General features: G+C 42.7%; 4 protein-coding genes and 1 long non-coding RNA gene across 7 annotated transcripts; all 5 read left to right on the plus strand.

The window, feature by feature from the left end:
* Positions 1-4498: 4498 nt before the first annotated feature.
* ankrd10a (ankyrin repeat domain 10a) lies at positions 4499-34729 on the plus strand. 2 transcript variants are annotated; one of them, XM_064969375.1, is made up of 6 exons: positions 4499-5020; positions 9516-9668; positions 12064-12155; positions 22645-22889; positions 23140-23223; positions 30601-34729. In XM_064969375.1, exons 1-6 carry the CDS (start codon positions 4823-4825, stop codon positions 31068-31070), a joined length of 1242 nt encoding a protein of 413 aa, XP_064825447.1. In that variant the 5' UTR covers positions 4499-4822; the 3' UTR covers positions 31071-34729. The 2 variants fall into 2 exon arrangements, with proteins under 2 accessions (XP_064825447.1, XP_064825448.1); XM_064969376.1 differs by having other exon boundaries at positions 4504-5020; positions 30604-34729.
* Positions 34730-36951: 2222 nt separating this feature from the next.
* LOC135541176 (uncharacterized) lies at positions 36952-49114 on the plus strand. Its single transcript, XR_010455932.1, has 2 exons — positions 36952-37109; positions 48825-49114. It is a non-coding gene; the product is annotated as an uncharacterized LOC135541176 (long non-coding RNA).
* A 6378-nt stretch (positions 49115-55492) lies between these two features.
* Positions 55493-66996, plus strand: cars2 (cysteinyl-tRNA synthetase 2, mitochondrial). Of its 2 annotated transcripts, none has more exons than XM_064969377.1 (15): positions 55493-56050; positions 56132-56182; positions 56281-56398; positions 56501-56572; positions 56723-56828; positions 56943-57023; positions 61311-61440; positions 61851-61984; positions 62233-62300; positions 62465-62531; positions 62631-62769; positions 63101-63224; positions 63479-63577; positions 64213-64431; positions 65981-66996. In XM_064969377.1, exons 1-15 carry the CDS (start codon positions 55803-55805, stop codon positions 66044-66046), a joined length of 1722 nt encoding a protein of 573 aa, XP_064825449.1. In that variant the 5' UTR covers positions 55493-55802; the 3' UTR covers positions 66047-66996. The 2 variants fall into 2 exon arrangements, with proteins under 2 accessions (XP_064825449.1, XP_064825451.1); XM_064969379.1 differs by having other exon boundaries at positions 56943-57014.
* A 306-nt stretch (positions 66997-67302) lies between these two features.
* Positions 67303-70041, plus strand: LOC135542436 (ras-related protein Rab-20-like). The gene is made up of 2 exons (XM_064969380.1): positions 67303-67757; positions 68606-70041. Exons 1-2 carry the CDS (start codon positions 67499-67501, stop codon positions 69172-69174), a joined length of 828 nt encoding a protein of 275 aa, XP_064825452.1. The 5' UTR covers positions 67303-67498; the 3' UTR covers positions 69175-70041.
* Positions 70042-90088: 20047 nt separating this feature from the next.
* LOC135542437 (insulin receptor substrate 2-like) lies at positions 90089-112494 on the plus strand. The gene is made up of 3 exons (XM_064969381.1): positions 90089-92997; positions 93249-93748; positions 109265-112494. Exons 1-3 carry the CDS (start codon positions 90293-90295, stop codon positions 109267-109269), a joined length of 3210 nt encoding a protein of 1069 aa, XP_064825453.1. The 5' UTR covers positions 90089-90292; the 3' UTR covers positions 109270-112494.
* The last annotated feature ends 31685 nt before the right edge of the window (positions 112495-144179 follow it).

The following is a 144179-nucleotide window of genomic DNA, read 5'->3' on the forward strand; positions in this document are numbered from 1 at the left end:
TTAGTAGCTACTATCTTGTCTCATCGCTACAACTCCCGTATGTGCTCGGGAGAGACGAAGGTTGAAAGTCATGCGTCCTCCGATACACAACCCAACCAAGCCGCACTGCTTCTTAAAACAGCGTGCATCCAACCCGGAAGCCAGCCGCATCAATGTGTCGGAGGAAACACTGTGCACCTGGCAACCTTGGTTAGCGTGTACTGCGCCCGGCCCGCCACAGGAGTCGCTGGTGCGCGATGAGACAAGGATATCCCTACCGGCCAACCCCTCCCTAACCCGGGCGACGCTAGGCCAATTGTGCGTCGCCCCACGGACCTCCTGGTCGCGGCCGGTTACGACAGAGCCTGGGTGCAAACCCAGAGTCTCTGGTGGCACAGCTGGCGCTGCAGTACAGCGCCCTTAACCACTGCGCCACCCGGGAGGCCGCTGATGAACTTTTTGAGCATCTGGGGACCCATGCCAAATCTTTTCAGTCTCCTGAGGGAGAAAAGTTGTTGTCGCACCATCTTCACAACATTCTTGGTAAGTTTGGACCATGATAGTTTGTTGATGATGTCGACACTAAGGAACTTGAAACTCTCGACCGCTCCACTACAGCCCCGTCGATGTGAATGAAGGGCATGTTCGGCCTTCCTTTTCCTGTCGTCCATGATCATCTCCTTTGTCTTACTCACATTGAGGGAGAGGTTGTTGTCCTGGCACCACACAGCCAGGTCTCTGACCTCCTCCCTATAGGATGTCTCATCATTGTTGTAGGCCTGAGGAGGCACCCCCGTGTTGAGGATCAGCGTGGCAGATGTGTTGTTGCCTACCCTTACCACCTGGGGGAGTCCCGTAAGGAAGTCCAGGATCCGGTTGCAGAGGGAGGTGTTTAGTCCCAGGGTCCTTAGCTTAGTGATGAGCTTTGTGGGCACTATGGTGTTGAACGCTGAGCTGTAGTCAAAGAACAACATTGTCACATAGGTGTTTCTTTTGTTCAGGTGGGAAAGAACAGTGTAGAGTGGGATTGAGATTGTGTCATCTGTGGATCTATTGGTGTGGTATACAAATTGGAGTAGGTCTAGGGTTTCTGGGATGATGGTGTTGATGTGAGCCTTGTCTAGCCTTTCAAAACACTTCATGCCTATGGGGCGGTAGTTATTTAGGCAGGTTACATTCGCTTTCTTGGGCACAGGGACTATGGTGGTCTGCTTGAAACAGGTAGGTATTACAGACTTGGTCAGGGATTGAAAAGGTCAGCAAAGACACTTGCCAGTTGGTCCGCACATGCTCTGAGTACACATACTGATAATCCTTCTGGCCCCGCGGACTTGTGAATGTTGACCTGTTTAATGGTCTTGCTCACATCGGCTATGGAGAGCGTGATTACATAGTCATCCGGAACAGTTGGTGCTGTCATGCATTCTTCAGTGTTGCTTGCCTCGATGCAAGCATAAAAGCAGCTCGCAGATGGGTTTCCCTTTGTAGTCTGTAATAGTTTTCATAGCGGGATTTCTTATGTGTCCTCTCCTTGAAAGCAGCAGCTCTAGCCTTTAGCTTGGTGCGATTTTGCCTGTGACTGAGTTGGTATACTCCTCAATGCCATTGGATGAATCTTGGAACTTATTCCAGTCTGTGCTAGCAAAGCAGTACTGTAGCGTAGCATCCGTGTCATCTGACCACTTCCATATTGAGCGAGTCACTCGTACTTCCTGCTTTAGTTTTTGCTTGGAAGCAGGAATCAGGAGGATTCGGCATGTGAGGCAGAGCTTTGTATGCGTCTCTGTGTGTGGAGTAAAGGTGGTCAACTTTTTTCCCCTCTGGTTGCTCATGACATGCTCGTAGAAATTTGGTAAAACAGATTTAATGAGGCAGTCAACTCCATGCTTGAAAATATGAAGAGTGGTATTCAGTGATGTGTTGTGTTTAATTTTCCCAAACATAATGCGTTGTACTCAGGACATAAAGTTTAAAAAATTGGCACATTTTTTTTCAGTTTTACTTTTAGTGCCTAACAAGATGTCAGGACCTTACTGCAAACAGGATGTATATTTTGGAATATTTTAATTCTGCACAGACTTCAGTCTTTTCATTCTGTCATTTAGGTTAGAATTGTGGAGGGACTACAATGTTGTTGATTCATTCTCAGTTTTCTACTATCACAGCCATTGAACTATTTTAAAGTCACCATTGGCCACATGGATTCCCTGAGCTGTTTCCTTCCTCTCTGGCGACTGAGTAAGTAAGGATGCCTGTATCTTTGTAGTGACTGGGTATATGGATACACCATCCAAAGTGTAATTAGTCATTTCATTTTTACACATCTACCAATAGGTGCTCTTCTTTGCAATGCACTGGAAAACCTCCCTGGTCTTTCTGTTTTTATTTTATTTTTACCCATCTACCAATAGGTGCCCTTCTTTGTGAGGCCTTGACAAACCTTCTTGGTGTTTGTGGTTCAATCTGTGTTTGAAATTCACTGCTCGACTGAGGGACATTATAGATGTGTTGGATACAGAGATAAGGTAGTCATTCAAAAATCATGTTAACCACTATTATTGCACACAGAGTGAGTCCATGCAACTTATTATATGACTCGTTAAGCATATTTTTACTCCTGAAGTTATTTAGGCTTTCCATAAGAATGGGTTGAATACTTATTGATTTCAGCTTCTCATTGTTTTATTCATTTGTAAAAAAACAAACAAAAAAAACACAAATCCACTTTGATATTTTGAGCTATTGTGTAACCCAAAATCTAACCCTAATTCTCAATTTGATCAAATTAAAAAATCAGGCTTCAACACAACTAAATGTGGAAAAAGTCAAGGGTTGTGGATACTTTCTAAAGACACTGTATAGCCTGATTCAATAAAGGGACAGAAGAAGCAGTAGCAATGAAGTAGAAAATGAAGGGAGGAGGCTCGCGGACTGGTCATACCTCAGGAAGTGTCTGTGGATGGTGGTTGGAAGAGTGCGCTTGTTTGAAATGGAAAAGCTTCTCGGTAGCTATTGACAAAGAAGAACATCAAAATAAAGTAGCTGCTTTAGAAGTGGGAAGCACTGTTGAGCGCTACATCCTGAGGGGTTTGTGCTGATTGAGATTGTGACAGCCAGTTAAATGGTGTCCCTTGAGAGGGCAAGAACAAGATGTCAGGATGTATGTCAGGAGAAGTGCAGTATTATCATAAGTAGATGTATACTTGGAATACGGAGGAGGAATGGAGGGAAAAAGAGGCAAAGGAGTTTGAAGAGAGAGAGGGAGGAAGAGGTTGAGCCCGAGTAGGTTAAACATGGTGGGGAAAAGGGAGATTATTTGTTAAAGAAGAATGATAGAAAGTGTAAGCCGAGTCGGCTGTACGTCAGATCGAAGACAGGAGGAGAAATGGATGTGAACGAGGGAAATGTATCGGGAGGTGGTAGGTCTGGTGAAGTTCTCAGAGCCCAGGATAAAGTTGAGTCTTTGACAGTAGGAGTGAAAAGTGGACCCTTGCCTTTTGGCTGATCCATTTGTGGTTTCAGGGTGGGTGAAAACAGAGGTGGGCGCTGTGGAATCGGTGAAGGTAACCAGAAGTGGCCTTGTGATAATTGCTTGGGTTTCTGCTTGTTAGAGGAAGCAGGTGCTCCGTGTTAAACGAATGGGGACAAGAGATGTGAATTATTTTGCTCTCAAGGAAATGGTGCCATTGAGAGGAGTCTTTACTGGGGTAGCGGTAAATGTGAAAGTTGACCAACGGAAGGGGAAGATTCATGGTGTTTGTGATGCTCGTCCTTTGGTGCGATGCAGACAGGGTGGCGTGAGTGGTGAAACGGAAGAGTTGTTGTCTGTCCTTTTGCGTTTTGATGTTGACACTGCCTAACAAAGTGCTGTTAGGATAATAAATGATCCCGTATGAGCTTTGTGCCAAATAAATTAAGTTGTTATAGGTGTCAAGTTTATGGGCATGTTGCAACAGTGTGTAGGAGGGAGGTTCCTAGGTGTGAGAAATGTGCAGAAGGGCATGAGAGAAAGGAATGTGTAGCATTGGGGAAAATAGTGGTATGTGTTAATTGTAGGGGTGTGGATCAGAAATGGCAGGTGTAAGAGCGGCAGATTGAGGTTTCCAGGGTTAGAGTAGTGCAGAAGTTGTTGTATGCTGAAGCGATGAAGAAAGTATAGGAAGATGGATCAAGGAGGAGGGATCCTGAGAGGAGTGGTGTGAATAGTACAGCTTTACAAGGATATGCCAACAAGTGACATGTTTCAGTAAGATTGGATTTTTAGGGGATAGAATCTAAGTCGCAGAAAATTGAGGTTGTGGAGGCAGCTGCAGAGAGGTATTTGGATGTGCAAGACTGGACGTCAGAAGAGTTACAGAGTATGTTAAGTGGTGGTATCCCATCCTTTCAGGTTGTTGGCCTGAGGTTGATTTAAACAGTTGAGTAGGATGGTGAGTTTTTAGTGAGTGTAGGGTTAGATGGTAGGGTATTTATTTATTTGTTTATTCTTTTTTATGTTTAATTCTCAAGCAAAGTCTAAGGGAGTTATATTCCAGTCTAGTAGGTGGCAGTAATGCAACATTTATTGGATGCCAACCGCCGTTAAACCTCATCGACAAAGAAGAAGATTTAACAAAGGACTCCATGACGGGTTTTGATAGAACCAAGCAGCCAAGAAAAAAACAGTCCGTGTTTTGCGATTCGCGCCAAGTTGAAAGCGCGAGCTCTCATCTCTTCCTTTCCTTTGTGTATCACTTTTGCGTGTTCCTGTAGGGGCGTGCGACGCGGGTTAAATTCTTGGCGACTAAGGCAACTTGTTACCGCTACTTTTCTCCCAAACATCTATACACACCGTATCGCAATCATGTCCGTCAGCGTAGAGTCTGGATTTTCAAACGACGAGGTGCTGAACATTCGTTACCCTCTCCACCGGGCCTGCAGGGATGGAGACGTTGTTGCTTTGTGTTCGCTTCTTCAGTGCACCACAAATCAAGCAGACCTCATCACGGAAGACTCCGTCTATGGCTGGAGTCCCATTCATTGGGCAGCACATTTTGGAAAGGTAGCTTGCAAACATTCTAAAACCAATAGAGATAGATTATTCATATTGTCACATTGTTAGCAGGCGTAAATCTAGCAAGAAATGCTATTATCATTTTCGAAAGAACTGACATAGTTAGATTTTCCGATTTGTGATGCTAATCCGATACATTGACAAATATACATACCATTTATTTAAGTATCTAAAACGTTACAATGTAGCAAACTGTCTAGCTGAACAGCGATTTACGTAATTTGTCTCAACCCCCATAAGAATGTTTTCTAATATTTTCTAATTGTTAAGTGTTTGTTCATCTCCATAATGTGAAATCAAATGTTATCTCCTAATGTCGTGAAACGTGCGTGCGTTCACACCTGAAAGCAAAGATTGTGTGAATGTACAGCTATGTAATATCGACATTGATTGTCCTAATAGTGCATTCGGGCTGCTGTCAGTATTTCAGTTGGGCCATAGCGCTAACGTCAGTCTTCCCGAGAAAGTAGCTAGTCTTCCCTTCCTGTCAGTTTATTTCAGGAACTGTCCAATATTTTATAAAGCACTGCATGGTTTTCTATTGGCTGTGCATGGGCCAACGGCAAACAACCCGCCAACAATATCTACAGTTGAAAGAACTTGCACGTACCTGCTCTGCATACTGTGCTGTGCTCATGGAACAAACCATTTTCTCAAAAGTCTTGCATGACTGTGGCATTGCTTTATTCAAACTTTGTTTTACAAGTATATCCCATAAAAAAATTACGTAACCCCCCCCCCCAAAAAAAAAAAATATATATCTTTCAAACTTTTGACTTGTTTAATTTACATGTACTGACATGCTCCCAACTGAGAGCACTGGTACTCACAACTTTAAGAAGTTAAGAGCGCAACATTACATTTAGGAGCACCAGAATTTTTTATTTGTATCGGTTGAGATATCGCCTATATGAATTCTAGCTACTTCTGAAGCACATGCTGTGCCCAAGAAAAACAATATTTAACTGTAAAAGCTAAAAAAAATAAAAAAAATTAAACAGTAATGTGTAATATGAGGTTTCAACATGTAAAATCACAATTTTTCTATTGCAATACATTCTAGAACATTTACACGGTGTCTTTAAGAAGTCAAGTTTCTGATGACAACATGCTAGATCTCCTGAAGAAGCTTTTCCTTTCTTTTTGTGCCCCCAAATGTAGGGATATACTGGTAATGTTACCAGGTTGTTAGCTAGCTAAAGAGGTAACAAACATGACTGAACAATGTGTAAAACAAATGGTTAAACTTGCCAGCAATTAGCTTTAGAACAACCTGTGACATGGTTTATGAATAAAGGGGGTTGATTTTCTGGCCGGGTTACCCCCGTGGGAAGAATTTGAGCCGGGTGACATGTGATTGCATATGTTTTAGAACCGGGCTGCCTGCTGGGGGTGAGCCAGGTGCCATGCTCTGGCCTATGGTGTCTGCTCAAAACTGCTCAAAACAAAAGGGAATAATTACAGTGGTTTAAAAATACTTAAATGATACTTAAGTTGTTTTTTGGGTATCTGTACTCTACTATTTATATTTGACAACTAACTTCTACATTTCTAAAGAAAATAATGTATTTTACTCATTACATTTTGAATGCTTAGCAGGACATGAATGCTCTAAATTTTTAAACTTATCTATAGATCATCCCTGGTCTAACCTACTGAATCTGATCTGGGGGACTCACTAAACACACATGCTTAGTTTGTAAATTATGTTGGAGTGTGCCCCTGGCTATCTGCAAAAAAAAAAACAATTAGGTGCCATCTGGTTTGCTTAATATGAGGAACTTAAAATTTATACTTTTACTTCTGACAAAGTATATTTTCACAATTACTTTTAGACTTTTACTCAAGTAGTATTTTACTGGGTAACATAATTGAGTCATTTTCTAATTAGGTTCTCTTTACTTTTACTCAACTATGACGATTGGGTGCTTTTTCCACCACTGTGTAATTAAGTGATGAGTAGGATTCTGTTTTCATATGGAAAAGTGATTAATTTTGGAGAAAACGCTGTATCGGCCATTCCAATGATAACTAGTTTTGAAGTTTCAAAAATTTATTTAATGGACCATAGATGCATGTTTATGGACGATGCACCATGCTGCCTTGTTGACAACATGACCGAGCGGTGCAGATTTCTGTTTGATTTGTGAATGGCGCTCCTCCCTCCCTGCTTTCGCTCAGTGACGTGATGGGCCATTGCTTGGTTCAACCTGGGCCAGTGTAATAGAGCTCCCTCAATATAAAATGCATGCTCACAATCCTCGTCAGGAAGAAAAAAACATTGTGCTGGTGATATGGGTCAGATCTTTTTAAAGGGATGGTTCGGGATTCAGAGTCAGGGAGTCAGATGAACTTGTGGCTACCGTTTTTTATGTCTGTTTCCAGTATGAAGGAAGGTAGAGGTTGTTTTGTGAGCATTGGCTAGTGCAATGACTGGAAGTCTATCTGCTAGCATGCAAAACTACCTCTAACTTCCTTCATACTGGACATGGTATCCACAAGGTCATCGGACTCTGAGGAAGTAAAGGGCCTAATTGCCAAAATCCTCGAAGTACAGTGCCTTGGGAAAGTATTCAGACTCCTTGACTTTTTCCACATTTTGTTATGTTAGCCTTATTCTAAAATTGATTAAATTGAATTTGACTCATTCTACACATAATACACCATGATGACAAAGCGAAAAAAATGTTTCCCCAATCTATTAGCGAGGTGACCAAGAACCCGATGGTCACTGACAGAGCTCCAGAGTTCCTCTGTGGAGATGGTTGTCCTTCTGGAAGGTTCTCCTCTCTGCAGCACTCCACCAATCAGGCCTTTATGATAGAGTGGCCAGACAGAAGCCACTCCTCAGTAAAAAGCACATGACAGCCTGCTTGGAGTTTGCCAAAAGGAACCTGAAGACACTCAGACCATGAGAAACAAGATTATCTGGTGTGATGAAACCAAGATTGATCTCTTTGGCCTGAATGCCAAGTGTCACAGCTGGTCGTGGCAGCCCCATGCTGTCGTGTTGTTTTTCACCGGCAGGGACTGGGAGACTAGTCAGGATCAAGTGAAAGCTGAACAGAGCAATGTACAGAGAGATCCTTGATGAAAACCTGCTCCAGAGTGAAGGTTCATCTTCTAACAGAACTAGGACCCTAAGCACACAGCCAAGACAACGCAGGAGTGGCTTTGGGACACGTCTCTGAATGTCCTTGAGTGCCCCAGGCAGAGCCCGGACTTGAATCCAATTGAACATCTCTGGAGAAGGGACAGGGCAGAAGAGGAAAGGAATGAGGCAGTTATTAGTTACTATTGTGCCCAAAGCCGAAAAAAACAAATTAAACAGCAGCGTTCTCTGCCCCATGTCCACAGCATGGCCATCCGGACCATCATATCTGCATTTTATCTTAATCATATCGGCACTTCTCAATCTAGAGATGCACGTTTGACAGGAGGGAGAGCGATTGTTTAGTTAAGCCAGTCAGGCATACACATTTTGAACAGCTGCTTGGATCATGTTTTTAAACTACATGTACTGTATTTACCAAGCCCTGTCTTGAAGTGGGACTTCAGTACAATATCAACTATGACTCATGGCCTGGTCTTTGTTGCAGAGCTATTAGGCTACAGGTCCTCCCAGACAACATTATTTGATATGGTGGGGTTAAAGTGTCTTTGTTTGCCAGGAAAACTGCAGTGTGTCCCGCCAAAACTGCTTAGGCTGGGTGTGCCCACTCTTCCCACACAGAGGCTGGCCTGAACATAAGTCAGTGGGAGTGACTGCAGTTGAAGCCCCTATACTGTGACCATATATGGGCTTAGGTGTCCTCTTCGGTACAAGAAGCTCAATACAGGGGGAAAAAAGGAGACCAACAAGATTAGGGTTGGGATAATGCCAGTATCACGATACTCATTACTATCGCGGCAAGGAAACAAAACACGTAGTGTATTGAACTGATTTAGGAAAACAGCCCTAATGTTGGAAACAAACAATTTATGTTGTCATCCAGAGTCACATTTTCCAAGCTATAGCACACTATTTGACATACAGCAGGTTTTTAAAGGACTGAATCAATCAAATGTATTTATAAATCCCTTCTTATATCAGCTGATGTCACAAAGTGCTGTACAGAAACCCAGCCTAAAACCCCAAACAGCAAGCAATGCAGGTGTAAAAGCACGGAAGAGTTTGCACTTCGTGTATTCATTTTTTGTCATGAAAACAATATTGCAATACTGGTATTGTCCAGGTCCTAATAAAGATGCCACTGGTTGGTTAGTGTGCCTTTGGGGTTTACCTCAAACAAACACACTTTCTTTGCTGTGGTTTGGTTTCTGTAATGACATAGAGCTTTGAATACAACAGTCTGTAGTGATAATCTCACTGTGATTTGCGTAATGGCTGTGTGTCTTGTCAATCATTAACTCTGCTCTCAACAGAAAAGCTTTTGTGATTGGTCAACTACAGTATGTTGACTCACTCTCACTGTCTTTACAGTTGGAGTGTGTAATGTGCCTGGTGCAGGTGGGCTGCAAGGTGAACGCCATGACTACGAGGTTTGCCCAGACGCCCGCACACATCGCAGCTTTTGGAGGCCACCCAGAGTGTGTGCTGTGGCTGTTGCAGGCAGGGGCCGACATCAACAGACAGGTGGGTCTCAGTCTTACAGGTTACAAGACAATGGCACTTATGACTGGATAGACCAAATAACAAGACAGACTACACGTACTTTCCCTGTTTGCAAAAGTGAGTCAAACCTATGTCGTCTATCTTTTCCATGCGGCCTATGTAGGCCAGAATTATCCTACTATCTAGGGATCAGGCTTTCTGGGAGACAGAGCTATAGTTCATGCTGTGTGTCGGTTTATCTGAGACTGTCTTCACGTCACACCAGACTGTTTGACTAGAGACTATGTATGGCCTCGGAGTCACAGCATAGAGCCAACAGGCAGGCAGCCGTGTCATGACCACAGTTCAAATAGGGTCTGCCCCGGCCTGCCGGTGCTACTGTTTGTCTGTGACTACCTTTTTTTTTTTAAAGCACCTAAAGGAAGCAGCCAGGGAAGCTCTGCTCGGGAATTCAGATTAGGAGGTCATGATTGCATAACACTGCTGCTTCATCCTTTCCACCTGGCTCTCTCCACTGTGACATTTAGAGGTTTTATGGGTCAAGTTCAGCAGTCTGATCCAATGTAATGGGGTAAGTAGGAGAAGATTGTGATGCCTCATAGCTATGGGGGAGCATCGCTACACTGGCCTGCAACAAATATACACACAAATAAATAGTAGGGATGTGGATCATTCCCTTCTAAGACGATTTGATACGCTTCTGGATACATGGCTCCGAAATGATTCAGGAATGGTAAGTTTTAGTTTGAAACAATTCGGTACGATTCCGTTTACTGCGATATGATTCGATGCACTAATATTTGTTACATAAACGCATTTATTTTCCATTCGATGTATACTGAATATACCAAACATCAGGAAAACCTTCCTACTATTGAGTTGTACACCCACCCCCCTCTCTTTGCCCTCAGAACAGCCTCAACACGTCAGGGCATCGACTCTACAGGCTGTCGAAAGCTGGCCCATGTTGTCTCCAAAGCTTCCCACAGTTGTGTCAAGTTGGCTGGATGTCCTTTGGGAGGTGGACCATTTGATACACACAGGAACCTGTTGAGTGTGAAAAACCCAGCAAGTGAATCCTGTCCTAGTTATGAAATGATCAACTTTACCCTGTGTATCTAAAAATGACCATACACCCCTTTTGTTTAAAGCAAAACTACCAGAACTATTGGTGAACTTATAAAACAATATAACAATTAAAATAAAATAAAAACTATTGTAAGCCCCCCTGTTAAGCAGCTGAGAGTTGTCTCCAGTAGCTTACTTTTATTATGCTAAAACAATTTCACAGCGCATAGACAACAACCACCTAGCAAATTACATAGGGTGTCACTCAACTAATAAGGCCTAATATCTAGCCATTTTTGTGTTTGAATGTTGAAGGTGCCACCCATATGTGCAAGATCAGGAACAGGCCATGTACTTCACATTGGTTAGCTCGCTAAGCTGGGCACAGTTTGACTAGGCTAATGATATTCCCTGGGGTTGTTCGGTATGCAAAATGACTTGTAGATCAATGACTGTCAACACAGTAACATGCTAGTTTGACACTGAAGGTGAAAAACGCATCAGTTGTCACAAAAGATTAGGTATTTACGGAAGGTAGAAAAAGTAATGAGCAACAGTTGTTGATTTTTGGACCACCGCAAACTTAATTTGGATCAGTTTGGGGTCCGCCGAACCATGCAATCATATCTTAAACATTTGAATCAGGGACAGATGCATATCAGTGAATGTTACATCCCTAATACATACATACACACAGTGACCCTTATCCCTTCACCACCCTTAACTGTCACTAACAGTGAAATTGTGCAGCCTGAATTACATTCTGGCTGCATGGAGCAGAACGGGATGGTAGCCGGAGGGCGGATTTGCTGGCTAGAGTGCAATGTGTCAGTTCTCTTTGGCTCGAGGGGGTGCCGGAGAGCTGGGTGAGGAGTTCAGCGGCTGTCTCCAGTGCCCACTGTCTCTGTTGGCAGCAGACACCTTTTCACAGCCTGCCTCTGTGATTAGTCTCTCTGGAGGACTGTTGCTGCTGTGCTCAACTGTTGGAGCATGCCACACAGATAATGGCCCCTTTCAGCAAACACTTAGAGCCTTATTTATGAGTGGCCAATATCAACATAAGCGGCAGGTGGTTAATAGCCTAGTGGTTAAGAGCGTTGGTCGCTGGTTTGAATCCCTGAGCCGACGAGGTGAAAAATCTGTTAATGTGCCCTTGAACAAGGTACTTAATCCTAATTGCTCCTGTAAGTCGTCTGTTAAATTACTAAAATGTAATAACAATGCCTTGTATATTGATATATTGCAAGCAATAATGTTTTTCCATTCTCCTCATTGTACTGGTTGAGAGCATGATTATGATTCTCTATCACTTTGTATAGTGATATGTTTTTGCCTTGTCTTGTTCCAGGATTATGTAGGTGAGACCCCTATCCACAAGGCAGCCCGGGCTGGTAGTATGGAGTGTGTCAACGCCCTCTTGATACAGGGTGCTAAACCGGAGTAAGTCCCCCACTTCACTGTGCCCGTTTACCAAACTGTACCACACAATACTTTGTTACCACAGCAACAACATTATTGTTGAAAGGGGAACTCCACCAGATGCCCCCCCCCCCACCACCTTGAAGTCTAGGCAATTTAGCTGCGTGAATTTGGCACCCCGTATTGCTCAATGATTGTCTTTGTGCCACTTCTGTGCTGGGTTCTGTTGTAGAAAATGTTTGTGCCAGTAGGGTGTCTGTACAAGCATGCTTGCTCAAACAAATTATTTTCTGAACCAAATCAGTACAAACATTGCAGAAACTAATGATAAATCTGGTCATTTCTGAGTGACCTACTTCTCTTTTTGAATGTAATCACTAATTGACACAATTGTCACAGCGCAGGTGCCAGATGGCTCTGTAATGAAAGGCCTGAACAGGCTGCTGATTCGTTCGGGGTGCTTCTGCAGCAAATGGAGCTTTGTAAGGATTTGGCTGTTAGGCTGCTCCATAAGCTCATTTGCATTTCGGTGGGTGACATCCAAATCCTCTGTGTCCATAAGGTGACTCATGATAAAGCCCCTTTCCCGAGGGGTTGATGAGGAAGTTGTTTCTGTGTGATTTATTAAAAAACAGCTTAGTTGGTGATGGCAGTGCCAATTAGTCAATTCCCAACCTTCTCAGGATTTACTCTCCCTCGCTGCACTGTATCATTACCATGTGCCATCCACTTCAACCACTCCAAATTATGGTTTTGATTTAAAATCTGCCACCACAACCATACTCATACTTATTGTAGTTGACTTTTTGTCCCAGTTGTCTACTGCCGTTTGTGCGATACAAATGGCTTTTGGAGAATATTTGTTGGTGGCGTTCCTCATCAATAAGTCTGCTGCTGTAGTGGTTATTTCAAAGTTTACGTTTCATTGTCTTTTATAACTCTGTAATGTTAAATAATGTAAGGTTATGCTAACTGAATGCGTTTAAAATGTCTGATGTAAATATATACTAGAAATATACTATTTAGAGTTAATGTACTTCTCTTAGCAGGGCATAGGGCAAATGCACATTTCCTCCTGGCTTATACGGAGTCTGGATTTCTCCCTTTCCTTGCTAGTGCCATCTAATAATTATCTCACCATCTGAGGGATGTGACAACAGAACTATAGCATATATGTAGTGTTACGGAACTACAGTGGTATGTGATATCTTAACTTAACCGAGGCCTAACGCCTCGATCACACCAATCGCGTCAGTGCATTTTGGTACACCAGAAGTACATTAATTTCCAATGGAACGCTGCGTTTGCAATGCAGTGTGTTCTGTGTGGTTCCAATGTATGTGTCAAACTGTATCCGGAGACTGCTTGACAGAAATGGTAGCAGAAGGTGAATGTTGAAGTGTACGTGTTTACTTTGGCGTCTTTTGAACTTATTCAGTTGTCATCTTGAGTTTTTTTAATCTGCTTTAAACTGCATCTTATCGGATACTTTTCATTAGTGCAGATGCATGAACTTGTAGCTGGCGCAAACAGTTAGGCCCTGTACTAATTTAGTATGTTTGCTGGTATTAAGGAATGCAGTGTTAAGACGGGCATACCCCACCTTAAGTGTTGAGTATTTTGTAAGCTTGATAACAAACATTGTACCTGGACACCTCGCCTAATTGATTTGACCACATTTACTGTCAAGTTTCACAGTCAAGCCCATTAGTCACAATGAAGATTTCACTTCCTTGTCATGTTTTTGTCACAATTTCATAAATCTCCACAAGGATTATTTAATCATGAAAGAATTGAAAATGAGGAAATGTGCATTTGGTCCATGTTTCCTTCCAAAACTATCAATGAAAATGATTTGTAAGAAATGTGGTACAAGTCATAATATAACTCTTAGTAGTCTGCATCTGTGTATATTTATAGCATTATGTATTGCCTATGCTTTTTCATGCCTTTGACAGCTACTAAGATCTAGTATATTAGTCATTATGTTAGTGAAAAGTTTAGGTAAAATGTATAGTGACTAGTAAAGTGAAGGAAGCTCATGTTTTGTAGACTATTTTAATTTGCAGTCACTCAAGAAGATGACATCTGAGACTGACATTATCATTAGTTTGAGATATTTTCAACCATTTTGAAAATTAAAGATCCATGGTAATTCCTTTAAAGTAACTTGAATTGGCACAATACGAGAACATTATTATTTATTCTACATCCACCAATTTAGAATATGGCTATAAGATAAGAACTCACCATTTCTATGGCTTTCAAAAGCCTGGCAAACCTAAATTAATTTCTGTAGCAGGGATTGGTTCTAATTTTAATGGACAATGCTTCTGTATTGACTTCCCCCAAGCCAATTGAGCCAAAATACTTGATTAGCGGCTTCCATAAAAAACAGACTATTCAACTGTTTATACCTCAGAGTTGATATTGCCTCCAACTTTGGCACAATAAGAGTTGAGGTTTTAAATAATGTCTCTCAAAAGTGTGTCCTTCCTCACCACACTCAATCAGGACTGTAGTGTCTTACAAAAGATGGAAACTTTTGATTTCTCTTGAATTCCTTATCATGACTTCAAAGATAACACGTACCAACCAAAGCCACCATGGAAAAATGATTAAATGTTATGTCCTTGTTACACCATATTTATTCTCTTTCAAAGCCTGGAGATAAAGGCAGATTTTTACTTGTTCACAATTCATTCCACGTTGTGTCCATGGAGAGACCTTTTATATTGATCTTATTGGACATCTCTCCAAATCGTGGGTTTAACGTTGAAGTTTATAAGGAGCTTTTTTTTGTGGTAGGATGACTGTCCTAGACCACATGATTACTCAGTTTTTCTCTTAAAATAAATCGTAATTCCAAATAGAACATTCTGAGCAGAACAAACCTTTACATTCCTCACCCAAATTACGCCATTACATTTTTTTTATAACACCCTCCTCAACCATACCTGAAAACAACATTGCTTGAACAACTATACATCCTGAAGATGTCATTATCAATAAAACATCACAATAAGTTGCAGAGGATTAGATTTGCCTGCTGGCGGGAAAGGAGACTCCAAGCTCTGCCAAAACCATTGACAACTGCGTGATGTTTTCAAGGGATTGTTAAATAAATGTTAACTATTTGGTTGTAAAATCATCACATCTTGAAGAACATAGTCAGAACTACAAATTTCTGATTATTCCGTGCAAAACAATTGCTCACATTTAGCTACATCATAGTTGTACAGAAAGTAATGTCATGCTTTAAAAGATCAGTAAACATCCATTTATCATGTCCAAATATTGTTTGTTTTGCTTGCAATCTATAGTGATGACAGTCGTCGGACTGACAACTTCACTAAGACGAGGACTTGCCAATGTCAAGCTCTTTCCAAAGCCTAATCTTTGTTAAAGCAAGCTAAATGACACGTTGCTTAGCTAGCTACATGCCAAATGGATAGGCTACCCTTGCAAATCTGAAAATACATCATCAATTGATGTTTACTGATCATGAAAAGCATGCAGTTACTTGCTGTATAACTCTGATGGAGCTAATAATCAAAGGCCTATACATTGTTCCAAATTCCTGCATATACTTTTTCGAAATCAAGTTATCTACATGCCAGTGCCTTGATCACCGGGCTGTAGGTAGCTACCTAGCTGTTAGAGCGTTGGGCCAGTAACCGAAAGGTTGCTAGTTCAATTCCCGAGCCGACAAGGTGAAACATATCGACGTGTTCTTGAGCAAGACACTCAGCCCTAATTGCTCCAGGGTTACAGTTGATAATGGCTGACTCTGGCTGTGACGTTATTCTCCAAGGTTGTCTCAGGGGGAGTTGGGATATGCAAAAAAACACATTTCAGTTCCATGCGTATAATACACACTTGTACATATGCGAAACAGGACTAAGTACCCATCAAATGTTTATTTATATTTTAATATTAACTACCCCATGCGTTCCAATTCTTTCCATTATTTATACTGCCCGATTCACCTGGACATGGAGCAGTATTTTTTGGGGGGTAATTTCTTATCAACTTATTAACAATCCTCCAAGTGCCATAGTTACTAGATTTTGACTAGACTTTTTAACTTCCATGCCTTTGCAAAAATAACTCATTAATTTAAAGATACATTTTCAAGAGAAACCAAATGCATAGTCCCAAACTTTATACATATACAGTTAAGTGACTGCTATATTATTATATTTTTCTACATCATGAGCTTTCAGGTTCTTGAATTTAGTGGGAAAGTCAGTGAAGGGGTGAAAATATAGAGATATGTTAGGACAGCAGTTCCTGCGTGGGTTTAGGTTGCTTACTTATTACAGCATAACTGATTCATTAATGTTTCCATGTTTTATGTAGTATTGTTTCACTGTTTTGAATGTTAATATATTTGATTTAGATCTTTTTGAAATCATTTGCTAAATGGCCATCTAAGAATTGATTGCAAAAAAATTGTACTGTCACTAAAAAACAAATCCCCTGCACGTTTCGATGTTTTGCAGCTATTGAATTTGAACTTGAATTTCCCAAGTAATCCCAGAAAGGGGGAGCATTCCAAATAGGCACTGCAGAATCTGCCACAAGTGCTACAGCGAACATCTTACAGTTGTGGCATTGAGTGTTCTCACTATCGCTTGGTTTCTACACACTGGCAAACTGTCAAGGTATTTCTTGCAGTGATTGGTTTTAATGCTAGGATAGCAGTCATGATAGTCATGTCTAGACCTGCATGTTTAGTTTACCTAATTGTTAATCTATTTTCTTTCCAGATACTTGCTAACTAACCATAGGATTATTGGTCAAGCTCAGGATTTACAAATCAGAAATAGTGCAGAATGCAGTCCAATTGAGTCATTAGTATGCATTTAGCAAATTTGTTACAGGTCTTACTCTCAATGCCAGACAAGAGAAGTAAGCCTAATTTAATACCCAATCTTGAAAGGGTATAAATCCCATAGAGCCAATCAATGTCATTAGAAAAATATCAATCCTTGTTTATAAGAAGCCTGATAAGCATCTTGTTCATTTTATAATCAGACTAAATGACAACAGTAGCCACTGGCATACATACAATGTGTACCAGGCCCAAGTCCATCATAGGATATTGCATATACAGACTTCTCTATTAATAGCAAACACTGTTGCTATATTGGTCTGTTTTCATGGTCCCCTGGTATCCGGATATTAGTGGTGCAAGGCAAAACAGTAGTCCTATTCTTTCCGAGCTGAAAGAAAGCCCAAACAAACATGATCACTGAGGTTTTTTGTTTTGTTTTTTTGACAAAGACTAAAATGGTGCTTTCATAACTGATTTTTATTAGGATCTATGGATTTGGTTACAACCCACCTCCATTCAACTTGAACGCAAATAGGTGAACTGATTGGAAAATAGCTGAGCAGACCATTCAAAGGTGTTGGGTTAGGGTTCTTCCTTGCAGGTTGCCTGGCATTGAGAGCGACTCTCCAGGTGACTCCCCAATACTAAGTCATGTCTGTTATTAGACAGTTAAAAAAATAAAATCTGATCATGTTTGGAAACATTTTATTTGTATATAGTGGATAGCTGGGGTATACTGGGGAAATGGCTGTATGCAAATCTGTTCGTTTAATTTGTAATGTGATATAATTGTGCACTTGAAATTCTAACTTACAACTAATTGCATTTTGCTGTTTATTTTACTACATTATTTGAGCTTGTTATACAAGTGATGAGGAATAAAGTAGAGCTTAGGCCTATGTTGCATTTGTCTGAATTCATAAATGATCAATCTCCATAAGTAGTAGTAATGACCAAATTAATGTCAAAGGACCTGTAGGGCCTATTTCAACGAACATTGGTCAGCGCACTAATACAAGATTATCTCCTGCACAGCTGATCTCAATTACAACCATCATTGGCCACTGATTTTTACTACTCCCTAAAGTAGATGCCAATGTTATTTTAGTCCTGATCGCTGCCAACAGTAAGACTTTTGCCCTCTGGTTATTATCATCGGGAAAAATTCATCCTAATTCATCGTAAAAGCGATTTTATCAATTTGACAATCATTCCGTACAACTGAAATAAAGTATTTCCTAATTTAACATGGCAAATCTGCTGTGGTAATTTACCCTACATACTAATGGAAAACAAATGTTGGTGCTCTCATGTACATTTTTCATTTCCAATTGATGTAATCCAGTAATTACAATTTGTCTTTGCAAACTATAATAACTTCTTATCAAGACTGGGGGGGGAATATCCCTGCACTGTGCATATTTGAAATATGTAACTAAATCAAGTCAATCATGATGAGTTACATATCTTAATTTATCAAATTAAAATAGTAAGTTATTTCAAATGGCACACATTATTTTGCAATTTTGAGATGAAACGTTTGAATGAAGTCTACTACTACTTCTATATTCTTAAGTATTTTACATTCATCAGGCCTATGGTTTCCGATGCTCCTGATAGGTCATTATTTCGTTGATGGGTGGGAATAGAGAACCTGGACAACAAAAGAGCTGCTAAATCACTAGTTTATTTTTTCCGTTGCAATCAAGCTCATTTTTGCACGCATGTGCAGTGTGCTTGTAATCGTCTGGTAGTATAGTTTTGAGAAGGGAGAAAAACGTGCTAACACAGGGCTCAATGTAAAGTCCCTCATCTTTGTTTCAATGCACCCAAAATTCTGTTTCGATATTAATATAGGCTGCCATAATGAGCAACCCTGTACAATTGACTGGTGCTGCAGTGTTGGGAGACAGTTTTTTTTTAACATTCCCTAATTTCAATGTAATTTCAGAAGCTATTGCCAGCAGGAGAATTTCCCTGACAGAACCAATGTTCTGCCCACAGCCCTCTGAGTGCCAAACCTTCTGATGCCAAACAAGTTTGATATTTACCACCTGTGGAAAATACAGTGCATTCTGAAAGTATTCAGACCCCTTGACTTACATCCTTATTCTAAAATGGATGAAAATTTATCAATCTACACAGTACACCATAATGACAAAGCAAAAATAGGTTTAGACATTTTTGCAAATGTATTAAAAATAAACTGATTACATCTACATAGGAATTCTGACCCTTTACTCAGTACTTTGTTGAAGCACCTTTTGCAGCGATTACAGCCTCGAGTCATCTTGGGTATGATGCTGCAAGCTTGGCACAACTGTATTTGGGGAGTTTCTCCCATTCTTCTCTGCAGATTCTCTCAAGCTCTGTCCGGTTGGATGGGGAGCGTCGCTGCACATCTATTTTCAGGTCTCTCCAGAGATGATAGATCGAGTTCAAGTTTGGGCTCTGGCTGGGCCACTCAAGGACATTCAGAGACTTGTCACGAACCCACTGCTGCATTCTCTTGGCTGTCTGCTTAAGGTCGTTGTCCTGTTGGAAGGTGCACCTTCGCCCCAGTCTGAGGTACTGAGCACTCTAGAGCAGTTTTTCATCAAGGATCTCTGTATATTGCGCCATTCATCTTTCCCTCGATCCTGACTAGCTTCTCAGTCCCTGCCGTTGAAAAAAATCCCCACAGCTTGATTCTGCCACCACTGTTCACTGTAGGGATGGTGCCAGGTTTCCTCGAGACATGACGCTTGGTATTCAGGCCAAAGAATTCCATCTTGGTTTCATCAGACCAGAGAATCTTGTTTCTTATGGTCGGAGAGTCTTTTAGGTGCCTTTTGGCAAACTCCAAGGGGGCTGTCATGTGCCTTTTACTGAGGAGTGGCTTCTGTCTTGCCACTCTACCATAAAGGCCTGATTGGTGGAGTGCTTCAGAGATGGTTTCCCTTCTGGAAGGTTCTCCCATCTCCATAGAGGAACTCTGGAGCTCTGTCCGTGACCATCAGTTTCTTGGTCAAGACCCTTCTTCCCAGATTGCTTAGTTTGGTTGGGCAGACAGCTCTGGGAGAGTCTGTGGTTCCAAACTTCTTCCATTTAATAATGATGGAGGGCACTGTGTTCATAGACCTTCAATGCTGCAGAAATGTGCTCTGACATGCACTGTTCACTATGTGACCTTATATAGACAGGTGTGCTTTTCCAAATCAATTGAATTTACCACATGTGGACTCCAATCAAGTTGTGCAAACATCAAGTACGATCAATGGAAACAGGATGCACCTGAGCGCAATTTTCGAGTATCATAGCAAAGGGTCTGAATACTTAAGTAAATAAGGTATTGTTTTATTTGTAATTAATTTAAACAAATTCTGAAACTGCTTTTGCTTTATTATAGGTTGTGTGTAGCTTGAGGACAAATCTATTTAATCATTTTAGAATACGGCTGTGACGTAACAAAATGTGGAATAAGTCAAGGGGTCTGAATATTTTCCAGAATGCACTGTATATTGTAATGTTTTTGGCTACCTCTTTTAAATATGAGGTAGACGGGGCCAAAGGAACTGACTGTTTAGGTCAGATGGAAAATGTTCTCAAAACATTTTGTTTACACTGAAACCAAGTAGGGCTGGGAATTGCCAGGGATCTCATAAGACGATATTATCACGATACTTCGGTGCCGATACGATATGTATTGTAATTCTCATGATTCTGTATGTATTGCAATTTGATACTGTGATTCTAAAAAGATATATAGATATATATATTTATTTATTTATTTATTGCGATTCAACATTTCAAACGTATTGCTCACCATATGTCTGCTGCAGAGGAACGGGAGAGCTTTGAATTTATTTTGATCAGTCCTACAAATAAACGTGCTGATAACAAATTGGCTCCCCTTTCAAAAAAGAACAAGCTATGCAGAGTTTTGGCGCCGGTACAGCCAACTAGCGCACAAATAATATTACAATATTGTCAAATTGATACCATACGAAATATCGTCAAATTATTTCCCATCACTAAAACAAAGGGTATTTTAGTCAGTTTCTTCTCAGAACATATTTTCTTAAGTGACAAGATAAAGATCAAGAAATATCTTCTACTTTTCAAACCAGTCATATTAAAAATATATAAGTATTTAATTAGATTTCTGAACATCTTGATGTATTGTGGTACAGACAAACCCATACTAGTGACATGCACTTTATGACGTGATTTCTTCAATGAATAGTATTGGGAGGCCCATCATACAAGTGAGTTACGAGACTAAAGGGTTTTGTTCATTCATGAATTCAGACCAGGATTAGCTCACACTGCAGTGGGAGATGGTCAGGTCTAAGGTGAGGATGCTACAATCCATGTTGATGCTGTCAATTCCAAACGGTCACTTGGCCAACATGCCTTTCCTGTGTGTGTCAGGCTATGTTTACACAGGCATCTCAATTATGGGAATAGAATCTGTATTGGGCTGCTTGAGTTAACACAGCCTTACTACCTTCACATTATTCATTTAGGGTGAAGGAATACAGTTCATTAACTTCAATTAAACATTATTTTGGTCTCTTCTCTGTTCCTGCTTAGACATTCTGAATATCTAACCTTCTTTTTAGCCATGAATATGGACTGAACTTCTAGGCCTATTCAATGCCTGAAATACCATCTGGGATCATGGCTTTGACGCAGATCTACATTCCGGCAGGGCCTTTCACTTGAACATTCTCCTGTCCATATCCAGAAAGCTTGACAATCTTGGCTTCTCTAATGTCTATAATGAAGGGACACCACACCGGGTCTTCACTTTCTCGATGGATCCCACTCTTTCTTCCTCTGCAAATTATAATATTTTTCCTTCATCAACCACATCATGAAGATCTGGACTTCGTGGAGCTTGTTGACATGGCATCCTATTGGAAAGACTATTTGAACATAAGTTATTGGTAGGGCCCAGAGAAATGTTGACTTCTATTTTAAGTAGTAGTTTAGTCAACCAGCACCAATAGGTTGTTGCAGTAGCCTACATTCTCAAGTCTGTTCTTAAAAGGATAGTTTTCTTACGTGTGTTAACTCTTCTTACCATGGAGTCAATGAATGATTAATTGCAACAACCGAGTATTGTAGTGAGTTTCAAAGCAGAGAAATGCTACATCTTTGAATCCTTATAAACAACTAAGATGCTCTGTCTACATGGTGTGACATGTTATGCAGTCTACCTTGCTGTCCAGAAAATATGTAAACGGAAAACACTTTTTCTACCAATTGGTTTCAGCACAAGGTTTTTTCACAATTATATATTTTTGGGACTGCATTCTCTAAAACGTTACTTTTTAGTTGAAGCTCTGGTCCTCTTCTGTCTAGCTGGACCTACTCTATCCACTGAACTACTACGAAAAATCTAATTATTTCCTGGATTGTCACTTTTAATGCTACCCATAGATGGACATTAATCATCTCTTACTGCAGTGTTGGTTTCTACCATCATTCGTCTATTTTTGTTTTGTTATTTCAGGATAAGATTTGGGTCAGTTTCAGTGTAACTGAGTCAGTGCAATAAAATGTACAATGATAGCAGAAGTAGAGCTGACAGGGTTGGATATAGAGGGGGCTGTGTGACTTGTCTTGTACGTGCTTGCTTTAGCTTGGGGAAGTTCCTAACTTTGGTCCCATCTCACCGGGCAGCTTAAGGAACGCTAATGGCTTGACGGCGGCAGACCTGGCCCACGCCCAGGGCTTCTGGGAGTGCGCCCAGCTGCTCTCCAACGCTCAAAACCACCTCAACCAGCTCAATGGTTTCCACTCCAACGGGGCGCTAAACGGCCACTGCTCTCTCAGCCAAAGCCAGGGTCTCTTCAATGGGCTGGCCAATAGAAAGAGGCTTCTGGACGGTGTGGAGCCCAATCACATCAAGAAGGCCAGAACAGATGGTAGGGGCCTATCTAGTCTGTTGCAGGGCCTGAGAAATGTTCAAATGTGTGTATTTATCTTTGCCAGTCCAACTGATTCATATCGAATCAGCACATTATCTTTCTAGCTCTTACAAAAATGTAATTGTCTGGTAAGTCAGTGGGCATTAAAGTCAACTCTTATAGATACCATATGAGAACAAAATTTGATCTGTAGACATTCTTATAGTATGTCTAATTCAGCTCTGTCTGTCTGTCCGTCGTCCCTCAGGTGTGGACCTGCCCAAGTGGATGCAGCATGGCTGCGGGGAGGAGCTGGAGACCATGTATATGGAGTCTGCAGACCCTGTCTCAGGTGGGACTGGCCCCTCCACAGCCCTGAAAGAGCTGGATATCTCTACTGTGGTCTCCATGCAGATCCTATGCCGCTGTACTAACTCCTGCGCCTATTTGTAGTGGCCTTTCTTAAGCCAGTTTCACACTCTGAATCATGTGTATGTATAAGCTAGGTTGTTATCGTCTTGACTTTAAAATCTTGTCAAGATCAAGGCATCTGAAAATGTTCAATGGTTCAGAAATGTATGAAGCTTCTAGTAATGTTAACTTTCATTATCCCTGAGCAGCTCATCCTACACCTTCTGCATTTCTGGCACATTCATGTTCAAGATGTAGGAATGCACACAAATCCAGACATGCATATTTTATGCATGGAATCCATTAATGCATTTTCCCATTCCGTGTGTACCCAAATGTCCTTTCCTTACTGTTTAGTTTGAAATATTTCCCTTGTTCTTGATAGGCCTCCACAATATGGTAGTTGTGTGAATGAACCTCAACAAATTACATTTGTTTTTCACAACCGTCTGTCATGCACAATTTGGTTATGCCCTAGTCGAATCCGGTGTAGAAAATATGACTATATCCACATCCCTGTGTACCATTTATGCTTTGGCAACAACCAAATGGCAGAATCGCTACCTGGACTGAAACTATAAGGCTTTAATGAATGCATTCTGTAGATTTAAGGTTTTCTTCAAAGAGGGTATATATATATGAAGTACATTTTGACTGATTACATGGTGTAAGTGTTATTCCAAGTTCGCCCCCTCCGTATTCCCTTCTGTCAATACTGAGGTTATTATAGTAAACAAAATGAAATTGTTTTTCCAATTTTTGTTAAAATAATTAACATTAGTTTCAGTATTTTTCTATAATTTATCATTTATTGGTTATTTTAATTTGTTATCCATTGCTGCGCCACTTGGAGGACAGTCTAAAGCACTGCTGCGGTGCACAATTGGCCTAGCGTCGTCTGGGTTAGGGAAGGGTTTGGCTGGGGGGGCTTTACTTGGCTCATTGCACTCTATCAACTCCTTGTGGCGGGCCGGCCACCTGCAGGCTTGACTTCAGTCGTCAGTTGAATGGTGTTTTCTCTGACTCATTGGTGCAGCTGGCTTCCGGGTTAAGAAGCACAGTTCGGCAAATCATGTTTCAGAGCGCGCATGACTTCGTTTTCTGAATCTGGTGGAGAAATGTTGCCGGTAGATGGCAATGTTTCAAATAGGTCCAGCTTGTGCATCACTATCACAACCTAACGGGGAAGAAATCTGAGGGTGAGCAATGGTGGCAGCAAAAGGTAAAGCGCTGCATGGGATTGTTTTGAGTAGATTGCTGGAAAGGACCATGTATTATAGTGTCAGCCGTGTGTATGGAACCGAGGTAAAAGGGAAATCCAAACCAATCTCAAAGTTAATCTGAACAGTGCCCACAAAGAATCATACAAACAATTTCAGGCTAAAGACCAGGTGAGACAGCCAGAAGCTACAAGTAGCTGCATGTCAACATTAGGACAACCAACTAGCAGTTTGAATTAAAAGAGCAGAAACATGGAAACCTCATTCAAATCTGTAAAAAAAAAAACAGCACTGGTTAATTTATTCATCCAGTCTGGCAAGTCCACAAGACTGTGTGATGAACCAGCCCTCGAACAATTGAACCAAATACCCCACTGGGCATACATTGGTTGAAACAATGTTGAATTGACGTTTTTGCCCATTTTTTATTTTTTTTATTTTATTTCACCTTTATTTAACCAGGTAGGCTAGTTGAGAACAAGTTCTCATTTACAACTGCGACCTGGCCAAGATAAAGCATAGCAGTGTGAACAGACAACACAGAGTTACACATGGAGTAAACAATTAACAAGTCAATAACACAGTAGAAAAAAAAGGGGAGTCTATATACAATGTGTGCAAAAGGCATGAGGAGGTAGGCGAATAATTACAATATTGCAGATTAACACTGGATTGATAAATGATCATGTACAGGTAGAGATATTGGTGTGCAAAAGAGCAGAAAAGTAAATAAATAAAAACTGTGGGGATGAGGTAGGTGAAAATGGGTGGGCTATTTACCAATAGATTATGTACAGCTGCAGCGATCGGTTAGCTGCTCAGATAGCTGATGTTTGAAGTTGGTGAGGGAGATAAAGGTCTCCAACCAGCGATTTTTTGCAATTAGTTCCAGTCACAGGCAGCAGAGTACTGGAACGAAAGGCGGCCGAATGAGGTGTTGGCTTTAGGGATGATCAGTGAGATACACCTGCTGGAGCGCGTGCTATGGATGGGTGTTGCCATCGTGACCAGTGAACTGAGATAAGGCGGAGCTTTACCTAGCATGGCCTTGTAGACGACCTGGAGCCAGTGGGTCTTGCGACGAATATGTAGCGAGGGCCAGCCGACTAGAGCATACAAGTCGCAGTGGTGGGTAGTATAAGGTGCTTTAGTGACAAAACGGATGGCACTGTGATAAACTGCATCCAGTTTGCTGAGAAGAGTGTTGAAAGCAATTTTGTAGATGACATCGCCGAAGTCGAGGATCGGTAGGATAGTCAGTTTTACTAGGGTAAGCTTGGCGGCGTGAGTGAAGGAGGCTTTGTTACGGAATAGAAAGCCGACTCTTGATTTGATTTTCGATTGGAGATGTTTGATATGGGTCTGGAAGGAGAGTTTGCAGTCTTGGGACTTGATCCCAAAATTTAAAACTCCTGCCTCTGCTAGAGTAAACGTGTTGATTGCTTTGCAAATGGATACAGCAACACAAAGTTAAGGACATTCTAAAAGAGGCATAAAAATCAACCCTGTGTGTTGACTGCTGGAGCAAGAAAGGACTGACTGCTTTGTTTATGTGCATATCAGCCTGCTTCTATCACCCTTCCAACAAGACACCATGTGTTGCTCAGCCTCTATTGGATTTAACATCCACACACCGGAGTGGTAATTGACTGCACATTGGACGTATAGGACAGTGAAGAGCCTACTCTTAACTGACAACGGGGCGAACATGGCTGTCAAGCTTTCCAAACAGGCAAGAGAATACCCATGAACAAGAACCCCCAGAGCTGGCCATGACTATAAACGGCGTGGCAGAAATGTTTGAATCAGACACTGACGATTATCCTTTTAAATCCAAGTCACATTAAGTTCCTTTAAACATTGCCAAACTTTCAGCTTGTATTACTGCCCCCAGTGGCAAGATGTGAAAATCCACCAAAAACAACAAGGCCAACAACCCATACAGTGGGGCAAAAAAATATTTAGTCAGCCACCAATTGTGCAAGTTCTCCCACTTAAAAAGATGAGGCCTGCAATTTTCATCATAGGTACACTTCAACTATGACAGACAAAATGAGAAAAAAAATCCAGAAAATCACACTAGGATTTTTAATGAATTTATTTGCAAATTATGGTGGAAAATAAGTATGTGGTCACCTACAAACAAGCAAGATTTCTGTCTCTCACAGACCTGTAACTTCTTCTATAAGAGGCTCCTCTGTCCTCCACTCATTACCTGTATTAATGGCACCTGTTTGAACTTGTTATCAGTATAAAAGACACCTGTCCAAAACCTCAAACAGTCATACTCCAAACTCCACTATGGCCAAGACCAAAGAGCTGTCAAAGGACACCAGAAACAAATTTGTAGACCTGCACCAGTCTGGGAAGACTGAATCTGCAATAGGTAAGCAGTTTGGTTTGAAGAAATCAACTGGGAGCAATTATTAGGAAATGGAAGACATACAAGACCACTGATAATCTCCCTCAATCTGGTGCTCCACGCAAGATCTCACCCCGTGGGGTCAAAATGATCACAAGAACGGTGAGCAAAAATCCCAAAACCACACGGGGGGACCTAGTGAATGACCTGCAGATAGCTGGGACCAAAGTAACAAAGCCTACCATCAGTAGCCACCGTACTTCCTAGCCACCGTGCTTCTACACCTGCATTGCTTGCTGTTTGGGGTTTTAGGCTGGGTTTCTGTACAGCACTTTGAGATATCAGCTGATGTACGAAGGGCTATATAAATAAATTTGATTTGATTTGATTTGATTTTGATCAGTAACACACTACGCCGCCAAGGACTCAAATCCTGCAGTGCCAGGCGTGTCCCCCTGCTTAAGCCAGTACATGTCCAGGCCCGTTTGAAGTTTGCTAGAGAGCATTTGGATGATCCAGAAGAAGATTGGGAGAATGTCATATGGTCAGATGAAACCAATATAGAACTTTTTGGTAAAAACTCAACTCGTCGTGTTTGGAGGACAAAGAATGCTGAGTTGCATCCAAAGAACACCATACCTACTGTGAAGCATGGGGGTGGAAACATCATGCTTTGGGGGTGTTTTTCTGCAAAGGGACCAGGACGACTGATCCGTGTAAAGGAAAGAATGAATGGGGCCATGTATTGTGAGATTTTGAGTGAAAACCTCCTTCCATCAGCAAGGGCATTGAAGATTGAAGATGAACGTGGCTGGGTCTTTCAGCATGACAATGATTCCAAACACACCACCCGGGCAACGAAGGAGTGGCTTCGTAAGAAGCATTTCAAGGTCCTGGAGTGGCCTAGCCAGTCCCCAGATCTCAACCCCATAGAAAATCTTTGGAGGGAGTTGAAAGTGCGTGTTGCCCAGCAACAGCCCCAAAACATCACTGCTCTAGAGGAGATCTGCATGGAAGAATGGGCCAAAATACCAGCAACAGTGTGTGAAACCCTTGTGAAGACTTGCAGAAAATGTTTGACCTCTGTCATTGCCAACAAAGGGTATATAACAAAGTATTGAGATAAACTTTTGTTATTGACCAAATACTTATTTTCCACCATAATTTGCAAATAAATTCATTCAAATTCCTACAATGTGATTTTCTGGATGTTTTTTCTCATTTTGTCTGTCATAGTTGAAGTGTACCTATGATGAAAATTACAGGCCTCTCATCTTTTTAAGTGGGAGAACTTGCACAATTGGTGGCTGACTTAATACTTTTTTGCCCCGCTGCAAATGGCTCCTGGCTTCCCACACATGGGCTACTTTCTGTCTGTAACACAAACTAAATAATACAACAACAAAAAATAGGTTTTAGACTTAGTTTTATAAAATCATAACTGAATTTCAAATAAAATTTTAAGAACTATTAGAAACTAATACAAAATCACAACTACACTGCTCAAAAAAATAAAGGGAACACTAAAATAACACATCCTAGATCTGAATGAATGAAATATTCTTATTAATTACTTTTTTCTTTACATAGTTGAATGTGCTGACAACAAAATCACGCAACAATTATCAATGGAAATCAAATTTATCAACCCAAGGTGGTCTGGATTTGGAGTGACACTCAAAATTAAAAAGTGAAAAACCACACTACAGGCTGATCCAACTTTGATGTAATGTCCTTAAAACAAGTCAAAATGAGGCTCAGTAGTGTGTGTGGCCTCCACGTGCCTGTATGACCTCCCTACAATGCCTGGGCATGCTCCTGATGAGGTGGCGGATTCTCTCCTGAGGGATCTCCTCCCAGACCTGGACTAAAGCATCCGCCAACTCCTGGACAGTCTGTGGTGTTGGTGGATGGAGCGAGACATGCTGTCCCAGATGTGCTCAATTGGATGCAGGTCTGGGGAACGGGTGGGCCAGTCCATAGCATCAATGCCTTCCTCTGGCAGGAACTGCTGACACACTCCAGCCACATGAGGTCTAGCATTGTCTTGCATTAGGAGGAACCCAGGGCCAACCGCACCAGCATATGGTCTCACAAGGGGTCTGAGAATCTCATCTCGGTACCTAATGGCAGTCAGGCTACCTCTGGCGAGCACACATCGGCCCCCCCAAAGAAATGCCACCCCACACCATGACTGACCCACCGCCAAACCAGTCATGCTGGAGGATGTTGCAGGCAGCAGAATGTTCTTCACGGCGTCTCCTGTGGACGTCGGGCCTTCATACCACCCTCTTGGAGTCTGTTTCTGACCGTTTGAGCAGACACATGCACATTTGTGGCCTGTTGGAGGGCATTTTGCAGGGCTCTGGCAGTGCTCCTCCTGCTCCTCCTTGCACAAAGGCGGAGGTAGCAGTCCTGCTGCTGGGTTGTTGCCCTCCTACGGCCTCCTCCACGTCTCCTGATGTACTGGCCTGTCTCCTGGTAGCGCCTCCATGCTCTGGACACTACGCTGACAGACACAGCAAACCTTCTTGCCACAGCTCGCATTGATGTGCCATCCTGGATGAGCTGCACTACCTGAGCCACTTGTGTGGGTTGTAGACTCTGTCTCATGCTACCACTAGAGTGAAAGCACCGCCAGCATTCAAAAGTGACCAAAACATCAGCCAGGAAGCATAGGAACTGAGAAGTGGTCTGTGGTTGCCACCTGCAGAACCACTCCTTTATTGGGGGTGTCTTGCTAATTGCCTATTTCCACCTGTTGTCTATTCCATTTGCACAACAGCATATGAAATTTGTCAGTGTTGCTTCCTAAGTGGACAGTTTGATTTCACAGAAGTGTGATTGACTTGGAGTTACATTGTGTTGTTTAAGTGTTCCCTTTATTTTTTTGAGCAGTGTATAATAGCCTTGTCCCATACACTGTTTGATCTAAAGAAAATTAAGAGAATGAGATCCAAGCTGGTGCTTTGTTTTAACTTCTTGTAAATTCTTTGTTTAAGAGCCAAAGGGTAGACTTCTTACTCCCCTGACTGATTCTAAATTTCAAAGGGAATCGATGAGAAATTAACTTGTTTGTACTATAAAATTGGCCAGTTGTGGTTTAATCAGTTCAATGAAACATAATATGGACAGCATTGTATAATAATTAAGGATTTGTGCTGTGCCACTGTATTTGATAAACCTCAGCAAATAATACATTTTCAATTTTATTTGCATGGTATGGTAGTGATTAATCTGACAGTATCTTTCAACTGTACGTTATAGAAATAATTACCAGTGTTTATAGTACACCTAGATTTTTTTTCTGATTCTGACAGTTGTATTAATGTTTTGTTAGTGTAAGTACAAATCTAGTTTGGCCAGGGGTATGTATTTCTGGTACATTGTCATGTGTTTGAAAGGCACATCGATAGAGAATGTATACTCAAAAGTAATATTTTTATTAACCTTTTTGATGACCTTGGCGTGATTAAATTTCAAAGGCATTTAATTACATTGAAATCATCTGTCTAGGGTAAAGTAATTGTCTGGGTCATATTCAATGGTTTATTTTTTGTAAAGGTATCATGAGAATCGGACAAGGATGTGTTTGCAAAACAAAATCAAGTTGCTGACCTCGTATTTATGTGTTTGGAGAGTTGCTACCAAATCCTGTTCATTAACCTGCCAAGTGTGTTCTTTCTATGTGCCATCCAACATTTGAATATGACTAGTCATGTCTTTTTTTCAACAGCAGATGACCCCAAAGCCACCACGGGTCAGACCAACAGCAACAATGGGCCACAGAACGGTGCCATCTCCAGCAATGGCCACATGCCAAAACACCTAAGTGGGGACAACCCTGCTGTGCTGTCAACCGGCTTCTCCACGCCATGGGGACTGCCGGCCTTGGCTACTTCCACTGAAAACGGTCTGTCGTCATCACGGCGAGCTAATCAGGAGGCGGAGGAGACCCGGCGGCATTCAGCCCACGAGATGTGCGGTTCGCTACACCTGACGGGAAGCCCCAGCAGCTGCGTGTCCCACCGACCCTCCTGGGAGGCCATGGCCAGCGACCTGGGAGACACCCTGCACTACGGACATTACCATGGCTTTGGGGACACGGCAGAGGACCTGGCTGAAGAGCACAGCAACTCTGTGTGCGTGGAGCAATGTTACAACCAGGCCGTGCTCAGTGACATGCACCTCTACCACGGATCCTAAATTGGGGGAGGCTGGCCCTTCCCAAGTAAGTAGTCAGTCTATCTACCTACCCCAGCGGTGACACAACTTTGCATAGAGCCGCTAGCCTGCCTTAAAATCCAATGGTTACCATAACATCATTGTTGCACTGGGGAGGGAGTGGAGAGAGACACTTTGGCCCATCTACCAAAGGGAATAAGTACAGTTGAAGTCGGAAGTTTACATACACCTTAGCCAATTACATTTAAACTCAATTCCTGACATTTAATCGTAGTAAAAATGCCCTGTCTTTGGTCAGTTAGGATCACTTTATTTTAAGAATGTGATGTCAGAATAATAGTAGAGAGAATGATTTATTTCAACTTTTATTTCTTTCATCACATTCCCAGTGGGTCAGAAGTTTACATACACTCAATTAGTATTTGGTTACATTGCCTTTAAATTGTTTACCTTGGGTCAGACTTTTCGGGTAGCCTTCCACACGCTTCCCATAATAAATTGGGTGAATTTTGGCCCCAGTTTTCTATGGGATTGAGGCCAAGGCTTTGTGATGGCCACTCCAATACCTTGACTTTGTTGTCCTTAAACCATTTTGCCACAACTTTAGAAGTATGCTTGGGGTCATTGTCCATTTGGAAGGCCTATTTGCGACCAAAGCTTTAACTTCCTGACTGATGTCTTGAGATGTTCAATATATCCACATAATTTTTCTGCCTCATGATGCCATCTATTTTGTGAAGTGCACCAGTCTCTCCTGCAGCAAAGCACCCCCACAACATGATGCTGCCACCCACGTGCTCCACATTTGGGATGGTGTTCTTCAGCTTGCAAGCCTCCCCCTTTTTCCTCCAAACATAACAATGGTCATTATGGGCAAACTGTTCTATTTTTGTTTCATCAGACCAGAGGACATTTCTCCAAAAAGTACAATCTTTGTCCCCATGTGCAGTTGCAAACTGCGTCTGGCTTTTTTAATGGCGGTTGTGGAGCAGTGGCTTCTTCCTTGCTGAGTGGCCTTTCGGGTTATGTCGATATAGGACTTGTTTTACTGTGGATATACAGTCATGGCCAAAAGATTTGAGAATGACACATATTAATTTCCACAACGTTTGCTGCTTCAGTGTCTTTAGACACTGGTGTTACTATGGAATACTGAAGTATAATTACAAGCATTTTGTAAGTGTCAAAGACCTATATTGACAATTACATGAAGTTGATGCAAAGAGTCAATATTTGCATTGTTGACCCTTCTTTTTCAAGACCTCTGCAATCCACCCTGGCATGCTGTCAATTAACTTCTGGACCACATCATGACTGATGGCAGTCCATTCTTGCATAATCAATGTTTGTCAGAATTTGTGGGTTTGTTTGTCCACCTGCCTCTTGAGGATTGACCACAAGTTCTCAATGGGATTAAGTTCTGGGGAGTTTCCTGGCGATGGTCCCAAAATATTGATGTTTTGTTCCCCAAGCCACTTAGTTATCACTTTTGTCTTATGGCAAGGTTTGCCATCATGCTGGAAAAGGAATTGTTTGTCACCAAACTGTTCCTGGATGGTTGGGAGAAGTTGCCCTCGGAGGATGTGTTCGGAGGATGTGTTGGTACCATTCTTTATTCATGACTGTGTTCTGAGGCAAAATTGTGTGTGAGCCCACTCCCTTGGCTTAGAAGAAACCCCACACATGAATGGTCTCAAGATACTTTACTGTTCACATGACTGATGGTAGCGCTCACCTTGTCTTCTCCGGACAAGCTTTTTTTCCGGATGCCCCAAACAATCAGAAAGGGGATTCGTCAGAGAAAATGACTTTACCCCAGTCCTCAGCAATTCAATCCTTGTACCTTTTGCAGAATGTCAGTATGTCTCTGTTTTTCCTGGAGATACGTGGCTTCTTTGCTGCCCTTCTTGACACCAGGCCATCCTCCAAAAGTCTTCGCCTCACTGTGCGTGCAGATGCACTCACACCTGCCTGCTGGCATTCCTCAGCAAGCTCTGTACTGGTGGTGCCCAGATCCCGCAGCTGAATCAACTTTAGGAGACGGTCCTGGCGCTTGCTGGACTTTCTTGGGCGCCCTGAAGCCTTCTTCACAACAGTTGAACCACTCTCCTTGAAGTTCTTGATGATCCGATAAATTGTTGATTTAGGTGCAATTTTACTGGCAGCAATATCCTTGACTGTGAAGCCCTTTTTGTACAAAGCAATGATGACGGCATGTGTTTCCTTGCAAGTAAGCATGTTTGACAGAGGAAGATCAATGATTCCAAGCACCACCCTCCTTTTGAAGCTTCCAGTCTGTTATTCAAACTCAATCAGCATGACAGAGTGATCTCCAGCCTTGTCCTCATCAACACTCACACATGTGTTAACGAGAGAATCACTGACATGATGTCAGCTGGTCCTTATGACAGGGCTGAAGTGCAGTGGAAATGTTTTTTGGGGGATTCAGTTCATTTGAATGGCAAAAAGGGACTTTGCAATTAATTTACAATTCATCTGATCACTCTTCATAACATTCTGGAGTATATGCAAATTGCCATCATACAAACTGAGGCAGCAGACTTTGTGAAAATGTATATTTGTGTCATTCTCAAAACTTTTGGCCACGACTAGATAATTTTGTACCTGTTTCCTCCAGCATCTTCACACAGTCCTTTGCTGTTGTTCTGGGATTGATTTGAACTTTTTGCACCAAAGTACGTTCATCCCTAGGAGACAGAATGCGTCTCCTTCCTGAACGGTGTGATGGCTGTTTGGTCCCATGGTGTTTAAACTTGCGTACTATTGTTTGTACAGATGAAAGTGGTACCTCCAGGCATTTGGAAATTGCTCCCATGGATAAACCAGACTTGTGGATTTCTACAATTTATTTTCAGAGGTCTTGGCTGATTTTCTTTTGATTTTCCCATGATGTCAAGCAAGAGGCACGAAGTTCAAAGGTAGGCCTTGAAATAGATCCACAGGTACACCCCCAATTAACTCAAATGATCAGAAGCGTCTAAAGCCATGACATAATTTTCTGGAATATTCCAAGCTGTTTAATGGCACAGTCAACTTAGTGTATGTAAACCTCTGACCCACTGGAATTGTGATACAGTGAATTATAAGTGAAATGATCTTGTCTGTAAACAATTGTTAGAAAAATTACTTGTCATGCACAAAGTAGATGTCCTAACCGACTTGCCAAAACTATAGTTTGTTAACAAGAAGTTTGTGGAGTCGTTGAAAAACAAGTTTTAATGACTTGTTTGTGTATGTAAACTTCTGTCTTCAACTGTATCATTGTCGTTTTTGTATTTGATATTTGAAATTCTTATTTTATTACTGTCTGTTGTAGCGCAAGAGATGTGATTGTGGTAAGCTGATCCTAGTTTGTCTGGTGATGTTATTGCATAAAATGCAGGTTATTAGAATTATGAGTTATGCTAAGTTTTTTTTTTTTTTGACCAAAAGGGTAAATTGTGTTTGGCATGTAGGTTCTGTGCCAACACTTATGTTAAATCTATTATGGCACAAAAAAAGTGTTTTTACTGAGTTTGTTTTACCTTGTTGTTCATTGTCTGTACTTGGAGCACTGCAAACAGTATTTATCATGTAGACAATCTGTAAACGGACTTATGACATTCCTTTTTAGATTCATTTTTTGGGGTCTTCTGAAATAAATGTGTTACCAAATTGCATACTCGACTATATCTTCCCTTTTGCTTCTATGACATTGCTAAAATGTTTGAATAATATTTTTGAATGACCTTGTCTTATCTTGCTTGTGCAACTAGCATTTATTTTAAATAGGAATTATAGGGTTGTGTTGGACTTTAATAATACAAACTCAATCATGTTTGAAGACGTGCTTTCATGGGATACTACTGTAATCAAATCAAATTTTACCACATGCGACGAATAAAACTGGTGTACACCTGAAATGCTTGCTTACGAACCTTTCCCAATGATCCAAGAGTTTTAAACAGAAAATAGTAACTAACACATGAGGAATAAAATAATATACACAAGAATGGAGCTATATACAGGGAGTACCAGGTCAATGTGCAGATGCACTTGAGGTAGATATGTACATGAAGGCAAGGTGAAGTGACTAGGCATCCGGATTGATAAGAGTAAAATAAGAACCGTAGCAGCAGCAAATGAGTGTGTGTATATGTTGGAAGTCAGTATGTGTGTTGTGTGTGTGCATATCTAGTCTCAATGTGTGAGGTATATGTTTGGAAGTGACAGTGTAGTGTGTGTGTGTAGAGTCAGTGCAGATATTTTGGGTACCCATTAATTGACTATTTAGTGGTCTGGCTATTTAGCAGTCTTATGGCTTGGGGGTACTCGCGGTCTCTGTGCCTGTTGATTCGAGAAGGCACCGTGTCAGACAACAGTACATGGCTTGGGTAACTGGAGTCTTTGGCAATTTTTAGGACCTTCCTCTGACACCACCAGATGTAGAAGTCCTGGATGGACAAGGTGTGACCACAAAATGTATTTGTCAAATCTATTTCAAGTTGCTCTTCCCATGCTTACTAATTGTAGTCCTAAAAGTACATGCCATCCCTTGAGAGCAATCTCGAACTCACATGGCTATGCATTTGTGTGCGTCACCTTGTCGCCTCTGCAGTCAACCTTTTTGTACAACCCCTCACGTTCCAAGGCCACGCCTCCAGCTGAGTCTGTTCCATTTTACACCTAGAAATAGGGGTCTGCATTTGTCGTATCTCTATAGCCACGCTGATTGACATTATTGTAGATTTTGTCTTTGAGGATGATAGCTATATACAGAACTCCTATCTATTTTGAGAATGCGATATCGCCGCTCATATTTTGGGGCATACAAAGAACATGTTTTGTTGTCAGGAAGAAAGGGTGAATTTCGTGTCAAAACATAACTACTGCAAAAATGATAGACCCGAAAAGATGCGTGCATAGTCTTCAGTGATGTCCACTCCAGCGAGAAGACGACTCATGAGGGATTTCAAAAGGTGATTTGTTGTGAAGGTGTCAAGGCATTGAGTTTGTTTACTGTTTAAAACAAACCAGCATAGTGATCTGGCTACAGCGCTGCGTACATATGTTGATACATTGTAATACTCCGTCCCTTGTCACTTTGTATTGATTTCTTTTTTCATGCATCTGACTGACTGCAACAAGATCCGCTTGAGTCAGTGTCGCTCCATCTGAGAACAACATCATGGTGTGGAATGCTGTCATATTTGGGTATGAAAATTTGCCTATATTTGCATGTCAAATCAAAGTATATTGGTCACGTACACAGTTTAGCAGGTGTTGCAGTGGTGCAGCAAAATGTTTGAATGTTAAATGACGAGACAGGCATTGATTGGAGTAACCAGTCTTGTTCAGTACATCACAACACATCCGGGTATCTCAAGCACCCCGGTAAAACACAAGAGTTGCAGTAATGAACATTTACCAACAGATGGCATCACTGTGCCATCTTACATCCATAACATCTTCCATTTAATAAAATAGGACAGGAGGTGTCAATTCACTAACAAAACAAACCTATTAACAATTTCCAACATGAACAGTTTAGTATTTTTATTTATTTATTCTCAGGTAACAACACATTTTGATATTCTCTTCACTTTTCTCTGTCGGTCAACAATCCCTGATGGGAAACCTACAGATTAAGTATTTTTGTTGGCTGGGACAGACGCCCGCAGCGTGAAAAGACAGGGGGCTTGTCTGCGAGGACTGCGGGTTCCTGCACAGGCGTGTCACCTGACTGTCTAAGGGGAGACTTGATGGGCGAGGGAGCGGCCGACCTGTGATCCCCTGGCTCTTCGCCCAGTGCCTCAGGCCCCATGTGACTTGCTGGGGTTCTGTCTTTTGTCATGCGACCCCTTTGGCCATCAGGGTTCGGAGTAGGTGCTGGCTCAGCAATCCGAAGGTCAACCCTGTTACGACGGTACAGTGATCCATTCACTTCGACCAAGTAGGAGCGTGGTGCCACTTTCTGTACACAGGATCCGAGTCTCCAGAGGCCTGTCCGGTCCCCTGGTAGTGGCTTCATTCGCACCGTTTCACCCACCCTGAGCTCAGGTAAGTCTTTTGCTGATTTGTCGTATTTGAACTTGGAGACCTGTCTTCTGTGACGTAGCTTCACCAGCACGTCTGTCACCACACATGGCTCCAGGAGAGTGCTGGCTACTGGCAGAGCTGCTTTTAGCGCCGTGCCATGAGGCGCTGTGCCGGGCTGCTATCCATGCCTTCTGTCGGGTATTGCGCCACTGCAGGATTGCTTTCCAGGCATCTTTGCCCTCTCACAGAGCCTTTTTGCAGAGGTTCTTTGTGATTTTTACTGCGGACTCCGCCTTCCCATTTAGCTTTTGGGTGTCGTGGTGATGAAGTGACGTGCTCAAATTCCCATCCTGCAGCAAATTTTCGGAACTGGCCTTAGCTAGAGTGAGTTAACTAGCTCACTAGCTAGCTAACTCACTCTAGCTAAGGCCAATTCCGGGCTAAATATTACACAAATAAGCATTTGTTTGGTAAACCAGAACAGGTGACTCTAATTTGCGGAACGCATGGTTAGTTATCCGACTCTGACACCATGTTTGAATGTTAAATGACGAGACAGAGGCATTGATGCGAGTAACCAGTCTTGTTCAGTACATCACAGCACATCCGGGTATCTCAAGCACCCAGGTAAAACACAAGAGTTGCAGTAATGAACATTTACCAACAGATGGCATCACTGTGCCATCTTACACCCATCACACAAAATGCTTACATTACTAGCTCCTAACAATGCCACAATGCCGTCAAACAATTTAAAATGTAGCCTAAAAAAAGGCAAGGGCTGCAGTCCAAACACTTAAGACACCCTCGTCCACTTGCCCTCGAGGAATCCCCGTCGCCATCTTGGAGGGTGGTCCAAATGATTAGCCAAGCAGGCGAAGTTTGCAATTTAAGCCCTTCAGCCCTCCTTTTTAGTCGGCTTTGCGAGTGTACAATTATGTTCACTTCGGGGCCTGAAACGGCCCATAATTCAATTTGCGAAGGTTGTACATCGAAGAAAAGTCAGGAGAAACTCCAACGTTAATATGGAGAAGTCAACATACAAGTGTAAAGTGAAAACGAATGGAAATAAATTTGAAATGGTGATACTAATGCAAATGGCGGAACAAACATGTCTTGTAAAAGTAATGTTTTTGTTTGGTTAGCTTTTGGAAAATGTAGAAATAAAACATTTTCCTTCATCAGAAGTTCCAGCTATGCAGACTAATGTTAGTTAGCGAATTCATTTGCTAGCTATCATACAGTAGGCATATGTAAACAAAAAAATATATATTTTTTTTTAATTATAATTGACTGTAGCACTGGCTGAAAACACAATCATCGCGGGGTGAACGAGTGATGGATTTCCGGCCAAGGGTGGTCCATTTAAAAATCATTCCTTCCTCCCTTGCGCTGTAAGTGTATACTCATCAGACATCATGATACGTCGTCAGAAGAGTCGACTTAATTTGAGGGCTGAGGGGATAGGGTGGGTATTTTAAGTGTTTGGACTGCAACTATAGTCACTCCTGGCCTGAAACTCCCCATAATTCAATTTCCGACAATTTTCATCCGCTAAGAAAAGTCATCAAACTTAAAAACAACATCAATGGAGAAGTCAACATGCGTAAATGTAAGTGAAAACGAATGCAAATAAGTTTGAAATTTTGCTTTACTACGTAAAAAGTAAATATGTTTTTGTTTGGTTACCTTTTGGAAATTGTAGATGTAAAACATCCTTCTTCAGAAGTTCCAGCACGGCAGTCTAACGTTAGTTGGCAAATTAATTTGGCGTATATTAATAATTATATATTTATTATACTTAGATATACACTCATAATTGACTGTAGCGCATATAAAGCACCCACAAGTTACTGGTGTCAGAAAACACAATCATCGGGCCGTACAAACCAGTGACGAATTTCCGGCCAAGGGTGGTCCATTTAAAATGAATTCCTTCCTCCGTTGCCTTGCAAGTGTATACTCGTCAAATGTCATGAAACGTCATCAGAAGTGTCCACTTAATTTGAGGGCTGAGGGGATAGGGTTTGTCTTTTAAGTGTCTGTACCGCACAAGGAAATAAAGAACGGTGGAACGAATCCAATTAACAGAAATATCACTGTAGCAGTATCAAAATCTATACAATCTCTACATATGTACACTGGGGGAATTTACACAAGATAAACTAAGAATGATATGTACAGCAGTAGATGTATTATAGTAAGCGTCAATAATTAGGTATATAAATGAATATGCGGTGTGTATAAACAATGTAACTAAAATACAATATACATTAGTAGAAATATTAGAATACACTATGTTGGGGATACAGTATTTTAAATACACAGTGTGAAACGGGAAGTGACCGGTGCTTCAATGCCTCTATAACATGGGACAGCAGCGTTGTCTGTGTGTGAGTGTGCATCACCAGGTAGACGGCTATTGATGGCGGTTTATCAGACTGGCCTGGTAATAGAAGCTGTTTTTACGGTCTTGGCTTTGATGCAGCTGTACGTCTCAATCTGTCTGATGGTATTAAGAGTAAACTCGGGCAACTGTGGTCCTTAAAGTGACAAAGGAGCAGTGTCGATTTTATCATGTAAATCTTGGTGGGGCAAACAAACAAAAACAGTGGGATGCATGACGGCAAAGCCACAACACTAAACAATACATTAATTGTACTATAACTGTGACAAACAGTGCCCACAAACTATTAGGGCCCATTAGAGTCCCAGCAGCAGTCCCAACACCTTACCACCACCACACCTGGCTTTCAGCGGAGCCTTGTCTGGCAGCGAAACAGTTAATTCAGCTTCATTTACTGCCTTTTAAAAAACATAGGAAATGCGTGATTTTGATTAAGACATTAATGAGCGAGCGACGATGGACGTAGTAAATATAACTATTTGTTCAACACGTTTGAAATGTACAGCAACAGAATTCAGAACTTGGGCTGTTCTTACAGTACAACAAGTCAGAACCGTTGGATAAATAAAGGGGGCAGATAAACAGACAATGAAAGCTATTACAATATCCGATGATTGTGAAGACCAGGTCATCTGATGCAGCACCCCATCACTCATCTTCTTGGTAAAATAGCCCTTACACAGCCTGGAGGTGTGTTGGGTCATTGTCCTGTTGAAAAGCAAATGATAGTGGGACCAAGCACAATCCACATGGATGACGTATTGCTAGAGAATGCTTTGGTAGCCATGCTGGTTTAGTATACCTTGAATTCTAAATAAATCACAGACAGTGTCACCAGCAAAGCACCCCCACACCATAACACCTCCATGTTTTACGCTGGGAAATGCACATGCAGAGATAACCCATACCGCGTCTCACAAAGACATAGCGGTTGGAACCAAAAATCTCAAATTTGGACTCCAGACCGAAGGACAAATTTCCAACGGTCTAATGTCCATTTCTTGGCCCAAGCAAGTCTGTTCTTCTTATTGGTATACTTTAGTGGTTTCTTTGCAGCAATTTGACCATAAAGGCCTGATTCACACAGTCTCCTCTGAACAGTTGATGTTGAGATGTGTCTGTTATTTGCACTCTGAAGCATTTATTTGGACTGCAATTTCTGAGCCTGGTAAATCTATTGAACGTATCCTCTGCAGCAGAGGTAACTCTGGGTCTTCCATTCCTGTGGCGGTCCTCCTGAGAGCCAGTTTCATCATAGGGCTTGATGGCTTTTGTGACTGCACATGAAGAAACTTTAAAGTTATTGAAATGTTCCATATTGACTGACCTTCATGTCTTAAAGTAATTATGGACTGTCGTTTCTCTTTGCTTATTTGCCCTGTCCTTGCCATAATATGTACGTGGTCTTTTACCAAATAGGGCTATCTTCTGTATACCCCCACCCACCTTGTCACAACACAACTGATTGGCTCAAACGCATTAAGAAGGAAAGAAATTCCACAAAATAACTTTTAAGAAGGCACACCTGTTTAGATTTTTTTTCAAATGCTAACAAGCATCGGTCAATACTGAAGACACTTTTTCAAAACTCTTCACACAGTCTGCATTACCAACATGCATCAAACCACCAAAACGCTTCATACATATCTTAAAATAAGCTCATTCGACCACAACACTGGCAACAATTCTCACTCAGAAAGCATACATTGTCACCCATAACACACTGACCTAAAAACACTAACAACAGGGACCATTACATAAATGATTCACTTTTTTCTTTGAAGTTTGAATGATTTTTCACATAAGTATTTCATGATAGAATAAGAATAACACCTTTTCACTTTCATGACTGTACTAAAATATGTGACAAGAATGAATCAGAAATGCAGCTATTTGCTTCAATAGCCTTTATTTTTTTCTATATCTTTACATATAGTAATTTTCTTCTACCCCCAAGCCAATAGACTGCTGAACAATTCATAAAAATAGCCACCTCCCTGTACAAAATAGCCCCTCCCTGTACACTGCTGCTACTCTGTGTTTGTTTGTTACCTACACTGACTCGGTACCAGTGCTCCTTGTATATAGCCTTGTTATTGTTACTTTTGATTATTTATTTTAGCCTACTTGGTAAAACTTTTTATTTTTCTTGATGTGCACTGTTGGTTAAGGGATAGTAAGTCAGCATTTCACAGTAAAGGCTACACTTGTTGTATTTGGCGCATGTGGCAAATAAAGTTTGATTTGAGCTCTGCTACGCTGTATCGGCACAATGAACAGCGTGCTACAGAAAGGCCGTTTTGGTTATGGATAAAAGCCTCAAGATAGTTTTTGTGAATGCAGCCACGCACACAGCTGTCTTACCAAAATAATGCAAACTAAATGCTGAAAGTGATAGCCTAATTATTCATGCCTGCAACAACAAAAAACAGAATAGCAGTTTGGCTTAGAATACAGACACAACTACGAACAGAACAAAACAATGGTACAAAGTAGTAGGTCTATTAAACAAAATATCAGTTCAATAAAGTTAGTTCACAGTAAACTAAAGGTGAATGGAGATCCAAATAACCAAAATGCAGCCTACTACGGTGAGATCCATTCATGCACAGCTGTCTTCCCAAATAAATACACCTATACAGGCCAGCTTCAAACATGGAAAATCATGCCCCGAACTCATGAGTTCAACATAAACACTTTTCCAATATGTAAAGTAACATCTACAGCAACATCCTGATATGTGGTTCCTCCTTTAAAAGTTGTCATACTGCGGGTACACTTTGCGTGCTGCTCCGGCATTCAGTGGCATGTCATTCAATTCTCAGCCATTCTTTCTGTTACTGCACGTTATTGCTAGTTTGACCACCAGAGGGCATATTTGAGAAACATTTGATAGTATTCCGTATTGGCATTACCAGAGAATTTCAAACCTTTCTTGCAGTGGTGGGCCGTCAGGGCCAGCAAGGCCTTCTCTGCTGGCCTAAACATCATCAGAATATAATTTGTTTTTAAATATATTTTCCCACAAATATGTATTAAATTATTCCCCAGAGTAAGAGTTACACTCTTCATTTCATAGCGTTCCTCTTGGTTGCACTGCTTCCAGCCCCAGGTTGAGATTTGGAGGTCTGGTCTTTATGTTAGATATTTTATCCAATCATATTCAGCCATCATGTGTTGCCAGGGGTCTAAAATCTGCCCTCAGGCCTTCAGAATCAACAGTGCGGGCGCTTGTAGCTTAAAGTGAATGGAAATTAAAATGTAGTATCAACCAATCAGCTTTAGAGTTGGCTATTGTACGCCTGCTGGCTGGCTCCAGTGTTACACAGGAGCCAGCTAGCAGGCGTAGTGCCTGCCCGTCTTTTGATTGGATTACCAATATTGAGAGGCAGGTCCTATATGGGCAGGTCTCAGAACTAGGAAACTGAAATTGATAAACAAATTAATTTGCGTACTACTAAGCTGTTTTTTCAAACCACAATGGCGGAAGGAGAAGATATCAATTTTGTCGAGGATATAATTATAACGCCATTCTCAAGACAAACTTTTCAAGAAAAGTTAGACATTGTCAGGAGAGGAAGACGCCGACGCTACAAAGCCGACACTAGAAAGACAGGCTCCGAGAAGCACTGCAAACTATACTGCTGGGAATGCCTATTATTTGCAAGTGATCGATTTGGTGTTTGGAGCCACACTGGCTTTGCAAACCTGAGTTGTCTAACCAAGGCAGCAACAAGACACCAAAGTACGGCTGGGCACTAACAAACAATGGTGCTTTTGAAAACTTTCGGGGACACCCGAGTGGATCTACAGCTTAACGAACAAGCGCGCAGGGCAACGAAGCTGCACAATGAAAAGGTATTGTACTATTGTACTCTTCCCCTGCAATTCTCTGAATAAAAATGTAAATTTCAAGGTGACGCAACACCTGGTTATACTGCGTTTCTGTCTAAATGTATAGTGTCTAGAGCCATGGCATCATAATGATGGTAATAAGAGGTGGATTAATTCGGGTGGGACTGTGTAGGACTTCACTGAAGGCCCAGGCCCCAGAACCACGGCACGCTACTGTTTTCTTGTAATAGCATAGTATATGGGATTGATTTTAAGAAATTTGGCCAAGTTAATTTGATTCATATTATGGTGTTTCCATTCAGAGAAAGAAGAAAAACAAAACACTAAGGGTTTCTGTTAGGATGGAATGGAAATACGGCGCTGTCGGGAGTAGGCAACAGGATTGGAGGATTCTAAATTGTTTTCCTTCATTAGACAACTTTGTTGTAAACTTCCGGCGCCGACAGAGATGGCCGCCTCGCTTCGCGTTCCGAGGAAACTATGCAGTTTTTTTTTTTACGTGTTATTTCTTACATTAGTACCCCAGGTCATCTTAGGTTTCATTACATACAGTCAAGAAGAACTACTGAATATAAGAGCAGCGTCAACTCACCATCAGTACGACCAAGAATATGACTTTCACGAAGCGGATCCTGTGTTCTGCCTTTCACCCAGGACAACGGAATGGATCCTAGCCGGCGACCCCAAACAACGACTTCGTAAAAGAGGGAAATGAGGCGGTCTTCTGGTCAGACTCCGGAGACGGGCACATCGTGCACCACTCCCTAGCATTCTTCTTGCCAATGTCCAGTCTCTTGACAACAAGGTTGATGAAATCCGAGCAAGGGTAGCATTCCAGAGGGACATCAGAGACTGTAACGTTCTTTGCTTCACGGAAACATGGCTCGCTGGAGAGATGCTGTCGGAGTCGGTGCAGCCAGCTGGTTTCTCCACGCATCGCGCCGACAGAAACAAACATCTTTCTGGCAAGAAGAGGGGGCGGGGGCGTATGCCTTATGGCTAACGAGACGTGGTGTGATCACAGAAACATACAGGAACTCAAATCCTTCTGTTCACCTGATTTAGAATTCCTCACAATCAAATGTCGACCGCATTATCCACCAAGAGAATTCTCTTAGATTCTCTTAAACTGGAATCCATACATCCTGAGGCTAGATTCATTGTAGCTGGGGATTTTAACAAGGCTAATCTGAAAGCAAGACTCCCTAAATTGTATCAGCATATTGATTGCGCAACCAGGGCTGGCAAAACCTTGGAGCATTGTTATTCTAACTTCCGCGACGCATATAAGGCCCTGCCCCGCCCTCCTTTCGGAAAAGCTGACCACGACTCCATCTTGTAGATCCCTGCCTACAGACAGAAACTAAAACCAGAAGCTCCCACGCTGAGATCTGTCCAACGCTGGTCCGACCAATCTGATTCCACACTCCAAGACTGCTTCCATCACATGGACTGGGATATGTTTCGTATTGCGTCAGACAACAACATTGACGAATACGCTGATTCGGTGTGCGAGTTCATTAGAACGTGCGTTGAAGATGTCGTTCCCATAGCAACGATTAAAACATTCCCAAACCAGAAACCGTGGATTGATGGCAGCATTCGCGTGAAACTGAAAGCGTGAACCACTGCTTTTAATCAGGGCAAGGTGACTGGAAACATGACCGAATACAAACAGTGCAGCTATTCCCTCCGCAAGGCAATCAAACAAGCTAAGCGGCAGTATAGAGACAAAGTAGAATCTCAATTCAACGGCTCAGACACGAGGTATGTGGCAGGGTCTACAGTCAATCATGGATTACAAAAAGAAAACCAGCCCAGTCACGGACCAGGATGTCTTGCTCCCAGGCAGACTAAATAACTTTTTTGCCAGCTTTGAGGACAATACAGTGCCACTGACACGGCCTGCAACGAAAACATGCGGACTCTCCTTCACAGCAGCCGAGGTGAGTAAAACATTTAAACGTGTTAACCCTCGCAAGGCTGCAGGCCCAGACGGCATCCTCAGCCGCGCCCTCAGAGCATGCGCAGACTAGCTGGCTGGTGTGTTTACGGACATATTCAATCAATCCCTATCTCAGTCTGCTGTTCCCACATGCTTCAAGAGGGCCACCGTTGTTCCTGTTCCCAAGAAAGCTACGCTAACTGAGCTAAACGACTACCGCCCCGTAGCACTCACTTCCGTCATCATGAAGTGCTTTGAGAGACTAGTCAAGGACCATATCACCTCCACCCTACCTGACACCCTAGACCCACTCCAATTTGCTTACCGCCCAAATAGGTCCACAGACGATGCAATCTCAACTACACTGCACACTGCCCTAACCCATCTGGACAAGAGGAATACCTATGTGAGAATGCTGTTCATCGACTACAGCTCGGCATTTAACACCATAGTACCCTCCAAGCTCGTCACCAAGCTCGAGACCCTGGGTCTCGACCCCGCCCTGGTCAACTGGGTACTGGACTTCCTGACGGGCCGCCCCCAGGTGGTAAGGGTAGGCAACAACATCTCCACCCCGCTGATCCTCAACACTGGGGCCCCACAAGGGTGCGTTCTGAGCCCTCTCCTGTACTCCCTGTTCACCCATGACTGCGTGGCCACGCACGCCTCCAACTCAATCATCAGGTTTGCGGACGACACAACAGTGGTAGGCTTGATTACCAACAACGACGAGATGGCCTACAGGGAGGAGGTGAGGGCCCTCGGAGTGTGGTGTCAGGAAAATAACCTCACACTCAACGTCAACAAAACTAAGGAGATGATTGTGGACTTCAGGAAACAGCAGAGGGAACACCCCCCTATCCACATCGATGGAACAGTAGTGGAGAGGGTAGTAAGTTTTAAGTTCCTCGGCATACACATCACAGACAAACTGAATTGGTCCACCCACACAGACAGCATCGTGAAGAAGGTGCAGCAGCGCCTCTTCAACCTCAGGAGGCTGAAGAAATTCGGCTTGTCACCAAAAGCACTCACAAACTTCTACAGATGCACAATCGAGAGCATCCTGGCGGGCTGTATCACCGCCTGGTACGGCAACTGCTCCGCCCACAACCGTAAGGCTCTCCAGAGGGTAGTGAGGTCTGCACAACGCATCACCGGGGGCAAACTACCTGCCCTCCAGGACACCTAGACCACCCGATGTTACAGGAAGGCCATAAAGATCATCAAGGACAAAACAACCACCCGAGCCACTGCCTGTTCACCCCGCTACCATCCAGAAGGCGAGGTCAGTACAGGTGCATCAAAGCTGGGACCGAGAGACTGAAAAACAGCTTCTATCTCAAGGCCATCAGACTGTTAAACAGCAACCACTAACATTGAGTGGCTGCTGCCAACACGCTGACTCAACTCCAGCCACTTTAATAATGGGAATTGATGGGAAATTATGTAAAATATATCACTAGCCACTTTAAACAATGCTACCTAATATAATGTTTACATACCCTACATTATTTATCTCATATGTATACGTATATACTGTACTCTATATCATCTACTGCATCTTTATGTAATACATGTATCACTAGCCACTTAACTATGCCACTTTGTTTACATACTCATCTCATATGTATATACTGTACTCGATACCATCTACTGTATCTTGCCTATGCTGCTCTGTACTATCACTCATTCATATATCTTTATGTACATATTCTTTATCCCCTTACACTTGTGTGTATAAGACAGTAGTTTTGGAATTGTTAGTTAGATTACTTGTTGGTTATTACTGCATTGTCGGAACTAGAAGCACAAGCATTTCGCTACACTCGCATTAACATCTGCTAACCATGTGTATGTGACAAATAAAATTTGATTTGATTTTGTTCCAATATTTCTGTGAATCAGTGATATTTATTCCCATAGTAATTCGTTATGGATCTTTAACTAAATCAACATCTGCATTTTGAAAGAGTATTTTTTTTAATTTTTATTTTAACGAAATGTGTTTGTTTGTTTATGAGGATACTGTGCAGTCCACAATACATACTGTGGTAAACATGGGAAAGTGCCTAATTCCTTACATATGGGAGAGCAGGCCATGTCTGTAATACAGAATGCAGGGCATGCGGGAGGCCAGTGTTACTTCATAGTTTTGATGTCTTCACTATTATTCTACAATGTAAAAAATAAATAAAAATCCTATAGCGCTGTACAACGTGACGCTCATAAATTCAGAGCATTGTCAGTTTGTAAATTCAGACCGTTTTGCTCTCGGAGCGCACACTGGACGTTCGGACCGAGGTGTAGGGTTGATTTGAGCGTTCTGGCCTTACAACGGCCATAACGCTGGATAGCTACTTCCAGACACAAATGAGACCACTCTGACCAGTTTACTCGCCCTAGCAGAGCTGGTAAGGCAGTGTTTGTGTTAACCAGAGGGTTGGTGACTGTAAATGTGCTGCTGGAAACAATTTAATTACGCGTTTTTTCCAACATTTACTGACACCGGCCATATTCAACGGGTGTTGAGCGCTCGTAAAGTAATTATTCTGCACTCTGGTACACTGACTCTGCTCCGAAATCCGTGTAGATAATAGGCTGGACACATGACATTTTTTACGTTATTTTCTGATTTTAAAAAACGAGTTAATTGCATCCGCCATGGAGCCCAGTTTCATAATATGACCATATTTCCCAGCTGCTTGCTGTCGTTTTGAAGTAATCGCGAAAAAAACAGGCTTTAGTGCATTTTTCAACCTGTCGGCTCCTATTAGTTCTCTTGAGCACCGTGGCACCAACTCGTCTTCCGAACGTCCTATTCCCAGTTTATTATTTAACGTCACAATGCCTGCTTCGCTATTGTTACCAATGAGACCTGCTCACATTGTTTTATAGTTAAAATGTAAACAACATAAATAATATTGGAACTCTGCAGTCATCCCATTGTTTCCTATGGGGGAAATATAGGCATGTCTGTCTATTTCACAAAATATCTCGTAATGTGTATATTTAGATTTTTTTTCAAGTCGGACGCCATTTTAATCATGAGGATCTCCTCTTTCTAATTATGTAAGCCTGGGCAGCTAGCTCGGTCGTCATCATGCTAGCCCCAAAATAATTTTTGCCCTTGGAATGCTGAGCTCCCCCCATTGTTTTTTTTTCAGAAGTTTTTTATTTTTTTCCCTACTTTGTCATTACGGAGTCATAAGCACAGTTGACACAATCTAGGTGCGGATGATACTTTCTACACAAGTAGGTTTTTTTCGCAGTTTTGACTCGTATAGATAGCCAGAGCGAATTTACAAAAACACTCAAATGTCATTTGAGAAAGCACAACGACTATACCATTTAGCTAAGCTAAGAATGACGATTATAATCAAGTCAGGAAACGTTGGGCAGTTAGTTAGCCGAAAGTTAATATACTGGCAAGTTTGATGTATAACTACTAATGTTAGGTAGCTTGCTGACTGTGACGACCCTCCCACTCTGACAAATTCTTTCTCTTTGCTCTTGTTTTCCTTAACAGGATGTCGGTGGGCGGAGCCGGGAGGGTCGTCAGTGAAATGGGACAAACCTGGGCTCGGGTGTGTCCCAGGATAAATGCACCTCTTCCCCATTCATTGAGGAGACCCTCTCCATGCAGACACAGACCGATTTTGGTTGTGGCTATTTGGTTTGTTTGCATTGGCACCATTCAACACCCCTCATTATCACATGTATACACGCAACCACTCACTTACACTACTGACTAAACACACACCATTGTTAATTGTATTTACTTTACTTCAGTTAATAAATATGTTTTGTTATTCTTTATCTCCACGCTGTCTCCCTTTTTGTAATGGGCTTTGAGCCGGTTCGTGACACTGACATACCAGTACATACTGCTGTAATGATATGCTATGTGGTTCATAAGGGCAGCGTAGCTAACATTGTCAGCCAACATAACGTGTAAGGTAACTTATTTTAAAAGTCAGGGGGGGGGTTCACACTTAGCTCGGCTATTAGACTATTCTTTAGTAAAGGTTTTATAGTCTGTTGTTCAGCTAAGAGCCCCCTCCCCAACTTGCAACAAATTGTTGTTCCCTTCTCATTCCTTTCCCTCTTCCATGCATCATCATTCTGCTCCTGAGTGTCTCGCTTGTGGGCGTGCTGGCAGGATATGGCAGCATCTTCGGTTGTGTGTCAAGAATTCTGCATAAAGTAGCACGTTAGTTTGAAAGTGTGGTTATTCACAGGCAAATTGTTATATGCTATGGAGGTACATTTTGTGTCTTTTTGTCGAGAGCAAAACCTTTTTTATTTTCAATCAAAAATAATTGTTCTGAAAGCAACTTTTTTCCGACACAAAGGAAGTCAAAGCGCACACCTATGAAGATGTCATCTCAGGTAAGCAGCACTGACGTATCCCAAAAAGGACATCTGCTGCTTTAAATTGAATGGTCATATCTCAGTTATTGTTTTCATATCTATACAAAATAAGCTGTTTTCTTTACTTTCAGAGAGCAAACTGATCAAGGGGTCGAAAATGTTGATATTGCCAGATGTTCACTGTCCGAGGAACAGGCCGTGGAAGCTGTATTGCTGGCAAAAGTGGCCATAATTAATTAAACTGTTCTGTGTTCTTTTCTCCATCTCTATCTGTCTTGTTGTACATGGAACCTGTCTCACATGCATTAATTTAAAAAAAAAACTTAAGATGTCAGCTGCTAATTTTCAGATTTACACCACATAAACACAGCCATTTTCACTGGACTATCTGTTGCTCTGTTGCTGCCAAGTCATGATTTCCATGGTGGTGAGACACATAGCCCTCTATATTTAAATGTTTCAGGTACACTCCGATAGGAGTCTGCGTCCTCATGTGTCTGTTTTTCAGCATAAAGTACTCTGTAGCCACTAATGTGGACACCAGGTGAGACCACACACACACACACACACACACACAATAAGTCTCTCTTCTTCACTTCATCCCTCTCCCCCTTCTCCCGAAATCCTCTAGGTTATATCAGCTGTTTTGGTGAACCCCTCCCGCATCTGAACTGGCTGACACTGAGGGCACAGCATGATCATATGTGAGATGTCACTTGGTCGGGTCAACAGGAACTATTATTAAAGAGATGTTTTACATTGAAATACAGACAGAGATGTAGTAGTCCCAGAGTTAATGATCCAAGGTCAGTTTTGCATTTCACCTCCTGATTATGATGACTGACTGTGTTAGAATAAAAAAAACAAAGCTTAATCATGCTCTCTCTATATACATATGTCACTCGTCTGCAGGTATGTTTGGATGTGAGAGAGGAAAGCCAGCCCTGTCATCGCCACCTCACCCGCTCTTATGATAACCATCGGGCCAACAGGGGGCCCAAGGCTGGTTAGGAGACACCGCAATTGTGATGAACTGAGAGAATATTAGGGTAGCACTGTAATTCATGAATCATATGCTGTCTGCCACTGTTCTTACCTCCTTTCCCTTTCTGTCTTCTACACCTCTCTCCCAACCTCAGAGCAGGAGTGGTAAACACTGTTGAAGTGTATAATTGTAATACATACACATGCAGACTTGCAGATATGCAAGCAGACAGTATTTAAACCACATACAATATGCCCTCAAGTTTAACTGAAGTATTATCAGAAACCTATTTCAACGTTTTCTCAGCTTCTCATTTAGTTGAATCCGGTCAAACTGAAGACCTTTGGACATTCCGCACAGGAACAATCTTCCAGCTGTTTTGGAGTTGCATTTCTTCGGTCCGTAAACGAAATACAACTTCATCAGTGTTAACTAGAATACTAATGCATTAATTCTTTTGATGTAAGACATTATTCTGGGGAGCACTACTTTATTTAGTCTTCTGGAGCAACAAGTTATGACAGAAGAGAACCTGCATGTGTCTAACTACAGTTGACAAATAAATGGCCTACCAAATGTCAGAAATTATAAGCAGAAATGTATCTAAATTAGGGATAAAAGTAGCCTAAGCCAGTAGAGTACAAGGTCCAGTTCAGAGCATCGGTGAAATAAATTATTATGGGGGATAGAACTGCTCGGCTAGCCTACATTCTGAAGTGATTTGTTTGACAATTAGATGAAAACATCAACAACCATGATTTCCGAAACTAAGTCTACTCAGACCGTGAAAAACAACTGTAAACGGGATAAGATGTTTACATGCCACAGTATCCTGTCTAAAAATCAGCATATCCCAGGCATTTTATCCGTGTTTCTCATAACCGGGATTCAAGGTTTTTCGGGTTATTGTGAGCGGGATATGATGTTTATATGTGTCAAAACAGAATACTTGAGTATCCCGAATAACAATGGGATATTGGAGTGCATGTAAACGTGGTCAGTGATATGCATGGGCATATTTTGGGGAGGATGAGATGCAGCTCTTCCTCAGAGTAGAATCAACTGGACTTGTACTGTTACTGTCGTGACCCCATACACTTGATTGCAATCCACAATCCGCCACACCATATGCATGAATGCCTCCAGCAGTGTATGTCTGTCTCAAACATGTAAATAGCGAGAACACATCTGTCTTTATGTACAGTATCAGCACAGATTTTAAAATGGCATTTTTTTTTGCACTTGTAATAAAAAGGGCAACCTTCATAAAATATATATATATCATTTTTAAACAAGCATTTTGTTTTCTTTGTCTTCAACGAGAAATACCAGGATGTAATGCAGAGATGGAGAAATTAAGCGACGTTGCCGTGATATTTTAACAACCATCTAATTTTGCCATTGATCTTAAATGTTCTATGGAATATTAATTGTGTAGCTCCGCTGTGTAACCAACAGTAGATCGGGTGAAACGAGCAATGTTAACTTTGCTGCACATTATGCACATGACAAAAGGCTACATACAACCACATGACATGCTAATAATATCAGAAATAGCTCATTATAAAACACAGCAAAACAATTGGGACCTTATTTGGGGATGAACATCTGTTGAAACAACACAGGAAACCATTTCAGGTTGTTTATTAGTAAAGGAGTCATTCACGTTTTCTGGTACATCTTTTACTTATGACTCAACACTATACACGCCAGCTATGACAGCAACTGAAATGACTGTAACACTTAACAAAGAGCTGCAGTTTAGTTTTGGAATGGGTAGCAAGGAATAAGTTAGTACTAAATATTACTAAAACTTGTATTTGGGACAAATCATTCACTAAACCCTAAACCTCAACTACATCTCGTAATGAATCATGTGGAAATTGAGCAAGTTGAGGTGACTAAACTGCTTGGAATAACCCTGGTTGGTAAACTGTCATGGTCAAAACATATAGATATAACAGTAGCTAAGATGGGGAGAAGTCTGTCCATAATAATGCACTTATCTGCCTTAACAACACTATCAACAAGGCAAATCCTACAGGCCCTGGTATTGTTGCACCTAGACTACTGTTCAGTAGTGTGGTCAGGTGATATATGTGGTGCTGTAGGGATGTTATGTGATGTACTGTTTTATCTTTAGCTCATTCATTACAAACAGTTCACTGTTGTATCTTTTGTTTTATATGTAATGTGGGTGGTTTGGTGTGTTTGGACCCCAGGAAGAGTAGCTGCTGCCTTGGGTTAGGTTGAAAAGCTGTGAGGTTGAGCATACCACTGCTACACGTTTAGATGACTGTTGGGAATATACTAGTAGACAGGCAGTGGTTTTGGTTGGACATTTGGAAGCTTGCTGATGAGAGTGGTTTGAAGGAGTTGGAGGTTGGCCCTTCTGTGGTGATAGGGGATGATCCTCCATGGTTACTCCCAGATCCTGTTGTTGATCTAACCTTGGTAGAGAAAAGGGACGTTTGGTCACAAGTCAGTGATAGAGGGAAACTGGTTAACAGTTACATTGTCAAAAGTTTTTCACAGATGGATCCAAGTACTCAGAATGTGGGCACACAGTAGCAGGCGTTTATGTTCCTGAATTTGATGTGCAGATATGTAGAAGACTAATAGATGAACTGTCAGTATACTCAGTTGAACTATTGGCGATAATAGTTGCCTTCCGGTGGGTGGAGGAAGTGCAACCTGTTAGAATTATAGTATGCTCAGATTTGTTGTATGTATCGAATAGTTTATCATCTGATAAATCGAATAGGAGTGACCTACTATTGGAGGTATTCATGTTATTATGGAGAATTGAGAGAATTGGTGTAGTAGTGAGATTCTGCTGGGACCCAGCACATTTGGGTGTGGAAGGAATGAAATTGTAGACCAGTTAGCCAAAAGAGCTTTAAAACGAGATATAATTGATAATAATGTTCCACTGGGTATAGATGAGGCCAAACATAAGATGTGTGGCAGAAGAGATGGGACTCTGAGAATAAGTATTTACAGTGCATTCGGAAACTATTCAGATCCCTTCCCTTTTTCCACATTTTTTTTTACGTTATTGCCATACTATAAAATGTATTAAATAAAAAAATGTCCTTATCAATTGACACAATACCCCATAATGACAAAGCGAAAACAGGTTTTTAGAAATGTTTGCTAATTTGTTCAAAATAAAAACCAGATACCTTACACCCTCTAGTGGTGTGGGGGCTGTGCTTTGGCAAAGTGGGTGGGTTAAATCCTGCCTGTTTGGCCCTGTCCGGGGGTATCATCAGATGGGGCCACAGTGTCTCCTGACCCCTCCTGTCTCAGGCTCCAGTATTTATGCTGCAGTAGTTTATGTGTCGGGGGGCTAGGGTCAGTCTGTTATACCTGGAGTATTTCTACTGTCTTATCTGGTGTCCTGTGTGAATTTAAGTATGCTCTCTCTAATTCTGTCTTTCTTTCTTTCTCTCTCTCGGAGGAGCTGAGCCCTAGGACCATGCCTCAGGACTACCGGACGTGCTACCTGTCCCAGACCTGCTGTTTTCAACTATCTAGAGACAGCAGGAGTGGTAGAGATACTTTCAATGATCGGCTATGAAAAGCCAACTGACATTTACTCCTGAGGTGCTGACCTGTTGCACCCTCAACAACTACTGTGATTATTATTATTTGACCATGCTGGTCCTTTATGAACATTTGAACATCTTGGCCATGTTCTGTTATAATCTCCACCGGGCACAGCCAGAAGAGGACTGGCCACCCCTCATAGCCTGGTTTCTTCCTAGGTTTTGGCCTTTCTAGGGAGTTTTTCATATCCACCGTGCTTCTACACCTGCATTGCTTGCTGTTTGGGGTTTTACGCTGGATTTCTGTTCAGCGCTTTGAGATACCAGCTGATGTAAGAAGGGCTATATAAATACATTTGATTTGATTATTATTCAGACACTTTGCTTTGAGACTCGTAATTGAGCTCAGGTGCATACTGTTTCTATTGATCATCCTTGAGATGTTTCTTGATTTGTGTCCACCTATGGTAAATTCAATTGATTGGACATGGGCTCCTGAGTGGCACAGCGGTCTAAGTTACTGCATTTCAGTGCTAGAGGCATCACAACAGACACCCTGGTTTGAATCCAGGCTGTATATCACAACCGGCGGTGATTGGGAGTCTCATAGGGCGGCGCACAATTGGCCCAGTGTCGTCTGGGTTTGGACGGTGTGTAGGCCGTCATTTGACCTTAATTGACTTGCCTAGTTAAATAAAGGTTACATTTTTTTCTTTAAAAAAAATGGAAAGGCACACACCTACCTATATAAGGTCCCACTGTTGACAGTGCATGTCAGAGCAAAAACCAAGCCATAAGGTCAAAGGAATTGTCTGTAGAGCTCCGAGACAGGATTGTGTTGAGGCACAGATCTGGGGAAGTGTATAAAATAAATTCTGCAGCATTAAAGATACCCAAGAACACAGTAGCCTCCAGTATTCTTAAATGGAAGAAGTTTGGAACCACCAAGACTCTTGGTGACTCCTTGCAGTCCCCAGTCCACAGCAAGTGTGTTATATTTTTGTAAGTATGTTGAAGAGAGGGTTGGTATGAAGTGTAGGGTCATTCAGGTTGGACGGGTTGGGAAAGGATTTTGTGGATGGGGGAAGGGTCTATTAGAAGTTCGTAGTGCTCTTTTTTATCTTCTCAGAAGTTCTGCGTTAGGTAGGAGCATTTAGAAACGTTATAAACCGTGAATGACCACACACTCCAGCACAGTAGGTGGCGGCATGCACCTTTGACGTTGGTTTGCGGACCACTATTATATCATAGAAGAAGAAGAAGAAGAAGTACTCGCGAGATCTGGATGTGTGGTACAAGGCTAGTTGTGAGCGGGATGCAACTTTGTTACGCCGAGTACAGCAGCTTTCAAGATTCGGGTTATGCACGTGCACTTTACAATCAAATATTGAAGCATGTCGAGGTAGCGATCAGGCACAACGGACGACTTAACGACACATTTGGAAGTGGCAGTTGAGTTGCCTGCTAATCTACATTACTTAGCTTTATTGAGAACTGTCAAGCTAGGTAGCTACTTGTCTGTCACACTTGACACGAGAGACTGGAAGAGTGGCTCCGTCGCCAGGTACATCCTTTTCTTTTGCACTCAGTTGTAACCATGTGGCCCTGCATAACAATATGTAGGCCGCTTCTATTGAAATTAAGAAGCAGGTATGCTTTCTCAAAGGACACTCGGCAAACGTTAGTGTCAGCAAGCAAACTGATCTTCAGACCCAGTACATCATGTACAGGGGTGGGGAAGAAATGGACTCGACCAACAGGATACGACACGGGGTTGAAGACCTACAACAGCCTCACCAAACAGAAAGAACCACTGGTATTGGCGCAGGAAGGAATTGCTACTTGGTATGGAAAACATGGGATTTCATATAGCTACTGCTGCTGACCGGGTATTGACGGTAGTAAATATTTGTACTGTTACTGCAGGTATAGCTGTGGACCCACTGTCTACGACCATGCTCACCTGGGGCATGCATGGTAACCCACTCTCAAAGTACATTTTCAATGATACAAAATTAAATGTCATAAATTGATTTTGCTGTACTGAAATGGCTGAACTTTAATCTCTCTCATAGTTCCTATGTCAGATTTGACATCATCCAGAGGATTCTATCCAGGGTCTTTGGCATCAATGTCATTCATGTCATGGTCATCACTGACATCGATGATAAAATCATTAGAAGAGCTTTGGAGGTAGGCTTATTATCCAATGTAGCCCCTATAATTGAGATGCTGTTGTGCTGATGATATTGTTGTAATTTTCGTACTTTGATTATATTTTTGATGTCATTGCAGAAAAGCATATCTCCAACAGTCCTGGCCAGAATGTACGAGGAGGAATTTAAAAATGACATGTTAGCCCTGAAGGTGTGTGAGTATGTACTGTTTGCTGGGTGGGAAAAAAATGTGAGCTTTTGTTAGCTGTGTATTATATAGTACTTACCCTGCATACATTAATTACTGCACATATATTTGATATGTTGTCAAAGATATGCATGTTTATTTATATTTTTCAAGGTTCTTCCTCCTGCTGTGTACTTGAGGGTCACTGAGAATATACCTCAAATCGTGGCTTTCATTGAGGGCATCATCAGAAATGGACACGCCTATGCCACAAAACAAGGCATGTCTATATGTAAAAGTAATTGTTGATACATTCTCGTTGTTACTTTCTCAAGCCAAGATCAGTTTGCAAAGAGTTGCAGGATCTGAATTCCGGGTATTCATTCTGCTGCAGGGGACGTGTATTTCGATATCGGGTCCATCGGGGACCGTTACGGCAAGCTTATGGGTGCTGGAGATGCAACTGGTGAGCCTGGTACGTGTTGACATCACTTCATTGTGACATGTTTTTGTCATACTTAAAAAAAAAAATGTATTTCACCTTTATTTAACCAGGTGGGCCAGTTGAGAACAAGCTCTCATTTACAACTGCAACCTGGACAAGATAAAGCAAAGCAGTTCGACAAAAAATAAGAGTTACACATGGGATAAACAAAAGTACATTCAATAACTATAGAAAAATCTATATACAGTGTATGCAAATGGAGTAAGGAGGTAAGGCAATAAATAGGCCATAGTAGGGAAGTGATTACAATTTAGCAAATTATCACTGGAGTGATAGATGTGCAGATGATGATATGCAAGTAGAAATGAATGGACTATTTACAGATTTTTTTTTAAATTTGACCTTTTTTTTACTAGGCAAGTCAGTTAAGAACAAATTCTTATTTTCAATGACGGCCTAGGAACAGTGGATTAACTGCTCATGGGCAGAATGACAGATTTGTACCATGTCAGCTCGGGGATTTGAACTTGCAACCTTTCGGTTACTAGTCCAACACTCTTAACCACTAGGCTACCCTGCCGCCCCAGATGGGCTGTGTACAGCTGCAGCGATCTGCTCAGATAGCTGATGCTTAAAGTTCGTGAGGGAGATATGTCTCCAACTTCAGCGTTATTTTGGTGTTTTTTTTGCAATTCGTTCCAGTCATTGGCAGCAGAGAACTAGAAGGAAAGGCAGCCAAAGAGGCATTGAGTCTGGAAGGAGAGTTTACAGTCTAGCCAGACACCTAGGTATTTGTATTTGTCCACATATTCTAAATCAGAACTGTCCAGAGTAGTGATGCTAGTCGGGCAGGCAGGTGCGGGCAGCGAACGGTTAAATAGCATGCATGTAGTTTTACTGGCGTTTAAGAGCAGTTGGAGGCCACGGAAGGAGTGTTGTTTGGCATTGAAGCTCGGAGGTTTGTTAACAGTGTCCAAAGAAGGGCCAGATGTATACAGAATGGTGTTGTCTGCGTAAAGGTGGATCAAGGAATCACCCGCAGCAAGAGCGATATCATTGATATATCTTGAAAAAAGGGTCAGCCCGAGAATTGTACCATGTGGTACCCCCATAGAGACTGCCAGAGGTCCGGACAAAAGGCCCTCCGATTTGACACACTGAACTCTGTCAGAGAAGTAGTTGGTGAACTAGTCGAAGCAGTCATTTGAGAAACCAATGCTGTTGAGTTTGCCGATAAGAATATGGTGATTGACAGAGTCGAAAGCCTTGGCCGGGTCGATGAAGATGGCTGCACAGTACTATCTTTTATCGATGGCAGTTATGATATTGTTTAGTACCTTGAACGTGGCTGAGTTGCACCTGTGACCAGCTCGGAAACTGGATTGCACAGTGTAAAAGGTACGGTGTGATTCGAAATGATCAGTGATCTGATTGTTCACTTGCCTTTTCAAAGACTTTGTAAAGGCAGGGCAGGATGGATATAGGTCTGTATCAGTTTGGGTCTAGAGTAGAGGTCGACCGATTAATCGGAATGGACGATTAATTAGGGCCGATTTCTAGTTTTCATAACAATCGGTAATCGGTATTTTTGGGTGCCTATTTTTATACCTTTATTTAACTAGGCAAGTTAGTTAAGAACACATTCTTATTTTCAATGAAGGCCTAGGAACGGTGGGTTAATTGCCTCGTTCAGGGGCAGAACGACAGATTTTCACCTTGTCAGCTCGGGGGATCCAATCTTGCAACCTTACAGTTAACTAGTCCAACGCAATAACGACCTGCCTCTCTCTCGTTGCACTCCACAGGGAGACTGCCTGTTACGCGAATGCAGTAAGTCAAGATACGTTGCTAGCTGGCATTAAACTTATCTTATAAAAACAATCATAATCACTAGTTAACTACACATGGTTGATGATATTACTAGATATTATCTAGCGTGTCCTGCGTTGCATATAATCTGACTGAGCATACAAGTATCTGACTGAGCGGTGGTAGGCAGAAGCAGGCGCGTAAACATTCATTCAAACAGCACTTTTGTGCGTTTTTCCAGCAGCTCTTCGTTGTGCGTCAAGCATTGCGCTGTTTATGACTTCAAGCCTATCAACTCCCGAGATGAGGCTGGTGTAACCGAAGTGAAATGGCCAGCTAGTTAGCGCGCGCTAATAGCGTTTCAAACGTCACTCGCTCTGAGCCTTATAGTAGTTGTTCACCCTGCTCTGCATGGGTAACGCTGCTTCGATGGTGGCTGTTGTCGTTGTGTTGATGGTACGAGCCCAGGGAGGAGCGAGGAGAGGGACGGAAGCTATACTGTTACACTGGCAATACTAAAGTGCCTATAAGAACATTTAATAGTCAAAGGTTAATGAAATACAAATGGTATAGAGGGAAATAGTCCTATAATTCCTATAATAACGACAACCTAAAACTTCTTACCTGGGAATATTGAAGAGGAACCACCAGCTTTCATATGTTCTCATGTTCTGAGCAAGGAACTGAAACGTTAGCTTTCTTACATAGCACATATTGCACTTTTACTTTCTTCTCCAACACTTTGTTTTTGCATTATTTAAACCAAATTGAAAATGTTTCATTATTTACTTGAGGCTAAATTGATTTTATTGATTTATTATATTAAGTTAAAATAAGTATTCATTCAGTATTGTTGTAATTGTCATTATTACAAATAAATAAATAAAAATCGTCCTATTTATCGGTATCGGATTTATTGGCCCCCCAATAATCGGTATCGGAGTTGAAAAATCATAATCGGTGACCTCTAGTCTGGAGTGTCTCCCCCTTTTGAAGAGGGGGATGACCGCGGCAGCTTTCCAATCTTTAGGAACCTCGGGCGATACGAAAGAGAGGTTGAACAGACCAGTATAGGGGTTGCAACAATGGCGGCGGATAATTTTAGAAAGAAATGGTCCAGATTGTCTAGCCCAGCTGATATGTACGGGTCCAGGTTTTGAAGCACTTTCAGAACATCTGCTATCTGGATTTGGGTGAAGGAGAAGCTGGGGAGGCTTGGGCAAGTTGCTGCAGGGGGTGCGGAGCTGTTGGCTGCGGTTGGGGTAGCCAGAAAGAAAGCATGGCCAGCTGCATAGAGATGATTATTATGGATTTATCGGTGGTGACAGTGTTTCCTAGCCTCCTTGATAATTTGAGTGAGTTTGAGGGCATATATCTTAGATCAGGGGTGTCAAAGTCAAATGGACGGAGGGCCAAATAAAAAATTTAGCTACAAGCCGAGGGCCGGACTGTTCGAATGTTCATTGAAAAATTTTTAAATGACGCATATAGTCTAGTGAACCTAATTGAACCTACTGAAAACCTAACAAATATATTCCAATATGATCAGATAAATAAAGCAATATTTTCTTATGGCTCTGTCAGTAATCTTTAATTTTCAACAGACACAAAAGACAAATTTCCTTTATATAAAAATCCCCATAACATGAACATTAAATGAAAGAAACCGGTATTCAAGGCACCATCAGTAGCCTATATTTTCTATTTTAGCAAAAGTGGGCTAAATTTACTTCAAAGAAAAAAACAATAATAGCAATTTTCTATCATCCACTCCGTAAATGGCCGGGCTGATTTAGCGATCTCTTCTGCCAAAATAAAACTGGCCTTGACAGCAGCCTGGCCTTGTGATTTGGCTTTTTTGAACAGAGCCTGTCGAGATTTGAGGCCTCGTTTTAATTCCTCTGCCTTTTGTAGCCTTTGTTCCATGTCCATATTCTTGTTTTTGTCCGCGTGTTTCGTTTCATAATGTCGTCTCAGATTATACTCTTTCAGTACCGCCACACTTTCTCCACACAGAAGACACACAGGTTTTCCAGCTACCTCCGTGAACATATACTCCGACTCCCACCTTGTTTGAAACCCGCGGTTCTCAGTGTCCACCTTCCGTTTTGCCATTTTTGATGGGTATCTGAAAGTTAATTTTACTGTGATGCTGACGACTGCTGTGCCAATAAATATTGAAATGAAGCAGCCTACTGCTCGGTGCGTCACCGTTGCATTGTGGGAAATGTAGTATTGGTGCGTGTAAAAGATCTGCGGGCTGCCGGCTTGCTGCGGTCTGCGGGCCGGTTCTAATAATAAATCAAGATCATCCCAGGGGCCGTAAAAAACCTTCTCGCGGGCCGGATGTGGCCCGCGGGCCTTGACTCTGACATATGTGTCTTAGATTGTACTTCCTTTGTGTTTGGAAGACTACAGTATGCTTTTTCAAAACCATAGGCAAGGAAATGATTGACTAACTGATACATGTTTTGGGTAGGAACTAAGCTTTAACATACTGTTTCCTAGGGGACAGAGAGAAACGGGACAGCCGGGATTTTGCCCTGTGGAAGGCTTCCAAGCCGCAGGAGCCCTCCTGGGAGTCTCCCTGGGGCAAGGGAAGACCCGGCTGGCACATCGAATGCTCCACCATTGCCAGGTGCCAACCTCATTTTTACTAACCCTTGGTTATTGAAGAATATATATATTCATCATTTAGGACTATCATAGCACAAGCAGATCTGGTACTGTCTTGCCAATGAAAATGACCACTGGAGTTGGCAAGATGCCACAAAAAGATCTGGAATCAGGCTATTTTAGGTCATCATCATGTATTTGCTTTTGTTTTCAACTCGTTCTCAGTCACATCAAGAAATATTTGCCTACCTACCATGGCTTCTGTTAATCTGATAAAATATGCATTTTATTATCGCCATGTAATTTATATGTTGGGCGTTCACTGTATGGAGTTAAATAATCCCCCTGATGTCTGTATCTTTGGGCCAAAAGTATATGGGAATGCATATAGATCAGTTTCTGAAGATTTACTTTCACCTCTCTGGTCTCCAGCTCTGTGTTTGGAAGTCAGCTGGACATTCACTCTGGGGGCATCGATTTGGCCTTCCCTCACCATGAGAATGAGATCGCCCAGTGTGAGGCCTACCACCAGTGTGGCCAGTGGGGGAACTACTTCCTGCACTCAGGTAGGACTCCACAGTCTTGTGACACGTAGGTCGTATTCAGTAGGGCACACCGTAGCAAACGAAAAGGATTGTTTCTTATTGTACATGTCCAAGTCGGTATTATTTAGTTTGAAAGAAAATAAACATGACTGTGATGTCCACTTACATGGATTATGCTTTACTTCCGTCCACCATGGCTAATGTTGGAGAATGGCAAAAGGAGATGATTCATATCTGCATTTCTACTTTGACTTTATTTTCTTATGCAGGACATTTACATCTTAAAGGAAGTGCTGAGAAAATGTCAAAGTCCTTGAATAATTATATAACGATAAAGGTAAAGTGTTGATCTACAGTACATTACTACTTTTAAATAAATAAACATTATTAAATGGTGTCGGGCTTGCACTATAGAAAAGGTCATTTGTTTTATAACAAGTCTTCGTTCTTCCTAATTGAGGTAATATGTACTTCATGTGTATTCGTCTCTCTCACTTGTAGGATTTCCTAGAATCTTACTCCGCCAATGAATTCCGAATGTTCTGCCTTCTGACCAAATACAGATCAGGTGTGAACCCTTTTTGGTTGTTTTTATGATGGTAAACTGGTTTTTATTTTACTCAAGTGATGTTGAGCTCTGAGGTCATTTTTTTGTTGTTGTTCACAGCAATCGACTACAGTGATGCCAGCTTGAACGAAGCTCGGAGCTCCCTGGCAACCATTACTGCCTTCACCCATGATGCCCAGGCCTACATGAGGGGCCAGCTGCAGTGCCCGGCTGTGGAGGAGGGGGCATTATGGGAAAGGTAGGGCCTACATCTCCTTTCTGCTATTGTACTTTATATGTAGTGTAGTACAGCATTGAATACACACACACATTCATTCTAGTGCAGGAACATCACATCAGGAGAGTCACATGCATTCTCAGTTCATTGAGACATTACTGCCATTTTCGTTTCTGATGACGCATTTGTCAGGGAGATACATTTACTGGCATATTTTATACAAGGTGGGTCACTTATCTATGTTTAACTGTCATAGGTCAGGTTGAACAGTTAATTTTCCTACCACATCCCATGTCCTTCAGAAGGTAAGCAGATAAATCTTCACCAATTCCTTGGCGTCTGTGTTTTCAAGGTTAGCTGAAACCAAAGCAAACGTTGTCAGAGCACTGGCAGATGACTTTGATACGCCAAGGGTCGTTAATGCCATCATGAGCCTTGTTTACCATGGGAACCGCCATCTTCAGCCCATCACTAAGGTAACCTGTCAAGATGAGAACCATGACTAATGTGGCATACCACTCATGAGGAACAGTTTCAGGCAAAGAAAATCAACGTCACAACTAACCTGAATAAGATGTAACATAATCACAAGTCATACCTTCACACATTGCATTGAATTGTTACAAAGATGACACAATTTCTCATGTAGATTTTCCTGTGTTTCATAAGGGGATGGCTTGTACTGTATGGTGAATGGTTCACTGTTACTTGTTGTGCCTTGTCTGAGTAGCCTGACAGATCACCAAGGAGCCCAGCTGTGTTTGGGGCCTTCCTCGCCTACATCAGGGAAGTCTTTGAGGTCCTGGGAGTCGACCTGCTGGACAGAAAGGTCAGAGATTAAAGTTCATAATAACACATAGTTGACTGGCATTATGAAAGCACAATAGGAGTGTATTTCCTCAAATACTCAGCGCACCACTAAGACCAGAGTTCAATCCGATCGGGCTTGGAACCTTTTAAAGCAATGTTCCCTCGTTCCCAAAGACCGTAATCACAGTAAATTCAGCATGTCGGCTCAATCAGAAATAGAATTTAAATATCAAGAAGCACTATTATACGGCTCTACCACTGATTGGATTGAATCCCGGCCTTATTCCAGTGCAACATATGATTGTGTGTCTGCACCATTTTAATGGTAAATGTCCATAAACGATTGCCAACATCTCTTCGATATAAATGCCAGCAGTACTGGTAGTATGGGGTAGTATGTTGTCTTTTTGTTGCAAGTTACTTTTTTTCTGTGGTTAAAATGGCACCTATTATGGGCCTAAAATCAGGTTAATTATAACCATTTTATTAACATTTGACTTTTTAGTAATTTAGCAGACACTTACGCAAGTGCATACATTTTTCTACTGGTCCGCCGTGGGAATCGAATCCACAAACCTGAGCCACACAGGACCATAAGGGACCATAACCCTAACTGGTTTACTTGTTCCATATCTCACCTCTCTTCATCTTCAGGAGGCTCATTCTGTTGATTCTTCGGGGACCCTAGAGAACGTGGTGGAGCAGTTGGCTCGTTTCCGTAGCGATGTGCGGGCCTTCGCTTTGTCCGTGCAAGCCACGCCCCCTGGAGAGCCCGCCCATGCCAGTCCAAGTTCATGCTCAGAAAAGTTTACCCTCCTCAAGGCCTGCGACACCCTGCGGAAAGACCTTGCATCTATGGGAGTGCACATAAGGGTTAGTGCGTGTGTATGTCAGTGGGGGCTTCTCAAAGGAGGAAGGGGAAGACGATCCTACTCAGTGAGTTTCATAAAAATAGTGAAACATTAAGAAAGTTATCCTTTTTAGATAAATCTATACTAAATATTTTCACACTAAATAACTGATTAAAACACCTTTTTTTTAAATGAAGGTCTACAGTAGCCTCAACAGCACTTTCTCAGGTAGTGTAGCCAGAGAACAGCTAGTTTCCGTCCTCTGGGTTTATTGACTTCAATGCAAAACCTAGGAGGCTCATGGTTCTCACCCCCTTCCATATAACGACTTGCAGAGGACGTCCTCCAACATATCAGAGCTCTTGCAACATTAACTGACACGTTATCCGACCAATCAAAAGTGTGGACATTTACAAGCTGAAATGAACGAGAGAAACTGTGCAAATTACTTGTGCTAATTTTGTTAGCATTTTGTTAATAGACCCCCAATGGACTTTTTGTATTTTTAGCACCCCCTTGTATGCTAAACTGGTAATAGCGTATATCCCGGAATGGCAGAATAGCAGTATAAAAATCTGGATAACACCCAAGCTTATTGTAGTGTGTTTACTAACGTGTTACTTCTAGTAGCTATGTTGACTGAAATGAGCTAATATGGTGATAATTGTAGGCTGTGTGTAGTGGTTAGCGGGTATGTTATGAAAGTTTATCTTGGAGAGTTTTTTTCACTGGGTCACAGACAGCTGTTGTGCACCAAGGTCCACAAGCAAAGAGAAAAGGTGAGATGTGAGAAGGAATTATACATCGAGCAAGGTGATGATGCTGTTTGTATGTGGCTGCTATGAAAGTGAACTGTGTGTGTGGGTGATCAGGGGTGTATTCCTTCTGCCAATTCTGTTGCAGAACTTTTCTTAAACGTAAGTAAACGGGATGGACCAACGTGCAATAGAAACTCTTGTTTTGGTTGTAAAACAGAACAAATGTTTGGTCTAATGAGTACACCCTAGATCCGCTAGATGCAGGCAAGAGTGTGCAAGGCGGTATTGAATGTCACTGCCACCTTTCTCTCAACCGCCTGTGCACCTATGTTAATACGTTATGAACTTACATATGTAGGTTACCTTGTTGCAACCTCATGATGGGTATAGGGCAAATTCAAGTATCATGTAGTAGCCTAAACCTATCAATGTTATATTGAGCTGGGTGAATGGAATTTGAATGACATGAGTAAAGAAAGTTTTGGAAGCACTGGATGACCTCTCATTCAGCATTTCATTGTCAGATTTCCTTTAGGCAAGTAATATTTGAATGGAGGAAAAAAAATCACATTTAACACATGAAATATTTTTCCTCAAAAGTAAAACCATAGGCTAAAACTAATCCAAGAAGTTGAACACTTTATGCCATCTAGTGTCTAAAAATACATCCTGCATAGCTGTGTACTGATATTGCAAAGTAAACCATACTGTTATAACTTGCTTGAAAGACTTGAGTGTTTGTAGTATGAAGAGGTTTAACTGGGTGACATTCCTTCATTATGACTCAAGTTGTTCTTTTTTTTCTGGATTCAGGACAGAGGCCCCAACTCCACGTGGGAGATTTCGCAGAAGAGGCCAGCTGGCCAGGACAAGAAATAATAGAACAGAATTGCAAATGGAATGAGCTTAGATTGAGTTTTGTATGTCCTGGTTTGGATGAAGATTGAGGACTACCACAAAGACTGGGAGACATGGAATTGTGGGTTGGAGCTGCTATGATGTTGTTGACTGTTTCCTCAAGACTTTGGAAGGATTGGTATAATGGAATTTGTCATAGGCCAGGTTGGACTATATCACTGGCATTGGAAATGATACTATCGCATAGTTATAAATGGGATTGTCATAAAATTATACTTAGGTCTGCAATAAAGTGTTGATAGAATTGTATATAAAATATTGTTAATGTAAAATATTTTTCACCTTAAGCTACTTGATTCAAAGTAAAATGTATTTCAGGGGAATGACTTATCAAATATGTAAATCTTTTGAAATCAGAATTGTCAAATTATTCCTGTGCAAAATGCCATTTAAATTATTACACACTAAAACAAAATATAAATACAACATGTAAAGTCTTGGTCCCATGTTTCATGAGTTGAAATAGAAAATGAAATACATTTTCCATTTGCACAGAAAGCTTATTTTCTCAAATTTCGCCTTTGCCAAGATAATCCGTCCACCAGACAGGTGTGACATATTAAGAAGTTGATTAAACAGCATGGTCATTACACAGGTGCACCTTGTGCTGGGGATAAAAGGCCACTTTAAAAGGTGCCGTTTTGTCACCCAAAACAATGCCACAGATGTCTCAAGTTGATGGAGCATGTTATTGCCATGCTGACTGCAGGAATATCCACCAGAGCTGTTGCCAGATTATTTAATGTTCAATTTTCTACCATAAGCTGCCTCCAACGTTGTCCAGTGAATTTTGCCTTCTATTTTTGTTCAGTGTTTGTCTTTCTGTTGTTACATTATAATTGCTACCGATTTCATCGACACACACACATTAGAGGGGGTGGAAATATAGAAGTAAAAAGATGCCAACCTTTGTGATATCTCAGTTTATTAATTATTATCAAATAAAGGTCACAAGACAAATATAGCACAACAAATACAATAGCTACACCCATGCGAATATAAAGGGAAAACCCTCTTTGGGCTGGTGTAGTACATTTACACTTTCCAATCAAATCTCAGTTATTTGATTGATGTTCCTGCATGCTCGTTGGCCAGATACTGCTTTAAAACTTCCAGCAGTCGTTCGCACAAGCTTCCCCTGTCGTCATTTTCTGAGTGAACTCTGATCATTGAGCAAGCTGTTTCACAATTTCATTGATATATCCGTTCATGTAGAAACGAGTCATATGCCTTTTATTCTGCGGTGGATGCTAAATGGGTAGAAGTTGACGCACGATTGGTGTGGTAAATCCTATGCATTCTTTCGCTTTAGACCTACACATGTTCTATGCATGTCAAAACCGAAGGCCACCTGACAGACTGGAACAGTAGGGTATCTTAATTGCTTTGACAATTTTATCAAATACGTTTTTAATGAAAGTCAATTGCACTTTTGAGATAGTGTCGCCTGTTCGGGTGTCTAGGCGGAGAATGAAAAGAACCATGCCTGAAATGAAAAGGGCGAGGAGGCCCGACGTGAAACTGGTTATATTGGGGCACATGAACGTTGGCAAGACCTCTCTGTTACACAGGTACATGGATAAAAAGTTCAATGATACCATTAGTACCGTCGGCGGTGCGTTCTACTTAAAGCAGTGGGGACCCTACAACATATCGCTTTGGGACACCGCAGGTAGGTATTTTATATGATAAAATGTTTTATTTCCTGTACAAGTATAACACATGGGGAAAGTGCAGTGTCAATTTCTACTTTTATTTTGCATTTTTAAGTGCACAGAGACGAATTGCAACTAATTAGGCTATACACATCAAGCGTCATTTGTTGACAGACGCAAGCATCAATATTTATTTTCCAAATTCACAGTAGGGTTTCAAGAAAAAAAATGATTGAATTTGTATTTTATGTCTAATTTTGGGGCGGATTTGTTTACAGTGAGGAGAGAATGGGTGGAGGTAGTGCTTGTCACAGTAGTTAGGCCTACTTTACATACAGAGCTAAACTGAAGATAACCTCTTATCTTGAGTGACTGGATTTTTCCATTCAGTACAGCAACCAGTAGCTTTTGTGTGTGTGGAATACCCACAGCATAATACAAATGGGTATATATGGTAAAAGTTTCTGTCTGCTCATGCATTGTGGAGCGACCGTACATTCATAAACGCATATAAGGGAAAGGGGGATACCTAGTCAGTTGTACAACTGGATGCCTTCAACTGAAATGTGTCTAACTCATTTAACTCAACCCCTCTGAATCAGAGAGGTGCAGCGGGTTGCCTTAATCGACATCCACGTCTTCGGGGCCCGGGAACAGTGGTTTAACTACCTTGCTCAGTGGCAGATTTAACAATACTTCATATTGACTCGCGCAAGAGAGATGGGTTTCTTGGCGCAGTTGTTAGCGTGCAAGTCTTTTACCCAGAAGGTTGAGGTTTCGCAGACTACCTTGGACAAGCTCACTCTCCCTTCTTGATTCATTACACTCTGTAACCATCTAAACATGCTTAATGTTTCACTACTAGGTCGGGAGCAGTTCCACGGGCTCGGCTCCATGTACTGCCGGGGCGCGTCCGCTGTCATCCTTACCTACGACGTGACCAACTGGCAGAGCCTGGCCGAGCTGGAGGAGCGCTTCCTGTCTCTCACCGACACAGCCAATCACGACTGCATCTACGCCGTGGTGGGCAACAAGGCTGACATTACTGACCCCCCCAATGTGGAAGAAGACTATGAGGGGGGTTTCCCCGTTCACACACCGCACTATGCCTGCCACCTCATCCCTCCAGCCTCCCCTACTACGGTCTCCCCCGTGGCCAACCGAGAGGTTCGAAAGGAGGACGCCGTGGCGCTCTACCAGCGTATCCTCCGGTACAAGGCGCTGGATGAGCGTTTGAGCCCGCCTGCAGAGAGGATGTGCTTTGAGACGAGCGCCAAGACGGGTGCCAACGTGGACGAGTTGTTTGAGACGCTGTTCGAAATGGTGCTGCCGTCCATCCTGAGGATGAGGTCGGAGAGCGAGGCCTCGCCCACCATAGACCTGGAGGACTATGGGCCGGTGTCCAGCAAGCAAACCAAGGGGGGCTGCTGCTGAACGGAGTAGGGTGAAGTAGCCCCAAGGTGCTGATCTTGGGTCTATTTTGCATTTTCCCCACGAATGGGTAAGGTTAGGATTGTGGGAGGGGAAGCTGATCCTAGATCTGTACATTGGGGAACGTTTACCCCAGAGCCTGCTGAAGGCGACAAAGAAGAAGTCTTGGGGAGAATCTCAATTGTATACTCCTCGCCTCTTCTCGACCTAGTATTCTTCTCATAACCCATTGAATGAGAAAGCCAGAGGTCCCTTCCCTCTGACCAGCTCGCTCCTCCAATAGGTTTTGAGATGGAGAGAGGATGCGAGGAGTATGCAATTGAGAATCTTCCCTGGTTTTAGGGGTTGGTTTTCACAGACATACACGTACGTACACCCACGTTGTTTCTACTTTAATACAGAGGGATTACTCATCAAGTGAGCTCAACTGAGCTGGGCCGGATTACCAAACAGGCACTGGGCATGTGCCCCGTGCCCCTAACCCATGTTTTTGTTGCATATGATACCAAAATGTGTAGAATTGTAGGAAATTAGGTTTAAAACTGCAAAATTATCTTAACCTCATGGCAAAATGTGAACAAAATGAGATGCGCTATAAAATACCAACAAAACAAAAAATCTGCCCAATGACGAAAGTGTGTAATTGTAGGAAATTGGCTTTAAAACTATTTGTCAAAATTTGCTCTAAGCCTCATGACAAAATGCGTAGAATAGCATTAGAAAACTTCGTTTTTCTCTCTGCACCATGGCAAAATGTGCTAATTCTGTAATTAAGTCCAGTAGTCTGTCACTGCTGTTCAGATTTCATTTTATGGTTTCACACTAAAAAGGAAATGTCACTTTAAAAAAATAAAATGTTTTGTTAGTCAATTCTGGTCTTGGGGAATTTTTGGACTGAGTTGCACAAAAATGTCACTTGTCTGAGCTGTTTGTCCTTGATAGAAAAATGCATTTTCACTTGATTTTTGTGTCATTTGTCATTTTCAGACACCTTTTTATTTCTTTATCTTTGTTTACCATCTTCCTAAATTAAAGCCATTCTACCTCCAATAATAGTTATTGAATTTCAGCTTTCTGTCAATAACATGTTTTTTAAATTTTGAAATCACCATGTTGTTATTGAACATATGGTGTAAAATGCTACCACAAGGGTGTAGTGTAGGAACTGTTTTTAGAGAGCTCCTATTGAATATGGAGGACTAAGAATATGGCCAAAGAACCAAAATATCCTCTTTACCCCAAAGGCATTATGTTGCCACATTGACTAAGAAATCAAACAGAATTTATGTACTGGTGAGTCCCTGATGAGATTTCAAACAACTGTGCTTCATTTTAAACAACATTGTCACACATCCACTACTAAATGTTCTTCAAACATTTTGATTATCTGGGAATTTAGAACATAAACGTCTCTATGTTCAGAATCCCAACTAGGGCTGAGTGACTTGTTATTGTAGCCACTTTACTCACCTGTCACCTTTGCCTTTGGAACAAGTGTTCTAGTAAGAGGTTTACATGCCCGAGTGTCTGTCTAGAACTGTGCCGTGCATATGATGCCGTTTGTTTGTCTTGAGCTGATTAAACTAAGCTCCCTACCTGACAATCTGGGATGGACTGGGACCAGAAATGTTCTATATATGAACTCAGCAAAAAAAGAAATGTCCCTTTTTTGGGACCCTGTCTTCAAAAGTTAATTTGTAAAAATCCAAATACCTTCACATATCTTCATTGTAAAGGGTTTAACCACTGTTTCCCATGCTTGTTCAATGAACCATAAACAATTAATGAACATATGCACACGTGGAACGTTCGTTAAAACACAAACAGCTTACAGACGGTAGGCAATTAACGTCACAGTTATGAAAACTTAGGTCACTAAAGAGGCCTTTCTACTGACTCTGGAAAAACACGTTGCGTTTATCGTCGAAGGAATGAGCGTTACACTGAGGCCTGTACTCTGGAGCGGGATCGAGGTGGAGGGTCCGTCGTGGTCTGGGGCGGTGTGTCAGCATCATCGGACTGAGCTTGTCATTGCAGGCAATCTCAACGCTGTGCATTACAGGGAAGACTTCCTCCTCCCTCATGTGGTACCCTTCCTGCAGACTCATCCTGACATGACCCTCCAGCATGACAATGCTATACTGCTCGTTCTGTGCGTGATTTCCTGACTGGAATGTCAGTGTTCTGCCATGGCCAGCGAAGAGCCCGTATCTCAATCCCATTGAGCACGTCTGGGACCTGTTGGATTGGCGGGTGAGGGATTGGGCCATTCCCCCCAGAAATGTCCAGGAACTTGCAGGTGCCTTGGTGGAAGAGTGGGGTAACATCGCACAGCAAGAACTGGAAAATCTGGTGCAGTCCATGAGGAGGAGATGCACTGCAGTACTTAATGCAGCTGGTGGCCACATCAGATACTGACTGTTACTTTTGATTTTGAACCCCCCCCCCCCCTTGTTTAGGGACACATTCCATTTCTGTTAGTCACATGTCTGTGGAACTTCTTCAGTTTATGTCTTTGTTGTTGAATCTTATGTTCATACAAATATTTAAACATGTTCAGTTCGCTGAAAATGAACGCAGTTGACAGTGAGAGGACGTTTTTTCCCCCGCTGAGTTTGGAAAATTCCCGTTCCCCCCCAAAAACAAAGTGCAACACAAAGAATCTGTTCTGTACTGACAGCATGTCCACGATGTGCCATATGAATGATATGAAGGCTGAGAATATTGTTCAGATGAATGATCGATTGTGCAGACAAATAGAAACGCTCAAACAGATAATCATCAGGGAATGGTAAAACATGCAAGCGGAGTCTGATCACCCTGTTCCAGACTGATATTTATGCAGAGTATTTATGCTTCTATATCAACTGGCTCTTCAAGAAAAGGACACGCCATGTCTGACACCACTTCAGTCTGCAGGCTTCAGATAAAGAGAAACTCGGGATTAGTTGAAAACCTGCCAGCGAGCAGGTTAGCTTAACAGAGTATGTTGCAATAGTGACTGACTCAGAGTTAAGCTGAACTGGCTTTGTGAAACCAACAACTCAAGTCAACTGAGTTTTCACCAAACCCGCTTTCTGAAACGGGTCCCAGGTAATCTGATAAAGCAATATCACTCTCCTTATTGGTCAATAGCTCTTACACAGCCTGGAGGTGTGTTTTGGGTCATTATCCTGTTGAAAAAGAAATTATAGTCCCACTAAGCGCAAACCAGATGGGATGGTGTAACCAGCATGGCTACCACAGCATTCTGCAGCGATAAGTGTGCCTCGAATTCGAAATAAATCACTTGGCCCAAGAAACTGTTCTTCTTATTGGTGTCCTTTAGTAGGTGTCTCTTTGCAGCAATTCGACCATGAAGTCCTGATTCATGCAGTCTCCTCTGAACAGTTGATGTTGAGATGTGTCTGTTACTTGAACTCTGTGAAGCATTTATTTTGGGATGCAATCTGAGGTGGCGTTAACTCTAATGAACTTATCCTCTGCAGCAGAGAGAACTCTGGGCCTTTCTTTCCTGTGGCTGTCCTCATGAGAGCCAGTTTCATCATAGCGCTTTATGTTTTCTGTGACTGCACTTGAAGAAACTTTGAAACACACATATACACACACACACATATATATATATATATATATATATATATATATATATATATATATATACATACATACGTACATACAGTGGGGAGAAGCAAGTATTTGATTATCTGCCGATTTTTCAGGTTTTCCGACTTACAAAGCATGTAGAGGTCTGTAATATTTATCATAGGTACACTTCAACTGCGAGAGACAGAATCGAAAACAAAAATCCAGAAAATCACGTATGATTTTTAAGTAATTAATTTGCATTTGTTTATATCCACTGGAAGTAAAGCAGGCTGATCTTGACTTAAATATTGACTTACTGTATGACTCCCATGCTTCTGTTTTCTTACCATGTATTGTATTCATAAAGGCTGTGTGTTTTCTACAATAAGTTTCTCTTCAACCACACATGCTAAAGAAGTTTGTATTGTATTTGTCAGTGTAAATTGTTTGGAAAGGGGTATAGATAGCACTGTAGTGGAACATTTGTCTGTTTGTACTATTTGCATTTGCAGAGCAGCTGAATATGTCTAGATGTAATATGTTAGCATTTGCACTACACTAGTAAGCATGCATGTTTGCCAATCCGTATAGTAGGGCTGCACGATTAATCAAATTCAGATCGAAATTGCAATATTGACATGTGCAATGTCCATATTGCAAGAGGCTGCGATTCTCCTTTGACACTCCATTAATATAACAAAAACTATACTATGGCACCTCTTCCAATGAGCAGCGCTAGCGTTTCCCAAACTTGGTCCTTGGGATCCCAAGGGATCATTTTCATTTTTGCACTAACACTACACATCTGATTTAAAATGATCAAAGCTGGATGATTAGTTGATTATTTGAATCAACTGTGTAGTGCTAGGGCAAAAACAAAAATGCCTACCCCTTGTTGTCCCGGAGGAGGGAGTTTTGGATACCCTGATTGCTGACCAAGCGGGCTCTCAGTTTTTGCATGGCATGCACATGCCGGCCAATCACAAGTGTCCTAAGCGCAGTTAGATGCTAGAGAGGAGAGCGAGAGCTTTACCTCAATAAACCTCGAGAAAAATGAGTGCTGCGACTGCTAATCGAGCATTTTCAGTGGTATGGCAGTATTTCGGCTATAGGCAAACAGATATTAACCATATGCAAGTGTTGTATAAAAAGTGCTTCGGAGTTGTGATGACAACAAATGTATTCAATAACCAGAAGAACAATCCCCTACGATGACAATCCCCCCTCAGCCACAGCCAGCCACCTACATTAAACAGGCATTGATTGACGATTAGTTTTCAAAACATCCCACAGACATAGAAATCAGTATACAAAACATTAAGGAAAATCTGCTCTTTCCATGTAATAGACTGACCAGGTGAATCCGGGTGAAAGCTATGATTCCTTATTGATGTCACTTGTTAAATCCACTTCAGTCAGTGTGGATGAAGGGGAGGAGACATGTTAAAGAATGATTTTTAAGCCTTGAGACATGGATTTTGTATGTGTGACATTGAGGGGTATGGGCAAGACAAATGATTTAAGTGCCTTTGAACGGGGTATAGTAGGTGCCAGGCGCACCGGTTTGTGTCATGAACTGCAACTCTAATGGGGTTTTTCAGCCTCAACAGTGGGTCACCACCAATGGACATCCAGCTAACTTGACACAACTGTGGGGCGCATTGGCGTCAACATGGGCATCACACAGCCCAAAAAATGGTTCTTATTTTCACAGTCAGCAAAGACCGCTTCAAGAGGATGATAAACAAGCTGGACAGCACCGATACAAGATTCCATCTCCCAAGTCACCATCCCAATACTGTAAAACAAAATTAAGGGAGAAGTTGAAACAGAGCTCACACATGTTGATTATTAGGTCACGTTATTTGTATTTATTTTATTTTTTATTTAACCTGTATTTAACTAGGCAAGTCTTTATCTGGGCTCCTGATTGGTTCCCCATTGGAGCAGCAGTCTAAGGCACTGCATCTCAGTGTAAGAGGTGTCACTATAGTCCCTGGTTCGATCCCAGGCTGTATCACAACCGGCTGTGATTGTGCGCCGCCCTATGGGACTCCCAATTGGCCTGGATTTGGCTGGGGTAGGCCATCATTGTAAATAAGAATTTGTTCTTAACTGACTTGCCTAGTTAAGAACACATTCTTATTTGTAGGCTGTCATTTACAATGGCGGCTTACTACGAGACTACAACAGACCTTTGGTCTAGTAAAACAACCGAGTCCTACTGTACATTAGTTTGACAATAGACTTCATTGCTGAGGAGTTTCAACTGGATGGTCGGTGCTTGCAAACATAATTGGCTACTTCTCCAGAGATCACATGGGAGAAAACATTGCTCTTGGGTTGAGAGAATGACTGGGGCCTGATTGAGGAGCAGCAAGTGTACATCAGGATAGCGGAGCAAATGTTTTAAAGACCATCGCATTAAATGGACCAGACTCTATTGTTTTGGACACAGACGGCACCTTGCAATCGTTAGGCTACGTGCTACAGGTTTTTAAGGCACTTAGACTCAAATTTTCAATTATAATAATGATTGGTAAATAGGAAATATGAATTCAATGTTTGTTAATTAATGAACAAGGGCTGCGCTTATTGCACATTATATTTTAATGATCCTGTTAAAAATGTACGTTTGTTAATATGTATATGTAGGTTCAATAATCTTATCTATTATCATATGTGTAACAGTGTTGGAAAATGTTTTTTTTTTTTTCATTTAGTTTTGTATTCAGTTAGCACAGTATGTATTAATTCATATGAACTCATTTTAGAAGTGATGCTCTCTACCCTGACACTTGTTTTAACCATGTCGGATGGAATTAGGTTTTCACCTAAGTCTTTTGAAAATCACAATTCAGAATCGCAATTGCAATATCTGGCCACAAAAATCGCAATTAGATAGGGCTGCACGATTTTGGCAAACTATCATATACTGTACTTTCCATCCATAGGACAAGCTCTGGAGGACCTCCTCAGCTCTCCCTACCTGAACAGTGGGCTTCCTCCCTGGGGATATTAACCAGGTGACCCACCCCTACTTCTGGAGCGGGCTTATGCCAGTAAAGCTAAATCACCCTTGTGCTAAGTTAATTCCCCATAGACCAATCCCAGAGGTGTAAAATGGCTCACAGCAACAGGAAGTCGTGGTCAAGTGTCTAACACTATCCTCAGTAGGATTATACAGTGAACGAAAGGGCCCAAGAGTAGCATGGTCCCAGATATGTTTGGTGTAACAATGACCATAGGAGTTGGCAAGGCAACACAAACAGATCTGGGAATACGCTAGCTCAAGGGTCCCCTTAAAATAAAATGATGTCATAGGGTCCCCATGGACTCAAATTCCCCCCCCTTGATGCCCTTGATGCCCTCTCTGGGTGAAGTCTCTTGGTCTGACGCCAGTGTGGGTTTCAGCCCACCACACACTGGCACAATGTTCGGGACCCATATGGATGACTGAGGGGGTCAGTATCCTCAGAGCGTATGATTAAGGCACAAGTGGTTCAACTTTAAACTCTCCTAACCTTACCCTCAACAACAACCTGCCATGGCCCACAAGGGAATTATGTTATGGGACAGCAGGATTAAAGAATGTGCTTACTTCACACTCTAGATGCTGGCTTGACACTATTCCAGCTCCCGCCTGTATTTTAACAATTTAAGGGAAACAACTGAATGCTGAGAGGGAAATGTCACCAACAGCCTTTCTCGTCTTTTACAATCAGGCCAGTCATCTGTATTTTTCTACCACAGCCGAAGTTGTAAATAATTTCATAACACAGCAACGGAGAATGTGATATTAAAATAATTAACATTTTTGCAACAGCAGCAGCTTATTTGTATCCTTGGGCATTCATCAATTGTTGGCTGTTTGTAGTATTGCTTTGGATATTGTGTGTGTGTGTGCCTGTGTGTTTCTGTGTGCGTGCCCCTGCAAGTGCATGCATGTGGACGAGGGGCTGTTGGTGGAAAGTATCAGAATATTTTTAGATCAGTGGGACAAGGTTACACCCACTGCCTGAAAATAACTGCTATATAACTTGATAGCATGTAAACAAACGGGTTATTCCTAAATACTCTGCTGCCCTTGCTAACACAATCAGTCACCTCCAGAACAGCTGGCTAACCTCTCAATCACTGACCAATCAATGAGCTGTCCTTCATCTGACATAGCCATTAACGGCCTCTTTGTCTTTCCTTAATGTGACCACAAGAGTGAATGATGAATAAGGGCCTATAGATAGAGATACAACCCATAACAGAGACCCACAGCAGCAGGGACATGGATGATTGACAGTTAAGGGGGTGGTGGACCATTCTTGATACACATGGGAAACTTTTGAGCATGAAAAAACCAGCGGCATTGCAGTTCTTGACACACTCAAACTGGTGCACCTGGCACCATACCCTGTTCAAAGGCACCTAAATCTTTTGTCTTGCCCTTTCACCCTCTGCAACAACTAGGTACGCTGTCTTTTTCTCACTGATCATGTCACGAATATTACCGATGGTGGCTCCACTTCTTGTTCGGGTGGCGCTCGGCGGTCTACTAGCTTCCACCGATCCTTTGTTCCGTGTTCGTTTGGCTTTGTTGAATTGGTTTCACCTGTTCATTGTTTGGTTGGGGTTATTTAAGTTCGTTTAGCCCACTCACTATTTGTGAGAGGTGTTAGTGTTTTGTTGGGTTTTCTCGTATTTTACCTAAGGGTACTATTTTGTTTTTATAGTTACGCCTGTGTTGGGTATTACTATTTTGTTCCTTTGATTTTGGACATTAAAGCGTGTTTTTTCCCGCATCCTTTGCTCTCCTCGCCTGACTCCACACCCATTCACTATTACAGATAATTTGGACAAATCACGATTTTGCAGATGCTCGCATCTTTAGAATTTCGGAAGGTGATAATTTGGCCTATACACTTACACGAAACTGCCTCTGAGTTTCTGTCCAACCTTTCTGTTCAGAGGGTTGGAGACTCTGCTAGTCCTGTTAGTACCTTTTGAAAGTCATGCGTCCTCCAATACACAACCCAACCAAGCCACACTGCATCTTAACACAGCGCCATCCAACCCGGAAGCCAGCCGCACCAATGTGTCAGAGGAAACACCGTGCACCTGGTAAATTTGGTTAGCGCACACTGTGCCCGGCCCGCCACAGGAGTCGCTGGTGCGCGATGAGACAAGGATTTCCCTACCAGCCAAACCCTCCCTAACCTGGGCGACGCTAGGCCAATTGTGCGTCGCCCCACGGACGCGTCCGGTTACGACAGAGCCTGGGCGCAAACCCAGAGTCTGGTGGCACAGCTAGCGCTGCAGTACAGTGCCCTTAACCATTGCGCCACCCGGGAGGCCTTAGTACATTTTCTAATACATCTCCCCCAGAACTTAATCGATCATCTGATGCAATTACGCAAAATGTTAGTTCTGGATGTTCATTTGAAGCTGATAATGAGTGTGGGGTGATTCTCATTCAAATCAATCTCTTTAGAAGTCCATCACTGAGGACCTATACTCCCATCTGCTACCGTGAAAATGGCCTACCCAACCCAGACACAGTGCATGTATGCCTGGGGTAGCTACCTAAGGATGACATGGGTTTCTAATGTCAATGTGTGTGCCCCACATAACCTTTTAGAAAGTAATAGTAGGTGGGCATCACTCACTTACTCACCCAACCATACCTCACCCAACCATACCTCTCGGAACACAAGGCCTCGACACAAGATGACCAATGCTTTGTGGACTGCTGGTGTCTCCAGCTTTCCTCCACCTATCCTTCACCACGTCTCACTTTTCCCTTCAGTGCCTCTCTTTTCCCTTCAGAGGCGAGGAGAAAGGAAGCGAGGAATCAAGGAAAGGCCAATGAGATTGACCCAGAAAAGGCTGCAGACACTGCATATGGCTGCCGTACGCGCTTTAATCCACCTTCCAGTCACGTCCCAGTCTAGCTAGCTGTATACCTGACATCAGTAAACGCTAATCAGACATGAAAGCAAATATGTAAATGACCCAACCACTTGAAGAGGTGCTGCAGACTAATTGGCACTGATGTATCCATGTGTCAGTCATGTCTTACAGTGATTAACTGTTAATAATTCAGTAATTATGGTGCTGTGATTAAATGTTTGCGGTGACCCTGTCGTCATGCTGTGCCCGAAACATGAATCTCTCATTTGCGTCACGAGTCTCTTATGATTTCACTGTTCTTGTAGCAGCTTCATAATCCTTTAAGAAATATTAGGTGGACAGTTTGTGTTTCTCAGCAGAAGTTCTAACTTGCGCCACCATCTTGTCTATGCTGGTTGGTCCTTGGCTAAAGTAGGATGCTGTTTCAATGTCATTGTGGCTGCAGTAACTGACCTTTATGCCCCCAAATACTGCATCTCTTACGGCTCCACACCAGATGGGTGCAACACTGTGAGGAAAGGGGGCCCCCTGATTTGAATATCAGATGGGCTTGCCTGGCATAAACAAAATACTTGTTTTGAAATATCTTCTGGGCTTAATGGTTATTGAATGTAGGGCATTGGTTTAAATGACAACTCATAACCTGAATATGTATAGAATACATTAGTGAGTGTACATTAGTACATTAGATGTAGTTAGATGGGTACATTAGATGGGATTCTCGGAAAGAAGAAGGCTCAGGACTATTCAATGTTCACCATCCCCTTTTGAGGAAAACAGCACTTAGCCTTTTTCTATACATATATTTTATGAGATTGGAGAACACATTGGAAGGGATCTTAGAGGGAGGGATCTTCCTCCTTACAGAATCTTCCCAGATCCTTGATATTTTCCGGTTTGGGCTTATGGACTGCCCTCTTCTATTCAAACCACAGGTGTTCAACGGGGGCAAGTCGGAGGACTGAGATGGCCATTGCAAAACGTTGATTTTGTGGTCAATTAAACCATTTCTTTGTGGATTTTGATGTGTGCTTGGGGTCATTGTCTTGCTGGAAGATCCACTTGCAGCTAAGTTTCAGTCTCCTGGAAGAGAAACCAGGTTTAGGTCTAAAATATCCTGGTACTTGTTCAACTTATTGTAGACATTATCAAGGGACCCAGGACCAGTGGATGCAAAACAGCTCCATAACATCAAAGATACACCACCATACTTTACAGTAGGCATGAGGTTATTTGTTGCATATGCATCCTTCTTTTTTAAGGTGTGCATGGCCAAAGAGCTCTATTTTGGTTTCATCTGACCAGTTCCAATCCAAGTGCCAATGTCATTTAACAAATTCCAACCATTCCAGGTGGTGTCTAATTATAGGTTTTGAGACTTGGTGACCCCAAGATATTTATTTTACCTTTATTTAACCAAGGCAAGTCAGTTAAGAACAAATTCTTATTTTCAATGACGGCCTAGGAACAGTGGGTTAACTGCCTGTTCAGGGGCAGAACGACAGATTTGTACCTTGTCAGCTCGGGGGTTTGAACTTGCAACCTTCCGGTTACTAGTCCAACGCTCTAACCACCAGGCTACACTGCCGCCCCAGTGTAGCATTATGACCAAGTTCTGTAATTCTCCAACTATGGCCCTTGGACTTTTCTTTAACTTCCAAACCATCCTCACTGTATGTATGCATCCTTTACCAGGCAAGTTTACCACTGTTCCAGTAGTTTTAAACGTCTTAATTGTCGCCCTAATAGTGGTAAGTGGTATATTAGATTTTTCAGTTGTTATTATTGCCTGATTTATAAAAGTCACAAACCATTCTTCTCTTTTTACATTGAGTTCTTTGCCTTTCCCAATGGTGATGGAAGACAAAGGGATTGCACGTGTGTTACCTCATTTTTATACTTTCAAAATAAATAGAGTCGCACACTCCATATAAACTCCCATTAATTTATTGGGTGACCCTGAAGAAGGCACAGTGATGATGACCCTGAAGAAAGCATAGTGATGCCGAAACATTGGTAAATACCCAATAAATTACTAGGAATTTATATATGGAGTGTGCAACTCTATTTCTTTTGATAGTTTATAGGTTATTCGCCGTTAGCACCTACACACAAAATAATCTTTCTGGGTCTGCGCCAGCTCATGTTTTTTATTTTACATAATTTTTATACCCCAGTGAAACTGGAAGCCATGGAAGGCCACATAACATTTCCTTAAAATGAGATTAACCTAAAAAAAGTTGAATGTTAATTCAGATTTAATGTTGTTTATTTTATTTATAAACATCTTTAGAGGCTCCAATAATACGCTCACATATGCTCTGTGTAATTAACGTACACACACATATACACACACACACAGTGCCACTAATCCAGTTTGCCAGTTTAGATTGGAGACCAATCGACTTCCTGAAACTGGGGGCGATCATTTGGTTATCAGGGAGGCCCGGTAAACTAATCCTGTGCATCGAATGAAAACAAACAAGCAGCATCTGAAATTGCACCCTTTTCCCCATGTAGTGCTCTACTTTTGAGCAGGGTCCATATAGGTCAAAAGGCTACGTCTGAAATGGTCGTATTCCCTGTTTGCAGTTTTTAATATGATCAATGGACCCCACCCCCGGTCGGTATTTCAACCAGGCTTAGCACAAGTTTAGATAGCTGGCCCCCATCTAAAATGTTTTAGCTGACATGGACTAATTGAGTGACTGCTGATGCACAACCACATTTAGAAATTGCACATTGTGTATTCCATTATTCTAACTCTCAACAGTAAATTGAGACCGACTGAGCCCCCCCCCCCCCTAAAAAAAAACTACAAAAGGGGACCGCAGGCCGCACCAGTTGTTCACTCCTGCACTTTATAGTGCACTACTTTTGAGCAGAGCCCATATAGATCCCTTGTCAAAAGTAGTGTATTATATAGGGGATATGGTTCCATTTCAGACACCGCCAAAGACAGGGCTCAGCACATGGACAAAATTCAAATGCTTAAATTAGTCCTAAATTAGTCCATATTCTTGTATCACACTGGAGCTGCAATACTCTGAAATGTTAACCACATAGTTACTTCAGCATATTACTACCAATCTTTGGCTGGCTATAGCTAAAGCCCCACGAAGGGATGCTCATCTAAACAGCCAGACTCTACTGCTTCCCCTGGCAGAGGGACTTTGCTAAAAGTGCTGGCAGACTGTTAATAGGTGCCTTTCGATCTCATTGACGGCGGGGGGTCAGACACGCGAGTGTCAGGATTTATTACCCGTCTGTATTGAGTGTTCCCTAGTTCCCCTCCCATTCCGTGATGGTGGAGATGACCAGTGATTAGGCTGTTGGATGCTGTGGACGGCCGCCGCTGAGGTGAGGTTATTTCAGGGTTGTTGTTGTTGTTGCTAGTTGTTGTTGTGTGAGGGGATAGATCCCTCGATGTCCTGTCTGTTTGTCCGTCCGAGCACCTACATATGCGCACATGCACAGACACACATAAACACACACCTCACACCGCACACACACTCTGCACACACACACAAAACAAATCAACTCAAATTTTATTTGTCACATACACATGGTTAGCAGATGTTAATGCGAGTGTAGCGAAATGATGGTGCTTCTAGTTCCGACAATGCAGTAATAACCAACAAGTAATCTAACTAACAATTCCAAAACTAATTTCTTATACACAGTGTAAGGGGATAAAGAATATGTACATAAAGATATATGAATGAGTGATGGTACAGAGCAGCATAGGCAAGATACAGTAGATGGTATCGAGTACAGTATATACATATGAGATGAGTATGTAAACAAAGTGGCATAGTTAAAGTGGCTAGTGATACATGTATTACGTAAGGATGCAGTAGATGATATAGAGTACAGTATATACGTATACATATTAGATGAATAATGTAGGGTATGTAAACATTATATTAGGTAGCATTGTTTAAAGTGGCTAGTGATATACTTTACATCATTTCCCATCTATTCCCATTATTAAAGTGGCTGGAGTTGAGTCAGAGTGCTGGCAGCAGCCATTCAATGTTAGTGGTTGCTGTTTAACAGTCTGATGGCCTTGAGATAGAAGCTGTTTTTCAGTCTCTCGGTCCCAGCTTTGATGCACCTGTACTGACCTCGCCTTCTGGATGATAGCGGGGTGAACAGGCAGTGGCTCGGGTGGGTGTTGTCCTTGATGATCTTTATGGCCTTCCTGTAACATCGGGTGGTGTAGGTGTCCTGGAGGACAGGTAGTTTGCCCCCGGTGATGCGTTGTGCAGACCTCACTACCCTCTGGAGAGCCTTACGGTTGTGGGCGGAGCAGTTGCCGTACCAGGCGGTGATACAGCCCGCCAGGATGCTCTCGATTGTGCATCTGTAGAAGCTTGTGAGTGCTTTTGGTGACAAGCCGAATTTCTTCAGCCTCCTGAGGTTGAGGAGACGCTGCTGCGCCTTCTTCACGATGCTGTCTGTGTGAGTGGACCAATTCAGTTTGTCTGTGATGTGTATGCCGAGGAACTTAAAACTTACTATCCTCTCCACTACTGTTCCATCGATGTGGATAGGGGGGTGTTCCCTCTGCTGTTTCCTGAAGTCCACAATCATCTCCTTAGTTTTGTTGACGTTGAGTGTGAGGTTATTTTCCTGACACCACACTCCGAGGGCCCTCACCTCCTCCCTGTAGGCCGTCTCGTCGTTGTTGGTAATCAAGCCTACCACTGTTGTGTCGTCCGCAAACTTGATGATTGAGTTGGAGGCGTGCGTGGCCGCGCAGTCGTGGGTGAACAGGGAGTACAGGAGAGGGCTCAGAACGCACCCTTGTGGGGCCCCAGTGTTGAGGATCAGCGGGGTGGAGATGTTGTTGCCTACCCTAACCACCTGGGAGCGGCCCGTCAGGAAGTCCCAGTTGCACAGGGTGGGGTCGAGACCCAGGGTCTCGAGCTTGGTGACGAGCTTGGAGGGTACTATGGTGTTAAATGCCGAGCTGTAGTCGATGAACAGCATTCTCACATAGGTGTGGTTGAGTGTGGTTGAGATTGCATCGTCTGTGGACCTATTTGGGCGGTAAGCAAATTGGAGTGGGTCTAGGGTGTCAGGTAGGGTGGAGGTGATATGGTCCTTGACTAGTCTCTCAAAGCACTTCATGATGACGGAAGTGAGTGCTACGGGGCTAGTCGTTTAGCTCAGTTACCTTAGCTTTCTTGGGAACAGGAACAATGGTGGCCCTCACACTGCACGCACGTGCACACACACACACACACACACACAAATGGAAAAGGAGAAATTATGTGCTTTTTCCCTCATATTATTTGTATTATGTATTTGTTATCATGATCTTTGAATTCTGAGCTTTCTATTTTAGTTTCTCATTCAAGTTATTTCCATTCCATTGGATGGCCCTTTTCCATTTTACAACAAAATGTAATCCAACTCCTTATGATCTTCCAATGCAATGTCATGATACAAAAACAACTTATTATATAATAAGTTATGATATTTCTACACTGATTTATGTTTCTCTCTCTCTCTCTGCATCCTCTCCTATGTTTATTTACACTACACAGTTCTATTAGTTTCCACACTCCACTTATGTCAATATCCCAAACACATAACATGATATTTAATTGAAGAAATTAGGATTATGGCAGGCTAGCCCTATCAGGCCCTGCTCTCCAATTTCATGTGAAATTCTGCACCGCTGAAAAACATTGACAAAAACAGCCTGTCTAGTGGAATGTAAAAGGGCTTAAAATGATCCTATCTAATCATACTCAAATAGAAATACCACTGAGCCAAAACAGGCGGTTTATACACAACCTAACGTTGACATAATCCTCATTTCCTGATATACTACAATAGCTAGTGAGAACATGATTCTAGGGCCATTTTAAGCTCAATCGGATAGGGAAAACACTTCTTGTATGAACTATGATAATTGTTTCCCAAATAGGAGAAAAGCATGATCTTATTGTAGTCTAATAACCAGAGAGGAAAAACAGACTCATGTATATGCCATATCATAGGATTGGTATGTACATGCAGTTACTTTTACTTGATTGGTACCACTTTTACATCTAATTTTCTTTTTCCCATTTTGATAGAAACATAGCTGTGATTCAGAATACAGATAGGGGTAACATCTTGATAGTGTACTGGGCAAGAACTTAGATTATAGGCTTCGCATACACAGTAAGGTAGAATATCAATGAACCTAATTTGGGATCTCTATTGTTTCCCAAGGGTTTTGCTTAGTCAATCAAGAAAGGTTGGGGATTTGCAATTGGCCACAGACTGCATGCAATGCAAACAAAAATGAGTAAATAGGATGTCACGAAATGGTCGCCTAAAGTGTCATGGTCCCCTGGAGGTATTGTATAGTTCCCAGTTGCTCACGGGGATGTCCCCTAAAAAAAATGTTTAAGGTCGTTCTTGGGACATTGTGTCATGGTCCCCTGGTGGTTTTGTCTAGTTCCTGTTTTTTCCCAGGGACGTCACCTAATGGTTGCAAAGAAATGTCCCCCCCCCCCCAAGGGCACGCACACCATAGTTTCATTACACATCATCCCTTTTTACTGTTGCCAAGCCCATCAAGACCCTGATTGGTGAACCTCTGATCCAATCACAGCTCTTTGTCTTTTGGCAATAATGGAGACACCCACCCACACACACAGACAGTGCTTTTAACATACAGTGTTTATATTGTGTATATTTATTCATACAGTGTTTATTATTTAATGTGTCCGGGATTGGAACTCATAACCTCTTGGTTCACGGCATCACCGTGGTTCATGGCATCGTGCCATGAACCTCTTGGTTCACTGCGCCGAAACGCTTAAGGGACCTAATGGGAACGTCGCCCAATATTCTCAGGACTTCTCCTGTTTGCTGGGTAATCATGTGGATTTATGTATTGTGACAGGTGGTGGGGAGGCAGAGCAGAGCAGCTGCATCTCTTAGGCAGATGGCACAATATTCCCTAGTGTAGAACTTTTGACCAGAGCCCTGTACTATATAGGGAATAGGGTGCCATTTGGAATGCAACCCTCATGCTACAGCTGTGAGGCTTACAGGCCCCTCTCTGCCCTACTCAGCTCTGTGATGATTACATGTATTGGGTTAGCAACATCGTGGTGATCATCATGGCAAGACATTCCTCTGTGCTCCCTCTTCTATGTCTTTGCCTGGCAATCACCCAGAGAGGAGTATATTAAAATCATAAAAATGATACCTCATACAGTACCGGTCAAAAATTTGGACACACCTACTCATTCAAGGTTTATTTTTTTACTATTTTCTACAGAATAATAGTGAAGACATGAAACTATGAATAATAATTGGAATCATGTAGGAACCAAAAAAGTGTCAAATATATTTTATATTTGAGATCCTTCTTAGGGCACCCTAGTGGCACAGCGGTCTAAGGCACTGCATCTCAGTGCTAGAGGCATCACTACAGAATCTGGTTCAATTCCAGTCTGTATCACAACCGGCTGTGATTGGGAGTCCCGTAGGGCGGTGCAAAATTGTCCCAGTGTTGCATGGTTTCGCGTTTGGCCGGTGTATGCTGTCATTGCTAATAAGAATTTGTTCTTAACTGACTTGCCTCGTTAAATAAAATAAAATGCATGGTCTGTGATTTATTTAGAATTCAAGGCACACTTAACCAGCATGGCTACCAAAGCATTCTGCATCGATATGCCATTCCATCTGGTTGGCGCATAGTGGGGCTATCATTTGTTTTTCAACAGGACAATGACCCAACACACCTCCAGGCTGTGTAAGGGCTATTTGACCAACAAGGAGAGTGTTGGCTCCTGAGTGGCACAGCGGTCTAAGGCACTGCATCACAGTATTGGAAGCACCACTTACAGACCCTGGTTCGATCCCGGGTTGTATCACAACCAGTCATGATCTGGAGTCCCATAGTGCGACACACAATTGGCCTAGTGTCGCCCAGGTTAGGGGAGGATTTGGCTGGGGTTGTAAAATAAGTTTTTGTTCTTAACTGACTTGCCTAGTTAAATAAAATAAAAAAATCAGATGACCTGGCATCCACAATCACCCTGCCTCAATTCAATTGAGATGGTTTGGGATGTGTGGGACTGCAGAGTGAAGTGAACAGCCAAGTGCTCAGCATATGTACAAACTCCTTCAAGACTTTTGGAAAAGCATTCCCGGTGAAGCTGGTTGAGAGAATGCCAGGAGTGTGCAAAGCAGTCACATGACTAGTAAAAGACCAGAGCACTACTTTTGTGGAAAAGTGTTGTTGTTTTTTTTTTTTTGGGGGGGGGGTTGTATGTATATCTATTTTTCATTACGATTTTTCAAGGGGTGCTGCAGCACCCTCAGCACCCCTATTTCCCACGGCTATGGAAAGAAATATATTTGAATCATATAACATAAATATGTTAACACATGTATGGAGAGAAAACATGATTATAGGCTCGATAGGGAGGGGGTTGAAGGATTGACATAATAAACAGCAACTGAGAAAAACATGACCGTTCATTGAGAGCGAAACAGGGTAAGAGAGCATTGAGAGAGAGTGCGTACATTCTGTTTCTTATGGAACACTGTACTATACAGTGAGCGACGTGCATTCTCTGTCAACATGTATGTATTTACAGCTTGCTGTGAGTCAGCATTTACTTTTTACCCCTTTTTCTCCCCGATTGGTAATTATAGTTTTGTCCCATCGCTGCAACTCCCGTACGGACTCGGGAGAGGCAAAGGTCGAGAGCCAAGCGTCCCCCGAAACACGACCCTGCTAAGCTGCACTGCTACTTGACACACTGCTCACGTAACCCGGAAGCCAGCTGCACCAATGTGTCAGAAGAAACACCGTACAACTGGCTACTTGCATGCATTGGCCCGCCACAGGAGTCGCTAGAGCACGATGGGACAAGGCCTCATAGGTCTCCCGGTTTAGGCCGGCTGCGACACGACCTGGGATCAAACCCGGATCTGTAGTGACGCATCAAGTTCAGAGAGCAGGACAAGATAAATCAAAGGTAGCTAGTATTTAGCATCGTGGCCCACAATTGGCAGGATGATCCAAGAGTTTGCAGATATTTGCTCCCTTACTTTTTGTAAAGACACATGCTGCTTTTTGACTGTAACACCAGTGTTACTCTAATGTTTATACACGTATGATATACTAGGGAAATTGTGTTTTCATAGCTAAGGCTGACAGTGTAGACTTGTGAAGAGCATAGCCCAAAATCTGGCAGATGGCGATATTGAGTCATTTCATCTTACCATCCAAATGAAATGCATGTAGCTGGCTATACACTCATATCCCCCATGGACCGGTTCGTATATAATGCATTCTCTATTCAGGCTGAAAAGACGGCGATTTCCTCCTTAACTCTATTTAATGGCGAGAAGGCAGACAGAAAAAGGGGGAAATATGTGTACTTTCTTTATGAAACACCATTTTCTACCACCATGCTAGAGTGGCTAATGCTCCTTCCTGATGTTGCGCTTTGCGCTCAGCCAGGGGTAATCAACACACTGCCGTAACCTGATTGGTTGAACGTTATACGCAATATCCAAGACTAGCATTCCTAGCCATTAGCCACTCTAGCATGGGTGTGGAAAATGCATATTTTCCCATTTTTCTTGCCTTCTTGTCAATAGAATTTAGTTCTGGAGGAAATCAACACCTTTGCAGCCTGAATTGAGAATGTTTTAAGTACGAACCAGTCCACGTGGGGTACGAATGTATAGACGGTTGCATGCACTCCCTTTGGTCGGTAAGAAGAAACGATTCAATATCGAGCAGAATCAACAACCTCTGCATAATCAAAGCAGTTGCTTGGTGAGAAGAGTTAACCATTGTTATGTAAAGGACAACTGAAAAGTACAAGTGGCCCCAAGTGAGAGCAGGTCCCCCAGAGCCATGGCCCAGTGAGACACGGATGCCAGCCCGCATAGATGGAAACAGAAAAGTCTGAACCTTTTGTGTAAAACATTGGGGTAAATTCTCTATGGAAATGCACCATAAGACAAGTCAATAAAGCAGTAGCTTTACAAACAGAGGTGTTTTTCTATGCAGGGACCACGAGCTTAGGTCAGTCTATATTAAGCACTTGTTTTTACAGCACAATGAATAACACGTGTGTTGATGACGCATAGCTTACACACCGAATAGGAGTAGGGGGCATAATTTATCCATGACTGAGATTGTTGTGTTAGCTGAGAGGTCGGCTGTGCATGCATATTTGTATTTGAGAGAAAACAGAATAGGGCTAAGGGGCCAATTAAGTCAATAAAATAAAATAAATGATATTAAATCTAGTCGAGTTTCTCCAGTAGGCCTATATGTAACATCCCCAGACTGGAAGTGTCTGGTGAGACTATTACTTATTTCTTTTCACGGGAGAAATAAAGTTATTCTAATTCAAAATTAGCCAGATGGTGGCAGCATTTCAGGTTTTTACACGCAATAGAAGCTCCTGACGCACTAAGTAAAGAGAACCCAAAACAACACACATCTAATCCATGTCATCACTATCACGATTTAAATACATATACTCCAACCCAAACGTGAATCCCACACTATGACAAGCGATTTACATGATTTTGTTGAAAAACTATCTATATGCATTAGATATGTGTGCATTAAAACACAATTATCACAGGTCCATCTGCGAGATCAAATGGTGTAAATTGAAGGCTTGTTGATTAACCATATGTAGAAAGTAGAACGCATATAGAGGTCGAATACGCAGCGCACTGCTGGACAGGGATACCCAAGCGCGCAAAATACATCACAGCGCACGGTTATTTAACAAGTGGGGCGACGCTTATTTCGCAAGTGGGGCGCACCATGACATGAGGGTGTTAATCATTTTACAGCTTAATGGCTCTGCACTACAGGCTCACAACAATACGAATGGTGCTCAGCTACATATTGTGCATTTGATTAAGAAAAAACATCCACAGTTTCCCACAATATAAAGGGTAGGCTATTGCATTTCCACAGCAAAAACGAAAACAAATGTAATATTTTATATTATGTGCCGATGCTGAAGGCTATGCGCGTCTCTGCAAAAAAAAAAAAACATAGTTCAATGCAAGAGGCAACACCTAGCCTATTTCTGTTATGTAGAATGGCTGCATTTGGACACTTAATCAGTTATTACATCGTTACAATGTAGCGGAAGTAGGCGTTAATTGGCTATTTTGATACATTTAGCCTACGCTACAATGATCTCTGCTGTACTGTACATGGAAATAAAAAACTGGCAATATAGGAGGCTTAAAAGAACGAGAGGGGAGGGATAAGGCTGCTGTGCGTCGGGTCCCGTTTTCTAGCTGTTCGTTCGTTCCACCAATGAGTCCAATGAGCTGGGAAGAATTGGCTAGATTGACAGGCACGCCTCTTCAAGGTTGCGCCGCCTTTTATGACTGTAGTTTTCTTCTCTTTTTTACTGCAAGCCAAAACTGGATGTAAGAACGTCACATGTTGTTTTCTCTCTCAGCGCAGTCACTGTGGTGTTATTTGGTGCTTAACTGTTGCAGATAGCGGACGGGAATACCTGTGTCGAGTAATGGAATAAGTAAAGCGGATTTTTCGGTGCTTTGGAAAATAGCACAAAACAACTTCTCTAAAAGTAAGTGAAGCGTGCGCATCAGAATGGCGAGTCCTCAAACGAATGGAGGACACTTGTTGTCTAATGTGACCAATAACATTAAGAAATGTGGATATCTAAAGAAACAGAAGCATGGACACAGACGTTTTTTCGTATTGAGAGAACCCAGCGAGAGCTTTCCTGCCCGGCTGGAATACTACGAGAGCGAGAAGAAGTGGAAAAACAAGTCGGCTGCTAAAAGGGTAATACTGCTGGACTCCTGTCTTTGCATAAACAAGCGAGCGGACTCCAAGCACAAACACCTCATCGCCTTTTACACCAAGGACGAATACTTTGCAGTGGCAGCCGAAAACGAGCAGGAGCAGGAGAGCTGGTTTCGAGTGTTGTCGGATTTGGTCGAAGAGGGGAAAGTCTATGACAGCCCCGCGTCTAATTCCACCTCTCTTTTTTGTTTTGAGGAGGCGAATTACAATATGATCACGCCGGCCACTGCCTTTTGCAAGGAGGTATGGCAAGTGAATTTGAAATCCAGAGGACTGGGTCAAACAAAACATTTGACAGGGGTGTTTAGGCTGTGTTTATCCAGTCGGACTATCAGCTTTGTGAAACTGAACTCGGAGGTTGCAGCTGTCAGTTTACAGCTCATGAATATCCGGAGATGTGGCCACTCAGACAGTTTTTTCTTCATCGAGGTTGGTAGGTCGGCTGTCACTGGCCCTGGTGAGCTCTGGATGCAGGCGGATGACTCGGTGGTTGCGCAAAACATCCACGAGACCATCCTGGAGGCGATGAAAGCCATGAAAGAGCTGTCAGAATCAAGACCGCGCAGCAAGAGTCAGTCGGCTAGCACCAACCCCATTTCCGTGCCCACAAGACGCAACTTGAACAATCTGCCCCCAAGTCAGACAGGGTTGGTGAGGAGGTCGAGAACAAACAGCATAGTGGCCACATCCCCAATGAGCAAGTTCACATCCTGTCGGATAAGGACAGCTAGTGAGGGGGATGGCAGCATGGTCAGGCCAGTGTCTATGTCAATATCTATGAGCGGGAGCCCCACCAGTCCCCTCTCCAACCGGAACCCTCTTAGCAGGTCCAATACGCTCTCCACTGGCCGCACCTGCCGGATACTGGAGTCCAGCCTCCAGCACAGCCGCTCCATGCCCGTCTCCAACTCCCCTCCTTCAGTCTGCAGTTCCATCTGCCTCTCCCCCATGAGTGGGACCCTCCCCACCCCTGATGCGGTCCACCGCCCCTTCAGCTGCAGCGCCTCTATCTCAGGCTCCCCCAGCGACGCAAGCTTCATGCTATGCAACGAGCACAGCTCCAGCCCAGGCGACACCTCCATTCTCCTACCCCTCACTCGGAGTGACACCCACGACTCCCTCTCCAGCACTCCTCCCTCCCGGGAAGCCAACGATCTGTGTGGCTACATGATTATGGACAGGACCAATGACCAACGGCAGGCATGCCTGGAGGAGGACTTGACATCGGAGAAGGCGTACAGGAAGAGAACATACTCCCTCACCACACCACGCCATCAGCGGGTGCCCGCCCAGCTGTCCTCTGCCTCGTTGGATGAGTACGCCCTAATGCGGGCTGCCCACCACACCAACAGCGGGCACCACTCCGGGCGCAGCTCCATTTCCGCCTCCCCAAAGGTGTCCTACCCCAAATCCAATGGTATCCAAGTAGGGGATGATGGCTATATGCCTATGATGGCGGGCGTGGCAGCACCGCCCAGGGGCAACAACAGCAAGGCAGATGCTTACATGCCCATGAGTCCAATGTGCGTCTCGGCTCCCAAGCAGATCATTAACCCCTTGGCCCAAAACCACCGGTACGAGGCCGGCGACCAGACCAACTCACCCAGCAGCGGAGGCTCCTTGGAGGACAGTGGTTACCTGAGGATGTGGCGCGGCTCCAAGTCGTCCGTTGAAAGCCCAGACAGCCGCTCGACCTACATGAACATGTCCCCTCGCAACGCTGCTTACACCACCTCGCAGACCCCCCCGGACTACTTCCTAGACCAGCTTCCGGGTCGTGGGCCTTCCATCACACCCATCTACTCCACAGACTCACTGCCACGCCCCATCAAACTCCACCAGGCTTCCAAGGAGACGGGGGACACTGGTGACCAGTACGTCCTGATGAGCCCGCAAGGCCATCAGTCGCTAGGTAGGGAGTCAGACGACTACTACTCAGTGATGACCAATCCGGCCCCGCCCAACTCCTCGGTGCCCTCGCCCATCAGACAGAGCCGGGGGACTGACAGCCTGACATTCCACCGGGGGAGAATGGGGCGTCCCAACCGGCTATCTCTGGACAGCTGTAGGATCCTACCCAGCATGAACGAGCACCTCTTGCCCGGGGAACCCAGGAGCCCGGGCGAGTATATCAACATAGACTTCAGTGAGGGCACCAAGTACTCCCCCCCGTCAGCATCCAATGAGAGCCAGGAGTCGTCTCTGGGCTCCAGCGTCGGCCAGCCGAGGTCCCCTTTCTCCGACTACATGAACCTGCACCACGTTGTCTCACACTCACCCAAGGCCGGAGACACCCCTGACGGACGGTTGGACACGGTCCCTGAGTCATCCCTGTGCCCTTGTCCGGATAGGGAGGGAGTGTACCGTCTCAGATCGAAGAGGGATTCCAAGTGCCCCCAGAGAGGCAAGGATGAGTACACCGAGATGACATTTGGACTTGGAATGGCCAACATGCCTCCCCAGTTCCTCCCTCAGACCTCAACAAGGTACAGTACACTCAGTACTCTAGCCATAATGTAAGTTGTAATAACATTATTCAGCAACGTTATTTGGCTAGTTATAGATTAATAGATTCCCCTGGCACAGCAGGCACTTTGTGGTGTTTGTAGGGGGATTGAGTTCAAGTGGATTTGAGTTCATTATAAGGATAAAATATTTTCTGTATCACATCTATCTATGGATGTTTGGTAATATACCATGTATTGTAATACATATTAACTCTGTTTATTATCTTCAGCCCCAGTGCCAGAGAGAAGAGGCTATCCCTGGGTGAGCAGGGCCTCCCGGGGGGCATGGGGGTGTTCCTCCTTGGCGCGGCCACCCCCGTGGATCCTGACAGGGCCGCCAAGGTGATCCGGGCCGACCCCCATGGGCGCAGGCGGCACAGCTCTGAAACCTTCTCCTCTACGGCTACCGTCACCCCCGTGTTCCCCTCGTTCGCCCATGGGGACGCCAAACACCACAGCTCGGTGGAGAACCTGTCGGTGCGGAGCAGCGAGAGCTCAGATGAGGAGTGTGGCAGCCCCATGAGTAGAGAGATCTCTGGGGGCTTCCAGAATGGACTGAACTATATTGCCCTGAACCTGATGGAGGACAGGGACCTGGAGGGGCCTTGTTGCGAAGACCTGACCACGGTCAGCTTTAAGCCGGCCAGCAGCTGCAAGGGAGCCCTCCATGGATTACATGTCGCGCCGTACGTCTGTTTGGGGTTCAAGGAGGCGGTCACCTCTGTTAAAGGTGAGTGATGTGTGTGTGTGTGTGTTTAGTAGCTGGCTGGCTTTAGCTGCCCATTTCATGGCTGGCCAGAGTTTGTAAATGTAGGGTTAGAGGTCTGCAGTGGTCATATACTTATGGCAATGGTGCTGAAAACAACTTTGTCCAAACTTTATGGGAAGAAAACATGATACTTAAATCAACACATTTTTAGACCTGGGAGAACATTTATTTAAATGTTTGTTGACTGGCTGCCTTAGAGACTATACTTTGATTCTATGTTTGGGGTGAAAAATGTGTCCAGCTCTATGGTGATCGTGGACATTTTTAGTTTATGGCTTCACTCATTTATACTGGAGGGTGCTGTCACAGTCAACAATGATAAGAGGAGAACTGGCATTTATATTGCATGAGAGGAAAACCTGAATGAAGGACTGGCAATGAGTTAAAAATGAATGTTATTTCAGTTCGTACAGCATATTCTCCCCCCCCCTACTACTTTTCAGTTTGCTATTCTGCCATGTGTATTGCGATAGACGAGATAATGAAAAACACATGAGGGGAAAAACATATTTCGAAATGGACACGTTGAGATTATTTGCTGTGGCGCCCATGGCTTTCGACTGCACAAAATTAGATTGTTCTGTTTACCACCAAAGATGCGTAGGTGGTACATGAATTCAAAACGGACCCGCAGCGTGACGAATGTCTGACTTTTGAAACACTTGAAGTAAACAAGTGGTGGGTGGGTACGTAGGCACCATGACACTGCAGGACATAATGTGGCATCGTTGGCGTTATGCATGTCCTTTTCCAAATATAAATTACAGCAAAATTGATTTTGGGCACCAGCCATCTTATAAAACAAGTTTATTCTCCGTGTCATACTAATTATATTAGGGAAGGCACACGAATGAATATGGTTGATAGAATTACACACTGAAATTACACACAGTGTGCAGGCGGAGTGTATGCATGAACATGGACAGTGAAGAACGATGGGTTGAAATAATGTCAATATAGATTAACGTTGATGTAATGGCTGAATGTTGGTTTGTTTACATTAAACTTTCATTGATCTCCTATTGACAAGCATGTTTATAGCAATTATCAATGCATTGCATGTTTAACATATTGCGCAATGGCATCACCTTTAGGCTTGTGTGGTATACCATATATGGGGTATTTGCAAATAGCCACAGGATACCATCATTTTTTTCCATAAATTTGAATATTTGTAGATACTTTGTATGTAAATACCTGCAGTCAACTTGTGCAATACGTTAGGAGATAAAGAACATTGCGTTCTTAATTTCATAAACTACATTATTATGAAGATTATGGTAGACCCCAGTCACGTGGTGCTTGTTTACAAGCACATAACAATGAGACCGGAGCCTTGTAAGTCACTCACTGTTGTGCCGCATGCGCCAGTTGATCTAGTTACAGTATGGAATTCACAACTAAATGTTTGCTATCTAGATATATTAGAACCGTTGACTGTCTTAAATCTGCTAAATGCTCTGCAGTTGTGCATTTGGTTTGCTAATTAAGTAGCTAGTTAGCTAATTGGCTGAGTGGTTAGCTTCTTCCAAAATCAAGCATTTGCTTGGTAACAGCAGAGAATCCCCTCTTGGATCAAGAGCCTTGTTGGTTAATATTTGTTTTGTACGTGCAGCAAACTGAGTAGCATGTTTGAGTTCCTTGTATACTTGTTTAGGTCAGAAACTGTACAAAATGTTCGCAATGCGCTCATTAGCATTTAGTTAGCATTCTCAATCGGATTTTACATGTACTTGTTAGCATTGCTAACCTAAGCATTAGAGTATGTCAGGGTTTGAAAACCGTGCCCCTTGTGTTCAGTGCGGTATTACCGGATGTCCTTGTATGGCACAAGGTCAGTATGACAACCTGGATACCACCCAAGACAAATCACCTTATTTGTTTTAAAGTGTTTGCTAAAAAACATCTACTATACATAAGCAATAAGCCCCGGGGTGGGTGTAGTACATGGCCAATATATCACGGCTAAGGGCTGTTCTTATGCACAACGCAGCCCTAGTGCCAGGATACAGTTCTTAGTCGTTTTATATTGGCCATACACCACAAACCCCTGAGGTGCCTTATTGCTAGTATAAACTGGTTACCAATGTAATTAGAGCAGTAAAAGTGTATGTTTTGTCATACCTGTGGTATATCACGGCTGTCAGCCAATCATCATTCAGGGATCGAACAACCCAGTTTTTAATGTCTGATATACAACAGCTTTCAGCCAATCAGCATCCCAAACTACACGGTTTATAATGACTGTTAATATACAGAACCAGTCAAAAGTTTGGACACACCTAACTCATTCATTTTTTAAAACTATTTTCTACATTGTAGAATAATAGTGAAGACAGCAAAACTATGAAAGAAAACCCCACACGGAATCCTATAGTAACCAGATTCTTTCGATTCTTCAAAGTAGCCACTCTTTGCCTTGATGAGAGCTTTGCACACTCTTGGCATTCTCTCAACCAGCTTCACCTGGAATGCTTTGCCTACAGTCTTCAAGTAATTTGCACATATGCTGAGCACTTGTTGGCTGCTTTTCCTTCACTCTGCAGTCCAACTCATCCCAAACGATCTCAATTGGGTTGAGGTCGCGTGATCGTGGAGGCCAAGCAATCTTATGCAGCACTCCATCACTCTCCTTAATGGTCATATAACCCTTACACAGCCTGGATGTATGTTGGGTCATTGTCCTGTTGAAAAACAAATGATAGTCCTAGTGCAAACCAGATGGGATGGTGTATCGCTGCAGAATGCTGTGATAGCCATGTTGGTTAAGTGTGCCTTGAATTCTAAATAAATCACAGACCGTGTCACCAGCAAAGCACCCCTACACCATCAATCCACCTCCTCCATGCTCCATGGTAGGAACCACACATGCGGAGATCATCCGTTCACCTACTATGCGTCTCACAAAGACACTGCGGTTGGTCCCAAAAATCTAAAATTTGAACTCATCAGACCAAATGACAGACTTCCACCGGTCTAATGTCCATTGCTTGTGTTTCTTGACCCAAACAAGTCTCTTCTTCTTACTGGTGTCCTTTAGTAGTGGTTTATTTGCAGCAATTTGACCATGAAGGCCTGATTCACAGTCTCCTTTGAATAGTTGATGTTGAGATGTGCCTGTTACTTGAACGCTGTGAAGCATTTATTTTGGGATGCAATCTGCGGTGCAGTTAACTCTAATAAACTTGGGTCGTCCTTTCCTGTGGCGGTCCTCATGAGAGACCGTTTCATCATAGCGCTTGATGTTTTTTGCGACTGCACTTGAAGAAACTTTCAAAGTTCTTAATGTTCCATATTGACTGACCTTCATGTCTTAACGTAATGGACTGTCATTGCTCTTTGTTTATTTGAGCTGTTCTTGCCATAATATGGACTTGGTCTTTTACCAAGTAGGGCTATCCTCTGTATCCCACCCCTACCTTGTCAAAACACAACTGATTGGCTCAAACGTGTTAAGAAGGAAAGAAATTCCACAAATGAACTTTTAACAAAACTGGTTGAGAGAATGCCAAGAGTGTGCAAAGCTGCCAAGGCAAAGGGTGGCTATTTTGAAGAATCTCAAATATATAAAATATGGTTACTACATCATTCCGTATGTGTTATTTTATAGTTTGTCTTCACCAATATTTCACAATGTAGAAAATAGTAAAAATAAAAGCAAACCTTGAATGAGTAGGTGTCCAAACTTTTGACTGGTACTGTACTACTATAACACTTCACGTTATTCATTCATAAATACTTATCTGCAGAGCTCGTATGCAAATCCTTCAGAGATCTGTTTAGGAAAGTGCTGTGAGAATGCTGTACTCAAAGTAGGGATCCGTCCTAACCAAGCTAGATCATCTTGTCTGTGTTTTTATGACATGTCAGCCCTTGGCAGCTCCTTATACACTGCCTGTTCCTTCCATGCCTCAGTCAGAAAGGCAGGCAGGCAATAAAATGTTTTGCAGCCCCAAGCAACCATCACTAAATCATCCAAGGCATATCACAGGTCCATCTCACAGTCCTGGTGTCATTGGGGTCAGTATTCTGGCCGAGAATAGTCCCTGTGGCAGCTATAAACAAACCAATGTTCCAGTCTCAGGGGCAAGGCACAAAGAGTCAGTGTTTTGGCAGTCATTCACTCATTGTACCTTGTAAACATTAAGGTGCAGGAGACTTGTTGACAGGTGAGGGTTTTTTAGTTGCCCTCTCCTTGTACTTTTGTCAAACACAATTAGTGTGTGTGTGAGAGACTGTTTCTCTGTGTGTGAGGCCTCATCCATGTTACGCGTCCCTTGGATGTGGCATCCGTGCCAATGTCTTTCGTGAGTTTGGCTATTCGCTCCGCAGGTCAGAAAAACAAGTGAGCTCGTTGTTTACTAGACGCCAGGTAATGACGAAGTGTCACGCTCAGAGTTCCTGTCTGTGTTGGCTGCTGGGAGGGATGGGTCAACTGAACACTTGTGTTTTAGTTCCCTATTGGCCCAGTGAGGGGCCTGAACTGGGGGGATTTGCAACCTTTTTATTTTCCACTGAGGCCCCGGGATGACTGCCCAGAATCGGCCCAAGTACATCGGGCTGTTTCCGTCTACCAGAATTCAGACGCCTTTGCGGTATCTTACCAGAATCCCCAACAGAAGCGGCCCGATGCAAATTTAAATAAATGTATCCAAAATTATTATTATTTATTATTTATTTTTTAAATGTATGTATGTATGTATGGTAATGTAATGTATGTATGGTAATGTAATGTATGTATGTATGTATGGTAATGTAATGTATGTATGTATGTTATGTATGTATGGTAATGTAATGTAATGTATGTATGGTTATGTATGTATGGTAATGTATGTATGTATGTATGTATGGTAATGTATGTATGGTAATGTAATGTATGTATGGTAATGTATGTATGTATGGTAATGTATGTATGGTATTGTAATGTATGTATGGTATTGTAATGTATGTATGGTATTGTAATGGTATGTATGTATTGTAATGTAATGTAATGTATGTATTGTAATGTAATGTAATGTAATGTAATGTTTAATACATACAAATTATACCCATCCACAAAAAAACAAAAAATTTTGTGTTGGAGGAAACACCATACATCTGGTAACCGTTTCAGCTTGCATGCGCCTTGCCCGACACATGAGTCGCTACAGTGCGATGGGACAAGGACATCCCGGCTGGACAAACCCTCCCTATTCTCGGGAGGGTTTGGCCGGCCGGCGTGGGTCTTGAACCAGCATCTGTAGTAACGCAGTTAAATACTCCACAGGACTCTTTTTAAAGAATTATTTAAATGTTAATTGTATGTTTTTGATTACATAAACAATGAAAAAAATATGTAAAAACATATAATGAAATGTTAATTCTATAAAGCAGCCTGTGTAATCATCTACCAGAGAGTAGCCCCAGTCGTCCAAAGCCCCAATTAATACATTTGGGCCAGATAACTCACGCCGGAATCGGCCCGAGCTCATTCCCTGCATCCTAGCCATAAGTAATACTGCCATAATAACAAAGGGAAAACAACATGTTTTTCGATTATTATTATTTTTGTGCTAATTTATTGAAAAAAATTAAATACAGAAATATCTTATTTACTTAACTATTTACACCCCTGAGTAGATACATGTTGGAATCACTTTTTGCAGGAAATAGCTCTCACATCACACCAATTGGCTGTGCTGCTCATTCATTGAATCTGCTCCTCAAGGAAATCATGGCACCGAAAACAATGGATACACTCTACAAGAGAGCCAAGGAAATGGTTAGTTATGTGAAAGATTGCATCACCTGTTGGTGTGGTGTTCTCGTCATGTTTGACAGTCTCCTGGAGGTGAAGGAGCCTCTCCAAGAAATGGCCATATCAGTCCGCTGATATGGACATTCCCATCAAGAGGATCCTCCTGGATTATGTATTTTGGTAGAGAGTGGTAAGCAGCCTGAAACCTATAGCAGTAGCCATTGCACGGATTGAGGGAGATGATGCATTTTACCAATGCATGTTGAAAATGTTTTTGGGAGATGCGATGGATCAATAATTTGCAATTATGTCTACTTATGATAAGGTAAAATGTTCATGTTTCTGTCTCCATATGATATGGTAAATATATCCAATGCCTAAAAAACATATACATTTATAAGTTATTAATGTTCATTTGTAATATATTCCTATTAATTCCCATATATCCCCACGGAAAGTTTCCACCTGAATATTCCGCAAAATGTGCAACCCTAGGAGCCACCATCATTCTCTGTATCACGGAGGCGCTCCGCACTGCCCGTTCCATGATCTCGCCATCACGGTTGACAACTCCATTGTTTCCTCCTCCCAGAGCGCTAAGAACCTTGGCGTGATCCTGGACAACACCCTGTCGTTCTCAACTAACATCAAGGCGGTGGCCCGTTCCTGTAGGTTCATGCTCTACAACATCCGCAGAGTACGCCCCTGCCTCACACAGGAAGCGGCGCAGGTCCTAATCCAGGCACTTGTCATCTCCCGTCTGGATTACTGCAACTCGCTGTTGGCTGGGCTCCCTGCCTGTGCCATTAAACCCCTACAACTCATCCAGAACGCCGCAGCCCGTCTGGTGTTCAACCTTCCCAAGTTCTCTCACGTCACCCCGCTCCTCCGCTCTCTCCACTGGCTTCCAGTTGAAGCTCGCATCCGCTACAAGACCATGGTGCTTGCCTACGGAGCTGTGAGGGGAACGGCACCGCAGTACCTCCAGGCTCTGATCAGGCCCTACACCCAAACAAGGGCACTGCGTTCATCCACCTCTGGCCTGCTCGCCTCCCTACCACTGAGGAAGTACAGTTCCCGCTCAGCCCAGTCAAAACTGTTTGCTGCTCTGGCCCCCCAATGGTGGAACAAACTCCCTCACGACGCCAGGACAGCGGAGTCAATCACCACCTTCCCGGAGACACCTGAAACCCCACCTCTTCAAGGAATACCTAGGATAGGATAAAGCAATCCTTCTCACCCCCCCTTAAATGATTTAGATGCACTATTGTAAAGTGGCTGTTCCACTGATGTCAGAAGGTGAATTCACCAATTTGTAAGTCGCTCTGGATAAGAGCGTCTGCTAAATGACTTAAATGTAAATGTTTAAATGTAAATGTAAATGTAATTCTTGAAAATATAAAGACTGGTACTCTGGGATATGTTGTATTGGATTTGCCCAATACATAACACTTTGTATTCAGGACATAAAGTTAATTTCTTTGCTACATTTTTACTTTAAGATGCATGTTTTGAAATATGTGTATTCTGTGCAGGCATCCTTCTTTTCACCCTGTCATTTAGGTTAGTATTGTGGAGTATGATCCATCCTCAGTTTTCTCCGATCACAGATATTCAACTCTAATTGTTTTAAAGTCACCATTGGCCCCATGGTGAAATCCCTGAGTGGTTTTCTTCCTCTACTGCAAGTCAGGAGGGTCGCTGGTATCTTTGTAGTGACTGGTTGTTGGAGGCATTGGAAAACCTCCCTGGTCTTTGTGTTTCAATCTATGTTTTGAAATTCACTCTTTGACTGAGGGGCCTTACAATTATCTGAAAGTGTGGGGTACAGAGATGAGGTAGTCATTCAAAAATCATGTTCAACACTTATTTCACAGTCCATGCAATTTATTATGTGACTTCTTATTATGCACATAGGTAAGCGGTTGAATACTTATTGACTCAAACGACATTTCAGCTTTTCAGTTTTTATTAATTTGTAAAAATGTCTAAAAACAATTATATTTCAACATTGGGTATAGGCCAGTGGCCCAAAATCTCAATTGAATCCATTTTAAATGTAGGTTGTATGTGGAAAAAGTTGTGAACAAGATGTACAGCCTCGGCGGCAAATTGAGCTAATCGGTTGTTTACTGAATAGTCTTTCGGACCAAAACAACCATCCGCGATAGCAAACTGGAGGGGTCAAAGTGCTTCAAGGTAGACTAAACAGTACATGCTTTTGTATGTGGACATCCCTTCAAATTAGTGGATTCGGCCATTTTCGCCACTCCTGTTGCTGACAGGTGTATGAAATCGAGCACACCGCCATGCGATCTCCATAGACAAACATTGTCAGTAGAATGGCCTTATTGAAGAGCTCAGTGACTTTCAACGTGGTACCGTCATTCCAACATGTCAGTTCGTAAAATTTGCTGCCCCGGTCAACTGTAAGCGTTGTTATTATGAAGTTGAAATGTCTAAGAGTAACAACGGTTCAGCCACGAAGTGGTAGGCCACACAAGCTCACAGAACGGGACCACCGAGTGCTGAAGCACGTAGAGCGTAAAACACAGTCTGTCCTTGGTTGCAACACACAACTACCGGATTTCAAACTGCCTCTGGAAGCAAGTCAGCACACACATTGTTCGTCGGGATCTTCATTAAATGGGTTTCCATAGCCAAGTAGCCGCACATAAGCCTAAGATCACCATCAAATCAAATCTAATTTATTTGTCACATACACATGGTTAGCAGATGTTAATGCGTTTAGCGAAATGCTTGTGCTTCTAATTCCGACAATGCAGTAATAACCAACGAGTAATCTAACCTAACAATTCCAAAACTACTACCTTATACACACAATTGTAAAGGGATAAAGAATATGTCCATAAAGATATATGAATGAGTGATGGTACAGAATGGCATAGGCAAGATGCAGTAGATGGTATCGAGTACAGTATATACATATGAGATGAGTAATGTAGGGTATGTAAACATTATATTAAGTAGCATTGTTTAAAGTGGTTAGTGATATATATTACATCAATTTCCACCAATTCCTATTATTAAAGTGGCTGGAGTTGAGTCAGTATGTTGGCAGCAGCCACTCAATGTTAGTGGTGGCTGTTTAACAGTCTGGTGGCCTTGAGATAGTAGCTGTTTTTCAGTCTCTCGGTCCCTGCTTTGATGCACCTGTACTGAACTCGCCTTCTGGATGATAGCGGTGTGAACAGGCAGTGGCTCGGGTGGTTGTTGTCCTTGACGATCTTTATGGCCTTCCTGTGACATAGTGTGGCGTAGGTGTCCTGGAGGGCAGGTAGTTTGCCCCCGGTGATGCGTTGTGCAGACCTCAATACTCTCTGGAGAGCCTTACGGTTGTGGGCGGAGCAGTTGCCGTACCAGGCGGTAGTCGTTAGTCATTTAGCTCAGTTACCTTAGCTTTCTTGGGAACAGGAACAATGGTGGCCCTCTTGAAGCATGTGGGAACAGCAGACTGGGATAAGGATTTATTGAATATGTCCGTAAACACACCAGCCATCTGGTCTGCGCATGCTCTGAGGGCGCGGCTAGGGATGCTGTCTGGGCCTGCAGCCTTGCGAGGGTTAACACGTTTCAATGTTTTACTCACGTCGGCTGAAGGAGAGTCCGCATGTTTTGGTTGCGGGCCGTGTCAGTGGCACTGTATTGTCCTCAAAGCGGGCAAAAAATGATATTTAGTCTGCCTGGGAGCTAGACACCCTTGTCCATGACGAGGCTGGCTTTCTTTTTGTCATCTGTGATTGACTGTAGACCCTGCCACATACCTCTTGTGTCTGCGCCGTTGAATTGTGACTCTACTTTGTCTCTATACTGATGCTTAGCTTGTTTGATTGCCTTGCGGAGGGAGTAGCTACACTGTTCGTATTCGGTTATGTTTCCGGTCACCTTGCCCTGGTTAAAAGCAGTGGTTCGCGCTTTCAGTTTCACGCGAATGCTGCCATCAATCCACGGTTTCTGGTTTGGGAATGCATCTTCCATGCACTTTCTAATGAACTCGCTCACCGAATCGGCGTAATTCGTCAATGTTGTTGTTGGACACAGTGCGGAACATATCCCAGTCCACATGATGGAAGCAGTCTTGGAGCGTGGAATTAGATTGGTCGGACCAGCGTTGAACAGACCTGAGCGCGGGAGCTTCTTGTTTTAGTTTCTGTCTGTAGGCAGGGAGCAACAAACTGGAGTCGTGGTCAGCTTTTCCGAAAGGAGGGCGACGGAGGGCCTTATATGCGTAGCGGAAGTTAGAATAGCAATGATCCAAGGTTTTACCAGCCCTGGTTGCGCAATCGATGTGCTGATACAATTTAGGGAGTCTTGTTTTCAGATTAGCCTTGTTAAAATCCCTAGCTACAATGAATGCAGCCTCAGGATATGTGGTTTCCAGTTTACATAGAGTCAAATAAAGTTAGTTCAGAGCCATCGATGTGTCTGCTTGGGGGGGAATATATACGGCTGTGATTATAATCGAAGAGAATTCCCTTGGTAGATAATGCAGTCGACATTTGCGGTCAACATTCTAAATCGAGTGAACAGAAGGACTTGAGTTCCTGTAGGTTGTTATGATCACACCACATCTCGTTAATCATAAGGCACACCCCCCCGCCCTTCTTCTTACCAGAAAGATGCTTGTTTCTGTTGGTGTGAAGAAACCAGCTGGCTGTACCGAATCCGTTAGCTTCTCTCGAGTGAGCCATGTTTCCGTGAAGCAAAGAACGTTGGAGTCTCTGATGTCCCTCTGGAATGCTAGCCTTGCTCGGATTTCATCAACCGTATTGTCAAGAGACTGGACATTGGCGAGAATTATGATAGGGAGTGGTGCGCGATGTGCCCGTCTCCGGAGCCTGACCAGAAGACCGCTTCGTTTCCCTCTTTTACGACGTCTTTGTTTTGGGTCGCAGGCTGGGATCCATTCCGTTGACCTGGGTGAAAGGCAGAACACAGGATCCACTTCAGTAAAGTCATATCCCTGATCGTACTGATGGTGAGTTGACGTTGCTCTTATATTCAGTAGTTCTTCCCGACTGTAATGAAAGCTAAGATTACCTGGGGTACCAATGTAAGAAATAACACGTAAAAAAAAAAACAAGAAACTGCATACTTTCCTAGGAACGCGAAGCGAGGCGGCCATCTCTGTCGGCGCCGGAAGTAGTAGAATCATTCGAAATGCCAATCGTCCATACAGAAATGGTTTGTCGAGATCGGTGTGGAAGAGCTTGACTGGCCTGCACAGAGCCCTGACCTCAACCCCATCGAACATCTTTTGGATGATTTGGAACGCCGACTGCGAGCCAGGCCTAATTGCCCAACATCAGTGCCCGACCTCACTAATGCTCTTGTGGCTGAATGGAAGCAAGTCCCCGCAACAATGTTCCAACATCTAGTGGAAAGCCTTCCAAGATGAGTGGACACTGTTCTAGCAGTATAGGGGGGACCAACTCCATATTAATGCCCATGATTTTGGAATGAGATGTTCGACGAGCAGGTGACTTCCCGCTAGTCAGAGGCCAAATACGGTGTTTATCATTCAACTTCAAAGCCACACAATGAATGAATGAGTGGGAGGAGAGTGAGAGAGACATGGCAGTTTTGCTAGGTACAAAGTACCAACCCAGCTCCAGCCATTCCAGGTATTTAGCGCCTCCCCGACATCAAGTGCGTCTGCCTGGAATGCCACCACTGGATTGTTTTTGGACAAATGGTGCCCCTCAGACAAACTCACAAACTCCCTCTTCTCTCTCCGTCACTGTCAATCAGTCAAAGGAGTTGGGACTCGGTGGTGACATTGTTGATAGATATTTTGTGTGATTATCTAGATGACAGTCAGTTGCATAAATAGAGAGGTCACAGGGACAGTCACTGTTTATTTTCTGCCTCATCAGCAGGCCAGGGCACCAACTCTGTTTACCTCTGTGTGCTAATGTAAACCCTATCACAATGATCTGAGAGTGTGCTAACGTGAGCTAACCCCATCTATCCCCATGATCTGGGCGCTCATCCTATGTGAACAAGGTGTTCAGAGATTAGTAGACGTGGCAGGCAGAGGCTAGGTTTAGGGACGTCTGTCTCTTTCTTTCTGGAGGCTAATAGCCTTTTATTTGATCAGGTGTCTCTCTCTCTCTCTCTCTCTCTCCTTTTGCTCTCTCATATATATTTGAGGTGTTTTGCCCTAATGGCTGTTAGCAGCGAGTGTAAACACACAGAGTGTTTTTGTGTGCAGACACACACACTTGGGCCTCCTTGAGAGGGGAGTGCGTGCTCTTATGAGCGGCGTGCGGTGAAAATGGAAAACTCTTCTTGAGTGGTGGCAGATGGCTCTGCATCCGGGAGGAAGTGCACCACTATCTTACCCTCAACCCCCACCTTTGACCCTCCTCCTCCCCCACTACGTCATTACCGATGGACCATGAGCATGTAGAACACACGTGGCTCTGTCCCAAATTGCACCCTATATGATGCACTACTTTTTATCAGAGTGTTATGGGCCCTGGCCAAAAGTAGTGCACTAGAATTGGGTGCCATTTGGGATGTAGGAACGAGCATTAATCACTGGTGAGCACTGTACAGTGCCTTGCATGCCAGTCAAGGCAGGCTAGCACCACCCACTATTATACACTAATGACTACACACCATGTGCTGCTACTGCAGGTGCAGCCCAGGGGCCAGTCTAATGTTCATCAACTCAGGGTGAAGGGGGGAGAGAGGTGGGGGGATGAAGCCGTAGCCAGTAGCTCACACTCTAGCACAGCTCTCTGATATCCATCCTATCCGTGACTGTTAATCCGAGCCGCGATTGTTCATCTCCAGAGTGCGTGTTGAATCGGATGTGATCAAAGATCATCATCGTCAGCATTTGTCAGTGCTGCTTTCGGTTTTAGAAACACGCAAATACAGTAGAATAGTGGAACATCACGCACGCCAGATGCAGATTTTTTTCGCTCTGGGCCAGGCCTAGTAACACACACACATGTTTTGTTTGTGCTTTTGAAACCAGATCACCTCTTCTACGAACACACTCTCCCCTCCCCACCTCTCTTACTTTCTCTCTCACTCCGGGATCAGAAGTCAGGGAGCGTGCTCAATGAGGCTCTGCTTTCATTTCAAAGGTAGATGAGATTATAGAGAAGAGAATATTAGAGCCAGTTTGACCCTTCCTCACTTGTTTAGTCTTTCTCTCTTTCCCACTCTTTTCCTGTTCTCTCTTTCCTCTTGGTGTTCTTTTCTTGTAGTTCTTTTTGTTGTTGTTGCTTACTCTGTACTACCTCCTCTTGGCATGTTTCTCTCTCACTCACTCTGTTTGGTAGTTCACACAAACATCCCCTCCCAACACACGCACTGCTGTGTCAGAGTTTCCAGCAGGTGGCGGTTGCAGTGCAGACGCTGTGACACGGTGACTAAACTAGGCCAGGATGTTCCCGGCTCCAGATAACCCACGCGGCAGGCGCCGCCAGACAGTGCTCCCTTACATTTAGCCTCAGCAGCAGCAGCCATGGTTAGAGTTAGAGATGAGATTATACACTGTGTGTGGCTGGGGATTAGACACCGCCACCGTGTCCAGGTTGCTCGTTATGGAGGTGGGATGAAAGTGTGCATACACACTCTCAATCTCTCTCTCTCTCTGCCTTAGACTCATGTAAACGCACACCATCTTCCAAAACTATTCACAAATTTGCTTTAGTTAGCTGCGCTGAAGTTCAGTTTCGGCATTGTAAACTGGCAAAGTCCACCATAGTGGCATGTGTATTATATGTGAATAAGCAGTCTATAAGGTGTACAATCACTGAACAGCAATATATCAGAGCCTTTACAAAGTTTGCAGCGCCACTCTGCTCTCCTGCTCTGCTCTCTAAGCCCCTACTACCATCACCGGTGGCCGGTCCCATTCTTGGAAGACCCAGATGGCATAGAGGAGCTCCACAACTGAAGATGCTTCATCCCCCTACTGCAGTACTCCTAACCCCCCTCCTCCCTCCTCAGCCCCTACAAAGCTGCTGCTGCTTGCTTGGCGTGATACCGTCCAAAGTACCTCGCCCCACTGAGCTATAATAATAATAACCCTCCATTTTCTTGATCTCGTTGTTGTTGTTATTATTATTATTATTGATATGATAATTATATTATTATAATAATAAGTAATGTCATTATCATTAGTAGCTGTAGGCCTAAGAGTGCATCCTGTTAGGTCTTAATACCGTAACTTACGTAGGCCTATATTTCAATACTTACAGTATATAAGCTACAGTAATGTATCAATCATGAATTAATTCATGTCATCACACAGCATACGAGTCATTCATGACTTAAATGCAATCAAGCCTTTTAGTTTTAAAATAAAATGGCAAAGTGACTCTTGAATAATTAGCATGAACAATTAAATAAATAAACCGTGCATTTTGGAAATTGCATTCACTAATGAATGTGACTGGTTTTAGTCTTTGCTGCAATGAAGGCTTTGCAAAAAAACAACAAACTCTGTGGTATGCTTGTAATTTATTCAGTGTTCCAAACGGTCAGAGAAATTATAGTACCTGTTTGGCACACATAATATGCACGCAGCACTTGCTCCTTACCTTATTTTTCTTGATCTCCAGTATTTTCCACGACTCGTCAAATTTATTCCAAACATCTGACTTCCCCTTTACCTCCTGAGCAACCAGTAAACATTCCCCCATTTCGAGTTTGTCAAGTCCCCAGGATCCATTTTGCTGTCATGTGTTAAGGCGTTCGGAGTTTGTTGAATTTATTGATGTGATTATGATATGCTATATAGGCCAGGCCCTATTGGTCACATGCGATGCATACATGTGTCATGTAAAGAGAACAAGGGTTGAGGGAATAAGGAGTATTTTTTTCCTTAACAAATGAGGGATTTTGGTAACAGACTTTTTCAGTCACAAATGGCTGTAGTTATTGCAGCTTCAGCAACACGGACAGCGCGATAAACACAGTTGATGTTATGAGGTGGTCGCTCCAACAGGGAGAAGAGCGAGACAATGGGTGCAAGTCACACAGTCACTCGCTGTCATTTTTTTAGCCCGGCCCAATAAAATCATTTGCGGTCGGACTCCCTCTAGTCGTGTGTGTGTGTGTGAGAGAGGTGCAACGCACACTTGCTGTTCCTGTTGTCTAGCTTTTTTTCCCGACAGCTACAGATGTCGGATGTTAATTTGAGCCAGTTTACTACAGCAGGAGATTAATCCTGCAGGAAATGTGGGTTATAGTTAATGGAAATGTTTTGTAGGGATTGATTTCTTAGTTAGGGCCTTGACTCAAAGTGACATTTTTAAAGTGTAAATTACAAACTTTAGAAGCCTTTTTAAACCTTGAATACACTGCAAGTTTGCTGCGCAGGAAAATTCTCAAACAAAATACTGATCAAATTAACATCCTACATCCTATAATTCGGAGTGTGTTGTGACACAGGCTCAAAATGTGTTATCTCTCCGAGGATGGAATGAATGGTAACAGGAGGCTGTTTTACATCTATCTCTCTCCCAATGTCGGATACCAGCGTGGGCTTTGTGGTCTATTGGAGTTTTTTGTGGTATTGTGGTAGCAATGGAAACTAAGAACCCTAACTTGAGGTAGCTTGACTAACTAATCATAGGAAATCTTAGAGATTTATAAGAAATCCAAGAATTTAAGCTAATTGCGGTCTGTACTGCTCTATGTAATGCAATGATACTTAACATGCTCTTCTTTCATTCTTTCATCCCCCCCCCCAGACTGAACAGGACAGTGGACAATCCAAGCCCTCATCATCCTTGCTCTGAGACGGACAGTCATACATTGGGGTGGCCGAGACAACCTGCTGCTGTAAATGAAGTCAGTCTGTGCCTCGTGACCCAACAAACACCCCCGCCATGACTAACTCTCTCGCCCAATCCTAACACTGGTGCTGTCCCAGAGACTCTGTACTAAAAAGTAGATGGGGGGGGGGGGGGCAGAGGCTCCTGTATGTGGGGGGCCTCTATATGTAGCTAGAGGCTGTATTTCTAGCTCTGTTTATTTGTTTAGAATTTTCCCTCCGGTTTTTGGTTGTGGCTCGTGGACTGTGAGTAGCCTGTTTGACCCCCAGGACATGTGAAGCAAACCCTGGTAAGGCACAGTATGTGTACTTAAACCCCCCCCCCCCACACACACGCACGGTATGCAGATATTATTTATTTGCTTACATGAGTATGGATGTGTCAAAGTTTGTCTGTGTGTGTAAAAATGGACACCATGACCGTTTCAGTAACACATTCACTAACAAACCGTTTAAAATAATCCAATCCCTACCTCAGAAAGAGCAAGGCCGCATACTGAGAAACGTATAGATATATTTAGGTTCTATTTATTTTGGAATGTTTCATATAGACCAACCCAAAGCCTTGTCTCTGTGGTTGTATTTGTACTGCACAACAAAGAATCTGATTTATTCTACTATTTTCTTAAAGCATGCTAAAATTAAATTAGATTTATCATGATATAGTTGAAGTCGGAAGTTTACATACATTTAAATAAAAAATTTCACAATTCCTGACATTTAATCCTAGTAAAAATTCTCTGTCTTAGGTCAGTTAGGATCACCACTTTATAAGAATGTGAAATGTCAGAATAATGGTAGAGAGAATGATTTATTTAAGCTTTTATTTCTTTCATCACATTCCCAGTGGGTCAGAAGTTTACATACACTCAATTAGTATTCGGTAGCATTGCCTTTAAATTGTTTAACTTGGGTTAAACGTTTCGAGTAGCCTCCCACAAGCTTCCCACAATAAGTAGGGTGAATTTTGGCTCATTCCTCCTGACAGAGCTGGTGCAACTGAGTCAGGTCTGTAGGCCTCCTTGCTCGCACATGCTTTTTCAGTTCTGCCCACAAATATTCTATAGGATTGAGGTCAGTGCTTTGTAATGGCCACTCCAATACCTTGACTTTGTTCTTAAGCCACATTTTGCCACAACTTTGGAAGTATGCTTGGAGTCATTGTCCATTTGGAAGACCCATTTGTGACCAAGCATTAACTTCCTGACGGATGTCTTGAGATGTTGCTTCAATATATCCACCAAATTTTCCTTCCTCATGATGCCATCTATTTTGTGAAGTGCACCAGTCCTTCCTGCAGCAAAGCACCCCCACAACATGATGCTGCCACCCACGTGCTTCACGGTTGGGATGATGTTCTTCGGCTTGCAAGACTATCCTTTTTTCCTCCAAACATAGCGATGGTCATTATGGCCAAACAGTTCTATTTTTGTTTCATCAGACCAGAGGACATTTCTCGAAAAATTATGATCTTTGTCCCCATGTGCAGTTGCAAATCGTAGTCTGGTTTTTTAGTGGCGGTTTTGGAGCAGTGGCCTCTTCCTTGCTGAGTGGCCTTTCAGGTTATGTTGATATAGGACTCATTTTACTGTGGATAAAGATACTTCTGTACCTGTTTCTTCCAGCATCTTCACAAGGTCCTTTGCTGCTGTTCTGGGATAGATTTGCACTTTTCGCACCAAAGTACATTCATCTCTAGGAGACAGAACACGTCTCCTTCCTGAGCGGTATGACGGCTGCGTGGTCCCATGGTGTTTATACTTGCGTACTATTGTTTGTACAGATGAACATGGTACCTTCAGGCATTTGGACTTGTGGAGGTCTACAATTGTTATCTGAGGTCTTGGCTGATTTCTTTTGATTTTCCCATGATGTCAAGCAAAGAGGCACTAGGTTTGGTAGGCCTTGAAATACATCCACAGGTACACCTCCAATTGACTCAAATGATGTGAATTAGCCTATCAGAAGCTTCTAAAGCCATGACATGATTTTCTGGAATTTTCCAATCTGTTTAAAGGCACAGTCAACTTAGTGTATGTAAACTTCTGACCCACTGGAATTGTGATAGTGAGTTATAAGCAAAATAATCTGTAAACAATTGTTGGAAAATTACGTGTCATGCACAAAGTAGATATCATAACCGACTTGACAAAACTATAGTTTGTTAACAAGAAATGTGTGGAGTGGTTGAAAAATGTGTTAATGACTCCAACCTAGGATTATGCAAACTTCCAACTTCAACTGTGTATGATATTGTGAGGATAATAATATGATACAATTTAAGAGGATTTATTACTAGTTCCAGTTAGATGAGCAATGCATATTAAAATACATTTATGTAGGAAGGACGCAAAGATGTTGGTCTGTGTACTTCCTAGTAGAAGTCAGATCCTCATCTATCCCAGGCATTTACTGTATATGCAATACATTACACATAATCCCTGGCTCTAACCTGATTACATGGTAGAACATCTCAATTATATAGTTATGGGGGTAGAACCACATGATTTTGATTCATGGGGATTGCCACTGCTGCGGTAAGCACGAGGAGTACCTTGTTCCAGGGTCCTGTTCATTAGGCATAAAATGGACTGAAACAACCAGAGGACTTGGACTTATAAACGTTTGGTGCCCTAATGAACACTACCCAATTTTCACACCTATTTCTCAGATTGTAATACACTAGAGACACATCTGAATGTAGTAGAAAACGACAGTTGAAAATTAAGTGGGAGGGGTAGACATTTATCAATCTGTATTATTTAATATGTACTACACTTACGGTTTATTTTCTCTGCAAAGGCCTTTTTGTGTCGATGATGTACATAAGAGTTTATCTGAAATAGGCTGTCGATTTTTGAGGAGATACATTTAGTCATGTTGCAATGAAATTACTAAACAATGTAAAGAAAATATTTTTCAAAACTAGATGCTTTTGGGTTGTAAAATGTATGCTTTTATCTCCTCACAGTAACTTGTGAATACATCTATACTATTTATAAAGAGAAATACCTTCAGTATATTTTGTTATCTTTGCCTTGTCGATAACAATTTACCCATCTGGCATATGCAATAGTGAAATACATTAACTTAGTTTGGAACCAAATGTTGATATATTTGTAAATAAAAATTGAATTAAGGAAACTATTTTGCCCTTTGTATATTTATTTCTGCCAATTTTTGATGCTGTTTTTGTTACTGGAATCATATAGTGTGTATATATATATATATTCAACCGTGCTCTCACTTGTAGTGCTTCTCTTCTGTTTCTTACTTGAAGATTGAAATGTGAACTCTACTGCCCTACCAAGCAAAAAGGCACTTGCCCTACCAAGCAAAAAGGCACTAACTGCTTGTTTAGTTGACAATGAGTTGTCATTTTTGCTACATTAAATACATGCTTAATCATGTGGACAAGTATCCTGCCTCTATTGTGTTTTGGAGAAAATGGGGGTCATGTTAGCCCTAACTGCATAAAGTTAAGGTTAATAAAAGCCATTTTTCTCAGTTCCACGCTATGAGCAGTTAGTGCCTTTTTGCTCGGTAGGGCAGTATACTGAGAGGGCACAGATTGAACATACTTCATAATGGTTTATTGTTATGCTCTAAAGAGATGATTTAATTCTAAGTATTTAAGTATTGCTTTTGTTTGTATTGATTATGGATAGCAACAGGCAGTAATAAATAACTTTATTTAAAGAGATCTCTCTCTCTCATACAACACACGGTCTTAAACACCCCCGCCCCCAAGACACTCACATTCTCATTTACACATTTTCTTCTACGTGGGTAATTCAGTTCACATGTTTGTGCCAGTCTATATATAGAGCCCAGGAGAGGCTTTGAGGACAATCGCTATTGAGCACGGTGCGCGACTACAGTCCCTATCCCAATTACCTCTGGTTTGCTTTTCAGGAAAGGGAGAAGTTACAGAACCAAAGAACGCAAAATATACATAATGAAAACAGCATGAATAAAAGGTCTGCATCCCAAATGGCACCTTATGCCCTCGACAGTGCACTACTTCTACCATAGGGCTGCAAGGTGTTGCTTTCAGATTAATGGATGCCAGAGCTAACCATAAAAAGACTTTATCAGCCATACTGTTGAATTTATTCTATTATATAAATAAGTCCATGTCAAAGAATTTATACTGTACATCAGTGGAGGCTGCTGAGGGGAGGATGGCTCATAATGATGGCTGGAACGGCGAATGGAATGGCATCAAACATGGAACCATGTGTTTGATACCATTCCACTGATTCCGCTCTAGCCATTACTACGAGCCCATCATTCTCAATTAAGTTGCCACCGACCACCTGTGCTGTACATTCTACATTGTTGGCATTCTCTGATGGTACAAAGTGGAAAATGAATACAGTCAGTATCACCAACTAACGAGTTTTTGTCTCAAATGGCACCCTATTTCCTATGTTGTGTACTACTTTTGATCATGGCCAATAGGGCTCTGGTGAAAAGTAGTGCACTATGTAGGAAATGGGGTGGAATTTGGGACTCAATGGACTCAAACTCATGTAATGGGTTGAAAGGAAAAGAACCCTCCATCAAATCAGGATATTCCAGGCTTTTGAGTATTTCTGCCTTTTTCTGCTGCTTGATATCATTTTCCTTTTCGAAGGAGATCATAGAAAGCTCAAATTCATCAATTAACTTCCTTCCTTGTTAGTGTCAGACACAGGGCTTAATAGGGCAGCCAGAGAGGGTCAAGAGGGTTCTTTCTTTCACACACACACACACACAACACTCCCACATCAGTAGGCCAACTGCTCCAGTTGTCAACCATGGTGCACATAGTACTCAGCTGCATTGTCCATGAAGAAGCTCTATCCGTCCTTGGTACGCTTGATGGAACAAACAACACACCACTACGAAAGAAAAACACGTAACAGATACAATGTTCTCTCTCTATTCAGAATATACCAGCACATTTGCATCTCCATACCTCCCATCGGGATATTCCCGGGCTTCCGAGTATCGTTTCCTTTTCCTCCTGCCTGCAAACATTTCCCCTTTTAGAAGGAGACCATAGGAAGCTCATGTTCAGCGAATTACTTACTTCCTGGTTACAGTATCGGACATCAGACACATGGCTTGGTAAGGCAGCCACAGAGGGTCGCACACACACACATACACACACACACACACATACATGCAACTCTTGATGACTGGAGCTCAGCAGTCAGGCAGAAATGCAGTCTTATGTGTTCTGTACCCCCACTGAGCTACTGTTCTGTTCTAGTCTCACAGGCCCTGTTTATGGGCATATTTGTTCAAAGCTACAACAAGGAAAGAAAGAATGGATAAGAAAAGAAAGGGGGCCTTGAGTCTTCTTTGAGAGTGTGTTCAAAGTGTGTTGTCCTTTGATAAATACAAGGGTGTGACCGCTGGTGGAGTGTGTTGGGGATTTGTTTTAAATTGGATCACTTTATCACAATCTGGAGGATATGGGAAAACATGATTGTTACTGCTGCTGCACACACACACGCACAAAATTACAACCAAAATAACCAAACCCTTTCTCGGTCTCATTCTCTTTTGCCCTTACACCTACGCACCCAGCTGAGAGGAACATAGAAACACAAATAGAACCCCACTTGAAACAACCCCAGCTGCCTCGGTTTTCTTTTGATCCTGGGTCAAACACACATGACCGAATGTGGTCAAAGAGCACTGACCTCTACAAAAGGACCACACCACGACCGCAGAGTGACAGTAACATTTGGCCCCTCAAATTAGGGTTCCTGTGGGTCCCTTCAACGGTCCTTCAAGTTCTCTCCATCTACCAACATCTGGTCACGTTAACTCCACTGCTAAATCAGAGTTTTCCGTACAGTTCCAGACCATTAACCATAAGAATACACATCCACCATCTGCCATCCGCCTTTTCAGGCTTTCAACTTACTCTTGAAAGTTGCAATAGTACAATGCACAAGGTGCATTTTCTAAATTGGGAAGTACATGAGCAGTTTTCCTCTTGTCATGTCGGTCATGGCAGACCTTAGAGATTATTTATAAATGTCCAGATCAACTACTCACTGGGCACGGATGCCAGTTCAATGTCTAGTTTTGATTTAATTTGGTTGAATTGGTAACTAATGTGAATTTAATATGAAATCAACAAATTTAGGTTCAATGTTGGGTGAAAAAAAGATGAAATTCCCATACTTCCATATTTCCCATACTCCCGATTGGCGCAGTGGTCTAAGATGCTGCATCTCAGTCCTAGAGGAGTCACTACAGACCCTGGTTCAATCCCGGGCTGTATCACAACTGGCCGCCATTGGGAGTCCCATAGGGCGGCGCACATTTGGCCCAGTGTCGTCTGGGTTTGGCCGGGGTAGGCCGTCATTATAAAATTAAGAATTTGTACTTAACTGACTTTTCTATTTAAATAAAGGTGACATAAAAAATTAATTAAAAAAATGTTGATGACTTTTTAAAAATCCAATCAGTTTTCGACGTTGATTTGACGTCATCACAATTTATTTGTTGATGACATATTTGTTGACATGATGTGAAAACAACGTTTATTCAGCCAGTTTTGCCCAGTGGGTAGCCCATATCTACCCCCAAGCCATAAGACTGCTTAATAGTTAACCAAATAGCTACCTGAACTATCTGTATGGACCCTTTTTGCACAAACTCTTTTGACTCATCACATACACTGCTGCTACTGTTTATTATCTCTCATGTTGCCTCATCAATTTACACCTAACTATATGTATATACAGTGCATTCAGGAATTATTCAGACCCCTTGGACTTTTACACATTTTGTTACGTTATTTCTAAGCTTATTCTAAAATGTATTAAATTATTATGTTTTCATCATTTTACACACCATCCCCATAATGACAAAGCATAAACAGTTTGTAAAAAAAATGAAATATCACATTTACATAAGTATTCAGACCCTTTACTCAGAACTTTGTTGAAGCACCTTTGGCAGCCTCCAGTCTTCTTGGGTATGACACTACAAACTTGGCACACCTGTATTTGGGGAGTTTCTCCCATTCTTCTCTGCAGATTCTCTCAAGCTCTGTCAGGTTGGATGGGGAGCGTCGCTGCACAGCTATTTTCAGATCTCTCCAGGGATGTTTGATTGGGTTGAAGTCCGGGCTATGGCTGGGCCACTCAAGGACATTCAGAGACTTGTCCTGAAGCACCTCCTGCATTCTCTTGGCTGTGTGCTTAGGGTTGTTGCGCTCTGGGGGAGGTTTTCATTAAGGAACTCTCTATACTTTGCTCCATTCATCTTTCCCTCAATCCTGACTAGTCTCCCAGTCCCTGCCTCTGAAAAACATCCCCACAGCATGATGCTGCCATCACCATGGTTCATCGTAGGGATGGTGCCAGGATTCCTGTAGACGTGATGCTTGGCATTCAGGGTCAACAATTGTGTGGACCGTGTTGGCGCTGCTAAATACATTAGCAAGTTCGATCTGCTGAAGGGATATTGGCAGGTTCCTCAAACTGGGCGCGCCAAAGAGTCTGCTTTTGGTATGTTTTCCTAACTTTGTCTTCCGTTTGGGTTACAACATGTCGGAGCCATGTTTCAAAGGCTCTTGCACATCATGCTACGTGGTCTGGAAAATGCTGAAGCTTATTTGGACGATGTGGTGGTATTTAGTACCAACTGGCCAGAATACCTTCAGAATGTAAGGAGTCTGTTCCATCATTTTGCAGCTGCCAACTTGACAGCTAGCTTGTCAAACAGTGAAATTGCTCAAGCAACAGTGAAATATCTCGCGAATGTGGTGGGTCAAGGGACATTCCGACCGGTCCTGGCAAAAATGGAGTCCATCAATAAACGTCAGGTACCAGCTTCTTGCCAGGAACTGCGCCAATTCTTGGAATGGCTGGTTACTACCAGACTTTTTGCAAGAACTTTTCCCTGGTTTTTGCACCACTAACATGTTTTACAAGTCCGAAAGTTGTTTTCCGTTGGGGCCCTGACTGTCAGGAGGCTTTTGAGAAGACAGAGCTGGCTGCTCCGGATTTGCATAATCCATTTGCTTTGTACACCAATGCAAGCGATGCAGGAGCAGGGGCTGTGCTCCTTCAGAAAGACGATAACAACATCTGGTCCCTGTGGGTTAATTAACCCTGTGGGTTAATTTTCTAAGAAAACACCTGTTAATTGAAATCTATTCCAGGTGACTACCTCATGAAGCTGGTTGAGAGATTGCCAAGCGTGTTCAAAGCTGTCATCAAGGCAAAGGGTGGCTACTTTGAAGAATCTGAAATCTAACATATATTTAGATTTGTTTAATACTTATTTGGTTACTACATGATTCCATATGTGTTATTACATAGTTTTGATGTCTTATTAATATCGATGTCTTCAATATTATTCTACAATGTAGAAAATAGTAAAAATAAAGAAAAACCTTTGAATGAGTGGGTGTGTCCAAACTTTTGACTGGTACTGTACATCTCCATGCACCTGGATTAGTTGGTTGTATAACACAATTCAACCGTTGTTGTTTACAATGTCATTCATGAACATGATACCTTTCTTATACATTCTCTCCAATAATTATTTTGTATCCTCTATCAGTACATTGGAGTTTAGCCATATTATTTGCTGTAATACACATTCTGCCTCGTCTGGAGGATAACATTTGAATTGTAGCCAACACTGTATGGCTTCATTTAAAAATAAGAATACTCTAAACAGGGTTCCATTGTCAATACACCAGAAATGTATAGTTTTAACCTGAATAACTGCAAGAGCCACCTTTAAAACATTGGATGTGTCTCTCTTAGTGGCCTACTGGAAACCCCATTTGGATTTAGATATTGTTTTTAAGAGAGAGGTTTAATGCTTTGATATATAATAGTGTTCGTCCTCTAAACTCATATTCATTATTTAAATATACCCATTTAATGTTTATCTGGTCTTCCATTCGAAGTAAAATGAAATATTTTTGCCATCATAACTTGAAAGAAGATTCTCATAGGTAAACGGTCATAAACGGTCATATCATTAGAGAATTGTTCAGTTTCAAGATACTATCTATGTTGCTAGGTTTTCTATTAAAATTGATAGTTGCAAGATCATTCAACTTTTCAGGAACGTGTACACCAAGCACATCAACTGTACCATCCTCCCATTTAATCGGGAGACCACATAGCAATGTAAAGTTTGTGTCTTTTAGAGACCCAATCCGTAATTGGGTCATAGTTATCATAGTTGGGTTTTAATCCAGATAAACTGGAGAAGTTAAAAAGGTCCTCAATAAAACCATTCAGGTGGACGATTTTGCACTCAAGAAAACCCATATTGATACCTTTGTTTATAATCCATTCATTTCTAACCCCTTCATTTTGTCATTGGATCTGTTCAATGGCCATAACAAACACGGTTGGTGAAAGAGGGCAAACCTGTTTACATCTCTTAACAATTCAAAATTCTCAGAGAAATAACCATTATTTATCATTTTACATAAAGGAGTGTTAAACATGACTTTTATCCATTTTACAAGAGATTCTCTTAAATTGAAATCATCCAGGCACTTGTAAAAAAATTCTAGGTGTACTTTATCGAAGGCTTTCTCAAAATTCTCAGTTTTCAATTATGTCTAATAATTGTGTAATTCTATCTCCAATATATCTTCCTTTTTAGAATCCTGTCTGATTATGATGAATAATATGAGGTAAGACTTTTTAAAATTCTACGAGTCTTTATTCTCTTGACCGAATCAGTTTTGTTTTAAAGGCATCCCATACCATACATTGATCAGCTGAACCTGTATTATGCAAGAAAATATCAGTTATAAACTCCTTCGGTTTCATAAAAAAATGTACTGTCCGTCAATAAACTCTGATTACATTTCCTATATCCCTGCCCTCGTGGGAAGTCTGTCATAGTTACATGGAGGGCTACAAACTGATGGTCTGATTGCATTCGGTCCTCAGTCCTTTACTTTTCACTTTTGGCACCATAGAAAAGGATACCAGAAAATACTTAATCCGACGAGCTTGATTTAGCCTTCTCCAAGTATATCTTACAAGGTCTGGGTTTTTACGCCTACATTTATCGACCAGTTCCAATGTGTCCATAATATTCGTAATCTCTTTGAGCATCAAAGGGTGATAATTGATAGTATGATTTCCTTTACGGTCTATTGATGTACTTAATACTGTGTTGTACTCCCATACCATACCAGAGTTATTTACATTTTGGTGACTAATTAGATGATTATAAATATTTTCAAAGAAGTTTGGACCGTTAACATTTGGTCCATATAGATTTATGAGCCATAAATGTTTGTCATCCAGGAATATATTCAAGGAAATCCATCTTCTTTGACAATCAATTTTAACTGATTGTACCTCAAGATCCAAATTATTTATGAGCAGGATTCATAATAACTTTTACCATCCCATTATTTTTCCCAGACCACTTTGATAAAATATATTGAGTTTCCTGAAGACAGTAAATATGGTTATTCTTCTCATTTAACCATGTTAAAACTGCTCTTCTTTTCTTATTATCAACCAAACCATTGGAATTATAGCAAGCTCACATATTCACAGATTACCGTGATGGGTTACATTAAGATAATTAAGATACTTACAATATCACTCTCCTTACCATCATTTTTATACACTTATTCATACAAACTGTAAGTTGTCCTCCAGTTGTCCTCCAAATACCACTCTGACAAAAAATACAACACAATTAACAAAATACAATTACCCCCCAAAAGTATCATCCCTATTGCAACCTGTCTCCCTAGTTGTGTTTGGACCCCAAGAGTTGCTCCCAGCATGAATCCATGTTGCACTTGGCAACTACAACACACTAAAACTAATTAAAATAAACTAAAACTAAGTAAAATAAATACATTATAAAACTCTCATAATACAATTATAAGTCCTGGACAACAATATACCTGAATTTTCTTTAATTAAATTATACATTTAAATATTGATAAAGATAAGGCAAGAGGGGACCTCCAAAGCATATTTTTTTGCATCCTTCTTTTGTCTAATAATTGACAAAAAAAGAAGAAAATTAAACCTCTCAGTTTAACTGGCCAAAAGACTGTCATAGATCTAACCATACCATGTGGGGCACACTCTCCTTGACTCAGCGTGGGGACAGAGCAGGATGAGGCACAAAATAACATCTAGGTGCCCCTATAAAAATGTTGTGCAATATCCCAAATGCAGCCTTACCCTGCACTGAACCCTGGGTGACCCAAGGCAACCACATCCACATAATTCACACATTCACTTGGCTACATAGCTGATGTATGCTGGACTGTCCATTAATCACGGTACTCCATTCTGCTTGTTTATGTTTTATCTGTCGGCCCCAGCCGCACTCAGGCTCTGTGTGTAGTTAATCCGACCCTCTCTGCCTCGTCAACGCCATTTTACCTGCTGTTGTTGTGCTAGCTGATTAGCTGTTGTTGTCTCACCTACTGTTTTAGCTAGCTCTCCCAATCAACACCTGTGATTACTGTATGCCTCGCTGTATGTCTCTCTCAAATGTCAATATGCCTTGTATACTGTTGTTCAGGTTCGTTATCATTGTTTTAGTTTACAATGGAGCCCCTAGTTCCACTCTTCATACCCGTGATACCTCCTTTGTCCCACCTCCCACACATGCGGTGACCTCACCCATTACAACCAGCATGTCCAGAGATACAACCTCTCTTATCATCACCCAGTGCCTGGGCTTACCTCCGCTGTACTCGCACCCCACCATAACCCTGTCTGTGCATTATTCCCTGAATATATTCTACCATGCCCAGAAATCTGCTCCTTTATTCTTTGTCCCCAACGCTCTAGGCGACCAGTTTTGATAGCCTTTAGCCGCACCCTCATACTACTCCTCCTCTGTTCCGCGGGTGATGTGGAGGTAAACCCAGGCCCTGCATGTCCCCAGGCACCCTCATTTGTTGGCTTCTGTGATCGAAAAAGCCTTGGTTTCATGCATGTCAACATCAGAAGCCTCCTCCCTAAGTTTGTTTTACTCACTGCTTTAGCACACTCTGCTAACCCTGATGTCCTTGCCATGTCTGAATCCTGGCTCAGGAAGGCCACCAAAAATTCTGAGATTTCCATACCCAACTATAACATTTTCCGTCAAGATAGAACTGCCAAAGGGGGAGGAGTTGCAGTCTACTGCAGAGATAGCCTGCAAAGTAATGTCATACTTTCCAGGTCCATACCCAAACAGTTCGAACTACTAATTTTAAAAATTACTACATTTACATTTAAGTCATTTGGCAGACGCTCTTATCCAGAGCGACTTACAAATTGGTGAATTCACCTTATGACATCCAGTGGAACTTCCACTTTACAATAGTGCATCTAAATCATTTAAGGGGGGGGGGTGAGAAGGATTACTTTATCCTATCCTAGGTATTCCTTAAAGAGGTGGGGTTTCGGGTGTCTCCGGAAGGTGGTGATTGACTCCGCTGTCCTGGCGTCGTGAGGGAGTTTGTTCCACCATTGGGGGGCCAGAGCAGCGAACAGTTTTGACTGGGCTGAGCGGGAACTGTACTTCCTCAGTGGTAGGGAGGCGAGCAGGCCAGAGGTGGATGAACGCAGTGCCCTTGTTTGGGTGTAGGGCCTGATCAGAGCCTGGAGGTACTGCGGTGCCGTTCCCCTCACAGCTCCGTAGGCAAGCACCATGGTCTTGTAGCGGATGCGAGCTTCAACTGGAAGCCAGTGGAGAGAGCGGAGGAGCGGGGTGACATGAGAGAACTTGGGAAGGTTGAACACCAGACGGGCTGCGGCGTTCTGGATGAGTTGAAGGGGTTTAATGGCACAGGCAGGGAGCCCAGCCAACAGCGAGTTGCAGTAATCCAGACGGGAGATGACAAGTGCCTGGATTAGGACCTGCGCCGCTTCCTGTGTGAGGCAGGGTCGTACTCTGCGGATGTTGTAGAGCATGAACCTACAGGAACGGGCCACCGCCTTGATGTTAGTTGAGAACGACAGGGTGTTGTCCAGGATCACGCCAAGGTTGTCAGGTAGGACGCAATCCAAGCGTGGGCCGCGCCGGAGATGCCCAACTCGGAGAGGGTGGTGAGGAGGATCTGATGGTTCACAGTATCGAAGGCAGCCGATAGGTCTAGAAGGATGAGAGCAGAGGAGAGAGAGTTAGCTTTAGCAGTGCGGAGCGCCTCCGTGATACAGAGAAGAGCAGTCTCAGTTGAATGACTAGTCTTGAAACCTGACTGATTTGGATCAAGAAGGTCATTCTGAGAGAGATAGCGGGAGAGCTGGCCAAGGACGGCACGTTCAAGAGTTTTGGAGAGAAAAGAAAGAAGGGATACTGGTCTGTAGTTGTTGACATCGGAGCGATCGAGTGTAGGTTTTTTCAGAAGGGGTGCAACTCTCGCTCTCTTGAAGACGGAAGGGACGTAGCCAGCGGTCAGGGATGAGTTGATGAGCGAGGTGAGGTAAGGGAGAAGGTCTCCGGAAATGGTCTGGAGAAGAGAGGAGGGGATAGGGTCAAGCGGGCAGGTTGTTGGGCGGCCGGCCGTCACAAGAAGCGAGATTTCATCTGGAGAGAGAGGGGAGAAAGAGGTCAGAGCACAGGGTAGGGCAGTGTGAGCAGAACCAGCGGTGTCGTTTGACTTAGCAAACGAGGATCGGATGTCGTCGACCTTCTTTTCAAAATGGTTGACGAAGTCATCTGCAGAGAGGGAGGAGGGGGGGGGGGCGGGGGGCGGAGGATTCAGGAGGGAGGAGAAGGTGGCAAAGAGCTTCCTAGGGTTAGAGGCAGATGCTTGGAATTTAGAGTGGTAGAAAGTGGCTTTAGCAGCAGAGACAGAGGAGGAAAATGTAGAGAGGAGGGAGTGAAAGGATGCCAGGTCCGCAGGGAGGCGAGTTTTCCTCCATTTCCGCTCGTCTGCCCGGAGCCCTGTTCTGTGAGCTCGCAATGAGTCGTCGAGCCACGGAGCGGGAGGGGAGGACCGAGCCGGCCTGGAGGATAGGGGACATAGAGAGTCAAAGGATGCAGAAAGGGAAGAGAGGAGGGTTGAGGAGGCAGAATCAGGAGATAGGTTGGAGAAGGTTTGAGCAGAGGGAAGAGATGATAGGATGAAAGAGGAGAGAGTAGCGGGGGAGAGAGAGCGAAGGTTGGGACGGCGCGATACCATCCGAGTAGGGGCAGTGTGGGAAGTGTTGGATGAGAGCGAGAGGGAAAAGGATACAAGGTAGTGGTCGGAGACTTGGAGGGGAGTTGCAATGAGGTTAGTGGAAGAACAGCATCTAGTAAAGATGAGGTCGAGCGTATTGCCTGCCTTGTGAGTAGGGGGGGAAGGTGAGAGGGTGAGGTCAAAAGAGGAGAGGAGTGGAAAGAAGGAGGCAGAGAGGAATGAGTCAAAGGTAGACGTGGGGAGGTTAAAGTCGCCCAGGACTGTGAGAGGTGAGCCGTCCTCAGGAAAGGAGCTTACTCTCTCCAGAAATAAGTCTCTCACTGTTGCCACCTGCTACCGACCCCCCTCAGCTCCCAGCTCTGCCCTGGACACCATTTGTGAATTGATCGCCCCCCATCTAGCTTCAGAGTTTGTTCTGTTATGTGACCTAAACTAGGATATGCTTCACACCCCGGCAGTCCTACAATCTAAGCTAGATGCCCTCAATCTCACACAATTCATCAAGGAACCCACCAGGTACAACCCTAAATCTGTAAACAAGGGCACCCTCATAGACGTCATCCTGACCAACTGGCCCTCCAAATACACCTCCGCTGTCTTCAACCAGGATCTCAGTGATCACTGCCTCATTGCCTGTATCCGCTACGGATCCGCAGTCAAACGACCACCCCTCATCACTGTCAAACGCTCCCTAAACACTTCTGTGAGCAGGCCTTTCTAATCGACCTGGCCCAGGTATCCTGGAAGGACATTGACCTCATCCCGTCAGTTGAGGATGCCTGGTCATTCTTTAAAAGTAACTTCCTCACCATTTTAGATAAGCATGCTCCGTTCAAAAAATGCAGAACTAAGAACAGATATAGCCCTTGGCTCACTCCAGACCTGACTGCCCTCGACCAGCACAAAAACATCCTGTGGCGGACTGCAATAGCATCGAATAGTCCCCGCGATATGCACCTGTTCAGGGAAGTCAGGAACCAATACACGCAGTCAGTCAGGAAAGCTAAGGCCAGCTTCTTCAGGCAGAAATTTGCATCCTGTAGCTCCAACTCCAAAACGTTCTGGGACACTGTGAAGTCCATGGAGAACAAGAGCACCTCCTCCCAGCTGCCCACTGCACTGAGGCTAGGTAACACGGTCACCACCGATAAATCCATGATTATCGAAAACTTTAACAAGCATTTCTCAACGGCTGGCCATGCCTTCTGCCTGGCTACTTCAACCTCGGCCAACAGCACCGCCCCGCTACACAGCTACTCGCCCAAGCCTCTCCAGGTTCTCCTTTACCCAAATCCAGATAGCAGATGTTCTGAAAGAGCTGCAAAACCTGGACCCGTACAAATCAGCTGGGCTTGACAATCTGGACCCTCTATTTCTGAAACTATCCGCCGCCATTGTTGCAACCCCTATTACCAGCCTGTTCAACCTCTCTTTCATATTGTCTGAGATCCCCAAGGATTGGAAAGCTGCCGTAGTCATCCCCCTCTTCAAAGGGGGAGACACCCTGGACCCAACCTGTTACAGACCTATATCCATCCTGCCCTGCCTATCTAAGGTTTTCGAAAACCTAGTCAACAAACAGGTCACTGACCATCTCGAATCCCACCGTACCTTCTCCGCTGTGCAATCTGGTTTCCGAGCCGGTCACGGGTGCACCTCAGCCACGCTCAAGGTACTAAACGATATCATAACCATCGATAGCCATCGATAAAAGACAGTACTGTGCAGTCGTCTTCATCGACCTTGCCAAGGCTTTCGACTCTGTCAATCACCATATTCTTATCGGCAGACTCAGTAGCCTCGGTTTTTCTGATGACTGCCTTGCCTGGTTCACCAAGTACTTTGCAGACAGAGTTCAGTGTGTCAAATCGGAGGGCATGCTGTCCGGTCCTCTGGCAGTCTCTATGGGGTGCCACAGAGTTCAATTCTCGGGCCGACTCTTTTCTCTGTATATATCAATGATGTTGCTCCTGCTGCGGGCGATTCCCTGATCCACCTCTACGCAGACGACACCATTCTAGAGTCGGCTTTCTATTCCGCAACAAAGCCTCCTTCACTCACGCCGCCAAACTGACCCTAGTAAAACTGACTATCCTACCGATCCTCGACTTCTGCGATGTCATCTACAAAATAGCTTCCAACACTCTACTCAGCAAACTGGATGCAGTTTATCACAGTGCCATCTGTTTTGTCACTAAAGCACCTTATACCACCCACCACTGCGACCTGTATGCTCTAGTTGGCTGGCCCTCGCTACATATTCGTCGCCAGACCCACTGGCTCCAGGTCATCTACAAGTCCATGCTAGGTAAAGCTCCGCCTTATCTCAGTTCACTGGTCACGATGGCAACACCCACCCGTAGCACGCGCTCCAGCAGGTGTATCTCACTAATCATCCCTAAAGCCAACACCTCATTTGGTCGCCTTTCGTTCCAGTTCTCTGCTGCCTGTGACTAGAATGAATTGCAAAAATTGCTGAAGCTGGAGACTTTTATTTCCCTCACCAACTTCAAACATCTGCTTTCTGAGCAACTAACCGATCGCTGCAGCTGTACATAGTCTATCGGTAAATAGCCCACCCAATTTTACCTACCTCATCCCCATACTGTTTTTATTTATTTACTTTTCTGCTCTTTTGCACACCAATATCTCTACCTGTACATGACCATCTGATCGTTTATCACTCCAGTGTTAATCTGCAAAATTGTAATTATTCGCCTACCTCCTCATGCCTTTTGCACACAATGTATATAGACTCTCTTTTTTTCTACTGTGTTATTGACTTGTTAATTGTTTACTCCATGTGTAACTCTGTGTTGTCTGTTCACACTGCTATGCTTTATCTTGGCCAGGTCGCAGTTGCAAATGAGAACTTGTTCTCAACTAGCCTACCTGGTTAAATAAAGGTGAAATAAAATAAAAATAAAAGTCTTGATCAACAAAGTACCATTATACAAGGGGGTCTTTACCCACAACCTAACATAATACACATGATCCTATACCTAGGGGAAGGTAGTATCTCCCCCTTTAGCCTCAACTTAAAAGGCAAATAAAAAACGAATTAACCCCCTAAGGCTTTCACAAAGAAAATACAACATCTCAGTGTCCTTGTGTAATATACAGTTGAAGTCTGAAGTTTACATACATTTAGGTTGGAGTCATTAAAACTCGTTTTTCAACCACTCCACAAATTTCTTGTTCACAAACCATAGTTTTGGCAAGTCGGTTAGGACATCTACTTTGTGCAAGACACAAGTAATTTTTTTTTACAGACAGATAATTTCACTTTTAATTCACTGTATCACAATTCCAGTGGGTCAGAAGTTTACATACACTAAGTTGACTGTGCCTTTAATCAGACTGGAAAATTCCAGAAAATCATGTCATGGCTTTAGAAGCTTCTGATAGGCTAATTGACATAATTTGAGTCAATTGGAGGTGTACCTGTGAATGTATTTCAAGGCCTACCTTCAAACTCAGTGCCTCTTTGCTTGACCTCATGGGAAAATCTAAAGAAATTAGCCAAAACCTCAGAAAAAATGGTAGACCTCCACAAGTCTGGTTCATCCTTGGGAGCAATTTCCAAATGCCTGAAGGTACCATGTTCATCTGTACAAACAATAGTACACAAGTATAAACACCATGGGACCACGCAGCGGTCATAACGCTCAGGAAGGAAACGCGTTCTGTCTCCTAAGGATTGAACGTACTTTGGTGTGAAAAGTGCAAATCAATCTCAGAACAATAGCAAAGGACCTTGTGAAGATGCTGGAGGAAACAGGTACAGAAGTATCTATATCCACAGTAAAACGAGTCCTATATCAACATAACCTGAAAGGCTGCTCAGCAAAGAGGAAGCCACTGCTCGAAAACCGCCCAAAAAAGCCAGACTACGGTTTGCAACTGCACATGGGGACAAAGATCATACTTTTTGGAGAAATGTCCTCTGGTCTGATGAAACAAAAATAGAACTGTTTGGCCATAATGACCATCGTTTTGTTTGGAGGAAAAAGGGGGTGGCTTGCAAGCCGAAGAAAACCATCCCAACCGTGAAACACAGGGGTGGCAGCATCATCATGTTGTGAAGGGCTTTGTTGCAGGAGGGACTGGTGTACTTCACAAAACAGTTGACATCATTAGGAGAAAGAAACATCACAAGACACCAGTCAGGAAGTTAAAGCTTGGTCGCAAATGTGTCTTCCAAATGCATACATTCAAAGTTGTGGCAAAATGGCTTAAGGACAACAAAGTCAGGGTATTGGAGTGGCCATCAGAAAGCCCTGACTTCAATCCCATAGAAAATGTGTGGGCAGAACTGAAAAAACGTGTGCGAGTAAGGAGGCCTACAAACCTGACTAAGGTACACCAGCTCTGTCAGGAGGAATGGGCCAAAATGCACCCAACTTATTGTGGGAAGCTTGTGGAAGGCTACTGAAACGTTTGACCCAAGTTAAACAATTTGAAGGCAATGCTACCAAATACTAATTGAGTGTATGTCCACTTCTGACCCACTGGGAATGTGATGAAAGAAATAAAAGCTGATATAAATCATTCTCTCTACTGTTATTCTGACACTTTACATTCTTAAAGTAAAGTGGTGATCCTAACTGACCTTAGACAGGGTATTTTTACTAGGATTAAATGTCAGGAATGGTGAAAAACTGAGTTTAAATGTTTTTGGCTAAGGTGTATGTAAACCTCCGACTTCAACTGTAGCTAGCTTAGTTGAATATGAAAGTACAATTATTGGCTATCATTTGTGCCTAGATACATTTATATTCCATCAAAATAAATGTTAAATCAAGCATTGAACAGAGTAGCTGTGTCACCGGATTCTCTGGACGTCTCTTTCTGATAGCTAAACAACTGTGCTTTCTGCACGTGTGCTCGTTCGGCTGACAAGAGGTTGAACAGGCTCCTCTGGTGAATTTCAGGCCTTCGTTGAGTTGCACTCAGAATGGCTAGTGAACGAAATAGGCCCACACATATTGAGGAGGGAGAACCACTCAGATCATACAGTAGCGTAGTTTTAGAAAAAGACAGAGCATTTGTTGGGTAGCATTCCTACTTCAGTGCTTGTAAACACTATATCCTATATTAACTGAAACATTGATGCCTAGTTTTTTTAAAGAAGGAAAAGAAACAGAACAACTTTCAAGGTAATACAATTAATATGTGCATCCGTTTTTGTTTTTTAACACTGTCAACTTCATTGTCCTTGGATAGACTCCATTGTAAATCAATTTAGCCGATACACGTATTTTTTTACCACTCTCTACCTACCTACCCAACAGATAATGTACTTAGATGCCAAGTTTACAGTACAGTAGTAAATACAGAAACTTCCACATTCTGTGTTCAACCAAACAGGTGATGGGTATAGTTGCTTTCCTCATCTTCCTTAACCTCCACACTTGTAGCTCTACAACTTATGACACAACTTAACAGTCAAGAATCTTTGGATAATTTCCTTTTGCTTGGCAATGTATCGTTTATTAAAGTAGTTGAGACAAATTATTTTCAATATTATTGTCAGGCACGGAGGCCTCAGGGCTGCCAGTGTCAGCCCTGATAATACAAAAGTATATTTGTATGTTTGTGGACATAGTTTTTGCATTTTGCAGGTGTGTTTCACACAGGAACAGAGGAAGCAAGACAAACGTGTGAAGGACTGGTTGCTGGGAATCCTCTCGTTTGAGTATAGAAGGAGTGTCCGTGGTTGAAATATGGCCCGAGGACTGACATGTGAGTAGGAAAACAAACAAACACACACACAGCAGTCTGCTAAGGGGAGGATGGCTCATAATAATGTCTGGAATGGAGCAAATGGAATAGCATCAAACACACGGAAACCATGTGTTTGATGTATTTGATACCATTCCATTTATTTCGCTCGAGCTATTACCACAAGCCCGTCCTCCCCAATTAAGGTGCCACCAACCTCCTGTGACACACAAACACACACTGTCATAGCCAGCCAGTGACTTCCCCTAGGAAAGTCTTGTATGCAAATGTCTAGCCTGACAACCCAACGTGTGATCTGCTGTCTTATTTGCATAGATACAAGCCAACCTTTTCAAATCAAAGGTCAAAGTAGTCACTGTCTTCTAGTCAAAGAAGAAAACTATTTACTTTGAAAAACTTTATTTAAACAGCACAAACAACAATCATTAAAAAAGGAGTATGATGTGAGGAATAGAATATGAAATACTATACTATTTTGTTTGGGTGTAAGTGTTTCACAGTTTTTTGTCTCCCCCCCTCCCCCCCAGTGTGGTTTGTATCTCCACAATAGAATACACACTGCTGGTATCTATAATATGTGATCCACTTTTTTCATGTCAACACAGGCCCTTCCTGTTGGATGAAATCATACACTTTTAAGCACTCTTTGCTGTTGCAATCAGCTTGTTGACAATAACACAGCAGAAAGGGGATTAAGAGGTGCAACAGCTTGTTATACTATATTTGATGGTAAAGGAGAGAGAGGGAGGGAGATACAAAGAGAGAGGGAGAGTGAGAGAGTTAATGCGAAAGAGGCACCAGTTGTAGTTGTTTTTCTGCCAGCTGTAACCATATCAGCCTGAGTGCAACTCTGTCCCATGAGTCACTGTTCATTCTCAGTTTTCTCCTAGGCTTCACAGATGGGAAAGTATAGGAAGCCCTTGACAACACACTCAGTCTGCATCCCAACGGGCACTCTATTACTTATAAAGTGCACTACTTTTGACCAGGGCCCTCATAGTGCTTTTATCAAAAGTAGTGCCCTATTTAGGGAATAGGGTGCCATTTCGACACAGAAGACCCTGGTCAAAAGTAATGCATAGGGAATAGGGTGCCAATTCAGATGCAACCTCACTGTTTTGTACAGCTATCAACATTTACATGCAAAAGAGTGGGGAGAATATGACAGAGCAAGTCTCATGAAAAACAAGTGCCTTTGATGAGTTAGCAAGGCAGGTAGGTCTAGCAGGCAAAGGATAATTTGTCATGCATATCTTCACAGGGAAGCATGCATTTGATATTTCATCGCTTGATTGACGATGATGACTGGTAGAATTGTTTTGTTTTATATGGTGTGAGTCCCAAATGTTACCTTATTCACTACATATTTCACTACTTGGGCAATTGTCAAAAGTAGTGCACTATTTAGAGTTAGTTTGTTGATCGGTGGAGCAAACAGGCATGCACACACGCAGGCAGGCAGGAGAGAGAAGCTATGAACAGCAGACTAAAACGCGCCTGTGGGCTTTGTACCAAGCAGAACATCGGGCGGATAGACCGACATTTCAAAGTCTCCCATAAACTTAAGTCTGGTACTATCGAATGGAAGCACGCTATGCTAGTAAGCCAGCTTTCGACTGACAGACAGCAGCCTGAATCAAGTCAATACACGCAGCGGAACGATGGTGGTGGAACGCGGCTGGAGCCCAGGGAGAACCCTGGGACTTTGCCGGGGGGCGATAGTGAGTGATCGGTGGCGCAGCAGCTGGGGGACGAGGGTGAGCGGTCGGCAGCGGCGAGAGCAAAGCTGCATCGGGGGGACTTTGAAGGGCAGTGAGAGTGATGTGGTTGACGGTGTGTCATCCACTATTGAAGCTCGAGGGCCTACCCAGAGGCGAGGTGAAAAACATGACATTTTGACAGAATATGAAGGTTTCATTCTGGGTAAAAACCCTTCAGTAAAACGCATTGACAATGCCCGGTCCAGTCTATCCTGAGTACGGGAGTGACTCCAAATAATGTCAGAGGGCAATGCCGATGAAGGACTGTGTTCCATGGCTAATTACAGGCCTGTCTGAGTGATATAGCCAATGTGAAGCGCGTGGTTTGGCACCATCCACGTGAAAAATCTATTGGACCGATGTTCAAAGTTTTCTGAAGTATCCTCTGCAATTCCGACCCGAAAAGTCTGCGGACTAAAGCCGGTGGAATTAGAAAGGTGTTAGTCTGCTTGGCAAAGATGGATCGGGATTCGTGGCAGACCTAGGCAACACACAGGGCAAAATTTCGCAAACGATGTAGAGACGAGGTGCTCAGCACTGAGGAATTAAGCAGGTCCATCGAGCTAAGTAATCAGGCTATTCCTTCTGTTCTCAATAGACTGGAAGTCCGAGCCACCTGCTCTGACAGGCGTATAGGTTTGCGACTCTCATAACCAGCCGGTTGGCAATATTTAATGGCAGTTGGCGATCCCCACTCACCATGTTCAGTGAGAGGGATTTTATGGAAGTAAACCAGGAAACTGGGGGCTACCAGCTGTGCGTTGTAAGCCACAAAACAAACTGCTCGAGGGGGAGGGCATGCAGAGCTCTGTCATTGAATTACCTTGGGTTCTCCACCCAGGTGCCAAAGGTTGAAAACGGCCATGGAGCCCCAGCACCCTCCTGAAGACATTAAGAGCAATTCCCAAATACGCACCTGGTTACTCGTTCAATCACCAGGTGCACGGCTGAAAGAGAGAAGTGTTCGCTTTGTAATTTTTTTGACCATTCTTCTGGTCCCAAATTTGGACTGGTACCCTCTCTGGTGATGGGCTATAGTTACCGAACAGAACCTAGCCCACCCGGAAACCTCCCCCCTCTGTACTTTTTTTTCCATCACGCTCCAACAAGATTTTCCTATATTAAATTTGATTCCAAAACCATTTTGATTACATGGAAATGCACCTAGGCATGCCCTTGTTGGACAAGCGCAGGTAGACCCTCCCTGTTGCAGTTGTCACAACTTCCGCCGAAGTTGGTGCCTCTCCCTGTTCGGGCGGGTTCGGTGGTCGACGTCACCGGCTTTCTAGCCTCCACCGATCTACATTTCTTTTTCCATTTGTTTTATCTGTATTGTACACACCTGGTTCCCGTTACGTTTGAATTATTTCCCTATTTAACCCTCTGGAGCCATTATGGTTTTGTGCATGTTTATTGTTGTCAGTTGTCTCGTTTATGTGATTCTGGATTTTCGTTCTCCTTGTTGGAATATTATTTTTGAGTAAAGTTACTATTATTACTCATCTCTGTGTCCTGCGCCTGACTCCGCCTTACCAACATCACCTAGACTCTGACAGCAGTCCAAAGGCCTATAGTCTATAGTACAGAGAAACAATGACAAGGATTGAAAGCAGGCTTTGTACTGTCGATGTTCTAGCTACAAGCCCTTTCTTAAAGCAAGTCTATGCTGGTCAACCAGCTGGTCAACTCTAAATGTAAAAAGTACTGTACAAAATGGAAATGACAACTGAAAATCAGAGGCTACTCTAAAGTCTATGTAAACTCACTATAACTATTTAGTCTGCTCACATATGACTCCAACCCCACAGTGTCATAAACAGAGAGCATGTTGTTTTTTCTGAATGAATAAGTTTACAATCGGATATATTATACTCGGAAGTATCACTTTCGTTTCCTTATACCTAAAAGTTATTGTACTGATATTTATGATGACAATAAAATATAACTATGTGCAGTCAACAAGTTTCCACATTGCATATGGTCTTTCAACAAACTCTCCCTTATTGCTGTATACAGTAGCTGCTATAGTATACCATAGCTGTAAGCTGCTGTAGCTGGTGCTGTCATTTAAATGAGCTCCTTTCTATTCCCTTCAGATAGTTCAGCTAGGTTCTAGGATAGATGTGATTTGATATCGAAGACTTTGAGAGAGAAAGAAAGACAGAGAGAGAGAGAACGAGAGAGAGTGGTTTGTTCTCATGACTGCAAACGTGCACTGCAGACATACCATGTACTGCCATCCTGTTCCATATTATAAGGCCAGTAAGTCATATCAACATTCAAAATGCCATTTATCAAAAGAATGCCTCTGAACAGACTGTGTGTGTGTGTGTGTGTGTGTGTGTGTGTGTGTGTGTGTGTGTGTGTGTGTGTGTGTGTGTGTGTGTGTGTGCGTGTGTGTGCGTGCGCACGCGCGCGCGTTTGTTTGTTTGTTTGTTTGTTTGTTTGTTTGTTCAGTGCCTCAGGAGGTAATCACTCCATACCATTTACCATTGGGAAAATTGGGCGGCAGGTAACCTAGTGGTTAAGAGCGTTGGGCCAGTAACCAAAAGGTCGCTGGTTTGAATCGCCAAGCGAACTTGGTGAACCATCTGTCGATGTGACCTTGAGCATGATTTCACCACTTTGTTCAAGGAGACCTAGTGTTCCCTTTTTGTCCTCATCAAACTTTGATTACACATTGCCCGATATACACTAACACTCTCTTATATGGTTATTATCGGCTTGTTATTTGTACTTTCATCAATGACATTCCCCAGGTCAACATGGTTTATTATATGCAATAACTTCAAAGGTGATCAGTTACAGTGTATCATTAATGTTTCGGACCTTGTACTCCTAAAGGAAGTTTACCTGAAGAGAGGAATGTTACCTCATGCCATAGTCTATCATACAGGAAATGTTCTCCACACACACACTTCTTGGCAACTGGCCAGACTTTGACACTTGCATGTCTGTATCTATATATCTGTGTGTATGTGGGTGTGTGTGTGCGCGCACTTACTCAATGATATTGTGCTGCCTCCGTTTTATGATGTTTACACACTGATCGGGCTCAGTGTGTCCCGGAGCATAGCTCTTTTATGAGCCATAACCGGGTTTTTATGGTCATGCCAACGATAACAGCATAATCAGCTCACGCTGCTGAACATGGTGAAAACACACTCCTCAGGGCATGTTTACTGAGGAGTATCAGCATTATGCTATGGGAAACACAGGAATGACAGATCTCAGATCAGCTTTATTAATGTGTAGTCCCGTCATAAAGCTACGGCAAACAATGGCATGATGGATCACAGATCAGCCTTATGTAAGCCATACATAACATGATGACATATGGCATGACTTATGATATAACATGATGACTTATGACACATCAGTGTGGTGCTGTATGGTGGAGATCAAATAATGTGAAGTAATTTACTCTCCCTGCTGTGTCCCAAATTACACCCTATTCTCTGCAGATGTAGGATCTTAATTTGAGCTAGTTTGCGATAGCTGGAAAATAATCCTGCAGCAACAGGAAATGTTAATTATAATTGATGGAAATTTGTGTAGGGGTTGACAACTTTTTGTTGGGGCAAATCATGTCTGACATTTTAAAGTGGAAATTTCAATATTTAAAAGCCTTTTTAAACCCTGAACACACTGCAAGTTTACATTTCCTGCTGTGCAGGAAAATTCTCAGCAACAAAAGAGTGATCAAATTAAGATCCTTCGTCTGTATATAGTGCACTACTTATGACCAGAGCCCTATTGATTCTGGTCAAAAGTAGTGCACTTCATAGGGAAAAGTGTGCCATTCCCTCTCTTATTTCTTTAATCTTCGCTGATTTGAAAGGTATTTATCCAGATGTCTTCTCAGATCAGTGTAGGTTAAGAAAAGGAGAGGACATTACTCTACATTGTTGAGATGTACGGTAGAGTGTAGAGTAGTTTCCTCCATTTCTTAATCTACATCATGTACCCCATGTCTGTTCAGCTCTCCACTTGTGGGAGAACAGTATCATCCATCCTTCTCATTATATTTCACTAATCCTCTCCTACTCTCTATCCACAAAAATGATTTATATGCTACCATCTTTGTGTTTGTTGCTGACCTTCGATAGCCACTGGCACGCTGGAGACGTTTGCTCTTCACTGATTAATCCCTGTTTCAACTGTACCGGGCAGATGGCAGACAGCGCAGCGCGTATGGCATTGTATGGACAAGCAGATTGCTGATGTCAACGTTGTGAACAGAGTGCCCCATGGTGGCTGTGGGGTTATGGCATGGGCAGGCATAAGCTACGGGTAACAAATACAATTGCAATTTATCGATGGCAATTTGAATGCACACAGATATCTTGATGAGATCCTGTGGCCCATTGTCGTGCTATTCATCTGCCTCCATTACCTCATGTTTCAGCATGATAATGCACGGCCCCATGTCGCAAGGATCTGTACACAATTCCTGGAAGATGAAAATGTCTTAGTTCTTTCATGGCCTGCATACTCACCAGACATGTCCCCCATTGAGCATGTTTGGGATGGTCTGGATCGACGTGTACGAAAGTATGTTCCAGTTCCCGCCAATATCCAGAAACTTTTCACAGCCATTGAAGAGAAGTGGGACAACATTCCACAGGCCATAATCAACAGCCTGATAAACTCTATGTGAAGGAGATGTCGCGCTGCATGAGGCAAATGGTGGTCACACCAGATGCTGACTGTTTTTCTGGTCTATCTGTGACCAACTGATATCTGTATACAGATACAGTGGGGCAAAAAAATATTTAGTTAGCCACCAATTGGACAAGTTCTCCCACTTAAAAAGATGAGAGAGGCCTGTAATTTTCATCATAGGTACACTTCAACTATGACAGACAAAATGAGAAAAAAAATCCAGAAAATCATATTTTAGGATTTTTTACTAATTTATTTGCAAATTATGGTGGAAAATAAGTGTCTGTATTCCCAGTCATGTGAAATCCATAGATCAGGGCCTTATGAATTTATTTCAATTGACTGATGAACTGTAACTTTTTGTTCAGTGTATTTAGCCTACTAAATCTGCAACACTGGAAATGTAACCTAACCCCCTAGAGACCATGTCTGCCCCCCCGCGGAAATCTAATTATCATAATAAACATATCCCCATCAAAATGTGTCTGTTTAAACTAGAGAGATTTGTTTTGTTTGTATAGCTCAATCCACCACATCCGCCAATGGCGGACCATGAAACATAAAAAAGCTCTTCTCATGAAAATGTCTCGTGTCCAAACTGTTTAATATGACCACTCTAAGATGAGACTCTCACGAACACGATGGGTTTCCCATTCTGCTCTACGACGCCCACTAACATCACGGTTCCTGCCGATCTGCCAACTTCTGTCTGTTGCGTCCGAACAGTTTGGCCTACACACTAGTATTACCCCTCCGTGGAAAGGTGAGACTCTCACAAACAAACACATGTTGTTTTTTATGCATTAGGACGCTCACAAGACTCGTCTGAAGGTAGCCCAGTACCAGTTTGAAAAATGAATGTAAGTATACAAAACATTAAGGGCACTTGTTAAATCCACTGCAATCTGTGCAGCTGAAGGGGAGGAGACAAGTAAACAAGGATTTTTAAGCCTTGAGACAATTGAGACATGGATTATGTATGTGTGCCATTCAGAGGGTGAATGGGCAAGACAAAAGATTTAAACGCTGAACAGTTTCCTGTGTGTATCAAGAATGGTCCACCACCCAAAGCACATCCAGCCAACTTGATACAACTGTGGGAAGTATTGACACGCTTTCGACACCTTGTAGAGTCCATGCCCTGACGACTCAATATTAGGACATTTATTTAAATAATTTCCTGATCTTTTTTCATATCTTACGAATCTGTTATTCAATGGGTTTGTATGGGCTAATAGCAGCAAGGCCAAATTCAGTGTTTCATCAAATCATCTTGTAATATATATTCTTTATACCTTAAGGGGTCCTACAATTCAAAATCTAACTTCTAGCACTACCACTAGTGACTCGACTCATGATTCGAGTATTACGGACTCTGACAATCAGATACTGCGGAATCGGGACTCGACCTGGACTTGAATGTTTAGTGACTTGACCACACCAAACCATGAACTGTGGTGTTGAATGTGGACACCAAACTTGACACTTGGCTAATGATTGGCATTCTGCAGCCCAGGCTTTCCCTATTGAATCAGACATGTTGGGAAGTCAAGTGCCAGTGAGTTCAGCTGTCAGATGTGTGCGTACTGGTAGCGAAGTCAGGTGCAGGAGAGCAGAGATTTGTGAACAGGCGCACACTTTATTTAGACAAAAGTGCAAAACAGTCACAAGAATTATGTCTAACAATAAACATCTTCGTGAAAAATAACGCGGAAAAAACAAGCCAGTCTGGCGCGTCAACAATACACATGTAACAACAAACAATCTTACACAAAGACATGATGGGGAACAGAGGAATAAATACATGTAGATTGATTGGGGAAGGAAAACCAGGTGTGCAGGGAACAAGACCAAACAAATGGAGACATGGAAAAAAATTCAGTCTCTCGATGTGCAAAACTGATAGAGACATAGCCCAAGCGACTTACAGCTGTAATCGCAGCAAAAGGTGGCGCTACAAAGTATTAACTTAAGGGGGCTGAATAATTTTGCACGCCCAATTTTTCAGTTTTTGATTTGTTAAAAAAGTTTGAAATATCCAATAAATGTCGTTCCACTTCATGATTGTGTCCCACTTGTTGTTGATTTTTCACAAAAAAATACAGTTTTATATCTTTATGTTTGAAGCCTGAAATGTGGCAAAAGGTCGCAAAGTTCAAGGGGCCGAATACTTTCGCAAGGCACTGTATCTCACTGGTCATCCTCAAAGCCAACACCTCCTTTGGACGCCTTTCCTTCCAGTTCTCTGCTGCCAGTGACTGGAACGAATTGCAAAAATTGCTGAAGCTGGAGACTTACATTTAAACATCAGCTATCTGAGCAGCTAACCGATCGCTGCAGCTGTACATAGTCTATCTATAAATAGCCCACCCAATCTACCTACCTCATCCTCATATTGTTTTTATTTACTTTGCTGCTCTTTTGCACACCAGTATCACTACTTACACACCATCACCTGCTCATCATCATCTGCTCATCTATCACTCCAGTTTAAATTTGCTGAATTGTAATTACTTTGCTACTATGGCCTATTTATTGCCTTACCTCCTTGTGCCCTTTGCACACACTGTATATAGACTTTTTTTCTATCTATTGTGTTATTGACTGTATGCTTGTTTATCCCATGTGTTGTTGTTTCTGTCGCACTGCTTTGCTTTATCTTGAACAGGTTGCAGTTGTAAATGAGAACTTGTTCTCAAGTAGCTTACCTGGTTAAATAAAGGTTAAATAAAGGTTAAATAAAACAATTTAAAAAAGCTTAAGGTATGATCATGGGAAGCGGCTCAAAGAAAAATTAAATACTCTTATAAAATGGGAACGTAGTGCCCATTTGCAAGCAGATCTTCAATTCCCCAAATGTTTTATTTAATTCCCAGAGGCTAGGAGCTTCCCCATTGAGTAAAACTGATTAAATGCTAAACTAATTTTCCCAGGTCGGCTTGTTTTTTCATTGATTGCACTGCAGTCACAGGTCACACTTGATTGGCCAGGTCTATAACAGATGTAAGAACTGAATAGATTTGACATTCATTGATCTGCATTTCAGGTCAAGAGTGGCTCGACCATGTTTGCTAACTAACTCACTGTGATGGATATCTCAAAGGATGCATATTGGATGGGCACATTGAAATAAAGCCTTCTAAAACAACACATTTGCCGAGGGGAATATATGCCTTCAATGGCATTGCAACTGGAAAAGGAAAACCTGCACTCACGGAAGTGAAACAAATGGTGGCATTGCCCAATGCCCAATACGTTGCCCCGTCATGCTTATGTGATGAGTAAACTTGCCTGAGACTAGTATTAACTCCCCAAACGAATGCCCAGGCTTTAGCTTAGCGGGCTAACACTGTCTTCTGGTGCACAGACAACCTGGGTTCAAAACCCAGTCGGTCACATTAGGTGCACCTTGCATCAAGACCATAAAATACACAACAGCTATTTTATGAGAGACTCTTAAATCAAGTGACATGACTAGATAACAATTATGAGACAATGTCTTCTGAATTTAACCTCCTGCCTGTAACAACCCAAGCATCCACCTGGTCTGTTTACTCAAAGACTGTGTCCCAAATGGCATCCTATTCCATATGTGCTACATTACTTTTGACTCTCATGAAAAAGTACTACTGAATTACTACTCATCACTACTACACAAGATCTACACCAAACCTACTGGTTTTACTACTTGATTGCTATTGAGATGAGATGTGTAATAAATTAAGTAGTAATGAGTGATACCTTGGGATGCTTCACTACTGGTGAACACTATGCATTTCCTATTTATTTCCATTCTCCCTTAATGACTACTGTGTAACTACTGAGATTTTTAGTATCTACTACCTAAAACTGTCACGCCCTGATCTGTTTCACCTGTCTTGGTGATTGTCTCTATCCACCTCCAGGTGTCTGCTGTTTTCCCCATTAGTGCCCAATGTATTTATCCCTGTGTTTCCTGTCTCTCTGTGCCAGTTCATCTTGTTTTGTCAAGTCAACCAGCATTTCTCCTAGCTCGTATTGTTCCCAGTCTTTTTTCCTAGCCCTCCTGGTTTTGACCCTTGCCTGTCCTGACACCGAATCCGCCTGCCTGACCACTCTGCCTCTTCTGACCTCGAGCCTGCCTATCCCCTTGTACTGTTTTGACCTGGTTTATGAACTCGCCTGTCCCCGACCTGACGTTTGCCTACCCCTTTTGGTATAGTAAATATCGGAGCTCAACCATCTGCCTCCTGTGTCTACATTTGGGTCTCGCCATGTGCCCTCATAAAAACCTACACATACCTACACAATTCCTACATGCTGTATGCCTACTCAATCCCTATTGAATTACTACTGCCATTTGTGTGTGTAGTGTTGTGTCACTGCTGAATTGCTCCTGATCCTTTTGAATTACTATTGAAAACTGACACATTTTGTCACGTTGTTTGTAATAACGGTCGGACCAAGGCGCAGCGTGCATAGAGTTCCGCATGTTTATTAAAATGAAAATCACTAACAAAAACAATAAACAGCAAATGAGACGTAATGACTGGAGTGCTCACAGGCACTACACAAAAACAAGATCCCACAAACTAAAGGTGGAAAAATGGCTGCCTAAGTATGATCCCCAATCAGAGACAGCTGCCTCTGATTGGGAACCATACCCGACCAACAAAGAAATAGTTAAACTAGAATGCCCACCCAAATCACACCCCGACCTAACCAAATAGAGAAATAAAAAGGCTCTAAGGTCAGGGCGTGACACATTTACTACTCATCTTCTTGTTTCACTACTGTCACTACTAGACGAGTGCACATGTTATTTCCTCAAGTTTCTTTCTGTAGTTGTATAATCAAACAATAAATAACAAGCTAATACAAACTTAATTGAGATTTTGTTTTTATTAAATACATATTACATATTTACACTTATGTTAATCCCTTTTAGACCTTGTCTTCTTTGGCTTTGATTTAACTATCTTCAGATCCTCTTTTTCTGTTGCGGCAACATTTCTCCACGACAGTATCCTTTTAGAAAATTAAGACAAGCACAAGAGGCAACAAATTATAAGCCATTATCAACAGAGGTCACATAAGACAACCCAGAAAAACATTTGATAAACAATGTTAATCTTGCCAATAATGGTCTCCGGTATTCTTATTTTGAGGGCCTCCTTGGCAACATGTCAAAAGAGGTAAGTAGAATGAGTAAGTATACTAATATGAACATACTTTACATTTGCACACAAACACATACTTATTAATTAGCTAGCATTGTCATGCCTGCTCCCACTCCCCCTCTCGCCAGGCACCCCAGCATTGTGCACTCCTGCCACCATCTTTACGCACACCTGCCTTCCCCCATGTCACGCGCATCACCGATTATTGGACTCAATCACCTCTGTCATTTCCTCCCCTATATCTGTCTGGTTCCCCGCTCTGTTCTCTGCTTCAGCATTAATGTTCACATGTCCTTGTATACCCGTGTGCTGACGCTGTTCCTGTCTTGTTTCATGGCTGTTCCTGATTAAACGTTTGCCTCCCCATACCTGCTTCTCGTTTCTGGCGTCGGTCCTTGCAAGCATGATGAAATCAGTCTACATAGCTTCATTTCAATGGGGCTAGCAAACAGCTAGGCTAAACACAAGACCGTTTTGGCTAGCAGTCTTTTAGATGTGGTAAAAAGTTATATAAAAGACTAAACAACGACATGAAAGTAGTCATAAACCATAAAAGAATGTTTAAACTTACAGATGGTGCCAGCACAAGGGGTATGAAAGGGAGGATTACAAAGGATGGAAGATGATTATAGTTAGCTAACAGCTACTACTTCCTGTTTTGACTTCTTCTGTGGTCGGGAAAATGCTGGTAGTCTGGCTCTAGTGTAGTGACTACTTATTTTCTACCAAGTAGTCAAAATCTATACCCGATTACTACTGAAAACACTACTGTTTTCCTACTGAACACTACAAAACTCTACATGTGTATCTTGAGTAGTGCATAAACTACATGTTCACTACGTAGTCACTTCTGCTCAAATAGGTTTGATAGGTTTGTAGTAATAGGTTTGTAGTAATTCACCAGTATTTTTCACGAGTGGGGTCTATAGGGCTCTGTTCAAAAGTAGTGTGCTAGGGAATATGGTGCTATTTGGGACACATCCATGATATTTTTACCCCTTGTACTTTAATTTTATATGTTTGTTTTTTTTGTACCAGAGCCTCCTTCCAATCGCTGTTACTTTGTTTTGTACAATACCCCTAATTTTGACGTCAACACAAACGACTTCAATGATGTCAGTTTCAGACTGATCTATGTAGCGAACATAGAGCAGTGGAAGAATTCACTTTGATTCGTCAGGCAAATCTTTAAAGGAGAGCCTGTGATATCTTGAGTAGGTTGCATAAGAGGGAGATGTCGTGTGACCTCATGGCCATGGTTTTGGTGACTGGAACAAGTACTGGGACAAGTTCCAGTGTGTGTTGTAATGTGCTCAGTTGTACTCAGTTCCCACCACCAAATCCCAGCGGCCTGAAAAGGTATAGGGGAAAAAGGTTTTGGAATGGGGGAAAAAGTCACAGAGGGGAATATGAATGTCCTTGAATGTAACAGCGTATGTACAAACCACCATTAAACCACCTTATCTCTTGACTGGTGATATATCCTTAGAGAGTAAGGTAAACAGGAATCCTCTCCAATACCAAGAAAACAACATACATTTTTTTAGCAGACACTCTTATCCAGCACGACTTACAGAAGCAATTAGGGTTAAGTGCCTTGCTCAGTATTTTTTCTTTAATTTTTACCTAATTGGCTTCTGGATTCAAACCAGCAACCTTTTGGTTACTGGCCAATGGTCTTAATGGCTACATGGCTATTGCGGCCCACCCGCTCAATGACATGGTAGAGTAGGTCATTATTGGGCAATACCCAGCGTTATCGTAAATGTCTTCCATTTCCTGGTATCAATATAACGCTATGCCTGTGGATGGACACCAGCACTCTCATTGAACCGTCCAGTGTGGAGTAGTGTGGAGTAGTAGTACATCTGTGCGTTCCCACAGTGTAGTCCGTCCATCTGGTCCACCCCCATCCATTCCTGTCCGGACTTATCCCTTGCCATAAGCCAACAGGTCAAAGGTCAATGCGGGGGTCAGTGGAGAGCTATTGATCTCTCTCTGTTTAGCCACGGGCCTGTGATGTAACCATAGGGTGCTGTACAATGACAAATAGCATCATGCCCAGTGTCGAACACTTGTGAATGTGAGCGGGAGAGAGAAAGTGAGCGTTGAAATTCTCATTGGGTAGACAGCAGACTAGATACAGATGTAAGATCTTAATTTGAACCAGTTTGCTACAGTAGGATAATTATCCTGCAGCAACAGGAAATTATAATTAATGTACATTTTTGTAGGGTTTGATACATTTCTTGTAGGGGAACATTTTAAAGTGGAAATTGCAAACTTCAGAAGGCTTTTTAAACCTCAAATACACTGCATTGCAGAACAGTTATCCTGCAACAGGGTGCTCAAATTAAGATCCTACATCTGTAGATGATCTGGTGGAATGACAAGGAGATCAAAAGTGATGCTGACACGCATGCACAAACACACACACAGAAAGAGAGATTGTGTGGAGGTCAATCTAAATTTAGTAGAAGTATGCTCTGCACTGTCTGGCTCTCCCTACCAGTAGAATAAAGCAAATGTAACCGTATAACTTTAGACCGTCCCCTCACCCATACCCGGGCGCGAACCAGGGACCATCTGCACACATCAACAACAGTCACCGACGAAGCATCGTTACCCGTCGCTCCACAAAAGCCACGGCCCTTGCGGAGCAAGGGGAACCACTACTTCAAGGTCTCAGAGCAAGTGACGTCACCAATTGAAACGCTATTTAGCGCACACCACCGCTAAATAGCTAGCCGTTTCACATCTGTTACACAAACACAGCAGGACTACACACACCACTGGCATACCACACGCCCTCACAATACACTATACACTCACTATGACCTCTTGGGAGCCTCCAACCCAATAATTTTTTGAGCGGGTTGGGGTCCAGGGGCCCTTTCCCTCCAGATAGCATATGAACACCTCATAAGCCATGTTCCTTGCTCAGGCCTTGCAAGGGGGCCTCACAAAACTGTAGCATGCCAATGACACACACACAAACTGTATAATGTGTGTATTACATGAACTGACCCTGTCTCCGACCTGCCCGTTGTATAATGTGAGACAGAATAAATCAAAGCTGCCTTGGCACTATATTTGTTTACACAACTACTGCCAGCAGCACATACCTGTAGGTGTCTCATTCTGAGAACTGGGAGCCTCCATCTGTGAGGCTTGGTATTTTTGCCGTAGTCAACACAATTTTGTACCAGACTATATTTAAGCTCCAAATAAGGCTAGAAGAAAATATGCCTGAAAGTGGGCCCCAAAATATCATTCTTAGATGCTACTGTGAAAATACTGCCATGTGGTTTGATGGAATTTTTGTCTTAGGACTTTTGTGTTTGTCTGTGACTT

Source organism: Oncorhynchus masou, chromosome 6 (assembly GCF_036934945.1).
Source record: "Oncorhynchus masou masou isolate Uvic2021 chromosome 6, UVic_Omas_1.1, whole genome shotgun sequence".
NCBI classification, from domain to species: domain Eukaryota; kingdom Metazoa; phylum Chordata; class Actinopteri; order Salmoniformes; family Salmonidae; genus Oncorhynchus; species Oncorhynchus masou.

What these genes read in the sequence shown, in the direction of transcription:
- ankrd10a (XM_064969375.1), top strand. Translation starts at nt 4,823, where the DNA reads ATGTCCGTCAGCGTAGAGTCTGGATTTTCAAACGACGAGGTGCTGAAC. An exon ending in ATACAGGGTGCTAAACCGGA is followed by an intron (nt 12,156 to 22,644) that starts GTAAGTCCCCCA and finishes CTCACCGGGCAG; the next exon opens with CTTAAGGAACGCTAATGGCT. An exon ending in GTCTGCAGACCCTGTCTCAG is followed by an intron (nt 23,224 to 30,600) that starts GTGGGACTGGCC and finishes TTTTTTCAACAG; the next exon opens with CAGATGACCCCAAAGCCACC.
- cars2 (XM_064969377.1), top strand. Translation starts at nt 55,803, where the DNA reads ATGTGGCCCTGCATAACAATATGTAGGCCGCTTCTATTGAAATTAAGA. An exon ending in ATGACATGTTAGCCCTGAAG is followed by an intron (nt 56,573 to 56,722) that starts GTGTGTGAGTAT and finishes ATATTTTTCAAG; the next exon opens with GTTCTTCCTCCTGCTGTGTA. An exon ending in GAGGGGGCATTATGGGAAAG is followed by an intron (nt 62,770 to 63,100) that starts GTAGGGCCTACA and finishes TGTGTTTTCAAG; the next exon opens with GTTAGCTGAAACCAAAGCAA.
- LOC135542436 (XM_064969380.1), top strand. Translation starts at nt 67,499, where the DNA reads ATGAAAGTCAATTGCACTTTTGAGATAGTGTCGCCTGTTCGGGTGTCT. An exon ending in ATCGCTTTGGGACACCGCAG is followed by an intron (nt 67,758 to 68,605) that starts GTAGGTATTTTA and finishes TTTCACTACTAG; the next exon opens with GTCGGGAGCAGTTCCACGGG.
- LOC135542437 (XM_064969381.1), top strand. Translation starts at nt 90,293, where the DNA reads ATGGCGAGTCCTCAAACGAATGGAGGACACTTGTTGTCTAATGTGACC. An exon ending in CTCCCTCAGACCTCAACAAG is followed by an intron (nt 92,998 to 93,248) that starts GTACAGTACACT and finishes TATTATCTTCAG; the next exon opens with CCCCAGTGCCAGAGAGAAGA.